This window comes from Hyperoodon ampullatus (assembly GCF_949752795.1).
Source record: "Hyperoodon ampullatus genome assembly, chromosome: 3".
In the NCBI taxonomy this organism is placed as follows: domain Eukaryota; kingdom Metazoa; phylum Chordata; class Mammalia; order Artiodactyla; family Ziphiidae; genus Hyperoodon; species Hyperoodon ampullatus.
In genome coordinates this window covers 66,275,999-66,412,895 of record NC_136916.1, presented here as the reverse complement: position 1 = coordinate 66,412,895, position 136,897 = coordinate 66,275,999, and the positions used below count along the sequence as shown (strand labels likewise).

General features: G+C 47.0%; 1 protein-coding gene across 1 annotated transcript; it reads left to right on the top strand.

Annotated features, from left to right (window-relative positions):
- Positions 1–51,562: 51,562 nt before the first annotated feature.
- On the top strand, positions 51,563–136,374 carry TMEM266 (transmembrane protein 266; the record flags this gene model as incomplete). Its single annotated transcript, XM_079700585.1, has 10 exons — positions 51,563–51,600; positions 54,102–54,290; positions 70,399–70,553; positions 73,488–73,561; positions 91,185–91,241; positions 92,664–92,802; positions 94,661–94,776; positions 108,661–108,850; positions 134,105–134,167; positions 135,782–136,374. The coding sequence occupies 10 exons, from the start codon at positions 51,563–51,565 to the stop codon at positions 136,372–136,374; spliced, it is 1,614 nt and encodes a 537-aa protein (XP_079556711.1).
- Between the last annotated feature and the right edge of the window lie 523 nt (positions 136,375–136,897).

Below are 136,897 nucleotides of genomic sequence, written 5' to 3'. Positions count from 1 at the left end.
GGCTACAAAGGTTTATACTCAGGTCACATATGTGAGATGGTGGTGAGAAAAGTACAGCTAAGTAGAAGGGGTTATTTGAAAATTGTATCCCATGGAAATTACAGCTTTAATGATAAATTGATGAATAATATTAGGTCAGAAATAGAAGACTCTTGTAAATTCTATAAGCTCTGTTTTCTTTCTTGGGCAATATGACTGGTTTTAGGACACCATGATGTTGCTTTTTTCATTATACTCTATTCTGTTGATACTAAAGCAATTTGTTATAGCTGTTTTGCCTCATGGAAATCACTCAGGTTTGGAAGAGCGCAGCCCCAGTGCTTATGGCAATGCTGAGATGGAGTCTTTCTGCCCTGGGGATTTCCAGTCTATGATCAGATAAACTCAAGATGAGTCCTGATGTTACTGGGGAAAAAGCAGAAAGCAAAGAGAGGTACTGCTTGATTCTGGGGAGCAAATTGGTTTTCCTATGGGGAGCACCATTATCTTCTTCCGTCAGAAGTCTCATAATTAAAAAGCATCTAAGAAGTCTACTTTCTTCTATTCAAGCAGGATTTTATTTACTGCAGAGCTGAGCACCCTTTTTTGGTGCAATGGTCAATTTGAGGAATGTTAAAATGTTTCTGACTACATATTTGTTTTCTTGAAACATATGTTTACACTGGGAAAAGCCATATGAACAACTATGGATGCTTAAGCATTATTTTTTTTATTCCCCTCGTCAAGGGTTTTTTTTTTTCTTTTTTTTGGAAGTGGGAAGCAACTAAAATTTTTCCAAGCTATATAACTAGCATGCATTGCAGTGACTGATTGTAATGCACATTTTAATGCATTGTTGAGTAAGACACTGGGAACTGGCATATTTGTCTTTCCTTGACTGACCTTGTAGGCTACTTAGTTGTGAAATGTCTTGTTTTCTTACAGTATTTCTTAACTTAGTAGTCTCTAAAATGAGATTTTTTTTTCAATGTCAACAATCTTGAATCACAGTACTTCACAGCTTACTCTGAAATACTTGATTTTCACCAGTCTTCTTTTTCTCTCCTTGATGGAAGCTATAGCAAGGGTTTTAATTTTATTTCGAAAGCAGTTCACAGCCTGCAAGTTAAGCCATCCCCTTTCCAGACTGAACCAGTCAGAGTTCACAAATGCTGGCCAGGCACACCCACCGTAGGACCTTCTCCTATAGTCCAGGTCTCATGTGAGAACCCTAGACCTCCTGCTGGACTTATATGCACTCATTTTCCCCATATGGAAGATGTAAGAGGTCCTAAAGTGAGCTCACACCAGTGGGCCTTGGGTGCAAGGTAGGATGGAGGCTACTTGTAGGAAAGAGTCGGGAAATCACTTCTCCTGTACCAACACTAGTCTATATTGTGATTTCTGCTTGCAAATATGTATCCATTATAAAATGTTTGATCATTACATAAATATAGAACGTAGAGGTCCATGATTAGAATCTTTGATATTCTTATACTTTAGTGAGACCACCATTAATAGTTTGGTATAGATTTCTCTGGATTTTTGAATGTGGATACTAAAATGTTACTGTTTGCCAACAATACTATACATAGATGCACACTATTTTGTAGTTTCTCTTGCACTTGGTAGTAGACTTTGGACCTCTAGAAGGCCCTTGAATGGCATACTTTCAGACACGGCCACAATGGGAACTAGATGAGAGGAGCCCTGTAACCAGGGGTAGAGGAAGGGAACTAATGTGTGCTGGGTAGGAACCTGGCATGAGCTGTGTCCTGGGATAGGTAGTTTCACATTCCATATCTCCTTGAACCCTTTGCAATGACCCTTTGTGGTCAACTGTTTCTAGATTAGGAGAGAAGAGCCCAAGGTCCATGACATAAGGAGCAGAGCTGAGGTCAGTGTGGCTCAAAATCTGGGCCTTTTCCTTCTTTTCACTCTGATTGCAGGATGGAGAGTGCTGTGCCCCATCATTCTCTGGCCTCCTATCCTCCTCTGCCTCTGCCCATCCACACAGGCCTCCTTACTGTTCCCCCGCCTCAGGGCCTTAGCACTAGTGCTTCTGTCTCCTGGACTGCCCTTCCTGCAGATTCTTGCATGGTTTGCGCCCTCACCCCTTTCTGGCTTTGCTCAAAGTCTCACCACTCCTTTAAAACTACACGCCCTCCCACAGGCATTCCTGTTCCTCCTCCCTGCTTTGCTTTTATTCATAGCCCTTCTAAATATACTATATAAATCTCCCGCAGAGAATGAACACTCCAGAGCACAGAGATTTTGTCTGTTTTATTCACTCCCCTAACCCTGGTGCCGTGGAAAAGAACTGACAAGTCACAGTGTCATCCTTGAGTATTTCCAGCCTCTCACACTTCTTGTTTTTTGTAGCCCTTACAGTTCCTGGTAGTGAGCAGTGAAACCTCTCAAATGCAAAGGCTTTATATGTGTTTGGGGGTGGGGGGAACAGCAAGGAAAGTAGAGAAGAATCGGGAGAGATCTTGTCTTACTCTTGAGTGGAGGTTAGGAAGAGAGGAACCTCCCAGGTAGAGTCAGCCCCGTAAAGATGAAAAGAAAGTCTCCTGAGGGCTGGGCTGTATAACAAGGCAGCAAAAGTTACATGCAGAGATGGCCTGGGTTGAAGAGGAGACCTGCGTGGGTTCCCCTCTATTTGGAGTGCAAAATATTTTGAAAACTTCCAAGAATCGTGCTCCAGATTCCACCAACTTTCCCATGGCCTGAGTCACTAGAAAGGAAAAGGAATCTGTGAACACTCACACGGGCAGGTTAATCACTGCACTACCAGTATCAGCATCTTGCTTTTTTTTTAATACCTGTTGGTGTCTTCCCTGCTTAAGCCAGGGTGTCAAAGTTCATTGACAAAGCACTTAACCCATGTGTCTGAGTTTTGCAGAAAGCATGCACCAACAGCATAACAGCTTGAGATTCTTTGGACCCAAGCAGTCCCAGGCTCCCAGTTACCTTTTATTCATCTATTGTTTGCAGTAGTTCTTGGGCTGCAGCAAAATGATGGGCATTTGGGGCACTAATACAGCCTCAGAACTCTTGAGAATTGAGTACACTGGGATGCAGGAGGGAGTTAATGGTTATGGGATGAAGTTCCCGTGGAACTACTCCTTAGTCACAGGGAAGCTTCCTTCTCCTCTTTCCTCCCTCCTTCCCCTCCTCTCCCTCCTCCCCCTCCCCCTCCCCTCCTCCCTCTCCCCTCCTCCTCCCCCTCCTCCCCTCCTCTTCCCCCTCCTCCCCTCCTCCTCCCCTCCTCCTCCCCCTCCTCCCCTCCTCCCCCTCCCCTCCTTCCCCTCCTCCCCCTCCCCTCCTCCTCCTCTTCTTCGGTGTCTTTAATTGCTGCCCTAGGTGGTCGGAATTATCTACCAGGAGAGAATTCCCCTCCAAGAAAATGCAGCCTCCCTAAAACTGCTTTTGATTTGTAATGGAAACTACTCAGTAGCTAGGACAGGGGCTGATAACTCAGTTCCCACAGCTCATTAAAACAAAGAATTTTAATAAGTATTTCTGCCTTTTGCAGCCCAGGTATTTGGAAGTCCAGACTGCGGTCAGGCATCTGTTCTCTGGATTTCATTCTCAAGCCATAAGGCATGCAGTGTTTTCTGCTACTCTTGGTTCGAAACAAGTCCGAAGCGAGTTATTTCATCCGTGATTCTCTCAGTCTCCCACCCCAGTTTCAGAACTGCCATCATGTCCAGCCAATGCCATATATAGTATGGTCAAGTACCTTTCTCCCATAGCGATTTCCCTTCAAACAGTTAAATCTTTGGTTTTACCTGAGTTTGACGCAGAGTTTTTAAAAAACAATTTCTGTGACACTTGCTAATTTTCGATTAACCATGGCTACTAAAATTTGTTAGTTTTGCCCTTCAAAACAAAAGAACAAGGTGAATTATATTGTAATCCCTCAAATAAAGAAAATGTTCCATTGTTCGGGGGGGCATAGTCTCAAAAGAAAAGCCTGGAAAATTCTCTCCCATCTCTCCCTGTCCTTCCATTATCAGTTTCTACCTGGGACTCGATCCGTTATCACTCCCCACTTCATGTCCTACCAGGAACCCCTGTCCCCACCCTTCTACGAAACAGAACTCTTAAAGGTCACGCCTGATTGCCTAATCACAAATCCAGTGGCCCTTTCTCAGATTTCGTTCCTGATGGCTCAGCAACATCTGACCCCATTGACTTCCACTCCTTGAAATGCTGGCAGCTTCTTCCTAATGTGTCTGGTCTTTCCTCAGCTCTTATCCTTCCTGTTCTATCAAGAGGCAGTCCGGAGAAGCAGTTAAGAGTGTGGGCTCTGCCCAGGTGGTGAATCCTGGCTCTAGCCCTTGCTAACTGTGTGACTTCGCAGGAGTGAATTTACAACCCTGTGCCTCAGTTTCCTCCTCGGTAAAATGGGAAGAAGAAGAGTAGCTATGTCATAAGGCTGTCAGGAAGAGGATGAAATGAGTGTGCCTAGAAAACTGTAAGCACTCAGTCAATGTCACCTTTTATCATTATAACTTCCTGTTTGGATGCCTTTGGAGACTCTCTTGTAGCTGCAAGATAAAACCGTCACTTTAGCGCCTGATTAGTTTGCTTCCTGCCCCTGACCCTTTCCAGTGTGTGCCCACTTCCGAGCCTTTGCTCTGCCCCTCCTTCCCTGGCCAGAGGAGGGAAAGAGAGCTGAGGGCCGTGCCTGCCTGGAGGCTCTGAGCACAGACCGCCTTGTAATGAAAGACATCCTCCCTTGGGCACCAAGCCTATCCCTCTCAGGCAGATTATAAATTACTTAAGGACACCAGCTGTGATTTATACTTAAAAAAAGATATACGCCTCAACATTTAGCACTATACTTTACACATAGTAGGAATTTAACTCATATCTTTGAACTGCCAAAACATTATAGGTTTTCTTGGTCCTTCCAAAATCCTTTTTCCTCCTACACTGAAACTTCTATTGATCAGTCCTAAAGCCCATTTAAGCTTTATATGGGAAAATTGAGTTAACACCACAGGGCGAGTTAACCACTTCAACGTTTTTGGAATGAGGAGGGATATACAGAAATCATTCAAATAATGGGAGCACAGGGAGTAATTTAATGCTTTTTAAAAGGAGTTTGAAATCCTACCAACCCATGAAGCTGTTAGGATTTTATAGTGTGTGGAACTTTTTTCTGTCCTCACACCATAACTCCCAAGTAAAGTGAGCTCTGAGGGTGTACGTGGCAAATCTTCAGACCTTGTCACAGGCCTGCTCCTGAGCCAGTGTTCTAGTCCTGTTTTCTTTCCCCTTACTACCCAGGTGAAGAGGACATTGAGGTTGAATGAAGATCAAAGGAAGGGCTGCCTACTTAAAAAAAAAAAAAAAATTAATCCCATTCCGACATTCTTCGTTCTTCGTTGGCATGGCAAACATTCCATCAGTTTCTGATGTGTCTCTGAGGTCGTGTACAGTCACAGAGTTGGGCTACCAATAAAACCAATAGAAGTTGTGCTCCCCTGGAAGCCTTAAGGACCATGTTCTTTGCATCTTGAGATTCTATAGCAGGGTTTTTAAACCTCAGCACTTTGGGGCCCGGATAATTCCTTGTTTAGCAGCATCTCTGGCCTCTACCTATTAGACGCCAGTTGCATTACCACCCTCCCCCAGTTGTGATAACCAAAAACATCTCTACACATTGCCAAATGCCCCCTGGGAACATTTGGCATCTCCCATTTGAGAACCGTTGCTCTATAGAATTAATCAAGAAAATTCAGCATCTTACCATTTTGTAGAATACCAGAGTTTAGACAGTTGGGGGCAGTTGAAGATAAAGATTTTAATAGCTATGAAAGGTAAATTTGGGCTTGAAGTTACTAACACAGAGAAAATTTAGTGTCAATAAGCATTTATAGATTATATCATGAATAAGAAGAAGTAAACAAGTAAAGCAGTTACAGAAATTGAGACCATTTTACTCCTAAAGTTCTCAGGTCTGAACACAATAGCACATTCTAGGACTGTTTCAATCATCCTTGGAGTATTTTTGTTGGAATTGTATTTAAGTGCCCCACATACTTTTAGGCCTTTGACAGTAAGTATATTAAACCAAAAATCATTAATATTTCTAACCTAACCCTAACCTAACCCCTAACCCTAACCCTAACCCTAACCCTAACTTGAGAAATCTTGGTTGATTACCATTGGAGAAAATTATATTTGACCTAAGGTAGGCTGGCTCTCTTCACCAGAGGCTGCTTCTGACCACAAACCTTTTGAAAACAGCACTTTTAGGCACTCTAGGGGCGAAGTAGGAATGACAAGGCACTTTGGGCTTTGGTGAAGGGCAACAATTGATCAGCGATCTCCATGGCTATTAGAAAATTTAACTGTATACTTGTGATTTGAAACCCATCCCCAACTGACAGTCACCATTGTGTTCTTTCTAAATGCAGTAGCTAATTTGCATGCCACACCCCAAAACTGAAAGTAATAGTTAAACATACTGCTTTCTGAAAAACGTTAAGGCTCCAACCTTAGGAGAGACCTGCTTTGGTCAGAGATCACATTCGGTGTATTAATTGCCTTTGAAAAGGAAAAACATACACAGAAGACCCCAAGATGCTCACTACCCAAGAGTGGAGAAATAAGCCTTGTGCAGTTCCTTGAATCAAGAAGGTCAGGTAGAATTACTAATTCCACAGGTAATTGTGATCATCTTCAATGTTCCAGACTTGTGCTAATAGGTGGAAGGAACTCCAGTGTCATGTCAGTGCTGTGGACTGGATGGGGACCCCCAAAATGCATATGTTGAAACCCTAACCCCCAGTGTTATTGTATGTGGAGATAGGATCTTTAGGCGGTAGCTGTCTGCAAGCCAGGAAGAGAGCTCTCACCAGAACTAGACCATACTGGCACCCTGACCTTGGACTTTTCAGTCTCCAGAACTCTGAGGAAATAAGTTTCTGTTGTTTAAGCCATTCAGTCTGTGGTATTTTGTTATGGCAGCCCGAGCTGACTAATACATCCAGCATCCTCATTGTACGGATGAGGAAACTGGACCCAGAGAGGTAAACTACTTTCCCACGGTCAAGCTACTAGTTAATGGTAGAACTGGAACACAAAACCTAGGTTTCCTGACTCCTAGTCCAATGTCTATTCCCCTTTCCCCACTGCCTCGGGTCATATAGCACTTTTATTCATTATCTCTAGAATCCGTGGCTCATCACAGTCTTTATACTTGCCCTGTTTATCTCAGCATTGTTGTGAGGATCAGTGAGATGGTACAAAAAAGACAGTATAAGTTTCTGAACTACAAAATATTTTACTGATATAAATATCATATTCAACTCAGATTGTGCCTGGATAGCAGGAATCTATTTGGCTCTGAAAATTGTAAGTTGACCTCTAGTCAAGTCGGAACTTCTGTGAGGTAGTATTAGGCTAGGAGGTCTCAGGTAGGAGGGTTGGCCCTTAGCTTTAGGGAATGAATCAGAGGACAGAGAAGGCAGAAGGAGGTAGGGCACCTGGTTCAGTGGTGTACCATCTCAAAGAACAGCTGAGAGCAAGACAACTGCTCTTTTTTGTTGAGTTTTAAAAGTTGTGGGTGATGTGAGTTTGCCTAGTAAGAGAAATGTCCCTCTTATAAGGACAGAATATCAGAGCTGGAAGAGAGCTTGTGGTACCACTTGGAGTTCCTGGTGGTAAACAACAGAACAGTTTATAAACTACAAAATATTTTATAAATGTAAATACAACCATTCTCAACTTTTATTGCATTTACTGAAAATATATCATGAAGGAATATGCTTATCTGAAAGTAACAGAAGGTCTGAAAAACAGTGGCTTGAATAGGTAAATAACTTATTTTTATTGTGTAAGAAGTCTAAAGGTGGTGGTCCAGGCTTGCCTTGCTGCTCAGAGATATCATCAGAGGCTAGGGTTCTATTTAGCATTTTGTTCCTCATGGTCATGAGCAGCTGCTTCACCTCCAGGCATTTCATCTGTATTCCAGGCTGGGGGAAGGAGAGGGACAAATGTGAAGTGCAAAAGCTTTCTCCTCTCCAAGTTTTGCCTTCATACTGGGGAAGGGACTTATTCCTTTATTTTAATAATCAGAACTGTATCACATGACCACTTCTTAATGCAAAGGCATCTGGGAACTCAAGTATTTTGCTTTCTAGCTTCTAGTGTAGAGGGAAACAAGGGAGAAAGAGATTGAATGGGGCTTGTGGGTCAAGTTAAAATAACTATCACAGAAGAACATGGCATTTCTGCAGAATCATAGGGGGCTAGAGAGCCAGCCTCAGCAAATAAGCAAGGTGGCCAGGCACAGCTCGAGGGCACTGGACACTCCTGTACTCTTCTAGGCTGGTCACTTCCAGTCAGCATTCATGCCATACCCCTGGACTTCTCATTCCACCACAGCTAGACTTTTGCATTCTTAAGGATTCAAAGTCCTCAGCTGAGCCTGGGTCACATTTCCATGCTGTAGTATATGGGAGGGGTAGGGAATGAGACTATATGGCCTCCTCTTGGGCTTCCATGATGGACCAGGAGGGAGTCTGCCCGCAACCCATCTTGGAATTCCTCCAAAACGAGAGGGTACTCTGATGCTTTGTAGCCACAAATATTCACCATCCCCCTATTTTATAGATGGGGACTCTGGAGCCCAAAAGGAGGAAAGGGCTCAGGCTGTACCACTGAGTGGGTGAAGGGCAGAGGCAGGGTTTTGTCTTATCCTCGTGCACCTGATCTGGTTGGTTCCAGGGAGGCAGCTCCCCTCAGAGTCTTCCCCTCAGAGTCCTTGACATTCCCTAAGGTGAGGGGATTTGTCCTTGGAGGCAGCCCCTCCTTTTCCCAGCAGTCCGTGGGCAGTTCCCTTTCTCTCCCCAGGACCTTCCCAGCGGCTCCTTCCTCTCTGTGTAACGTCTTCCTTTCCAAAAGTAAGAACTACCCTCCCACCTTGCAAACAACATATTCTAAGAGAATACTGACTGGGATTTTTTTAATGAAGATACTAGGTGGTAAGTATCCCCACCTTCTAAAGAGAAACAGCTAGGCACAACCGCTCAAGATTTATGTAAAGGTGGTTGAACTTTTCTGGCTGCCATCACCCACCTATATAGCCTGTGTGAAGAAAAGACTAGACATTCAAGGAGAGTTGATTCCCTGGGCAGAGTGTGAGGGACAGTGCAATGGTGGGGGGTGGGAGAGCGGGGAGAGCCTTGATTCCTCCCAGCCAAGGGAGAGGGCTCCCAGAGCACCATCAGTTTGGTGCCCCTGACTCAGATCCTTTGGAGATTCCCATAAGGCCTTTTCAGAAGCCATAGCTGCATCCCACGGCACATTCAGCATTTGGACACCAGCCCAGAGAATGCTGTCAGCCGAGGGAGATCTAGAAACAGTCAAGTGCAGAGACTTCAGTCCCTTGACTTCAATCCTTGACAACTCCCCCCGCCCAGGCCCACCAGTGATCCTGGGAAGCCAGAGCCATGGAAGAAGGGGAGGAGGAGAGAAAGCAGATTTCACCCCTTTCCCCATCACAAGACCTCAAGCTGTGAGCCATGATCACAGTCTGAGCCACGATCAGGGGAAGAGCTTTGAGCTGGATGTGAGATTGAAAACTTGATTTAGACCAGATGAGTTTTTTTTTTGAAACACCTGAAAATTAGTCTTAATTGCTGAAATGAGGTGGTTCTTGAAAGCGTGAGTAACCAGAAAACTATAGAGTCTGTTTGGAGACAAAGGTTGGAGAGAAATAAAGCTGTTTCTAGTCGTAACCACATTCAGGCTGTTGTTACTCTCCTTTTCCAAAGATAACATTCCAACTTTTGAGAAGAAGCACTGGACTAAGGTATGAGGATTTCTGGAGTCCAGCCCCAGCTATTCCACACACTAGGAGGGTAGCTCTAGAACAGTCAGTTTACTCTTCTGGGTCTTGGCATCCTCTCCCCAAATGATGGGATTGTGCTTTGTGGTTTAGGTGTCCCAGAATAATTTCTCTACTCCTCTGAACCGTGCAGTGACTTAAAACAGCAGGACAAAATAATTCACACAGTGAGTTTGCTTTACAAATTGTACTTCAGTTATATTTGTTGGAAGAGTCAAGCATAGATGAATGGCATTTGGCAGGAGAAAACCTTAGTACATCCGAAACCCTTAATTATACATGATAGGCAGCTCTGTAGCTTGGTCTGTGTCAAAAGATGCCACATTATCAAATGACACATGGTAGAGATATTCAGAGTTTTTGCAACAGCTTGTTCATCTGTAGCATGATTGGCCTGTGTCAGGCAGGTAGCATCCACGTTTTCACCTGAGTCTGCATTTGAAAACCTGAGCGCTCCTGTATTTAGATTAAAGGCCTCTTGTCTGGTTCCTGTGGAGATGAGTCCGTTGAAATTGATGACACTCAATAGGAAGTTTGGGGCCCATAGCTAGTGACACATGTTTATTTCCAGAGTTTGTATGTAGTTAAATATTATCACCACACTAGGTATAAGTTTTATACACAGCTCTTTATGTATTTTATTACATATGTAATATATAAAAATCACACATAAGTAATACATAAATTAGAAATACTTTTCCTGCAATAAGAAAATCATATGTAATCATATGTAACCCTAAAGATAATTATTATTCTCCTTTTGTTCCTGTCCTTTCAGACTTGTTATACATGTATACATATATTAATTATCTTTTTCTTTTCATTATTATTTTGGTAAAATACACATAACATAGAATTTACCAGTTTGACTATTTTTAAATGTACAGTTTAGTGACATTAAGTACATTCACATTAAGTTCTGGAGATCTGCTGTACGAAATAGAGCCTGTGATTAAGTACATTCACTTTGTTGTGCAGCCATCACCACCATCCATGTCCAGAACTCTTTTCGTCTTGTGAAACTGAAACTCTGTACCTGTTAAACACAAAAACTCCTTTACAGCTCCACACCCCACTACACACACTTTGTGTTATTGATGTCACAAATTTTCTCTTTATATCTTACATTTTTAGGTAGTATACATTCAGTTTAATAACCTGCTGAAGACAGCAAGGAGGCCTGTGTAATGAAAGTGCAGTGATTAAGGGGGTAGGAAATAAAACTGGAAAGGGAGCTTGCAGGGCCTTGTGGACCATGGTGAGCACTTGGATTTCATCTAAAATTAACTGGGACATCTTTGTATAGTGGAGGGCAGAGGAGTAACATGACTTAGTTTGTCTCAGAAGGTTCACTGGGCTGCTCTTTAGAGCTTGACTGGCAGAGGGTGGGAGAGGAAACAGGAGAGCAGTGGGGAGGCTCTTTCAGGTGAGAGTTGATGGTGGCGTGGATCAGGTTGCTCTCAGTGGAAGCAGAGGCAAGTGGTTGGATTCTGGATATATGTTGAAGGTAGAGCCGGTAGGATTTGCTGATGGATTGGATGTGGGGTGGGAGAGAAAGAGGAGTCAAGGTTGACTTCAAGGTTCTGGGCTTGAGCAACTGAATGAAATTTCCATTTCCCGAAGTGGAGACGGAGGAGGAGGAGATTTTAGGTGGGGGGAAATGAAGAGTTCTGTTTCAATCACGTTAAGTTTTACAGTCTATTAGATGTCTCACTAGAGAAGTCAAGTAGGCAGCCAGATATGCAAGTCTGGAGTTCAGGGGAAAGAATGGGGCCAGAGATAGAAATTTTGGATAAAGCCTGTGTGGATGACATTTTAAGCCATGAGATTGAATGAGCTCACCTAGGCCCTGGCAGAGAGGATAGATGGATAATATATGAGGCTTGAGTACTGAGCCCTGGGGCACGTCAATATTTAGAGGTCAAGAGGAGGTGGAGGACCCAGCGAAGGAAACTGAGAAGGAACATCCAATGAGGGCAGAGAAAAAGAGAACAAAATATTTCAAGAAGAAGGAATGAGTGGTCCGTTGTGTCTAATGAGGCTGAGAAACTGAGTGTTGTATTTAGCAACATGAAGGTCATGGCTCGTACTTGGGATGCGGCTCCCGTCACCAGGGTCTGTGTCTAACCGATGATGTGGGGGGACTCCTGAATCAGGCAATTCTCCTTCCTTTTAGTGCTTCTGATTCTTAGTGTTCTTCTGTCAGATATTCACATACATTTTGAAATTGGGGCTATATTTTGTCTACACAGATGCTTCACCAAATCCTGTCTGGGAGGAGAGGAAGACACTTTGGGTCCTCTAACTTTCCTTCCTGAAAGATCTATGCCGTATTTCTTTTTTCTTTTTTTTTTTTTTTGTGGTACGCAGGCCTCTCACTGTTGTGGCCTCTCCCGTTGCAGAGCACAGGCTCCAGACGCGCAGGCTCAGTGGCCATGGCTCACGGGCCCAGCCGCTCTGCGGCATGTGGGATCTTCCTGGACCGGGGCACAAACCCGTGTCCCCTGCATCGGCAGGCGGACTCTCAACCACTGCGCCACCAGGGAAGCCCTATGCCATGTTTCTTGATAGGAAATCACATTCCCTGTCTTAAGAGTTACCACTTATGTAAAAGAACTTTACCTTTTAGCTGAACGTTAAACATCTCATCCTCTAAGAGATAATTATCTAATTTTCTAAATCAGTTGACTCAATACAAGTATTCTCTCTTCTCTTGCACCTTCCAAGCAAACAGGTGTTTTTTTCCTGCCTCACAATGGGGAACAATCTTGTTTTGGTGTGATCTGTGCTTTAACCATCACTAGTTCCCCTTACATTCATCAACCAACAGTTATTTAACAAAATTCCAACAATAGACTATATTATATGCATCGAGTCTAATTGGAGAAAGAAACTCTCAGGAAGAGTTTCTCAAGTCCCAGACACAAGTGATTCCCACGGTCAGGGTAGGAAGACCTCAGAGGAAAGCAGGATTGTGAGAAGGTGTGGAGGGTAAGAAAATGTCATGCCCTGGGAAGGCAGGGGGTTAGCTGGGCCTCAAAAGGTAGAAAGGATTTGAAGAGGTAGGGTAAAAGATAATCATGCCAGATATTTGATATCATAGTCAAATTTAATGCTGACTGCAATTACAGTTTATAGTGACAGATTGGCCTGAAGAGATGTCAGAGATAATTCACATTGAATCATGAACCCATGAAACCCATTCACACTGGCCTGTGCTTGAGAGGCCTATGATATCAAGATTCTAGATTACCTTTCAGAGGGATATTGATGGTATACGGCGGTAGTGAGGTGCCTTAGAATTTAGAAATAAGATTGCCTTAATTTAGCTCTTCAGTCTCATTCATGTATGAGACACTGAAGATGTATGAATACAGATAGATAGGTCCAGTGTTCAAAAGCTTCGAATGGTGGCCCCAAATCCCCCCAACTGCGAAAGATACTCACATTAAGTCCCCAGAACCTGTAAATGTTACCTTATTTGGAAAAAGATGTGATTAAGTTAAGGATCTTGAGATGAGGTAATTCTGGATTATCAGTATGAGACTCACGGAGAAGAAGACGTGGCAGTGTGGCCACGGAGGCAGAGATTGGAGTGATGAGACCCAAGCTAAGGAACACCTGGAGTGACCAGAAGCTGGAAGAGGCCAGGACCAGATTCTCCCCCAGAGCCTTCAGAGGGAGCCCAGCCCCACTGACACACTGATTTTGGACCTTTGGCCTCCAGAACTGGAAGAGAATAAACTTCTATTCTTTAAAAAGAATACCACCGGGCTCCCGTGGTGGTGCAGTGGTTGAGAGTCCACCTGCCGATGCAGGGGACACAGGTTCATGCCCCGGTCCGGGAAGATCCCATGTGCTGTGGAGCGGCTGGGCCCGTGAGCCATGGCCACTGAACCTGCGCATCGAGAGCCTGTGCTCCGCAACGGGAGAGGCCACAATAGTGAGAGGCCTGCGTACCGCAAAAAAAAAAAAAAAAAAATACCACCAAGTTTGTCGTACTTTGTTATAGTAGCTACAGGAAACTAATGCAGGTGGTATTAGTTATTATGGTATTAAACAAATTGTAAATGTGGGTTTGGAAGAACCCAGTACTTTAGTTAAGGTTACCTGCTTTGTGATCTTAGGGAGGCAAGTCCAGTCATAACTGTAATATAGCAAGTTTAAACATAATCATTTAACACCCTGTTTAGAGGACAGCTATGTGAGTGGAAGTGGGGCAGTTGGCCCCAGACCACAGAGAAGAGGAGCCAGAAAACCAGAAACTTGCAGTGAATGCTGCAGACAGGCGGGCCTGAACTTTGTGGTCTGTCGTGGTACAGGGAAGGCCACTGGGCCTCTCTGTGGCCTGGATGGAGTCCCTTCCTCTTTGCTTGCTGGGTGGTGCCCTGCCTCCTTGCTTTCATTCCATACAACTTACAGTCACTGATCAGCTTCCAGGTTTGCTGACTCTGGGCCCCTGCCGGTGAACTTGAGCAGTTTGGATCCTGAAAGAGAAGCTTTCTCTCTTTCTCACACACATACAAATCAATACATTTGCAGCCTTGTTTTTATTCCTTGGGAATTTGATTAGCATGATTTAGCTAATCATGCTAAGGTTGACTCGACCTTGAGATTGACAAAACTAGAAGCCACATCCTGACACTTACTGAATTTGCCAGCTAAAACCACACGATGAGACTTTTTGATAGACAGCCTTCGGGTCTTCCAGATACTATCTGGTGTTATTGTTGATCCCTCCGTGCTAACTCAGGGACATCATGCTTCTCCCTCAATTTAAAATCTGGGAAATGCATTTATTCAGCAGACATTTTTTCTTGGCACTCACATATAGGGGTGTACTAAGGGGCTGCTAGGGGCTGGAGAGCTCCTTAACATGCCCTTTAGGGCGAATGACCTCAGCTCCTGTATTTGTTTCCTAGGGATGGTGTAACAAAGTACAACAAACTGAGTGGCTTAAAAGAACAGAAATTCATTCTCTCACAGTTCTGGAGGCCATAACTCTAAGATCAAGGAGTCTACAGGGCTATATTCCCTCCAAAAGCTCTAGGGGTGTATCCTTCTTTGCCAGTTCTGGTGGATTCAGGTCTTCCTTGGCTTGTGGCCTCATCACTCCAATCTCTGCATCTGTCTTCACTTGACCTTCTCTGTCTCCTCTTCTGTCTCTTATAAGGAAAGCTGTCATTGGATTAGGGCCTACCCTACTCCATATAACCTTATCTTAACTAATTACAAAGACCGATTTCTGAATAAGATCACATTCTGAGGTCCTGGGTGGACATGAATTTTGTGGGGACACTATTCAACTGACTATAGGTCCTCAAGTTGGAAAAGCTGCCAGGGCTGGAATGAGTCTTAGGCTATGCTAAAATAAATATGAGTCAACTATAGCACAGACTAAGTAGATACCAATTTGTAAGTGCAAGGCTGTAAGATAGTATAAGGAAGCTTGGTAATGATCAAGAGACTACCCTCTCTGGTGGCAGCAATGATACACAATGATGTCTCCTGTTAATATCCCTAAAGGCACCTCTCCAAACGGGGAACCTGCCCATCTGGCTCTCCTGCCCTCCTCTAATTCAGATCACTCCAGCAGTACTGCTCTCTACAGGTGGAACTAGTTCCCACATCACCTGCTGTTCTCTGTGGGTGTGGATACCTGTCTCCTGGTGCAGGGTCTTCACAGCTTTGTAGCTTTCCATGGACACTCTGGCGATTATTCCAAAGGCTCTTTTTCTCCTATTGGGATAGCTTTGTCTTCTAAGGGCTGCCCCACCCATAGTCACTCTGGTTATCACCCGTTATTGCCATCTTGGCATTTGTGTCCCGAGCTCAAAAGGTCACATGAAGGCATGTCTCCATGGCACTCTTGGACTCCATGGGACTCTGTGGAGAAGTTATTGACCTCATCTTTAGTTAGGTTAACCTGTGATGTACTCCAGTGTTGGTTTTTTTTTCTGATCCTTCCCATCTCAATAAGAAGACAGTGTGTTCTATGCCAAAGTGTTACATTCTAGCCTCCCAAACTGTCTTCTTATTCCTCATTCACTCGTAGGAGACCCTGGAGGGCACATTATGCAAATTAAACCGACCCTGTAGGCAAAAACTGCCTCTCCCACCGTGCACTGTGCCTAGGCTACAGCTGTATTGGAGCAAAACATCTGAAACCAGGAGAAGGGAAAAGAACTCAAGTTCTGTGGCTCCCAAGTTGCCACAGGACTTGAGTTCCAATTCCAGGTCATCCACTCACTGACAGTGTAGGTCCAGGAAAGGTTTGTAACCTCCTTGAACCCAAGTTCTGTAAATTGTAATTTATCTGTAAATTGGGCCTAAAACTGTATACTTTGAAAAATTATGAAAATTTAGTGAGATGGCGAACGTATGTGAAAACTCCCAGCATTGTGCTGGTTGCACAGTCACCAGTCCATAAATCTGCTACCATGATTATGGGCAGAATCCATGACACAACTGACAGAAAGTGATTGTCGGATAGCACCATGCAGATTCAGGAAAATGTCCAGTGAACCACGTGACTGTAATAACTGCCAAGAGTTAGTGTCTTTTCTCTAGATCTTTCCCCATTTTCCTGCCCTTTTCTCTTACCTCAAAGGAAGAATTATTCTTCCTTTTCAAAACTAAAAATCTCTGTATTCATGATTCCATCCTTTCCACCTATGGCAGAACTGTATTTACATATTTCATCCCTTTACCTCTGTTGGCTGTATTCCCTCAACAAACCCAAGTTGTGTCTTTGCTTAAAAACACTCTTCCCCCAACTTTGCAGCCCACCCAGGATACATGTAACCTCTCTTTCCATTAGCTGTCAAACTTCTTGAACACTTCTAAAATTGACTAATTCACAAATGTCTGTTTCACCTGACCCTGTGCTGGGTACCGTGATGGACGGTGGGCAGCTGTCATGGCTGTTGGCAGAGGATGATACTACCAGGTCTGCTGCTGCTGTGTCTTGAGCAAGATGGTGGCCACATGTGAGCAGTTTCTGGTCTGGCCCTTACCCAACTCTTTTCCCTCACACGGGGCCCATTAGTCTCTGTTCTCAAACCTCTGCCAGCTTAATTTCAGTTTCCTGAACAGTCTCAGGTTCTCTCCCACAATAAGGAGGAACACACTTCACCTGATTAATTCCTGTGTCTCCTTTAGATTCCAGTATTATTTGCTCAGGGAAACCTTCCATGCCCCCTCCCCACCCTATTTAGGACAGATTCTTCTTTTACATGTTCGTAGACTCATCACTCCCTGTGTTCAGACCACTTAGCTCAGTTTCTAATTCTGCATTTGTGAGTGTGATTACTTGGCTTTCTTCTCCACCCTACCCTAAGCTCTAGGAGAGCAGGGACCATGACTGTTATTACTCATTCTATGCATTGCAGCTAGTATAGTGTCTGTCTGGTGGTAGACCATCATTAAATAGTGGTAGTAGTGTCTTCCAGGAGCTAGTCGGGTAGCAAGTAGAAAATAATGTGTTCTAGTGCTTTGAGCAGAGTATTCTAATGGAGTTATATCCTGTATGTTAAGGGAGCACAGAATAGCAGCAATTAACTCACAGGGGTGTGGGTACAGGTGTGAAGTAATCAGCACATAGCTCTGAAAAGATGAGTAGGCATTCGCTATGCAAATGCAGCAGAGGGAAGGACTTAAACAAAGAAGTGAAAGAACTTCATGAGTTGAGGGAACTGAGTGAGGTTAGTATGACTGGAGTGAAGGGAACATATGGAGAAGTAGCAAGAGATGAAGCTGGACAATTGGGACACAGATAATGGAGAGCCTTGCCTATTTCCTTTGGAATATGAACATATGTGGAGAGAGCCAGAGATGGTCTTTAAGTAGGAAAATAGTATGACAGATTTGCATTTCAAAAAGACTTGTTTTGGCAACTGGAACTCTCAGACATGGCTGGTGGAATTATAAAATACTAGAACCATACTGGAAAGCCGTCTGGCAGTTTCTTATAAAATTTAACATACACCTATCCCGTGAACTGGCAATTCTACTCCTGCATACTTATCTAAAATTGAAAATATATGTCCAAAAAAGACTTACACAAAAATGTTCATGACAGCTTTTTCATATGAGCCAAAACTAGAAACAACTCAATTTTTCATCAACAGATGAATAGAAAAATAAGTTGTGGTATATCCATACAGTTGGATACTACTCAGCAATATAAAGGAACAAACTTGTGAAAATGCAATAACCTAGATGACTCTCACAGACACTGTGTTGACTAAAGAATCCAGACACAAGATAATCCATACCATGTGACTCCATTTATATACAGTTCCAGAACAGGCAAAACTAATCTATGGTAATAGAAATCAGGATATCAGCTGCCTCTGGGTATCAGGGGCTTGACTGAAAAGAATCACAAGGGAACTTTCTGAGACTACAGAAATGTTGTATATCTTGATTCGGGTGGTGATTCTGTTTAAACCCATCAAACTTTACACTTATAATTTGTGTGTTTTATTGTGTGTAAATTATGCATCCTTTTTTTAAGTACTAGAGGAAAAAGACTTCTTTGGAAGCAGTTGGGGAATGCTGGAAGAGGGATTGAGAATTGAATTGGGGAGATTGTAACAATGCAGCTGAAAATTTTTAGGGCTGGGATTTAAGCTGTGGGTTTGGAAAAAGAGGGGATACATTTCTGGATCATTGAGGTGATAGGATTTTTTTTCTCTTCTCCCCTCACCCCCCCTCCCCTCTAGCAACCACTTGTTAGTTCTCTGTATCAGTGCCTCTGTTATTTAGTTATGTTGTTCATTTACTTTGTTTTTTAAATTCCATATGTAAGTGAAATCATACAGTATTGTCTTTCTCTGTCTGTATTATTTCACTTAGCACCTCTAGGTCCATCCATGTTGTCACAAATGGCAAGATTTCATTCTTTTTTATGGCCAAGTAATACTCCATTGTGTGTATGTATGTGTGTGTGTGTGTATCTGTAAATCTGTATATCACCACTTCTTTATCCATTTTTCTGTTGATGGGCACTTAGATTGCTTCCATATCTTGGCTATTGTTAATAATACTGTAATTAACATAGTGGTGCATATATCTTTTCATTTTCTTTGGATAAATACCCAGGAGTGGAATTGCTTGATTGTATGGTAGTTCTATTTTCAGTTTTTTAAGGGGCCTCCATACTGGTTTCCAGAGTAGCCGCATCAATTTACATTACCACCAACAGTGCACAAGGGTTCCCTTTTCCCACATCCTCACCAACACTTGTCATCTCTTGTCTTTTTGATAATGGCCATTCTGACAGGTGTGAGGTGATATCTCATTGTGGTTTTGATTTGCATTTCCATGATGATTAGTGATGTTGAGCATCTTTTCATGTGTCTTTTGACCATCTGTATATCTTCTTTGGAAAAATGTCTATTCAACTCCTCTGCCCTTTTTTTTTTTTTTTTTTTTTTTGGCGGTACGCGGGCCTCTCACTGTTGTGGCCTCTCCCGTTGCGGAGCACAGGCTCCAGACGCGCAGACTCAGCAGCCATGGCTCACGGGCCCGGCCGCTCCGCGGCATGTGGGATCCTCCCGGACCGGGGCACGAACCCGCGTTCCCTGCACCGGCAGGCGGACTCTCAACAACTGCGCCACCAGGGAAGCCCTCTGCCCATTTTTTAATCGGGTTTTTTGTCTTCTAGATGTTGGGTTGTGTAAGTTCTTTGTGTATTTTGGATATTAACCCCTTATCAGTTATATCATTTGCATGGGAGATATCTTCTCCCATTCAGTAGGCGGCCTTTTCATTTTGTTAATAGTTTCCTTCACTGTGAAAAAGCTTTTTAGTTTGATGTAGTCCTATTTGATTATTTTTGCTTTTGTTTCCCTTGCCTGAGGAGACATCCAAAAAAGTATTGCTAAGACTGATATCAAAGAGCATATTGCCTATGCTTTCTTCTAGAAGTTTTATGGTTTCAGGTCTTTTTCTATGATGATCTTTTACTTATTTATTTTTTGCCACACGGCATGTGGGATCTTAGTTCCCTGACGAGGGATTGGACATGCACCCCTTGCATTGGAAGCACAGAGTCTTAACAACTGGACCACCAGGGAAGTCCCCCAGGTCTTACATTTAAGTCTTTAATTCATTTTGAGTTTATTCTTGTATATGGTGTAAGAGAGTAGTCAGTCTGATTCTTTTGTGTGTAGTTGCCCAGTTTTCCTAATAGCATTTATTGAAGAGGCTGTCTTTTCCCCATTGAATATTTTTGCCTCCTTTGTCGTGGATGGATTGACCATATAAGTGTGGGTTCATTTCTGGGCTCTCTATTCTGTTCCATTGATCTTTGTGTCTGTTTTTATGCCAGTACCATATAGTTTTGATTACTGTAGATTTGTAGTTTGAAATCAGGGAGTGTGATACCTCCAGCTTTGTCTTCTTTCTTAAGACTGTTTTGGCTATTCAGGGTCTTTTGTGTTTCTCTACAAATTTTAGAATTATTTGTTCTAGTTCTGTGAAAAAAATGCCATTGGCATTTTGATAGGGATTGCATTGACTCTGTGGATTGCCTTGAGTGATATGTTCATTTTAACAATATTAGTTCTTCCAATCCATGAGCACAGTATGTCTTTCCATTTGTTTGTGTCATCTTTGATTTCTTTCATCAATGTCTTATAGTTTTTCTGAGTACAAGTCTTTTACCTCCTTAGTTATATTTATTCCTAGGCATTTTATTCTTTTTGATGTGATTATAAATGGGATTGCTTTCTTGATTTCTCTTTCTGATGGTTCTTTTTTAGTGTATAAAATGAAGGTGATAGGAATAACAAAACTGAAAAAGTGATAAGAGGAAAGAGTTAAGAAAACTTTGGGTTGTACCCTTTGGTAGGTAGGTATAGTTGGTGAAAATTGGGAAGCAAGTTTTCGAGGGAGATTTTTGGTGGTGGGAGATGAGTTGAGTTCCAGAAATGTGAGCTTGCTGTGCCCCTGGGGCATCTACACATCGAACAGGTGGAGTTAAATATGTGTCTGAAGCCTGGGGATATTCCAAGGCTGGAGATAAGGATGTGGGGCCACCAAGAGGTAGGCATCATTGAAATCATCATGAATGGGAGCAGAGACAAGATCTAAAAACAGAACCTTGGAAACCTTGACACTTAAAAGGCAGTAGAGAACAAGGATCCCATGAAGGAATCTGAGGAGATGTAAAAATGTGCCTCATAGAAGCCAAAGAAGGGGAAAGTGATTCAATAAATAGGCAGGGTTGATGTCAAATGCTGTAGCAGTCAGGTCAGAAAAGAACTGCTTCCACACCACTTCCTCTCTCCTAAGCCCTTCAGATCTCATCAGCTCCTTCCTCATGCTACTGGAATGCTTTTTCCTGAACGTGGCCAGAGATCTCCAAGTCTCCAGATACCGTGACCTATTCCCAGCCTCATCTTCAACCTCCCTGCAGCATTTGACATCATTGACCATCTCCTTCTCCTTGAAATTCTCTCCCCTAGGCCTCTGTGACTCTATAGGGTCCTTATTACCCTCACGCAACCCTTTCCATGGTTCCTCTTCCTGCTCCTGAACATACTCGTTCCCTGAGGTTTTGCCTTCTTTTCTTCCCTTGACATCGAATTGAAGCATCTTCTCATGGTTAGATCTGTGCTGGGTGCTGATGATACCAGTAAGTGTAACACAGGCCTGGCTTCCCAGGAGTTGACAGCATAGCCACAGAGGAAGAGGAAAATAGATCTCAACAATATTGTATGCTAAAAAGTTATTAGCAGGGTTCTCTGGGAATGTGGAAGGACAACTGAGCCTGAAAAAGTTAGGAATGAAACAGTAAATGAGAACGCGTAGAGCCGTGAAGGGGAAAGTCTAGGAAGGGATGGGATCCTCAGAAATTTCTATGGCTGAAGTGTATGTAGAAAATGTGGAGGTGAAGGGTGAGAGGAGGGTTGGAAATGTAAATGTAGAGAGGTAAATTGCAAAGTATTTTGTATAATCCTAAGGAGTTTAAGCACTGTTCTATATATATAAGCAGTAGGGAGCCAGCTGGGGTCTTAAACAGAGGAAAGGTATGATCACACACACACAAAAATTTTGGAAGGTAACTAGCTGAATGAAGGATAGAGAGACTGGGAGGAGGCTGGGGGCAGAGGGGCCAGTTAGGGACTGTTTCCGTAATTCAAGTGAGAAATGATGAGGATTCGAATTAAGGTAGCAGTGAGAATAGGGAAGATGATGAAATTCCAGAGATATTTCTGATATAGACTTGAATAGATTAGGCAACTGGTTGGGAGATATGAAAGAGGGAGAGGTTGAAGATGACGGCACAGTTCTTAAATAGGGAGATTTGGGTCAGTGGTGACTCCATGATCCCAAATTAAAACCACAAGAATGGAAACAGCCTTTGAATGGAGGTAAACTAATGATTAAGATTTAGACATACTCGGCAATTCCCTGGCAGTCCAGTGGTTACAACTCAGCGCTTTCACTGCCAAGGGCACGGGTTCGATCCCTGGTCGGGGAACTAAGATCCCACAAGCTGCACAGCACAGCCAAAAAAAAAAAAAAGATTTAGACATACTAATTTTTTTAACATCTTTATTGGAGTATAATTGCTTTACAATGGGCTATTAGTTTCTGCTTTATAACAAAGTAAATCAGCTATACATATATCCCCATATCTCCTCCCTCTTGCGTCTCCCTCCCACCCTCCCTATCCCACCCCTCTAGGTGGTCACAAAGCACCTAGCTGATCTCCCTGTGCTATGCAGCTGCTTCCCAGTAGCTATTTATTTTACATTTGGGAGTGTATATATGTCCATGCCACTCTCTCACTTCATCCCAGCCTACCCTTCCCCCTCACTGTGTCCTCAAGTCCATTCTCTACATCTGCATCTTTATTCCTGTCCTGCCCTTAGGTTCTTCAGAAACATTTTTTTTAGATTCCATATATGTGTGTTAGCACATGGTATTTGTTTTTCTCTTTCTGACTTACTTCACTCTGTATGACAGACTCTAGGTCCATCCACCTCACTGCAAATAATTCAATTTCATTTCTTTTTATGGCTGAGTAATATTCCAGTGTATATATGTGCCACATCTTCTTTATCCATTCATCTGTTGATGAACACTTAGGTTGCTTCCATGTCCTGGCTATTGTAAATAGAGCTGCAGTGAACATTGTGGTACATGACTCTTTTTGAATTATGGTTTTCTCAGGGTATATGCCCAGTAGCAGGATTACTGGGTCGTATGGTAGTTCTATTTTTAGTTTTTAAGGAACCTCCATACTGTTCTCCATAGTGGCTGTATCAATTTACATTCCCACCAGCAGTGCAAGAAGGTTCCCTTTTCTCCACACCCTCTCCAGCATTTATTGTTTGTAGATTTTTTGATGATGGCCATTCTGACAGGTGTGAGGTGATACCTCACTGTAGTTTTGATTTGCATTTCTCTAATGATTAGTGATGTTGAGCTTCCTTTCATGTGTTTTTTGGCAATCTGTATATCTTCTTTGGAGAAATGTCTATTTAGGTCTTCTGTCCATTTTTGGATTGGGTTGTTTGTTTTTTTGATATTGAGCTGCATGAGCTGCTTGTTAATTTTGGAGATGAATCTTTTGTCAGTTGCTTCATTTGCAAGTATTTTCTCCCATTCTGAGGGTTGTCTTTTCATCATGTTTATGTTTTCCTTTGCTGTGCAAAAGCTTTTAAGTTTCATTAGGTCCCATATGTTTATTTTTGTTTTTATTTCCATTTCTCTAGGAGGTGGGTCAAAAAGGATCTTGCTGTGATATATGTCATAGAGTGTTCTGCCTATATTTTCCTCTTAAGAGTTTTATAGTGTCTGGCCTTACACTTAGGTCTTTAATCCATTTGGAGTTTATTTTTGTGTATGGTGTTAGGGAGTGTTCTAATTTCATTCTTTTATATGTAGCTATCCAATTTTCCAGCACCACTATTGAAGAGGCTGTCTTTTCTCCATTGTATATTCTTGCCTCCTTTATCAAAGATAAGGTGGCCATATGTGTGTGGGTTTATCTCTGGGATTTCTATCCTGTTCCATTGATCTATATTTCTGTTTTTGTGCCAGTACCATACTGTATTGATTACTGTAGCTTTGTAGTATAGTCTGAAGTCCAGGAGCCTGATTCCTCCAGCTCTGTTTTTCTTTCTCAAGATTGCTTTGGCTATTCAGGGTCTTTTGTGTTTCCATATAAATTGTGAAATTTTTTGTTCTAGTTCTGTGAAAAATGCCATTGGTAGTTTGATAGGGATTGCATTGAATCTATAGATTGCTTTGGATAGTATAGTCATTTTCACAATGTTGATTCTTCCACACCAAGAACATGGTATATCTCTCCATCTGTTTGTATCATCTTTAATTTTTTTCATCAGTGTCTTATAGTTTTCTGCATACAGGTCCTTTGTCTCCTTAGACATACTAATTTTGAAATTATTATGCAGAGTTTAGTTAGAGCTCTGTTTCAATACAGAGATGGTGGCTGAAGTCCTGGTGTTAGATGAGCCTTTTCAGAAAGCCCATGTAGAAGAGACCATCAGTGGGTGGAGATGGAGCATCAAAGAATATCAGCATTGAAGGGTTGTGAAGAGAAGGAAAAACTTTAAAGGAAATAAAAACAGAAAGGAAGGAAAGAACAAAGAATCCCCAAAACCAAGAAAATAAAGAGTTTTAAGAATCAGACGGTCATCAGCACTGTCAAATTTCACAGAAAGTTTTAGGACTAAAGGTGTCCATTGTGTTTGGTAGTTAGGAGGCCCCTGACTAACATATCAAGATCATTTTTATTGCAGGGCAGGGGTGGAAACCATAGTGTTGAAGTAGGAAGAGAAAAATTAGAAAAAGCATAATGTAAAATTATGTCACATTCAGGCATGCAAATACTCAGAACATCTCCTTTCCACATAATTTTACTCAGGAAAATTACTTGAGGATGTAACTCCAGCGTAAATAAAGGGAATTCAGCAAAGAGGAGGACATGGGATCTGAGGTGGAAAAAAATGGAACCAAGCCAGGATAACAGTTGTGCAGCAGATCCATAGAGTAATGTGTCCAAAATTGACCATTTAACAGGAAAATTAGAAATCTTGATGATCTTACCATAAGATGAAGAAAACATATCATATCTACTTTCTATAAGAAAAAAGGCAGTGAGAAACTTCAGAAGTATAAAGAAAAACCTGCGGAAGACGTCTGGACTAAGCTCAAAGCATACTAAAGTATAGAATGATTTTGAGCAACTTGATGGTGTACAAGAAAAGAAAAACAAACCTATATACTTGAACTTTTTCCATCCAGCAACTTCGATAGAAATAGTGTTACATCCCTTTCTGTCCTGATTTAATCACACTACCTGATTCTGCCGTGGATATAATCATAAATATAAATGTTGCTTATTGCTCTACAAGTTTTAGATGCAATTTGCAAAGCATGCAAAAATTCATGTAGCTCCAAAACACACTTTGAATGATTTAAACCTTGACACGTAAAGAAGCATTGGTAATCAATCAATCCGCTAATCGAAAGTTGGAATGTGGAGAAGGGTATTAGTAATTTGATAGCTAACATTTATTGACTCTCCACTATGTCCCAGTCCCTATCCTAAGTCTACTATAGGTTATTGAATTCATAACAAAGCTATGAGTTAGGTGCTATTTTTATATCCATTTTCCAGATAAGGAAACTGAAGTACAGAGAGGCTAAGTAACCTGCCCAGGGTCACACAGCTAGAAAATGGAAGCAATAAAATGACATTAGCACCCCAGCCATCTGGCTCCAGAGCCTACATCTACATACACTCCACTGTCCTGTCTCCTCAGGAGAGGCCGAGAGAAGTGCCCAGGCCAATGACTTCATCACACATCCTGGAGGGGCAGGAGATACTGACCCAAATCGATGCAGCAGACAGGAAACACATATTTTTTAAAGTAACCTGAGGTGGTTGCCTCTGCAGGTTAGGACTAGGGGGTGGGAGGCTGAGAGGAAAACTTTTACTTTCTGTCATATTGTATACCTGTGTACCATTTGAATTGTTATTACTATGTGCATGGATTCGTTTCATCATTTAAAACTCCTACCCTTCCTCCAAGGCCGTGTTTAAAAGTTTCCTCCCAAAGCTTCCCTAATTCCTTTAGTAAAAAATGGGCTTTCAATCCTCTGAGCTCCTGTAGGGTTTTGTCTCTGTCTCTGCCCTCTTTAGAACCCCCTACTTCTTTATTTTTTCTATTAAATTTTTTGTGTTTTTAAAAAAATTTTTATTGGAGTATAGTTGATTAGAACCCACTACTTCTGACCTTACTACAGTTGCCTTTGAAAATGCCTTGAGGACAGCATCTTTATCAGATTTATCTGACTGATCACCATAGCCTTGGCACCATGCCCTGCCTATGGTATATGCTCAGTAAATACTGAATGAACTGGATGAGTGGCTTCTGTTAGCACCAGATCATGTCCATTTCCTTCAATTTGGGGAACTTGGAAAATGTAGCTTAAGTATGTCTATGTGTCAGTCATTGTGCTGCCACTGGGGAAGAGGGAGATGGGAAGAGAGGGAAGTGTGGAGTGGACACTCTGCCCCATTCTTCTATAAGAGCAAAATCACAAAATGACAACGCTGTAATGAACCTTAGGTCACTATGTCCAACCCCATCATTTTACAGATGAGGAAACTAAGGCCAGGGAGCAGAAAGGACTTGAAAACCTACAGTTAAATTATAATAGCTGTATCAGCTTAGGTTCTTAAGGGTTTTTTTCCTAACTACCAAAGCAATACATGTTCAATGCTTAGCTTGGGTTTTTTTTTTTTTTTAACCCCCTATAATCTCTCTATATTTCTACCTGAACATGGTTTTGAGCTTTTATTTTTCTCTTATGGTCATGCTTTGTATGTGATATTTTAAGCTGGCACAGATTCTGTTTGGATGTCAGTGAATGATGGATGGGTGGATAAATGGATGAATTAGTGACTTTCCCAGGATAACATAGCTGGTCGGTGACAGAGCTGAGACATAGCAAACCATCTCGCTGAGGGATGCCAAGCAGCTGAAGTACCTGACGCAAAAGCACTTCTGAGTTGCCATGACAACTACAGTAGTCCTCTAATTTTCATCAGAGCATGTGAGGATCAGGGTCAGACCCTTACAGGCACAGAGGTTAAGGCCCAAAGGAGGATGCTCCTTACCAGGCTGTGATGGCACAGCCCAGGCTAGACTCAGGAATCAGCATTTTGTTGAAACCACCAGGCCTGGTCTGAAAGAGGGGCCAAGGGAAATGGATCCAAAGGACACTGTTATCCAGACAGCACCATGTGGTGAAGAGATGCAGGAGATGGACCCAGATTCCAGTCCTGGCTCAGATACTAACTCACTGAGTGACTCTGGGCAGGACCCTGGGCCTCGGTTTGTTTACCTATGAGGTGAGGTGTTTGGACTAGTGCCTAGGTGATGTCCACGGGCTCTTCCAGTGTGAAAATGCCCTGACACTTTGCAATTGCAGGCCACACCAATTGCAACATGTCTCGTCAGAATCCAGGAAAGGCTGGGATTCCAGCCTCAGACCCACATAAAGGAGACATCCCTCCCTGCACCCCTTTGTCACACACAGACTCCGCCTCCCTCTGACAGCCAGCTGGAGCAGTGGGAGGGCAGCCCAAAGGCAGGTAGCCCCCCCAGCCCTGGCCAGCTGCCCACTCCAGGTGAGGTGGGAGTGGGGCCAGGAGCAGGTGCTCTTCTTCAGAGACTGCCTCCCCCTTTGGAGGCACTCGGGCACCGCTCCAGCTACTAGCGTGGTAAACAAAGAGCAGGGTTCCTTGGCTGGAAGTGGGGGTGTGTCTCCTACTCCATGAAGATGGGGGCTGGCAGGAGGTCAGCAGTTCTGGGAGCAGTGCTGAGAGGATAAAGAAGCCACCTGGCTAGAGGGGCAAGGTGATCTGGCGACCTTTGGTGACTCTCCATCCATGCCCAGTCCCCGAGGGTCGTGTCCCCCAGCCTCTTCATGAGCCATCTACCTCCCAAGCCTCTCCACCTTCCTGTGCTCATCGCCACTCATACTTCATTCATTCAATAAATATTTCTTGAGCACCTGTTGTTCTGGGTGCTGAGGATACCGTGGTAAATGAGAGAGAGACAAAATCTCTGCTCTCAAGGAGCTTATGTTCTAGGGGGGGAGGTACTTAATAAATACTAATCATATAGTATATTATACAGATGGTGAGACGTTCTGTGAAAAGAATAAAGCTGGTAGAGGAGATAGGAAATGTGGGCAGAGCGTGTTATTTGAATTAAGGTGGTCCAGAAAGACCTTGCTAATAAGGTGGCATTTGAGAAAAGACCTGAAGGAGGTGAGGGTACAAGCCCTGGGACGTCTCAGGGAAGAGCATCCCAGGCAGAGAAGAGGCCCAGAGCGGGGAGTGTGCTTGACACGTTTGAAGAACGAAGCTAGCGTGGCTGGAGAGGTGAGCACAGAAGAGACAGGTAGAAGTTGCAGGGGCTCTGGGGGCAGGGTACAGAACCTTGAGGGCCGTCACTCGGCAGCCAGGGTAGGGAGCTACTGGAGGTGGTGAGCAGCGGGATGATGTATCTGCCTTGGGTTTTAAAAGGGTTTCTGCTGGGTGAAGGAGAGGCGAAGGAGAAAGCAGGGGGACAGGTGAACTGTCTATTGCAGTAATCCAGCTGAGAGATGATGGGGGGCGTGGACCAGAGTAGAGAGGTGGTGACAAGTGTTAAGTTTTGGGATGTATCTTGAAGGCAGAACTGACAGATTTGCAGACAGGTTGGATGTGGGGCATGAAAGGAAGGAGTCAGGGATGACCCCAAGGCTTTTTGGCCTGAGCAACTGGAAGGATGGGGTTGTTGTTCACAGAGACGGGAAAGGCTGTGGTGAGGCAGGTGAGACATCTAAGTGCAGTTGTCTGGTCAGCAGTTGGATCCACGAGTCTGGAATTAAAGGGAACAGTTGAGGGTAAAGATGTATTTGGGAGTCATCAGCAAATAGACCTGCACTGTCCAGTATGGTAGCCACTATCCACGAATGGCTTTTTAAATTTAACATAAATTAAAATTAAATAACATTTAAAATTCAGTTCCTCAAGCACTCTAGCCACAGTTCAAGTGCTCAATAGCCAAATGTGAGCAGGGGCTACCATACTGGACAGCACAGGTATAGAACATTTCCATCATCACAGCAAGCTCGTTGGACAGTACTTATATGTCTAGATGAGATTCCCAGGGGAGTAAATGGAGACAAGTGAGCATTTATCAGTTGGCAGGATGAGGAAGAGTGGCCTGTACAGGAGGAGGAAAACCCAGGAAAGGACAGATTCCTAGATGCCAGTAAAGAAAGTGTATTGCAGAAGAGGTCAAATGCACTTATTAGGCCAGGTAGACTGACAATCAAGAATTGACCCGTAGAGGGACTTCCCTGGCAGTCCAGTGGTTAGGACTGTGCGCTTCCACTGCAGGGGACAGAGGTTCAATCCCTGGGTGGGGAACTAAGATCCCGCATGCCATGTGGTATGGCCAAAAAAATTTAAAAAAGCCTGTTTGGAAGAATTGACCAGTAGATTTAACAACAAGTAGGTCATCAGTGACCTCAGTGAGAGCAGTTTTGAGGAGGGGGAGGCAAAAGCTTGAGGGAAGATAGATTCCAGAGAGAATGAGGAGAGAGGGATTGGAGGCAGCACATGCACACACCTTTTCAGATGAATGTGCTGTGAAGGAGCAGAGAAGTAGGCAGAGGCTTATGATGTTAAGGGAAATTTTCAGGACGAGAGGAGGAGTATAGCATGTTTGAAGCACTTGAGATTAATCCAATGGAGAAGGAGAAATTGATGATGCAAGAGACAATCGAGAAAACCATGCCTTGAGTAAGGAAGAGCCGACAGGATCTAATCCCCAGCGGTAGGATGGTCTTTGGTTAGATATGGACAATTCATCTGGAGGATGGAGGGAGGGCAGAGTTGGTGGCAAGGCAGCAGGTAAGAGGGAAGCTGGGGAGCATGTGGAGGTTCTCTTGTGATTGCCTCAGTTCCCCCAGGGCAGTAAGGAGTTCATCAGCTGAGTGTGAACAGAGGCGTTGGAGGTGTGAGGAGAGAGAGGAAGGCATCGAGTAGTCATCCAGGAAAGTGCGAGAGTGGTGGGATTAGGGGACGGATGTGGGGTTGCCAGGCTGCACCAAGGACTTGCTTAAAGTCTGTGGTCCTGGGCTTCCCTGGTGGTGCCATGGTTAAGAATCTGCCTGCCAGTGCAGGGGACACGGGTTCGAGCCCTGGTCCGGGAAGATCTCACATGCCGCGGAGCAACTAAGCCCGTGTGCCACAACTGCTGAGCCTGCGCTGTAGAGCCCGTGCTCCACAAGAGAAGCCACCGCAATGAGTGGCCCATGCACCGCAAAGAAGAGTAGCCCCCACTTGCCACAACTAGAGAAAAGCCTGCGCGCAGCAGCCAAGACCCAACGCAGTCAAAAATAAATAAACAAAAAAAAATTTTTAATGGATAAAATCTATCTTTAAAAAAAAGAAAAAGTCTGTGGCCCTGCCAGAGCCAACTTCCAGCATTTGCCCTGTTTTGCCTCTGTGTGTTCACATATGCAGCTTTTTCTCATAGGAGGGTCCTTTCCATTTCTCTACTCCCTTGTCTGCCCAGCCAACCCGTGGTCCTGCAAGGCACAGCTTGAGCATCAGCCCCTCTGATACCTCCTTCCCTTTCTTTTCAGCAGTGCCCATCCTTCTCCCAGAACTCTGGTAGTGTCACATTATCATTATTTGCTTACATGGGTGTTGCTCGAAGACACGGGTCAGTAAACACTTTTTGCAAAGTGCCAGATAGTAAATATTTTAGGCTTTGTGGGCTCTTTGATCTCTGTCACACTATTCATTCTGCACAAATTGTAGCACAAAAGCAGTCAGACAATACATAAAAGATTGGGCGTGACTGTGTTCCAGTAAAATGCTATTTACTAAAGCAGGCAGTGGGCTAGGTTTTGCCTACGGGCCATAGTCTGCCAACTCCTGCTCAAGGGGATGGCAGAGATGGTGTCTCAGTTATCTCTGTGGCCCCCATATCTGGTGTCGGATCTGGGTATCAGGTAGGGGCTTAGGAAATGTTTGAATGGATGAAAGATGAATGGATGTGCTGAAATAAATACTTGGCCTGCTGAGGTGCTTAGATTACAAGACAGTGCTCACTCAGACATGTAAGTTTTGGTCTGTTTGTCAGTGGTCTGTCATTACAGTCACCCTGTGACTAGGGAAGGATTACACGTGAGAGCATGAGCCCTGGACACCCGGGAAAGATCAGAGATGGCCTCGCCATCCACTGCCTCAGTGCTAAGCTGCCACCCTGTCTAGCTAACCTCGCTCCTACTTGTTCCCAGGTGCACAGCCCCCCAGTTCTGAGGGTCCAGCCTCTTCACAAACAAGCCCTCTGTGTTCACTCTCCCTCTGCATGGTTCCTGTGTTCCCCTTCAGCCCACCACCCCTCGGCCCCTGCAGAGAACAAACAGTCATCAGTCATATGCAAGGCATGGTGGGAGAATCATAGGCCCTTCCCTGAAGAAGCTCACTCACAGTCTATGCTTTCCTCCAGGGGTGCCCTCTGCCTACCCGCACTGTACTCACCTGAGCTCCTCCTGAAAGCTTCCCATAGCCACCCCAGGCCACCTGATTCCCCCTTCCTTTCTACTTTTTCACAATCCTGTGCTTCTGCACCACACTGGGGTTCTCTTGGGTATGGATTCACATGTAAATATCATCTCCCCATCACAGTGTAAGCTAACAGAGCACAAGGACAGCAGAGTGTGCTTTTGTTTCTCTGAGACCAGCACTGTCCAATAGAAATGTAAGCCACATACACAATTTTAAAATTTTCTAGGGGCACATACAAAGAGTTAAAAGAAACTGGTGAAATTAATTTTAATGTATTTTATATAACCAGTATATCTAGAATATTATTCCAACGTGTAATCAATATAAAAATGATTTTATTCATACTAGGTCTTCAGTGTCCAGTGTGTATTTTGCATGAACAGAACATCTTAGTTTGGGCTAACTACACTAGAGTACGTAGTTCATGCAGGGCACATGGTAGACGCCTACTAAGTGACTGCATTGAGTCCTCCTTGTGAAGTGCTTCACACCTACTGTCCAACCCTCACAGCAACCTTAGGAAAGAGGAACTGTTATCCCATTTTCTACATGAGAAAACTGAGATTTAAGAGGTTGCATGTACCCAGCTGCTAAGTCACAAAGCTCAAATTTGAACCTAGGTCTCGGTCCAAATCCTATCCTTAAAATAGAATATTTAAGCTGGAAGTTTCTTTAGAAAATGATCCAAATTGCCAACTCCATAAATATCACGTGTATTCTCAGCACCTAGCCCCAGTGTCAGGCTCATCCTAGGAGCTCAGATACTTGAATGAGCGAATCTGGTCTCACTTTACAGATGTGGAAATTGAGAAATGCGGGGAGACTTGTCCAAACCAATCAACAGAGGGAAGTCAGGGGCTTCCCTGGTGGCGCAGTGGTTGAGAGTCTGCCTGCCGATGCAGGGGACACGGGTTCGTGCCCCGGTCCGGGAAGATCCCACATGCCGCGGAGCGGCTGGGCCCGTGAGCCATGGCCGCTGAGCCTGTGCGTCCGGAGACTGTGCTCCGTAATGACAGAGGCCACAACAGTGAGAGGCCCGCGTACCGCAAAAAAAAAAAAGGGAGGGAAGTCAGGAGCTAGAACCCACATTGCTGGTTCCCACTGCACTGCTTTTGTTCTGTGTCCTTCTGTCATGCAGATGATCAACGCCAAAAAAGCATGGGAATTTGATATCTGGAGCTTTCTTTGTATTTGCAGGGACAGATTTTAGCAGGCATTTTCTTCCCATCTCCACAGCCTCGGAACTCGCCATATTCCTTGCAATTCCCTTCTTTCCCCTTAACTCTACCTACCCAGCAGCCCAAAGGACAGGCAGAGCAGTTGAGCCTGCTCCGTGACCAGGACTCCAGGTCTCCAAGTGAAGCTGCATAAACCGGCAAAGCTCACTGCACCTGGGCACCACCCCCAGCTTTCATCTCGGGTCACGCTCCATCGTGACAACTTGTGCTGTTTCCTTGGCTGGAGGGCAGCATGAATTTACAACAGGGTCACGCTGACTAGCCACCAGCAGCTGCCTGCCGTGCCTGGATGCCTGCCCTGGAGCCTGGTTAGGAAGGCACCCTCAGGCTCACTTCAGGCCCAGCTAGTCAGCATCCTCCCAGGGAACTCCTAGCAGCCTCCTTCCTGATCAGGTCATAGTAAAGGTCACAAATTGTAGAAGCTTAGAACTGAAAGGGAATTTAAACATCATGCATCCTACTGCTCTTCAAACTGTAATGTCCTACATGTGTCCGGGGAATCTTGTTAAGATGCAGATTTCTGATTCAGTAGGTCTGGGATGAGATGAGAATCTGCATTTCTAACAAGCTCTCAGGGGATGTCAATGCTGCTACTGGTCTAGGGACCACACTTGGAAAAGCTAGGATTTTGGTGAGAAAACTAAGGAGAGAGGGATTAATTAAACTCACAGTACAAGTCTCCTAAATTTTAACTATACTTACCAACTGTATTTGCTATCTGCAGAATTTGTTGGCACTTATCACAGACTACTTTGTGTTAATATCCTTTTCTTCCAATTAGACTGTTAGAAGCAAGGATATATCTTATTCTTCTATGTATCTCCCTTGAAGTCCCCTCTGAGAGGCCACATGAGCTGTGAAAGCCCATGTACCTGTGCCTGTGCCTTGGAGGGTCTTGGTACCAGGTGTTCCTGGGGTCAGGGGCACAGTGAGGTGGAGCCCAAGTTGGAACTACAAAGACCTCAGCAGGTACCAGACCTGAAGGGCAAGGTGAGGATGGAAGTGGAAACTTGTAGTTTGGGAGTTAGCAGAGGTGCAGAGGCTTGGAGTCTTTCTGAACACAGTCCACGGATAGAGGGGGAAGGCTGCAGGCTCAGCTCATTATGTGGTGCCCAGGGCGTGGGGCAGAGGCAGTGTGGCTGCTTTGGAAGCAAGGACCCAGGCCCAGCACCGAGTTTTTCCAGGGGCTCTAACGTTTGTTGAATAAATGCACAAATGAAGGTCAAAAAAGATGCAGCAGCAATAGTTAAACATATTAAAAGACTCCACAGGCTTAGCGATGATTTACACACTTCCTGGCACACTTCAAAAGTGGCAATGGCAGGTTTTTCTATTTGACTTAAAAATTAGTTTTTCTTTTGACCCTAGTGAATCGAGGTCTGTTCAGGGCACACACAGGACCAAGCATAAGCCCATAGACCTGGGGGGCCGAATGGAGTTGCCCAATAAATGCTGGAGGTCAAAGATGGCCCCAGTCTGTCTGTCTGTGTGCTGTGGCACTTATTTTCATAAAGGTAAAAAACAATATGTAATGAAAAGATAAGCCACAAACTTGGAGGAAACATTTGTAAAACACATATCTAATAAAGGACTTGTGTCCATATTATACAAAGAACTCTTAAAACCTAGTAATAAGAAAATAAACAACCCAGTTGAAAAGTGGACAGAAGATCCGAACATCAGATACCTCACCAAAGCAGCTATGCTGATGTCAAATAAGGGGATGAAAAGATGCTCCACATCATATGTCATGAAGGAATGGCAAATTAAAACGAGATGCCACTACACACCTCTTAGAATGGTTAAAATCCCAAAACACTGACAACACCAAACACCGGTGAGGCTATAGAGCAACAGGAACTCTCATTCATTGCTGCAGGGAATGCAGCATGGTGAAGCCACTTTGGAAGACAGTTTGGCAGTTTCTTACAAAAATAAACATACTCTTAACCACATGATCCAGCAAGCACACTCCTAAGTATATACCCAAAGGAGTTGAAAACTATGTTCACACAAAAACCTGCACACGAATGTTTATGGCAATTTTATTCATTATTGCCAAAAATTGGAAGAAACTAAGATGTCCTTTGATAGGTGAATGGATAAACAAACTGAGGTGTACCCAGACAATGGAACTTAATCAGCAATAGAAACACATGAGCTATCAAGCCACAAAAAGACATGGAGGAACCTTAAATGCATTTTACTAAGTGATATGGTTACACTGAAAAGGTTATATACTGTATGATTCCACCTATATGACTTTCTGGAAAAGGCAAAACTGTAGACACAGTAAAAAGAGCAGTTGTTGTCGGATACTGCGTGGGGGGGTATTTTTCGGGCAGTGGATCTGTTCTGTATGGTACTGTCATGGTGGACACATATTTTGAATCTGTCAAAACCCAGAGAGTGTCCAACACAAAGACTGAACCCTAACAATAAAGTATCAATACTGGTTCATCAATTGCAACAGATATAACGTTGGAAGCTATGGGGGGGTGGGCAGGTGGTCACATGGGAATGCTCTGTACTTTCAATTTTTCTGTAAACTTTAAAACTGCTCTAAAAAATAAAGTCTGTTAAATTTTTTAAAATGTGCTACTGAATTCCAAGGGGAAATCAGTTGCTGGGTAATTGCTCATCCATGTTTCTCCTTAGGTGCAAAGATGATCTTGCACATTCACTGCTGACAGCCCCTCCACAAGCTGCCTGCATCAAAGCATTGACTTGGTTTGAGAATTGTCCTCGAATTTTATGGGTTACTGAGGAATGCTTTTTGTTTGTTTGTTTGTTTTTTGCGGTACGCGGGCCTCTGACTGTGGTGGCCTCTCCCGTTGTGGAGCACAGGCTCCAGACGCGCAGGCTCAGCGGCCATGGCTCACGGGCCCAGCCGCTCCGCGGCATGTGGGATCTTCCCGGTCCAGGGCACGAACCCGTGTTCCCTGCATCGGCAGGCGGACTCTCAACCACTGCGCCACTAGGGAAGCCCAAGGAATACTTTTTGAATGCAGAAAGCATACTCATGGGGGCCATCTAAGGGCCCTGAATTATTTTTCTGCCTTTAGAAAAAGCTGCTGAACTAAATCTGGCACATAGAAATGTGCCTGAGGGATTTTTCTTTTATTTTTAAAGGTTTAATTTAATTTTTATTTTATATTGGGGTATAGATGATTTACAGTGTTGTTTTAGTTTCAGGTATACAGCAAAGTGATTCAGTTATACATATATCCATTCTTTTTCAGATTCTTTTCCCATATAGCTTATCACACAATACTGAGTAGAGTTCCTTGTGCTATACAGTAGGACCTTGTTATTTATCTATTTTATGTATATTAGTGTGGATATGTTAATCCCAACCTCCTAATTTATCCTTGCCACCCCCTTTCCTCTTTGGTAACCTTAAGTTTGTTTTCAAAGCCTGTAAGTATGTTTCTATTTTGTAAATAAGTTCATTTGTATCATCTTTTTAGATTCCACATATACGTGATATCATATGATATATCTTTGTCTGACTTATGTCACTTAGTATGATGACCTCCATCCATGTTGCTACAAATGGCATGATGTCATTCTTTTTTATGGCTGAGTAATATTCCACTGTATATATGTACCACAACTTCTATATCCATTCCTCTGTCGATGGACATTTAGGTTGCTTCCACATCTTGGCTATTGTTAATAGTGCTGCAATGAACATTGGGGTGCATGTATCTTTTTGGATTATGGTTTTCTCCAGATAAATGCCCAGGAGTGGGATTCCTGGATCATATGGTAGTTCCATTTTTAGTTTTTTAAGGAACCTCCATACTGTTCTCCATAGTGGTTGTATCAATTTACATTCCCACCAATAGTGTAGGATGGTTCCCTTTTCTCCACACCCTCTCGGCATTTATTGTTTGTAGACTTTGATGATGGCCATTCTGACCAGTGTGAGGTGGTACTTCACTGTAGTTTTGATTTGCATTTCTCTAACAATTAGCAATGTTGAACATCTTTTCAAGTGCTTTGAGATTTTTTTAAAATTTGCTAATATGAACCCTGACCTTAGTGAGCTTGTAGTCTAGAGTAGATGGTACAGGAGCCTAAACCACTATAACACAAGATAGAAAAGTGATTCATGCACTGAGTAAGGTACCATTAAAGTGGTTGGGAGAGAGATGCCCTTCCCCCCCACTGTCTTCAGGTGGAAGCAGTGACACTGGGTTATAGAAGATTGGATGGGAGAGCAGGTATTATGGTTGGGGCTTGTGGAATAGGGGAATCCATGTTCCATGCAGAGAGAATTCCATAAGCAGAGGCAGGGAGGTGGATAATGTATGTGCATGTGTCCGTGTCCTGGGAAAAGTGGTGTCTGCACAAGGTGGCTGGACCATAGCACATGAAGAGGATGAAGAATGGCTTAAAAGGTTATGGCCAGTTGGTGGCAGCCTCTGAATCACAGGCCAAGGAATTGAGACCATGTTCAGTAAGCAGTGGGGACCAAGCAAACCCCAGCTGTGCTTCAGAAGAGTCATGTGGTAGCAGCATATAAGATGTGTCGGAGAAAAGAAGCCTGGAGGTAAGGATACTTGTCAGAAGACTACTTTGAGGCAGTATCAAGAACACAGGAAGTTGGAAGCTGTCTCTTCAGCCTCTGAATTCCCATATCCCTTTACCTGTATCTCTTGTATACACTTATCAATTTTTACCTTATGTATCTTTTTTAGTTTAAAAGTAGATTTAGTTCATTATTAAGGAAAATTAGACAATATGGAAACATATAAAGTAAACAGTTCCCTGTAGTCCCACCACCCAGAGATAACTACTGTTAACATTATGGCTCTTTCCTTTCAGATCGCATCATATAAATCACACTATATTGGCTTTTTTTTTTTTTTTTTTACAAATATGAGCATAGTTTTAAAGCCTACTTTTTTTTTTTTTTTTTTTTTTTTTGCAGCACGCGGGCCTCTCACTGCTGTGGCCTCTCCCGTTGCGGAGCACAGGCTCCAGATGCACAGGCTCAGCGGCCATGGCTCACGGGCCCAGCCGCTCCGCGGCATGTGGGATCTTCCCGGACCGGGGCACGAACCCGTGTCCCCTGCATCGGCAGGCGGACTCTCAACCACTGCACCACCAGGGAAGCCCAAAGCCTACTTTTTAAAATTACCTTACAGTGAACATTTTTCCTTGTCAATCAGTATTTCTAGATTTCTGTTGTTGTTTTGGTTGGTTTTCGGTTTTGCTTTCCCAGTTTTTAAAATTGTGGTAGAATACACATAACATGAAATGTACGATTATTGACAATACATTCACAATGTTGTGCAACCATTACTATTATTTAGTTCCAGAACATTTTCATAACCCTGAAAGGAAACCCTGTATCCATTAAGCATTCATTCCCTATTCCTCTCTCCTCAGCCCCTGGCAACCACTTATCTGCTTTCTGTCTCTAGAGATTTATCTGTTCTGGAAATTTCATATAAATGGACTCGTACAATATGTGGCCTTTTGTGTCTGGCTTCTTTTACCTATCACAGTGTTTTCAAGGTTCATTATATCTAGATTATCCTTTTTTTTTTTTAAACAAAAGATGCTCATGAACAAAAAGCACTGAGAAACAAGACGTCTCCTCAAGATTTCCACTTCCCTACCTCCCTACCTCCCTACCTGTTAATAATTTTGGATACAGCATCTGGACCTTTTAGATGAATGGAGGTGATAGGAACAATCAAGCGATACGTCCTTCCAGCATATTCTGCTGTCTCTCGCTTCCCATCACCTGACATGAATGTGGGAAGATGCCTTAGCTTTTCTAGTCACTTTCAGGATTTAGGACAGGCTCATTTTCAGGTGTTAAAATATCCCATGTAAATCAAAACTTCCATCCAGTCCACACAGCCTGACCTGCGGATCAGCCCTTCTGCTCCTTCCCCCCAATTCCCTCAGCCTAATCCTGGGATGCTTTTGTAAGTTCCTTAGAAACCCACCTCCCGTGTTCTGCCCTCTCTAACCCCTCTGGGGGCAGTAGGGGAGTTGCATGCACTGTTCCACTGGATACTTGCCTAACTTCGGAGGGCTACCTTCAGTTCCTGCTTTCGACACTGTCCCCTTGGAACCCCTCTGGCCTTCTTGGGTGGAATCCTGGCAAGATGTCCCTGGAATCTATAACTGTAGAGGGCACTTGCCATATTTGTGATCATCTTGCATCCTTTTAGTGGCCTTTCTAGATCTGGGGAAATTCCCATGTTGAGTCCACCCCCCATGCAAGGTGGTAGCCTCCCTTGCAGCCAGGATACAGCTGTGTGATCTATCTCTGCCAATCAGATGGAGCTGGGACCCAGGATTTGGAAGCTGAGAAGGAGAGGATGTTGGTGTGGTGCAGTGGCATCAGCAATGCTTTTGCTGGAGCAGCGCCAGGGTCCAGTCACTGTTCCTGACCATAGAGTTTTGATGCCTGGCTCTCTGACCCACCTGGCATTCAGCATCCTTTAAAAATGCATACTCTGCTTAAACTATTGAGTTTAATTTTTACTAAGATCCTTGACTGATGCCACATCCTTGCTTAGCCTGGTGGTTAAGGGCAGGTTGCTTCCACCAATGCTCTCTGTCCCCACCTGGCCACCTCCCATGCCCCAGCCAGCCTGGGAGTCTGGCATGGGTTTCTCTTGCCTTCTCTCCTGCAGGCTGTCAGGAGTAGTAGTTACTGGACCAGCTTGACCATCTGTTAGTATGTTCCAAATATATGGTCTGACATCTTTCTTTAGAAAATGTGAGTACTTACCATCTTTGTCCTCAACTTTTGGGCATCTGCAAAACTCTGAGACAACAGGAAAAGTCCTATTGCACACCCTGTCACACACATATTTTCTCTATGTATTATGTAAGTGGGATCATCATCTACTTGTCATTTTGTAACCTTTTAATGTTATATTGCAGACAACTTCCCATGTTAATGAGAATAGTACACCTTCATCCATTTTATTAAAAAAATCAGCCACATTGGTGAAAGAACTATTTATAAACAATAAAAAGCACCCATTTTAAATGCACACTTGGAACCATCACCACAATAAAGATTTAGAATATTGCCATTATTCCCAAAAGTTCCCTCGTGTCCCCTTGCAGTCAGTACTTCCCAAGCTTCAGCTCTAGGCAACCATTCAACTTCATCCTTTTCAATAGCTGTGTGACAATCCCATAATATAGAAGTTCCTTAATGTATTTAACCAATCTCCTATCGATAGACATTTATATTGCTTTCAATTTATTGTTTTATTGATTCCTTATCAACACATATTTGTGGAGCACCTACTATGTGCTAGGCTTTGTGCAATTCAATGAACTTCTATATGTGTATATGTGTGTATGCATTTATTATTTCCCTAAAGTGTATCCCCTAACAGTTGAATTACTGGGCCAAAAAGTGTGCATGTTAAGATAATTTTGATAAATATTGTTAAATTACCCATCAGCAAATTTGCAACAATTTACACTTCTATCAACAATGTGCATGAATGGCCATTCTCCCACACCATCATCAGTACTAGGGATTATAAATCTTTCCGAGTCCATTAGGAGAAAAAATGCTTTGAATTTATGTGTCTTTGCTTACTGATGAGGTGGGCCAACTTAGCGTCTGTGAATTTTATGCTGGAAATCACGGCCCCGGAAGCCAGACTCCCTTGACCTCACCCCTCAGAGTGAGGCTGCGGCCGGGCTCTCTCCACTGAACTGGAAGGACATCCTGTCCTGTTGGAAGTGGGACAGAGGTCACCCTTTGGTTCCTGACAGCTCCCTACCTCCCCCACTTTTCTTTAAATAATTAATTAATTAATTTTTGGCTGCATTGGGTCTTCGTTGTTGGGTCTTCGTTGCCGCACACGGGCTTTCTCTAGCTGCAGCGAGTGGGGGCTACTCTTCGTTGCGGCACGCGGGCTTCTCATTTTGGTGTCTTCTCTTGTTGCAGAGCTCGGGCTCTAGGCACGTGGGCTTCAGTAGTTGTGGCACGAGGGCTCAGTAGTTGTGGCTCTCGGGCTCTAGAGCACAGCCTCAGTAGTTGTGGCGCACGGGCTTAGTTGCCCTGCGGCATGTGGGATCTTCCCAGACCAGGGCTTGAACCCATGTCCCCTGCATTGTAAGGTGGATTCTTTACCACTGGACCACCAGGGAAGTCCCCTTACCTCCCCTTGAACAGCCACGTTGGAGAAAGCCCCTCAAGGATGGGGTTGGTCCTAGTCTCTCCCGTGATTGGACCTGCCCCTGCAGGTACACCTGAGGAGGTCCATGTCATTTAGACTTCTAAGCTGGCAGAGTGTGGGTGGAAATATAGCAGGCTTAAATTAGGTATAGTTCCTGACCAACTAGATAAAAATCATTATCAAAGGAGAAGAATTTTAACAAGAGTCACTCTTTTTAACAAGTAAGTATATCAATATATAGGTTAGTGCCCCCAAATATTACTGGAAACTGTTAGAAAGTGGCACCAGAATTTCCTGTAGTCGCCCCCTCCACTGTGGCGCTCTCCTGTCCTCATTCCCAGGAAAGTCAAATCTGCTTCCATAGATCACAGCTTGTAACTCCTGGGGGTGGGCAGGAGATGGGCACGGGTGGGAACCCAGGAACTGGTTATGTGGTTGGTTTAGTTGGGAGAGGTTAGGGCTTATGGCACAAGGAAGGAAACAGGATCCTCGGGCCTTGACTGTTGCTGAAACAGCTCATAGAAATACTGTGACAGGGTAGTTCCTAAGTCAACTATGTCTTTTCTTGTGGTGTAAGGATATCTATTGCTATTTTTGGTTTCATCCTTGTCCTCCATTTTCACTCCAGTGCCCATGGAGAAGAGGGTATAATTAAGCAAGTATTTGGACTTATTTGGTCCACAGCCACCCTCAACAGCTTGCAAATGATTAAGACACTCCCTCAAAAGGGAACTTTCCTACTTTGCTATGGAGTGTGAATTGCTAAGCCCTTTGCAAAGCAGTCTTGTTTTAACTATTAAAATTTAAGATACGTACTCTTTAGCCCAGTAGTCTCGCTCCTGGGAATCTATCCCATACAAATAAAAATACCAGTACATAATGAAATGTATACAAATATATTTATTGTAGCATTTTTCACAGTGGCCAAAAAAAAAACCATCTAAAACTGCCTATCAACAGGAACATTGTTAACTAAATTATGGAGCATTCATACCATGGAATATTATGTAGCATAAAAGAAAGAATGAGCTCGAGTTTTACTACCTGACTTGGGAGAGGGGAATTTCTATAGTTTCCGCTGTTGAGTGTGAAAAGCAAAGAGCAGTTAAGTTTGAATAATGTATTTTTTTAATAAAACAAACAATGAGATGTTTATTTGTGCATAATTGTGTAAGCACAAAGAAAAGTAAGGAAAAATATACACAAGCTTAACACTGGTGTGCGTTTCTGAATATGTATATTAAGGGAGGGGGAAGCAGGCAAAAAAGAAAACACAGGTGCCACTAAAGACATGAATTTTATGATAAGCAATTTATATAAAATTATATATTGTACCTGTGTATATATATGAATTAAGAAGTTAGAAGAAATGTAAATCTTTACCTGTTGATCAGAAAGGATGTCCATTATATATTGCTAAGTGATAAAAGCAAATTGCAAAGTTGGTTTTGTTTTGTTAAACACAAACCCACAAAAATTAGCCTATATATGTGAGTACATGCTTGCATAATTCTGAGCAAGGGTTTCCACACCTGGGTATTAACATAAAATCTCAAGGGAGAAGTGGAGGGTTAAAATGCAGGCTGGAGAGAGGTTTATCTTTTAAAAAATATACATCTTTGTATTATTTTACGTGTTGCAGTGGACATTTATCTATAATGTATCAGTGATCTATTGCCACAATAATACCACATAACAAACCACCCCCAAAACTTGGTGGGCTTAAAGAAACAAACCTTTCCTAACAGATGGCTGAAGGAAGAGGAGGCTTGTACCTGCCAGTGTGAGGAGTCATTAGCTACCTAATATTTATAAGGAAGTTTACAGCTTTCAAAACACTCCTTTGTAATGCTTCATTCTTCTCACCTCTTTGAATTTTAATTTCTATCTATGCATCTGTCTTTATCACTAGCCCACTAGTTTCTTGAGTGCATCTCTTTTATCTTGATAACCCCAATGTTTGGTATACTTCCTAGAACACAACAGGTGCTAATAAATGACTAAAGAATGATTTAAAAAAAAAAACAAAGTTTTATTCACCTCCTGGGTCTGTGGGCCTGCGATTTAGGCTGGGCACAGCTGTGTGACTCTTCTGGTCTTGATCCAACTCACATGCCTGGGGGTGGGGGGAGGGGAGGTGGGCAGCTGGCTGTTGGCTGTCCTTGGCTGGGGTGACCAGGCATGCAGGCTGTCATGGAAATGTGTACGTGAGAGGGCAGTCCCAATCACATGAGTGCTTTTCATGTTTGCTGATATGGTCGTCATGGTTCTACAGAGAAACAGAAGCAATAGGATAGATATATATGTGTATTGTCTGTGTGTGTGTGTGTGTGTGTGTGTGTGTGTGTGAATAAAGAGATTTATTATAAGGAACTGGCTCACAGGATTATGGAAGCTGAGAAGTCCAGACCCAGTAAAGCCCATAGTGTAAATTCGAGCCTGAGTCTGAAAACAGGAGGCTGGTGCCCCAGCTCAAAGTCAGTGAGGAGGAGAGAGAATTCTTTCTTACTCAGCCTTTTGTTCTCTGTAGGCCATTGACAGATTGGATGAGGCCCACCCATACTGGGGAGGGCAACCTACTTTACTCAGTCTACAAATTCAAATTTTAATCTCATCCAAAACACCCTTGCAGACACACCCAGAAATACTATTTAACCAAATATCCCTTTATGTGTCAAGTTGACACGTAAAACGAAGCATCACAGTTTCCAACCTACGAGGACAAAGCAAGTCATATGGCCAAGCCCAGTGACAGGTGAAGGGGCAGTGGAAAGTTATGTGACTTGTCTTCGTCCATTTGGGCTGCTGTAACAGAATACCTTAGGCTGGGGGGCTTCAACAACACACATTTATTTCTCACAATTCTGGAGGCTGGGAAGTCCAAGGTCAAGGTGCTGGCAGATCTGATGTCTAGTGAGGACTCTTCTCCTGGTTTGCAGTCAGTGGTATTCTGGTTGTATTCTCACATGGCTAAGAAGTCATCTCTCTTGTGTTTCTTCTTATAAGGTACTAATCCTATTTGTGAGGGCTCCTTCCCCATGAGCTAATTACCTTCAAAAGGCCTTACCTCCTAATATCATCACGTTGGGACTTAGGATTTCAACATATGAGTTTTGAGAGACACATTCAGTCTGTAACAATGACAAATACAGGAAGGGTGAGAATGGGGTCATTTTTGCATCATACCATATGTAGTCCAAAAAGTGTTGAAGAAAGAGGACTTTTTCCCTCCATTTACCAAAGAAGAGTCACTTGCCTGGTGCCATGTAGAATTCAATTGCCAAGTTAATTATATCTGGGTTTTTAACAGGTTTAGTCAACATCACATACAGGAGAAGATTGCTTCAGAGATTTGCAAAGTGCGGTGTTTACACTTAAGATTTGCTTGACTGGGACAGAGAAGGTGAAACGTAGGGGTAACAGGGCAGCCACTTGCAGCCCTAGCTCATTGTTGGTGCTTCCCCAAATCATAGCTATTTGAGTTCCCCAGGAGCTCTGCAGAATTCTGGAGGGAAAATGACATCAGGCTGGGGTTGAGGAATGCCTGCTGGGGGGCATCCTTTTCTGCCCAGGCCAGCCAGGGGTGAGGAGCCAGTAGGTCCTTTGTCCCAGCAGGGACAACTTAGGGAAGTGTTTGTTAGGAAAAAGAATATCGAGAGGAAGGGAAGGATTAGAATAACGGTCCTCTTTGTTTTCTTCTCGGAATACCTGAGTAATTTCAGATCTAGTTTTGTGTGATCTCATTTTGTGTTTCCCCTGCTTTATGAGACTGGTAATAGTTGAGAGGCTGTGTAAGTGAAGAGGAGCAAACAGTAGAAAGTAAGAGGGGTCCGTGGGAGACCGTGCCGCACCTAGAAAAGAGAGCCCTGTGTGCTCCCTGCCCACTTGCTTAGCCACTAAGCATTGTGCAGTGGACTGGAGATCAGAGTGGGAGAATGCTCGGAGACATGATTGATTTTCTTCATTTTCACTTCTTGTTAACGGAGCAAGGTGTGAATGGGTCAGGGTAACAACAAGGATGACCTCGTGTTGTTATACACCAACCTTTCTCTTCTAGCATAAGAATCACCCTTCTCCTCCTGGGGGTGTGGGACATGATGTCTGTGAAAGGTGCCTGAGTGGCTTCTCCCTAGGAGCAGATTCTACAGTGAGCTTTAGGATGTCAAAACTGAACCCCACACACATGCAATGCTCTCTAACTAAAAGAGCCCCAAGGTTTGGTAAGAACACATCTTTCACATCTCCTGCCGACCAGTTACCAACACTTGGCCAGTCTTGTTTGGAGACCCAGGAAGCTTATTCAGCCGAGTGTCCAAACCTGGTCTGGCAGACAATTGGTTATACACACAACAGCTCCTTCCTGTCCTTGCTTGCTAAGAGAACTGAGATTTGTTTATGGAAACAATATGCCCAGCTCCAAAGGATGAATCACGATTGGTCTAGGCTCTCATATCACTCCTTACTTCCTTGGCCAGCTGTGCGTTGGCCTCGGTTCCTTTGCAGCCGTGTGACCCCGGTCTGCGCAAGAGACATCAGATTTTGACTAGAGGGCTTGGAGAGATAATGCTGACTGAATGAAAGATCAAAGCTTCGTGAGGAGAAAGCCTTTGATTCTTTTTCTTGTTTGGGAGCTAGTGTGAGGATGTGCAAGCTGGAGCTGCAGCAACCATTCTGCAACCAGAGGGCAACAAGTGTGAATAATGCATCACACAGGGGATGGGGGAATGGAAAGATGCAAAGAGCTTGGGTCCTTGGTGATATCTTTGAGCCACTGCCTCCAGGCCTCTTGCTATGTAAGATAATTAAAAGTCTTCACTGCCTAAGTCACTGTTAGCCAGATATTCTGTTACTGGCAAATAAAAGTATTCCTAACTGATATATCTGGTCATCTTCAGCCTGGCCAGGGTAGGTTTTGCTGACAATTCCACCACACTAGCTTTGTAACCAGTTAACTTCATCTGCAAAATATGTTGGGAAAAAATACCTTCTTTATTACCTCCAGCAAACTTTCTGAATCAGAAGATCAGAGTGTGGTCTGTGGATCAGCAAATCATTATCCCCTGGGGTTTCTTCAAAATGTAGACTCTCAAGCTTCCACCCCAGACACACTAAATTAGAAATTTCCTGGGTAGGGCTATCAATCTGTGTCTTCATAAACCTTCCAGGTGATTCAGTTGCAATGGAAAGTGTAAGACCACTGATATTGAGGGTCAGCTGGAGTGGTTGCATGTCAGAAACACCAGGGGAACTTTAAAAAGATTCTCAAACTCTACCTGCAGAGTTCTGATTCAGCATTTCTGTAGTGTAACCTATGAATTTATATTTCCCAGAAGGCCCCCAGGTGATTCACAGTGAAACCAGGTTTGGTAACCAATGGAATGCATATGAAAGCAGGTCACGTATGCCAAGGGGCTGTCACTCTAGTAAGAGACGAGGAATAGACCTGGTCACCCCGGGGACAGGTGAGCTGAATTATGGATTTTCTCACCTGGTAGGTAAGGGAACTGACTACTTGACCTTAGAAGTCTTTTTCAGCTCTAAGGTTCCTAGGACGCCCGCTTGAACTTTGCAGATCTGGCTGGAACAAGCAAATATGGTCTTGGCAAATTACATAGACAGACTCATGAGCAACAAGTGGAAAGGACTGGAATTTTACTAAAGTTTAAAAAGCAACCTTGCTCCCCACCACTGCCAGACCCAGTAAATCCAAAACAGGTTTTCTCTTCTGCTTTTACCAGGTTTATGAGACAGCAGGTTTGCACTTCAGATGTTCATTTATAGAGTGCTAGACTACACCTGCTTCATGCTAGGCTTGTGCTTTGGGTGTTCTTTCCTTTGGAAAATATTATTTTTAAAAAACATCATCCTAAGGCATCTTGCCTTCTAAAGTGTGCTACTTGTTAAGGATCAGAACTTCTGAAGCAGCCTACTTACTCTCCATCCAAATATGATTTTAACCCTCTCTCCTGCCTCATCTCTGCCTTGTACAGGAGACGCCAATCACTTCTTCCCCACTCCCACATCTCCTTCCAGGAAACTGCAGTCCCTGTTTCCAGCAAGCCTGTTCCCCCACTCAACCCCTGCTGAGTGAGTGTTTAAATCCGTGACACTGTGGAAAATAAACAATACCTCATTGATTGACTTCAGAAGATTATTTTGAAAACCAATAAATAAAGGGGGAAAAGTTAAGCATTTATCCTTCCTTTTCTATATGAACTGTACCTTAGGCTAATCAAATAGTTGATGAGGGGGAATTTTTCTTCATAGAAGCTGATAAATGAAGAAGGAAAGATGAAATCATAGCATGATCCTTTTGTAAGGCCTAATGAATTAATGGATCTAGGAGGCAACCATCAATGGCTGTTATGTCACAGAAAGAAAAAAAAGAAGACATTCTGTGTCACTGAATAGAAGTCATGACACTGCCTATAGTCTTGCAAAAAAAAAAAAAGTCTATAGACTAAAATTTACAGGAAATATAGAGGACAGAGGAACATGTTAAATGAAAACGAAGGGATACAATCACCATAATCCAGACTGTGGGAAACTTTCTAAGACAAATGATCTAGTTTTTCCAACAAATTTCATGGAAAACATAAGACACAGGGGGAAACCTACAGATTAAATGAGACTGAAGGGTCATGTTAACCAATCATAATGTGTGGACCTTGTTTGGCTCCTGATTCAACAAACCTTTAAAAATTACAGGAAAAACAAGGAAATGTGAACAATTCCTGGATATTTGATAATATTAAGAAAATATTGTTGATTTAGTAGTGATGATAGTTTTGTGGTTACATCTTTTAAAAGGAATCCTTATCCTTATTCTTAGAGCTATGTATTGAAACATTTACAGATGAATGAAATGACATCGGAGATTTCTTGCAAAATAATCATGAAGGGTGGGGAAAGGGCAGGATACAGAGAAGACTGTTCCTGAGCTGTTAACTGTTGAAGTGGGTGATGACTAACTAGAAATTCACTATACAGTTCCCTACAACTCTCTATATTTGAAATTTTCCTTCCTAAAAAGTCAAATTAAAATACTTTCATTTCTATTTTTTATATATATTTTATATTAGCCATAATATATTAGTATAGGAGTTGATGTTTGTTTTTTATAAATACAGATTTATCAAGTTTTACTTGTTCTTCTCTGCTAAGGGGACCAAAAAAATTTTGGAGGTTTTTATTTTTCACCCTTGCCTGCCCAGCTGGACTGGAAGGTCCCTGTAAGCAGAGACCTTCCTAGTATATTCTCCACAGAGCTAATACCTTGTGTAGCATGTAAAGTGCCCACCTTGGGAATACAGCTCCTTAAAACACCATTCCAGAAGGGAGTATTGCTCACCTGGTCTCCTATTTATGGACACCTCCATCCCGACTTCATGGTTAGTGGAGAATGGACAGCCCACACGACCATTCCTACCCCTGGGAGGAGTTGGTTAGCTTGAGGCTTTGTAGAGAGAACAGAAAAGATTGAAACTGACTAAATCTGTGTTATGGAATGGAGAACGTTATAAGTGTACTATGCAATTAATACTACAAATGCTACAGGAGAGTTCTAGTTTTTACATGTAGACCCTCTTTACGAAAGTATAAGGTAAAGTGAAACCACTAGCAAGGTGTGGCTACAAAATGTCTGTCCAAATTCTCCTCGCTGTTGTCCCTGCCTCTTGGTTCCATGTTGTTGTTGTTATTGTTTTTGCCCCAGAAACTTCTGGTGTGAAAACGGTGGTCCCCTGTATTAAAGCCCTTATGATTTTAGAAAGCTCTCCATCTCTCTTATTTTCGGTTGCTCGAAGTTCAGACTTTCCCAGGATTTCCTCAGTTTCCTTTAACTTGAGCTCTCACTTTTCTTTTTTTCTTTTAATAAATTTATTTATTTATTTATATTTTTGGCTGTGTTGGGTCTTCATTGCTGCACGCGGGCTTTCTCTAGTTGTGGCGAGCAGGGGCTACTCTTCATTGCGGTGCGCGGGCTTCTCACTGCGGTGGCTTCTCTTGTTGCAGAGCACGGGCTGTAGAGCACAGGCTCAGTAGTTGTGGCACACAGGCTTAGTTGCTCCGCGGCATGTGGGATCTTCCCGGACCAGGGCTCAAACCCGTGTCCCCTGCATTGGCAAGCGGATTCTTAACCACTGCGCCACCAGGGAAGCCCCTCACTTTTCTTAATTACACAGAAGTTAGAGACACTTCTCCACTTTGTAAATTTACCATCAGTGCTTACTCCGGGAGCACCTTTTACTTCTGCATGATGTAACAATTCTATCCCTTTGTCCCTCCTGAGCTTCAGGATTGGGAGAGGGTATTCATCCTGGGTTGATGTCTTATAGGAAAAGCAGTTTGCAATTAGAATATAACTTACAAAAGGACCGCCCCTTGGAGTAACCTCCCTTGTAACTTGTTCAAAATCACCCAGAACATGGGTCTGTCTCCTTGTCTTTATACATTCTGCCTGATTGTTACTGTCTCTCAGAAGACTTCTAGGTGGTACCACAGCATCCGTTTATAGAAAAGTATACTCTATTTACCTAGTCTGGATTTTAAGAGGAAATCTTACACTCGGCCATCCAAATGCTTTCAATAGACCGTGCAATTTAAATTTATAAAACAGTAACTATGTCAATAAAAACCAACACTATATGCCAGGCACTATTCTAGGTGTTCTACACGCATTAACTCATTTAGTTAGTTCTATTATTATTCCCATTTTATAGGTGGACAAACTGAGGACAGAGGGCTAGTGAGTGGGAGCCAGGCTCTGACTATTTTTGGGACAACAGCCTTGAAGCAGATCTTATTTCCCTGCCCAGGGATTGAACCTAGCCGCTAGTCCACCAGGGGCTAGAGGCTAGAAGCAAAGTTCCCTGGTTCTTACCTCCTTTGAAAGCAAAAATGTTTCAAGGAGGCAAAAACTGCAAAACAGATACAAAGTGTATTATAAGAGGCACAGCACAACTGTATGGGAGAGCACAGAGAGAAACAGTTTATTTATCTAAGTCAGAAGCAAGGCAGAAATACACACCCAGAGAGGAGTGCAGGCTTCCTGAATGAGGAGGCAGTAAAGAGGTGATTGAAATCACTTATATAGGGCAGTCCTTCTGGTCTTTGTTTACATTTGGCCAAGTATCTTGTTTCTTTTTTCACACCTGACTGGCCCTGGGACCCTCCCCAACATGCATAGGCAACTTTTTGCTAAGATGGATCCCACTGCAGAGGACTGTGGGGGTATGTCCACACTTATTATGGGGTGGCACCCCCTCCCTTTTTGACCCCCAAGGAGCCTTCCTGCGCATGTGTAGACAGGGAAGTTTTCCTTGACCTCAGGAGTGGTCATCTTATCTCTTTACTTCAGCAGAGCTCAGCTTCTGCCACTAGCTTTGTCCTTGGAGCATCTGGGTGAGAACAAAGCTTCCATTTTACTCTACTTGACAGACACCAGCTGTCCAGCCCAGGGGCCCATCTATCTCCTCACTCATGACCACAGGCAGGCTGGCTCAGGATGTGCTGCCTGTCTCCTGGAGAGACCCAATTGGGAAGAAGAGAGGAAAGCCTGGAAGAGTGGAGAGACAGAACTACCAGAGGAGAGGGAAATCTCGGGAGAAAGAAATTTCTGGGAAAATGAGATTTTTTTTTTTTTTTTTTTTTTTGCTGTACGCGAGCCTCTCACTGTTGTGGCCTCCCCCGTTGCGGAGCACAGGCTCCGGATGCGCAGGCTCAGTGGCCATGGCCCACGGGCCCAGCCGCTCCGCGGCACGCAGGATCCTCCCGGACCGGGGCACGAACCCGTGCCCCCCACATCGGCAGGCGGACTCCCAACCACTGCGCCACCAGGGAAGCCCCAAAAGGAGATTTTTTAAAAAAAATAAATTTATTTATTTATATTTATTTATTATTTTTGGCTGTGTTGGGTCTTCATAGCTGCCCGTGGCTTTCTCTAGTTGCCGCGGGCGGGGGCTACTTTTCATTGCAGTACGTGGGCTTCTCATTGCGGTGGCTTCTCTCGTTGCGGAGCACGGGCTCTAGAGCACGTGGGCTTCAGTAGATGCAGCGCGTGGGCTCTAGAGCACAGGCTCAGTAGTTGTGGCTCACGGGCTTCATTGCTCCATGGCATGTGGGATCTTCCCGGACCAGGGCTCGAACCCGTGTCTCCTGCATTGGCAGGTGGATTCTTAACCGCTGCGCCACTAGGGAAGCCCGGAAAATGAGATTTTTGAGACAAACCTGATTTTTGAGATTCCTAAAGCTGAAGTATAAAGTTACCCTGGTTTTTCCTTGTCTATTTAGTAGAAAGAGCTGTGGTCCAACCTGGCTCTCTGCCATCTCTGTGTGACACAGAAAATTCACTTTATCACTCTGGGCCTGTTTCTTCATCTCTAAAAAAGAGTGAAATTATGCCTATTGCTATCCGCCATAGGTAATGGTAGGAATCTGTTCACTATTACTTTGAAGGAAAGTCTATATGGAAGAAAGTTCTAAGGGCTTCCATTTTTAGATGAGCTTAGGAGGACTTTGGTTTGACATCTGAGTGTAATAAATTCCTACTATTCAATTATTTGTTTTCAGGGCACCACATTTGTATGCCTTATAGAACCCACGCTTGGACATGCTGACGTCAGGCTTCAAGACAGCTGAGTCCCACTAGACACCCAAAAAACCCATGGCTCTGGTTGCATCTTTCAACATGACCAGTCCGCAGTAAGTAGCATTTGGATCTGCTCTCTGTGGATACTGAGTTGGCACATCAGGATTGGGGGTACAGCCAAATAGCTCCTTCCCCAGCCCTGTAGAGATGGAGGGGCTCCAGGTGGTTTTGTCCTTGAGCCTGACATTAAAATAATGGGTTAAAATCCCTGACATTAAAATAATGTGTTAAAATCTACTTTTTCTCAGAGTTACCTTATTCATGTCATCTCATTTTTTAGTTCAAATAGGCAGAGGAATTCTGCAATCCAAAACTGGGATTGTAATCCCATTGCTAATCCAGTGGGATTGCTAATATCAGATTGGCTGAAACAAGTCTCATGACTGAACACAGCATCAAGGGTGGGGAAATATACTCTTCCTTTTGATGGGAAGCTCCAAAGTCACGTGGCAAAGTGAGGGGTGCAGAGCAGAGCCACTGATACGTGTTGTCCACCATACTGTTCTTCATATTCAAGACCAGGGAATAGTCCCAATACTCAGGCTATAACTGTGAGACCTTCACTCCCCCAAAGGAGGCCTTGTCTCCTCCCGCTGAGATGATCCATGGCCAGAGATGGTGCTGGGCCACTATGACCACTGGCAAGAGGGGAACAGAGGGCAGGAAGGCAGGAGTAGCTTATTCTGTGCTTCTCAGAGCCACATCCTGTTAGTTTCAGAAACTCTTCCCACCCCTCCATGAACATCTCATTGATCAGAAAGCTCTACTTGTTCAGTTTGGCAGTCCATAGTTTCCAAAAGAACAAATTCGACCCAGCATCTACTTTTTGGGAAACATCTGAAAGAGCCAGGATTCCCCCCATGAACACCCACACTTTTATTTCAATTGTTGAGAAACACAGAAGCTTCACATCCTGTGACTGTCTATCTGAAGATCTTGAGTCATTTTGTAAATGCCACACCATGATGAGTACTATTATCTGTGCTTGACAGATAGCAAAGAGCTAAGGTTTAAATAAAGCCTATAAAAGAGAAGTGGGGCATTGGAAATTACTTGGTGAATTCAGGTAGTTTAGGCAGCCAATCTGTGGTGTTCAAGGAAAAATCCCACTTTTTCCTCAATTATCTGGGATGATTCAAGCAAAAGAGAAGTAGGCAGATTCAGTTCCAAACTTTCTGGATAACTGCCACTGTGTATTATTGGTTAGCTTCCAATGGTGGCTGGAAAAGTTTAGAATGTAGAACTGTCCAGCCAAGTGTAGGAACTTATCACTCCAGAGCCCCTCCCACCTGCTCCATATTTCTTACATCCATGTCAGATCACAGAGAAAGAATAGAGCCTCTATTCCACCTCCTCATGCTTCAGCTGGAGAAACTGAGGCCCCAGAGGAGGTCCGCAGAAGTCAGCATTGGAATCGGCACCAGAGCCCCAGAACAGTTTATCGCAGACTGGGCTGCGTTCCAACTGTCCTCTCAGTGTTCCCTCAAATATTTAATTTTTACTCCTCTCCACTGTTTGGCCAGAGGCACAAGACCCACCCCTCAGATTCTACAGACGAAATAGGGTCAAGGATGTGTTGGGGGAACCAAAGGTGGCAGCCCAGGAAGTTAAAGGAAAATGGTCCAGCCCACCATCTCCTCACAGTGTAGCTGTTGGTGTTTTGGAAGAAGAGTTCTTGGTTACTGAACACACTGAAGGATGTGTAATGTCCCCTTTCTTATTTATGTCATTAGTGACCTCCTTTGGTAATGTGACAGCCACAAATGCCTCCACCAATTGTCAAATGTCCCTGGTGGGTTGGGAGGTAGTCCTGCCTCTGGTTGAGATGCCCTGTAATGCCAATGGAGCTGTGGGTTACTTTCAGTGCCCTAGGTGAGCCTGATGGTAACCTAGTAGGAGACCCAAAACCCCTCAGACATTTGTTCAAGTGACCCCCATTTCCTACTGTCAACCTTATAAAGGGAGCTGTAGTAGGACCAGTTTAAGTAGGAAGTGAGTGGCACCCAGAACAGTTGGCTCCTCCTGTCCTCACTGCCCCAAGGCTCACTTGGTCCCTACAGGCCTCCAGGTCGCTCCCCAAGCACCAGCAGTACATCCAGTTGTGAACAAACACCTCTCTTCTCTATTGTGGTACAGATGGTAGAAACATTCCCGAGGACCTTTACAAAGAAACACGGAAGACAATTTAAAAGAATGTATTACTCCAACATAAAGTCTAGTTATTGAGAAGCCTAAAAATCTAAGTCCTGGCTTTGCTGGTTGGCAGAGTTTCCATCTGGGTCTTTACCTTCCTTTGATGAAGGACCCTGCCCCCCAAACCTCATATTTTAAGATCTGAGCATGCTTCCATTTTTCCCCAGTTGGTGAGGGAGATGCGGCTGGTAGGGCCTCAGTCCAGTCCCTGGGTTGGCCAGCGGGGAAGAATGGTGACCTCACACTTCCCCTGCCCTCCTCCAGCACAGATTACGGTGCATTCTCCCTCTTTTCCTTGGGGAATGGAAAAATCATTTTGTTCTTGAGGGATAACTCTGCCCTGTTGCCATCCCCGACTCAGGCCTGCCACAGAAGGAGGAAGTTCTGAAGTTGAGATCATCTCCCAACAAGTAGACGAAGAAACCAAGAGCATTGCTCCTGTGCAGCTGGTGAACTTTGCCTATCGGGACTTGCCCCTGGCTGCGGTTGACCTCTCCACGGTGGGCTCGCAGCTCCTGTCAAACTTGGATGAAGATTACCAAAGAGAAGGGTAGGTGTTGCTACCGTCAAGTAGCTAAGACGTCTCTTGCGTAACTCCCTGGGTTTCCATGGGTACCTCCAGTGAGGCAGCCCAGAGATGAGAGGTGCTGAATAGTAAGAGACCAGAAGTTCACATCAGGCCACCCCAGCTCTTCTCCTCAGATATTGTTTCCTCAGAAAAAGGCTGTGGGCACAGAAAATACCTGTCACTGCTAGACAACCTATTAAGCGACATTTGCTTGGAACTCGGGGAATTATAAAATTAAAGGCTGTCACACTGCATAATAGCCCATCCAACCCCCAATCTGGACACCTGGGAATCAGGAGACCAACAGGATTTAGTGTGACTCACCCAAGGTCTCAGCGCCTGTAAAGAATGGATTTAGAGTATACTTTCCTTTTATCAAGTCTTCTTTCACCAGGGACGAGATGGGGAAGAAAGCATGTGTGCAGTAACATGCTAAGGGTGGGAGGGAATTTAGCACCATTCATCCAGGAGCTTTGCAGACCTTAAGAAGGTCTGCTGCTTTTTCCAGTGAGAACAAATAGCATATGCTGGCCCCTGACTCAAAGGAGTGGCCCCTACCTACTCCTACTTAACTGGTCAATCAGATTGGATGCCTTTGTTCAATCTGGACAGGGGAGACACAGCAGTGACACCCTCCATTCACGTGGGGGAAGCTGAAGGCTGGACAAGGGCAAGAACAGGTCCTTGGGTCACAGGGCAGCTCAGGCTTTCCCCAGCCCCACCCTGTTGCTCTTAGATATAGACTTTTAAACATTGGCCAGGAGCTTGGGAGCCAGTTCTGGGCTACTCTCCTTCCTCAGATGCCACCGCTAAATATTTTGGAACATGCTGACAGCTTTGAATATAAAAACGAAGGGTTGCCAGGTTATTTTAGAAGCAAATGAGAAGTCTTAGCTACAATTAAATTTGCAGAGCTTGGATTCCCTGTGTTTTTGAAGGGCCTCCCCTCCTTCCTAAGATAAATTGCCTAGCAATTGTGAAACCATACACCTTTTGCAAAAACTTCACTCCAGTGGCTTTCTCTGAAAATATAATTTTTTCCAAGTACTGTGTTTAGAGTCAGCAGGACATTGGAAACAAGGATAGGCAAATGGGTCGGAAATAGTTCAGGGTGGCCTGGTGGAGGGTGGCAGCATTCTGAGCATGGGCAGCACCATCCAACCACAGGGCCAGCTTCTCCAGGTCTCCAGGTCCTTGGCTCCGCCAGAGATGTTGGAGGTCAAGCCTTCCTTGAGCACCTGGCTACTGTGCCACTGCCTTCTGGAGGTCAAAATTGGTAGTGCAGCCTGGTATCCTGCCCCAGCCATTCTCATGGACTCATTTCCCGCCCCACCAGCGCCACCTTTAGGCTCTTTTCAAGTTTATAGTCGGAAGGCAAGGAAAGAAGCGGGAAGACCCTGGAGGATCTAGTTCCAGACCCTATCCACACCTGCACCCTGTAGGCATATGCACCACAGGTGGTCCAGGCTTTGGGGGCACCACTCCTTAGCCTGAACTGGAGAAGGCAGAGTCCCTGCTTTGTCATTCTGTTTGCTTCTGAATCAGGCCCCTGCAAGGTTTCTTCTGAGCAGGGAGAATACAGATGGGATGCCTGCAAGGCAAAGAGGCTCTTGATTTGGTTTGACTCTCCAGGTGTGCCCTGGAAAGCTGCTCCTGTTGGGTAAATAGGAAGCAGCCGGGTGAAGGGATTTGCTTCACTGCTGGAGTTCTCGGCAGCAGGCTCCATTGGCAGCCAGAGGGCTTCCTGGAGGAAGGAAGAGCAGGCACAGGACACAAGCCAGGTGACAAGGGAGCAGAACAAAAGCACACTGTGAAGGGGGGAAAAAGCCGCTCTTCACAAGCTTCTTGGCTCTTGCTGCATTTCCTGGGGTTTTCCCCAAATTTCCAACCTGGCCCTTTCTGAAATGTTGCAAAACAACACGATTTACAGTTCTGGTAGGTCTTCGAAAAGCTTTGGTGTAAGTCTTGTCAAATACACCTCTTCCTACTCAGGGAAGTGTTATATACAGGAATGAATCTTTTCTGTAGGAAATGAAGGGACCTCAGGGACCCCAACAAGATAGTGTCCAGCCACCCCACCATTCACTTCTTTTGAGCTCAGTGGTATTTCAGTGCTTTTAAGTTTCCCAGAATCTAAGAATGTTAGAGCTGGAAAAATCCTTAGAAAGTATGTATTCTAAATACTCTAATAGGATAGCAGAGTCTAGAGAGTGGAAGGAACTTGTGCAAGGTCACAAGTGACAGAGACAAAAATAGAGCCCTGGCTCCTGATCCAGGCTGGCACTACTGGGCTTCCATTTGTCACCTGTCCCTTTACAACATCACAGTTGTGACTATGGTTAGCATACATTGTACATGATACTACTGTTAGGCTATACCATCAAAGGCCCTTAACTTTTTGGCGTGCAGTCACTGAGATGTGGGTAAACCCCTAGGCACAGGTGGAAGAGTTTCATCTGTCTCAAGCTCCTTGACTTTCCTAACAGCGCTTTGTCCTTCTCGTGGACCTGCCTAGCAGAGCTTAAACTGCAGAGCTATCTGTTGTCTACCCTCTTTGCTTCTACACACAGACTGCTGAGGGCTCAGGTAGGAAAGTCAGACAGCTGTGCAGATTGGTGCTGTCTTAGTCTGGTGGGGCTTCCATAGCAAAGGACCACCAACTGGGTGGCTTAAACAACAGGTATTTATTTTCTCACAGTTCTGGAAGTGGGAAGTCCAAGATTGAAGTGCCAACAGAGTCAGTGGCTGGTGAGAGCTCTCTCTTTGGGCTGCAGACAGCTGCTTTCTCGCTGTGTTCTCACATGGCCGTTCCTTGTTGTGCGTGAGTGGAGAGAAAGAGTGAGCTCTGATCTCTTCCTCTTCTTATAAGGGCACTAATCCCATCATTAGTCATTAAGGGCCCCACCCTGACCTCATCTAAACCTAATTACCTCCCAGAAGCCCACCTCCAAATACCATCACATCAGGATGGAGTGGGTGCGGCGCTTAGGGCTTCAACCTTTGGGGGGTGGGGGGGAAGGACACAAACATTCAGTCTATAAAAGCACCTCCCAGACTCAAGGCCTCCAGTCTCAACTTGCTTCTCAGTTTTGCCTGACAGTTCTCTGTGGTCCTGGTTAGCTTTCACTCCTGGTCCCCAGATGGCCATTTCAGATTGTTTCCATTTCCCCCAAGCCTTCTCTTGCCTCCAGCAGATGACCTCCTCTCCTCCTTCCCTAAGAAAGTAGAAGCAGTCACAGATGAGCTTCACCCCACCCCTCAGTCGCTCGCTTCCTCCCTTCTAGGGCCAACCTCACCTCTGAGTTCTGATTCCCCTCCCCTCACACCTTCTCATGAACTTTGCTGCATCAGTTGCGTCCTCACACTGACTCCTCACACGCTCAGGTCTCTCACATGCCCCCTCGACTCCACGTCCCCGTTAGCTGCCACTATCTCTCTCTTCCTTTTTGCAGCCAAACTTCTTAAAAGCCTCATCTGCACTAGCCATGCCCCCTTTGCTCTCTCCCATTCATTCCTCACCCTACTGCAGTCCAGCTTTAGCCCCATCCACACCGTGGAAACTGCTCTCCTCAAGGTCATCAACGGCCTCCGTGTTGCTAGGGTCCTTACACTGTCCTCTGTCCAGCATTTGAAAACGTCATCCACTCCCCGCCCTTGAAACACTGTCTTGTGTGTCCTCTGCTCTATCACACTTTCTGGATTTTCTTCCTACCCCTCTGGCTGTCCATTCTAGGCCTTTTAAAACTTGTTCTTTCTCTGCTTTGTCCTTAGATGTTGGGGTTCTTCTTTTTCTGTCTTTGGCCAGTTTAGCTCTACTAATTCTACCCACTGGGTAATTGCATCCACCCCCATAACCAAAATTCACATTCTTCAGCTTGTAACTTTCAAAGCTGAGTCTCTAGCACAGCTGCGCTCTCTCTCTCTCTCTCTCTCTCTCTCTCTCTCTCTCAAACTGCTGGCTCACATCCAACTACTTCCTGGACATCTCCACAGGATCCCAGACACGCCTAGAATCCTAACAAGTGTCTGTGGAATTATCTGTTCTTCTACCTCTGAGTTGGCTGCATATTTGAGAAATGTTCTTGTCTCCACCCAAGTCATTGCTAAAAATAGCTTTTTGGTGACAGCACTTAAATCCAGCCTGAGGAACCATTATCTGCCCAACCAGGACTTCTGGCCATCTCAGACCCAACAAGGCCCCAAACTGAACTGTCTTTTCCCAAAACATATTCTGTCTGGCTCCAGTCAGTGGATCTAGACTTACCTGGCTGGCCTCCCCAGCCCATTACCAGAGGGAGTCACATGTGCATGTTGGCTCATTTACAATGACCCTCAGCCTCCTTCCTGCCTCAACAGGAGCCAGTGGCTTCCAAGACACCAAAGATCCATGAAGCCAGTCGGTCAGGCATAGTCACCACTGGAACTTACATCCTTCTTCCTCCCCTGCTCTGGCTCCCTCCTGTCCATGTCCACTGCCCATGAAGCCACTGACACTGACAGTGTCCACTGTGGGAACACTAGTGCCCAGTTCAGGGCCTTTCAGAAACCACAAGGCCACAGGATGCCCATGCAAGGTGGGGAAGAAAAGCCTCCCCTCCCCCCAGACTCTGTACCAAGCTATCAGTGAGCCCAGAAGTGTCTCTGCTTATGGCCACCGCTCTGGTCCTATTTGCTTCTGGCCTTCACTTCTCTACACCCAGGTCTCCAGTTCAATCCAAGGGGCTGCACTGGCACATCACGCCAGCTACACCATCACCATCATCATCATCATCATCATCATCCTTTCCCTCCTTGCATCTTCCCCCCAGCCATGCGCCTCCTCCTTCAGTAGCGGTAAAACACAGATCTCATGAATGTCTGCAGATGTGAACAGACAGAGGAGGGGGAAGGGGAACAGAGAAGGTTCTTGAGCACGTCTGAGCCCCAGCTGAGCCAGCCACAACGCCCCACTACAACGGTACCCTGAGAGACCAGCTTAATTCCTTCTCCTTCATCCTCATGTTCTGTCATCTCCAAGTCCTGTACCTTTCTACTGCCCTAATATCTCTTCACTGCATCATCCTTCTCACAAAGGATTGGTAACCCTATCAGCCAGGTGCTTTGGACTGCATACCACAGGAAGCCTATCTCAAACTCAAACAATGAAGGTTTTCATCAGCCCATGGCCCATGGAGCCCAGAGCTAGGGCAGCTTTGAGGTTGGTCCAGACCCTTAACAGTAGCAACAAGGACCAGATTCCTTCTGTCTGTCCACTCTGCTGTCAACAGTGTTAGCTTCATCCTGATGCTATAAGATTCCCCTTATTTTTTGAGAGGGTTGCCCTTGGTAATCTGGCCACATCCTTCTTCATACATGTCTGGCAAGAGAGAATGGCTACCCATCATTCTCTTTTAAGAGCAGCAAAGAACTTTCCCAGAATCCTTTATTTGCTCTCTCCTCATGTCCCACTGGCTAGAATTGGGTCACATGGTAAGGGGTATGGGAATCCACAGCCCAATCAGGGCCACCCCTTGAATTGTGTCATTTCCCAAAACACACTGCTGTTACCCCATGGGTCAAGGGTGGGATGGATATTGGAGAATTGCCCGCAATACACCACAGTCTCTAAGAAAGCCAAGCCTCCATTCATAGCTTTTGATCCAGAATTAGAACTTCCCTTTTTCCTTTCTAGTCATTGTTCGATTTGGAAAAGATCTAGAAGCATGTCTGCCTTCTCAGACTGTTTCTTCAGTAACTTGGTTGGCTCGATTATTTCGCTCAGATACAGTTTGAATTGTGTCCACTATCCCAGGGGACAACGCTTTGTGTTTCCATGTAACCAGAGCCCCTTCTGCCTGGTTGCCTTTGGACATCACCCCATTCAACAGTGGGAAAGTGAGACACAGAACTGCTTCTCAGTGAACCAACTGTCCACCTTTGGAAGAGGGACACTGGGTTTGCAGGAGGCTAACTCATGGCACATACTGGGAGTTCTACTCTTTCTCAACCAGCTACACTACACTGAAGGCCTGGTTGGTTTGCAGGGTCTGGGCTAGACAAGAGGCCACAGCAGACAGAAAATTCGGAGAAGCGCAGAACCTCCACCCTAGGGAAGCTCACAGCCGATAGGAAAAATGATGGTGACAATATATGTGTGAGGAAGGCAGCGAAGGCAAGGGTCATCACCCCCTTTTATAGAGGAGACTCTGTGGGCCACATCGAGAGATAGTGCTCCCCATCTTTTTAGTGGAAAGAGAGGGTCATGGAAGAGTAGGTAGGATAGTCTTTGTCAAAATATAAAAACAAAGTAAGAAATGAAAGATATTCAGCCTTTTGTAATTATTTACATTTTAGAGTTCTAAGAGGTCTGACCTGGTTGGTCAGGGCCAGACCCGCAGATGGGAGAAGCCTGGAGGAAGGCTGGGTAGACAGAAAGGAACGGTATTGCTTGGAGATGATGCCAATGGCACATTTCTGCTGGAACTTGACAATCAGAGAAAGAAAACCTAATGGTTTTGAGATGTCAGGCTAGGAAAAGATGACAGGGTCCAACATAGCAACATCTTTAAATGAGGACTGAAATACTTTTAGATATGCCAGCAAACAAAGGCTGGAGGCAAAGAGGGAGGAGGGGAGGTACCCCCTGAGCCATAACCCCCAATTCCCTTCTCTTTTCCCATACTGTCCAGCCCAAGGACCACCCCCTCCGGAAAATCTTCTGTCCCCCACCCCACCCAGGCCAGAGCCTCACCTTGATGCACCCATAGCCCTTGACCTTCTTCTAGCTCAGCACTTGTGACACTGAGCTCTACTCTGTTCTCAAGTCTGCCTCTGGTACTGGACCAAGTGCTCCCTCAGGGCAGAGATCAGATCCTTTGAGCCTGGAACACGAGGGGTGTTGATTAAATGAAGGAATGACTTGAGTGAGTGAGTGGATGAGTGAGGCTGTGTTCAGATAAGGATTAGAAGAGAAGGGGAAGGCCACTTCCATTTGGGGAGAATTGGGGGCTGGCTCTAGACCTGTGTGGCGTCCAGGAAGAACCACAGGAAGGGACCAGGCTTCTCACTCCCCACAACTCAAGGCCATAGTCTGTGGCTGGCCCACCTTTGAGCATCCCTGCTAATTCCACACCCCCTCCACAAAGTCATCCTAAAAGAAGTAAATCAGATTTGCCTCAGAACATGCCCACTTCACTTAGTACAATCTTAGCATCCTTTTAGAAGAAGGGAAGGCTTTTTGGGGTTCAGGGTTAAAAAGCAGTTCCATCCCTGCCATGACCTTGCAAGTGCAAAGTCCAGAAGTTCTGCATCACGTGGCTTGTGAAGTCTTTGATTCATTTTTCCCTCAAGGAAGAAGAAAGTTAAAAAGAGCTTCCTTATTCCATTTGCTTGATGCCAAGGATATTTGTCTGTAATAAAACTCTGCCTCCTCCTCTGGCACACCAGCTGTCCCTGGACCCAAGTTGACCCTGTGACCCACGACTCTTTATATTTTTCGTAGGCTCAGGCTTCCATGGGGCTTCTTGATGTCCCAACCAGGAAATAAAGGTTTGATTCAGATCAAAAAGTATTTTCTGGTAAGCACAGGTGAACCTATTTCCTGTAGTCCAAGAACTGCAAAGATTTTATATTGATTAAGAAGGCAGTAAGTTCACAGATATATTATTTCTCAGCAAAATAAAACCTCTTGTCCCCACCTACTCACAGGGCAGGGTGTACAGCCTCTGGAGAGCACTAGGTGGCGGCAGAGCACCTCTGACCACCTTCGCGTAGGTGTGTGAGCGCTGCATGGAATGGGGTGGGGGACTTGAAGCCAAGGCCATGTCCCCCAAGGAAGGAGAGCTGGCTTTATGGGATTTGGGGGTCTCCAGTCATCTGCGGATGCCCTTGAGATCTGAACTTTAGCCAAAGAGAAGAAGAAGGAGCTGGCCATCCCGGGATTTGCCAAGCCACAGCTCAGAACCAGAGAAAGCTGGACAGAGAAGTGGGCATGGGGTGTGCCTGAAAGCCGTAGCCCACTGGTTCCCACCAGGGTAGGAAGCTGACCTCATTCAGGCAGCCCCGACCACAAAGCATAGCATGAAGGAGACTCTCAGACTTCTGGCCAGTTCCCAGAATTGAGGACTCGAGGTGGGAGAGGGTCTTGTGGTCCCTTGGTCCAGCAGGGCCCCACTCCCTCCCCTGAGTAGGCTTGAACCCCATGGAAGCCCTTCAGAGATGTGTGGGCAGTGCCCTGGGTTCCCCCAAGTAGGGGCAGCCAGTCGATGGTGCGTATTAGCCATTGTGTTCCCAGAGGAGGGTTGGTGGCTCGCCAAGCGGGGTGACAGCTCCTGGGCTGGGCTCTTGCCACCACACCCTGCTGTCTTTCCCAGCGCTTGCCTTTCCCAGGATGCAAGAAATCTGAGATTCTGGAACAAGAACATGTCAGACTCCCGTGACCCCAGCTGCACACAGCCCTCCTCCCTCCCTCCGCCCCAAGGCAGTGGGGCTAACCTTTAGCTCTGGTTGCAGAACGGAAGCTGCTCGTATGGGAACTTCAATTTCTTCAGTTCCCCCAAGGGCTGGGAGAGTCACCTCTGACCTCCAACCTGAGAGTCCTCGTGACTGCAGTGTGTTGTGTGCTCGCATTTCTGGGTGTTTTGGGCTGCTGTGGCTTGCCTCTTGGAATTGGGTACAGGAACAAAGGGGATGCTTGACAGTGCTTTTCCTGCTCTTCTGGTTCTCCCTGTGGGAGTGAGAAAGAAGTACACGGGTGTCCCTGTGGGTGTTGGGTTGATGGTTCTCATGGGTGGATATTTGTCTCTGAAGAAGTTCTGCACATGTGAGCTCATTTCCGTCTCCTGCTTTTTCCTCTCCCTTTATGTGTTTAGCTTTTCAGGGTAGTCTAGGGCAAAGAGCTCATTGCATAGTCTGAATTCACTTATAAGGCTGCAGGCTCCATGCGGATGAAGGCCCTGAGCACTCTCCTGTGCTTAGCACCCAGTACAGTGCCTGGCACTTAGTGGGCATGTAATGACTATGTGCAGAATGGAATGGATGTTGAAACTACCCATATTTAGATGATAAATCCCTTTTCTAATGCTCACATGCCTAAATCATCATAGTAGATACGAATGGTAGCCGTGTGGTAAGCATTATGTTATGGGCTTTACATATGTTATTTTTAATATTTTAGAACAACAATCCTGCAGTAAGATAGTACTTATTCCCATTTGGGAGCTTAGGAAACTGGGGATCAAAGATCGCACTCAGAGTTCAGGCAGTGGTGGGGCTACAGTTACCACCAAAACCTAGACAAATGGAAGTGTGGCTTTCCCCATTGTTTGTCAACAGAGAAAAAAATAGAAGGAATTGCCTTTTAAAACTACTAGATGAGTTAACATTTGTAAAGTGCTCGGAATAGCATACGTGCATACTAAGTGCCTTATAAGTGTTTGTTAAACCAATAAAAATATAACCCAGGTCAGTGCCAGAAGTTGGATTTAAGTCAGCTTTGTGGCTTTCTCTGACAGTATTTTAATCCTCTGGAATAAATACAGTAAAGAAAAATAAAGTGGGGCCACAGGATGTTCTGCTGACAAAAATACCACCAAGTCTGTGGCCTCCAGGCCGCAGGTGTTTAGCGTCACAGAATTGGAGTATCTCAGGGCCTGGAGGGGTCTCAACTGCCCAGTCCCAGGGTTTGAACTCGGATCCCAGGTGTCCTTAGAAGACCTATGAGTGAGAATCAAGGGGTCCATGCACCCCTTGGAATGTTATGCACAGTGTTGTGGTTTTGTGCACTGTTCGGGTATGGGGCCACGGTTTTCATGCCCTGGAGAGCTCTGCAACACAGAAGGGTACTGAGGCTCTGGTCTAGCAGTGCCTCCCAAGGTCAGAGTTGAGGCAGGTTGGGCGGGCTCAGCACCCCAGACTTCATTAAGGCTTCAACTACACCCCCTTTCTTTGGGGACTTGATGGATGGAAATCTCCGTTAAGTAGGACTGGCAGGCCATCTGGTCTGGCCACCTACTGGGAAATAAGCTCTTCTGTGATCTTCCACCTCCTCCAGGGACATCATGACTGTCCACTGCCTGTAGACTTTGCAGGCAACTTAGGGGTCTCCACAATCCTCATACCTCGCCACCGCCCCTTCCCCCCATCGTGCATCCTCCCAGCCACGCCAGCCTGGCAGCCACACTGTGGATTGCCAGGGTGGGAGAAGCCAGACCCCCCCCCAGGAGCAAACACAGCCCCTGCCATCCTGGCACTGCACAGAGCAATTCTGCTCTGCCTTTCAGAACGGGGCTGTTTCAGTGCCAGGCTTGGGAATGCTGCCTGATGGAGCAGTGACCTGGAGCCGCCTCCTTCTGGGCCACTCTCGTGGCTTGACCTCATATAAAGGATTCATCAGAAACTTGCCAGAGTTCATTTTAATATTCTAAAAGTTATCCTCTCAAACTTTTATGAAGATACCTAAGTATATAAAGCAGAAGCAGTAAGGGTACTCAGCCTCTCCTCCCTCTCCAGGGTTTCTCTGAGGCCTCAGGAGTGACTGGTGCACCCTCACAGTAGAGCAGTCACCTGCCTGCCAGGAGATGCCATCTGGTTGGTATTTACAGACTTTGGCAGCCGAAGCCGGCCTCCTGGAGCTGTCCCCTTGCTACCACTGCACCAAGATAGGAAATTGAGAGACGCCTGCCCTCTGGTGGTGATCCTGGGGATAACACCACCCTGAGAACCAGCTCTAGGGCTTTGATGGGCTGAATGCTCAAGAGATGGAGGAAGGTATCTTTTCTAATTAAAGAGTCAATGCTGATTCCCCTTTTGGCCCATTAAACTCCTTGAGTCATTATTTAATCACTAAGGGATATTTTGAAGCTGGAAAGATTCTATTTTTCTACTAAAACCCAGTCTCCTAGGAATATCTGAGTCATTTGAATTTCAGAGGAAATTTTATTAGTAACTGGGATTTCCAAACACTGGGGCAGCCAGAAAGTCTGCTGCTTCAGCCCAGCCTCTGTTCTGGAGTCTTGGGGTCCATGGTCCTGCTCTTCAAGGAGCTGGAAGCCCAGAGCCTGCTTGGACTCCAGCTTCAGCCTCAGGTCTGGGCTAAGAAGCCCTCGATGCCCCCAAACACATACACTCAGTCTCAGTGAGTGGCAGTGCTGCCTTCTGCTCCCCAGGGGGCCTAACCTGCTTCAACATCCCCTCAGTGTTGGGTCCTGCACCCCGGCCCCAAGGGCTGGCTGGGGACCTGCTTGCCTTCACTGCCTCATCTCTCCTGCACCCAGACTCCCTTTGCCATGCCCTGCCCACCTCCTGAGCTACCCGTTACCTCTTGTTAAATCCAAAGCAGTGGTTGTCACCTAAATCACCCAGGATCTCACTGAGATTCAGACACTCATTCAGTGGGTATGGGAAGGCCCAAGAGTCCGCATTTCTAACAAGGTCCCAGGTGATGCTGACGCTGCTGGTCCCCGGAGCCCAATGAGCATCAAGGACCAAGGGCAGTGGTTCTCAATCTCAGCTGCACATTGGAATCACCTAAGGAGATCAAAACATACTAAGGCCTGGGTCCCACCCCATCGTTTGTGGTTTGCGTGGTCTGGTGTGTGGCCCAGGCACTGGGATTTTTAAAAGCTCTCTTAGTGGTCCTCGGATCAGCCAGAGTTGAGAACCACTGACCTGGATACAGGCTGCAGCCTCCCTGCCGCCACTCCTCAGCAGCTACTGTATCCCTGGACACCATTCTTTTTTGGATGGGTGGTCTCCCTCCATCTGCTTCAGTTGAGTCCTCCCCTGCGTGTATTGTCCTGGGGTTCACATAGAGTGTGTGCAAATAGCACCCCTTGAACTTGTGCACAAAGGGGGTTTCAGAAAGTCACCCCCAGACGGGCATGGTTGAGGGGCTTGTAGTGGAAGGCAGAGCAGAGGTGGGGGGAACCACTGGGCTAGTGCAGGAGCGGAAGCACAGGACCAGGGCAGTGAGCGTGGGCTCCACTTTGCAGCTGCCTTGAGGTTTTTTGGGAACTGCATTGGTTGCCCCATGGGCTGTGGGAACACCTGCAACACCTGCTTGGGGTGGGGTTAGGTCAGCTGCCCCCAGCCCTGAAGGGGAAGCCCTTCCGGGTGAGGCCTACCCTGACCACCTAGCTTAAAATGTCACCCTTCATGCCCCCCTTTCTTCCCACAGTATCCACCACCCTGTAGGACACCATCCCATTTCCTAATTCGTTATGTTTATTGTTTGACTCTCACCCACAGGAATGTCAACTGCCCGAGAGCCATGGCCTGTGTTGATCACAGTGCCTGCCTAGCGCATGGGGTGTCTGACATTCACTTGACTTCCAGACCTTCCCCTGCCTGGTTTCTGAGTCCTGCCACCTTCCTGGCCCCTCCCTGGCTGCTTCCCGAGGCCGAGGAGTGCCGTGGTGTCAGGGTTAGGCTCGCATTGCCAGCTTTGGACTACAGGTCCCCACTTTGCACCGACCACTTCCCAATAACCAAACTTGGGTCTGCTTAGGAAGTTTTTCTGATCAAACAAGAAAATAAAAAGCAGCATCTTTTCTTCTTTTTGTTTGGCTGCGCCTTGCAGCACGCGGGATCTTAGTTCCCCAACCAGGGATCAAACCCGTGCCCCCTATATTGGGAGCATGAAGTCTTAGCCACTGGACCGCCAGGGAAGTCCCAAAAGCAACATCTTAACATTTGAAGCCGCAATATAAAATGACTTTTCATTCCCATGGAGAGGCAGGTCAAGTGTGGGGTCTCCTTTTTAGAGGGAAAGCCTGCCACTTGAAGAAACAAATGGTTTGTTTCATCCCTTTCTCCCCGTGGGACCTTCCTCTCAGGGTAGAAGGCCCGGTCTCTGAGGGATGCACCCCACGCTTCTGGGGTGCACAAGGCACAGATGAGATCAGGTGCCCCGCTTCTCACGCTGGATGTGCAGGCAAGTCTTCCTCTGGATGCTCAGCATGGCACCAGCCCAGGCCGACGGCTTTGGCAGCTTCCCTTTTCATTTATCACTGCGGAGGGGGCTTGCCTCAGATTTCAGGTGACAGTGAAATGGCATCAGTGTAGGGACCACAGACGATTGGACTGGGTTTTAGAGAGGATGTGGAGTTGGAGCTGGGTCTCCTTTGGGAACCGGGGAGGAGGGCAGGAGGGTAGGAGGCCGCAGGAAACTTCCAGAGGGAGTGCCGAGGCAGCTGGAGGTGGGGCGAGAACTGGGGTGAGAGGTGCGAAAGATTAAAATAGGGCCAGCGGAAGGGGGCGGGAATGTCATACTATGGGAAAAGGAGGGGTGACACTCCCGGGATGTATCAGGAGGAGAGGAGGTCAGCCAAGTAATGATGGCCAAATGTACCTTACAGTTCAAAGGGTCTTTCATAGGCAAAAGCATACACAGCTGATAGCACCTGTGGGTGGAGCCTCCAGGATTCTCTGTGCCTCGACCAGGTAGGGTGCGGCTGTCCCTGACCACTCTGGTCCTTCTTTCCTGGCCTCCTGGACAGACACGCTCAGCCCTCCCACCGGTGTCCTTCACATGGCCTTTCCTTTCCTGACACTGTCTTCTCACCTGCATCCCAGGGATCCCATGCATTCCTCTGACCAAATCCCAGCCGCCCTCACCAGGGCTGTCAAGACTCCTCTGCTCTGAATTTAGGGCTGTCAGTTTAGCAAATAAGAATAGAGGACACCCATTTAAATTTGAGTTTCAGATAAACAATGAATAAATTTTTTTAGTGTAAGTATATCCTATACAACGTTTGGGACATACTTACACTAGAAAATCGTTGATTGATTGTTTACCTGAGATATAACTGCTCATCCCGTATTTTCTCTGGCAACCCTACTGAGCTCCACATGGTATCAGTTTGGGGTTTACCCTGTAGCCTGTTGCTTATGGGTGGCCCTCGTGAACCTGCAGGAAGGTGGAGAGAAGTGGTTCCGCGGGGGACTTTGAAACCCATCTGCAGCGGGTGAAGCAGGCCTTCATCGATGGCCTTCGGTCTGGCCTCCACTCACCTTTGCCCCCCTGTCTTCTGCTTGTCCTCAGTGAGAACCCTCTCTTCTGCCTGGCAGCTCTCCTCACTTCTCGCATCACGCTCTTGGCCATGGGCGAGGGTGTCCCATCAGTCATCCTCTGCTTGTCCAAAAATGCCTTCCTCCTCTTCCCCCATCACCTGAAAGCCAAATTTCCTTGAAGAGCCATGAGCTTTGTCCCACTTTCCAACAGCTGGGGCCTCCTTCAAGCTTTCCCTTGATGGACTGTGGGGAAGAAATCTCCCTGAAGCACCTACATTATTCCTTTGGGGAGAAGGGAGCACCTCAAGGCAGAGCTCCCCTTTCCAGAGACACCCTTGGGATCTTCAGGGATGGGTACCGGCTGCTTTGCAGCAGGCTCCAGCCAATTGCTCCCTCTGGACAGGAAGGACAGTGGGTGACGGCTGAATCTTTGGGCCATCAGATAATTTATCATCATCATCATCATCACCATCACCATCCGCTACATGGTGCTTTACAGGTCAGATACGTTTTCTCATTTAACTTTCAATAACCCTGGAGGCTAAGGAGTTTTACAGATGGGGAGGCTGAAGTCCAGAGTGCCTTTGACATGGTCCCGGGAGGCTGAAGGCCAAGCCAGAAGTGAGGACTCCCCGGCCAGTGCTGTCTCTGGTGTTCTAGGGCACCTAATTCTTCCTCATCAGGGCAGGCAGGCGGGTCCAGCTTGTAAATAACCCACCAAGGCAGTGAGGTTTGACTTCACCATCCTCATGCCCCCTTAGAGGCACCCCCTTTTCACCAGGATCTTGTGTTCCTGAAGCGAGCAGATCAAATGTCCTAAGGGGCCCACCAGCTCTGAGATTCTGTGCCTTCTCTCCACTTCCAAACCTACTCAGGAAAGATTTCATCATCGGTGGCCTCATGTCTTGTATGAACATTCACGATCATCTAATCAAAGGTTTCCCAAAAGACGGTCCATAGAACACTTGTCCCTCCAGGTGCTACATGACAAAAGGGTGCATGGGCCAGTGAGTTTGGGAAAAACTGATACTGTAATCCCTTTTGGAGCACAGTGATGCATGATAGCATATTAATGGCACTAAAATGTCCTGCAGAGAAAAATATCCACTTAACTTTTTTTAAAATAATTAAAAATTTTTTTTAATTTTATTTATTTATTTTTGCCTGCACTGGGTCTTCGTTGCGGTGCACGGGCTTTCTCTAGTTGTGGCGAGTGGGGGCTACTCTTCATTGTGGTGCATGGGTTTCTCATTGTGGTGGCTTCTTTTGTTGTGGAGCATGGGCTCTAGGCGCATGGACTTCAGTAGTTGTGGCTCACGGGCTCAGTAGTTGTGGCTCGCGGGCTCTAGAGCGCAGACTCAGTAGTTGTGGCGCATGGGCTTAGTTGCTCCGCGGCATGTGGGATCTTCCCGGCCCAGGGCTCGAACCTGTGTGCCTTACATTGGCAGGCAGATTCTTAACCACTGAGCCACCAGGGAAGCCCTATCCACTTAACTTTGACCCAAATTTTCTAAAACTTATCCAACCTTAGAAACTTTTTATTGAGTAATGATCATTAACATTCTGTGGAACTAGCATTCCTTACAATCTACTTTGAGAAACAGGGATCAGTTCAGATCTTTCCTTGTATAGCTGAAAAAACAGAAAATTCACTTATGAATTCATTGAGCATTTATTAGAGGTGGGCTGAGGGTATCCTAAATGCAGAGCCTGTGCTAGGTTCTGAGACCTATGCGGAAGTATAATATAATAAGTGTAATAATAATAATAATAATTCATGCAGCACTTACCACATAACCAGGCTCTCCACTAACCGTTGTGGTCTTCCATCTTTACAAGAAGGCTATGAGATGTGGTTTTGTACCCATTTTAAAGATGAGGAGACTGAAGCATGGGGAGATGCTGTGAGCTGCCCGGGTCAGCCTGTATACCGAGCTCCATCTCTTAATGAGATGTTTCTGGTCTTCTGTCATTCTACCCAGTGGCCCCTTGAAGAAAGCTGTGTTTCATCAGGAAGCAGAGCCGGGAGGTGTTGAGAGCAGGGCTGTGGTGGGGACCTCACCCCCTCTCAGTGCCTTCTTCCCCACTTTTGTCCCCGCAGGTCTACCTGGCTGAAGCCGTGCTGTGGGAAGAGAGCAGCCGTGTGGCAGGTATTTTTGCTCAGTGCAAGTGTCAACAGTTTCCTGGTAGCCTGTGTAATATTGGTGGTGATTCTCCTGACTCTGGAACTTCTAATAGATATAAAGCTTCTCCAGTGTGAGTAGCAAGAGAGATACATATGTAAATACATATGATGTCAATATTCCATGTGCATCCATCAGGGGTCCCCAACTAGCAGTGTGATCTGCCCCCAGCCTGACGGCACTGCCCACCCCTGGCCCCATGGCCCATGGGGATGACCATTGGGAGGAAAGCATCTGGCAGCTTGTCTCCCTGCCACCCCCAGCATCGCTTTGCCCCCCTCCACCCAATGTGGCCTCTTCACTCCCCTTCCCCAGCATTCCATGATCAGAAACTGATGAGATCCAAAATGTTGGGGACCCCTGTGTGCACCTTTTTTTTATTGTTCCCATTTGGAATTTTCCAGGTTGGAATTTGCTGTAGCTTAAAGAGAGTTCCCATGTGTGGAGGCGTCTCACCTTGTAGTAACTAATAATGACAGCAGCCACAATGATGCTATGATTCCTTGTATTTTTATCCATCTGTAAGTTGGCAGTGTTATTTATCTATAACGTGATCATTTTGAAAGCACTTCTCCATGTATTTGACCCTAGTAGCAACCCTGTGAGACAGGCAAGACTGGTATTATCCCTTTTTATGGATTTGGGAATTAAGCTTGGGATAAGTTAGACTTTTCCTAGGTGAGAGGTATTAGAGCTGGGACTTCAAGCCATCAGGCCAGTTTTCTTTCCCAACCTGGTCCTCTTGGTGTTCGTCCTAGTTTCATGTTCTTGGGAGCCTGATGCGCATGGCAGCACATAGCTTGTCTGCCACCTCTTCTGTCCTTCTAGGTGTCCCTTGGCAGCATGTCTGTCAGAGCGGAGGGCCCTCTTTCTGCCTCCCACCCTGTAGACCCCTGTTTGGTGCACGAGCAGGGGGCCAAGGGTCTTGACGCTTGGCTTTGGCTGAGTGAGTGGTTTCTGGTAGAGCTCCTGGTTCCCCAGAGGTCCACTAGTCAGAAGACGGCTCATTCGAGTGCAAATTAAAAAAAGAAATGAAATTGTTGGCCCCTGAGAGATTTCCTTTCCTGCCATTGGCAAAATCCAGGACTGTAGATCCGGCCACCCCCAGACCCATTCAGTCATCTTAGACTTGTATTCTCAAATGCTCCCAGACCCTTTACTGGAGTCTGTATTCAGGGTCCGTCCTATTCAGGGTTCCAAGTCCTATTAACCTTCCCTACTCTCTGAGAGAGGATGGCGGAGAGTGCAGAATTGCTTTTGTCTGATAAGCCTCGTTGGCTTTTGTACAGCTGGTGGCCCCTTGGTTCCAATCAAAGTATCTTCCAGCAGAAAGTGACTAGCACTGATTTTACACTCAACCTGTCTTCAATTAAACCATGTTGTATACCTTCCCTCCTACTCATCGGTATGTCTGCTTTTTATGAGGTCTGACCATAACAGAGTCATTCTTTCCTTATTGTGGGTGATACTTGGGGCTCCTGGCCGCTCAGGCATTGAGTAGAACTGAGAACACGGCCGACACTGGAATTTTGCTTAAAACTAAGCATCCAGGAGATTGATTTTGGTGGGAGATCCACTAGCAGCTCATAAAAGGCATCTTAAATTCCATAAAACGCACAGTCAGAGATTTATTGCTCTTCTAAAGCAAACCATAAAAAAAGGCACAGGAATTCATTTGAGAAATAATGGGGAGAGATTTTATGCTTCCAGAATCATCTGGAGGTCTTTTCAGAGTCACACAGGCCTCAGCCTCCCAGTTCCCACTCATATTCATATGACCCAGGACGGAAAGAATCCACAGTGTGGCAGGACTTGCCTTCTGAGGCTTGTATTGGTCCAAAGCCAGGAACCCCAAAGTCTCCCACTTGGAACCTGTCTTTGAAGCCTCCTTCCCCCAGGACACGCTCCAGGACCTTGTTTCCACCTACCCCCAGGGCTTGCTGATCTCAGAGCTTTGGGGGAGGCTGTGGGTTCCTCTCTTTCGGCCAGCCCACCCCACTGATAGCTCTGGTCATCTTTCCTTGTCCCCCAGGGGATCTGAGATGCGTGCTGACCAGAGCCCAGTAGGGAAGTGTGCTCCCAGCTGCATTCCTGCACCTTGTTTTGGTCCTGCCCCACTGTCCAGGGATGTTCTACCAGTATCTCTTTTAGGCTGGCCCTCTGAGGGGGCATCCCCTCCCACCCACTCTCCATCAGAGCCCACCTGACCTTGTCCTGGGCCCCAGCACCCTACTTTTGGCCTTACTCCCTGATAAACTATGCTCTGCTACAGCTCAGAGGCTGGTCACGGCCCCTGTATTGTGAAAGGGCCTGCCAGAGGTACTGCCTTAATGCCAAGGATTGCCTGGTGGAAGGTGGGGTGGGAGCTTTCAGTGGCTGATAGCTCTCCCCGCTCATATGCTGGTGTCCGGAGGCGTGGCAGCCCCCAGCTGCTCACTCTGCCACTTTCGGGAGGCTGACACCCTGCCCCACCCCTGGTGTCCTCTTCCAGTCCCGGCTCCTGCCTTCTCCCCCAGAAGACCCTGGCTGACGTTGCCGTCTCAGCCACTCAGAATTTTCAGAATGAGAAGTCAGAGTAAGCTGGCCTTAAGCCCCACTCACAGCGCACGGTGCTTTGGGGGTGAATTGTGGGGATTTCTGGAAGCTCATCTAGATCTGACCGAAGCTGCCCATCCAGGTCTGAGGTGTCTTCTTGATCCCTCTGGAAGGCTCCCCTGGAAGGCTTCTTTCTGGGCACAAAGCCCATGGCGGCTGATGGGACTGAGCTGGAACTCTAAGAGGCAGCCCATTGGATGGAGGGAAGAACAGCATCACAGGCCCACCAACCTCCACCACCTCCATCACAGACACCCCTTAAAGCTGCCTGGTGTTCTCTGGCCCGACTGCATCCAGATCTAAATGCTCATGCTACGGGCTCCTGGAGGCCTGCCTCCATGCTATGAGGCCCCCTTTACTGATGCACCTAATTCCTTGCTCCTAAAATTGGCCCCTGTTATTGTGCTTGCAGTTTCCAGTGCATTCCAGTTTGCTGGCGTGATACACTGGATCAGTCTGGTCATTCTCTCAGTGTTCTTCTCAGAGGTAGGTCGAGACTTGGGCCCTGTGACCATCTCTTTAGGGCAACTCCTGGCCCGGGGAGACCAAACTTTATTCTCTAAACACTTTCTAATGACAGACCCTCTGCCAGACCTTGAGGCTGCAAAGAGGGAGACACAATGCAGGGACCTGAGTTCTGTGCTGGGCCTCAGTGGGTGACCCAGACAGTGAGCAGGTGTCGTCCAGGTGAGGGTAGATGGTGACATCTGTGAAGGTGAGACTGAGTGAGACATAGTTGAAGGAGAGCAAATAGTTCGTGTGACTGGTAAAGAGTAGGCGGAGGCCGGGCTGAAGCCCAGGGGGCCTGGAGGTGGGGAGACTGATTAGGACTCTGTGGCCATGGTCCTGGGTACATAGGTGACTTGCCCCTCGGGGTCGAAGCCCAGGGGGCAGAGAGGGTGGAGTCACAGGGCTGGGCAGTGGACTTGACCCAGTGCTTCAGTGGGTACAGGGTCTGGCTAGACTGAGCTGTGCCCCCTCTGTGGGAACAAAGGGGCACGTGTCTGGGATGAGGGAGCATGGGTGCCCTTCGTCGTTGCTAGAGCCAGCTGATGAAGCCCAAGTCCGTATCTCTGTGTGTGAGGTAAGAGGGAAAAAGCACCTGGAAGCTCGTGGGCCCTGGGTTTTGGTGGGAGCTGATAGCCCTGAGTGGGTCTGAAATGTGTGGGAACAGTTCCCCCACCTTGACATGGGGGTGAGTGACGCATCCTCTGAGCAGCTCCCGGCCTCTCACAGTGACCCCCTGGCCTGTGTTTCAGGGGCATTGACTTGGGGCTGCTCCCGGCAGGGTCTTCAGGGGAAGCCGAGAAGACTGGGCTTCATCCTATGCTCAGCGGCGGGTCTTTGAAGGACTGGAGAGTTTTGTGTGGAAATCCTGTCCCTCCTAACAGAAGACAGGCCCAAGTCAACTGGCCACTGGCCCACTCCCTGTGTGTGCCCTCAGCCCCACGACCACAGGTCCAAATTAGCCCATGCAGAGCCCCAGTGGGGCCTTTCAGCATGGTCAGCAAGCATGGGCGGAAAGAAAGGAATACGATACAGAGCCTGCTGGGGTGGCGTGTATGCCTGCACGTGTGCGCGTGCACGCACACACACACACACGCAAGCAGCTTACACCAGCAAGGGTGATGCCATCTCAGAGGCAGAAGGGGCTCTGAGTCCCAGAGCCCAGCAGGGCCTTGAAGGAGGAAGGATGCTCCGGGAGAGCAATGATGTGGGTGGAGTTACGGAGGAAAAGAGTTTTTTGTACTGTGATCGGGGAGCCCAAGGAGTTAAGCACCCCAGGGTCCTCCTGGGCCGGCTCTGACCCCATCTAATGGCACGTACTTTCTCTCTCAGACTCAGGGGAGGCCTGGGCCTCAGACCTTGAATCCAGAATCCTGAGTCTGGGTGTGGGGTGTGGTGGGGCTGGGCAGCAGGCATTCCAAGCATGGAGCATTCTTTCCCAGGCCTTGGCTCCCGCAGCCCACGGGGTTGGCAGGCGAGGACTCCAACACTGCCCTTCCTGGGAAGCGTCCCTAACAGCTCACCAAGGTCATTGCCCTAGAGGTGCCTCAGACCCCTGAATAGTGCCTGCTCCCCAGCCTGCTGCCCCTTGGAGTGTCCTGCCCTCCTGGCCCCCCTTGTCTCCGCTCACTGGGATTCCCTCCCATGCACACATGGGCTGTGGCCAGATGTCTCCTTGATGCAAACCTTGGAAAATGTGCCATGTGTCTGTGACTGCCAACAAAAATGTTTAATCAGTTGCTGCGGTTCTTCCATCTATCCCTGTGCTTTGGTTTTATTGGCTTTGCAGAATTTATTACCCAGCGTTAATTTGGCATTCCCTTCCTGTCACTGCTGGAGACGAGCCACCTGAAACAGACAAGCACCAGTGCAGAGGAATCGTGGCCTCAGAGCCCCCCTTCCCCCACCCCATGCCACGGAAGAGGCTGGGCTTCCCACAGGCTCAGCAGGGAGAGCTGGGGGCTGGCGGAGGATGACTGTGACCTTGGACCTTGTTAGAGATGGTGAGGGTGGGGGTGGAGCTGTAAGGTGGGAGTAACAGAGGAGTAACAGAGGGGTAGCCGGGGTAACAGGTGTAACAGACGGGTAACAGAGGCGTAATGGAGGAGTAACAGAGGGGTAACAGAGAGGTAACAGAGGAATAACAGAGAGGTAACAGGGGTAACAGGTGTAACAGAGGGGTAACAGAGGCGTAACAGAGGAGTAACGGAGGGGTAGCAGAGGGGTAACAGAGAGGTAACAGAGGAGTAACAGAGAGGTAACAGAGGCGTAACAGGAAAGTAACTAGGGAGACCTGCCTCCCCCAGTACACCCAGCCCAGCGTGAGCGGAAGGGCTGGTACCCAGTGATCTCGTGAGGAGGCAGCCCAGCTAGCAAGCCGGGGTTTCCACGGAGCTCCCAGGAGAACCTAGCATCCGAAGAGGTTAGAACAGTCCCATAGAGGCCCCTTCCCCCTGCTCCCCGGAGGGCTGGAAATGTGCAAAGGTGTCTGTGCTTCTCACAATGACTGGGGCACAATGACTCCCCCTTTCTAGTGTGAAGGGCCAGGGCAGCCAAACATCCCTCAGCCGCAGAGCAGGCCCTGCGTATTTGCCTGCTGAAAATGCCAGCAGTGTCCCTTTAAAACCACATGGACAAGGACGGCAGCCCAGGGTCACATAGCCAGTTCCCACCAAAAGCGGCCCAAGGCTCTGGACTCTTCGTCTGGTCCGTCACCACTGCATCCTCCCCATGGCCCTAGTGCCGGCAGGTGGGGAGCAGACCAAGGATCTGGGGGAAGGGCCTGAGCCAGCAACTGAGAAAGAAAAAGCCCAGCCCTGAAATACCTCTGACCACAAACCCAGCACAACTGGCAGGCCGCCTCACCTAGGGAGAAGCGAATACCACCCCTTCGGAGCTGGCCCTTCTTCCTCTGGGAAATGGCTGCAGGCCAAGGGTGGGGGTCAGTCCGAGCCAGCTGACTTAGCATGGGTGTGGTGTCACAGGCAAATTCCAAGAAAGTCCAACCCAAAGGACTCCAGATGCCAGGCAGCCTTTCACCTTGTGCTGAGCGATATTCCAACCCTTGTCTCAACTGAGCTTTAGGACAGCCCCTGAATTGGGCGGGACACTTTGTGAGTTAGGAAACTGAGGCCTAGGAGGAGCGGGCGGGACAGATGCAGGCCTCGGGGTGGGTGAGCAGTGGGCCAGCCCATCCTTGCCCATCTCAGAGCTCTGAGGGCTGCTCCAGGGAAGATGCCCCGGAGGACAGAGCTAGGCCCACAGAAGAGAAGTGCAGGGCTGGTCTGACCTCAGTTTGAGGACATCTATGCAAATAGGCCGAGCTATTCACCAGTGAGGCAGGTGCTTTTCAAAGTGGTGAGAGCAGGCGCCCCGCACCCAGTCAGGCCGTGTAGGTGCCCTACAGGGGCCCGAGGTGAAAATGGGTGCCTGGGAGGCTTCTGGGTCCTGCTGTGCTAGGTCAGCCAGGGTCATCCCACTTCCATGGGGCCCTGCAGCACGAAGACCGGGCAGAGCCTTCGGAATCCAGATGGAGAATTGTGCTAATGGTGTTTCCAAAGTGCCCCCCTGCCCTTGGCTGAGACCAGGCCCAGCAGCCACTTGCCACCAGGGAGGCCAGCAACTTCTCTTCCTGAGCATGAGGCCTTGGGCCCCAGCCAGGCTGGGCTACCCTGCAGCAGGGCCTTAGTACAGGTCATGGGGTGTTGGACCCATCCCCTAATTGGGGTGGAGATGCAGAGAGGCCCTGCTCTTCCTGGGAGAGGAGAAAGCCAACCCACGCTGGCCTTCTAGACAGGAGCCTCAAGGCAGTGGCAGCAGCTGCTGCATCCTCTTCCTCGTCCTCCTCCTGTTTATTATTATTAGGATTCTATTGAGGTGAAATTTACATAACAAAACATTTTAAAGGTTCAGTGGCATTTAGCACACACACAGTGTTGTGTGACCATCACCTCTTCCTAGTTCCAAAGCATTTTCATCACCCCCAAAGGAGACCCTGTCCCCATTAAGTGGCCACTCCCCCATCCCCACTTTTCCCCAGCCACTGCCAACCACTAATCTGCTTTCTGTTTCTATGAACTTAACTCTTCTGGATATTTCATATAAGCGGAATTGTATGATGTATGACCTTTTGTGTCTGGCCCTTTCACGCAGCACGGTTTCAAGTTCATCCACGTTGTAGCATGCATCAGTGCCTTGTTCCTTTTTATGTCTCGATACTATTCCATTGTATGGATAGACCACATTTTGTGTATCCACCTGTCAGTTGATCAAGGTTTTCTTTAACATCAGGGCCACCTCGTTCTCCCCGGCACTGCCTCTTAAAGTTGTCCTGGGCTACGCTGGGTCTCGAGGGAGTCTGGTCTGCAGGGTTACCTGTGCTGTGTGCCAAGTGAGGGCCGTTGCCAAACTAAACTGAGCCAGGGCCTCCCTCATCTGTGCACGTCAGCAGCCACCCCAAGATTCTGGATCTGTGAGGGGTCCCTCTCCTGCCTGCTCCCTCCTCCCAGGGGGGCCCTGGTGAGCCTCAGTCATCAGATGGAAAGCAAGAGGGTTGTGCTGCTTTTTTTTTTAAATTTATTTTTAACTTTTTATTTTATGTTGGAGTATAGTTGATTAACAATGTTATGTTAGTTTCAGGTGTACAGCAAAGTGATTCAGGTATACATATACATGTATCTATTCTTTTTCAAATTCTTTTCCCATTTAGGTTGTTACATAATATTGACCAGAGTTCCCTGTGCTATACAGTAGGTCCTTGTTGGTTATCCATTTTAAACATAGCAGTGTGTACATGTCAATCCCAAACTCCCTAACTATCCCTCCCCCCCAATAACCATAAATTCCATTCTCTAAGTCTGTGAGTCTGCTTCTGTTTTGTAAATAAGTTCACTTTTATCATATAAGCGATATCATATGATATTTCTCTTTCTCTATCTCACTTACTTTACTCAGTATGACAATTTCTAGGTCCATCCATGTTGCTGCAAAATGGCATTATTTCATCCTTTTTAATGGCTGAGTAATAGTCCATTGTATATATATATACCACATCTTTATCCATTCCTCTGTCGATGGAATTTAGGTTGCTTCCATATCTTGGCTATTGTAAACAGTGCTGCAAAGAACTTTGTGGTGCTGTATCCTTTCAGACCATGTTTTTCTCCAGATATATATCCAGGAGTAGGATCGCTGGATCATATGGCAACTCTATTTTTAGTTTTTTAAGGAACCTCCATACTGTTCTCCATAGTGCTGTATCAATTTACATTCCCACCAACAGTGCAAGAGGGTTCCCTTTTCTCCACACCCTCACCAGCATTTATTGTTTGTAGATTTTTTGATGATGGCCATTCTGACTGGTGTGAGGTGATACCTCACTGTAGTTTTGACTTGCATTTCTCTAATGATTAGTGATGTTGAGCATTCTTTCATGTGTTTTTTGGCAATCTGTATATCTTCTTTGGAGAAATGTCTATTTAGGTCTTCAGCCCATTTTTGAATTGGGTTGTTTGTTTTCTTGATATTGAGCTGCATGAGCTGCTTGTAAATTTTGGAGATTAATCCTTTGTCAGACGGCAAACTTAATCCATTAATGTTTTGTGTGTTCTGACTGCTCCACCCACCAGCTGTTCCCCAGTCTCTCTCCCTTCCCTCAGCCTCTCTATTCACTGAGACACAGTATTGAAATTAGGCCAGTTAATAACTCTTAATGGCCTCTAAGTGTCAAGTGAAAAGAAGAGTCACACATCTCTCACTTTAAATCAAAAGCTAGAAATGGTGAAGCTTAGTGAGGAAGACATGTCAGAAGCAGATACAGGCCAGAAACTAGTCCTCCTGCACAAGACAGTTAGCCAAGTTGCGAATGCAAAGGAAACTTTCTTGAAGGAAATTAAAAGTGCTACTCCAGTGAACACACGAAGGCTGAGAAAGGGAAATAGTTTTATTGCTGCTATGGAGAAAGTTGTAGTGCTCTGGATAGAAGATCAAACCAGCCACAACATTCCCTTAAGTCAAAGCCTACTCCAAAGCAAGGCCCTAATTCTGTGAAGGCTGAGAGAGGCGAGGAAGCTGCAGAAGAAAAGTTGGAAGCTAACAGAGTTTGGTTCATGAGGTTTATGGAAAGTCGCCATCTCCATTACATAAAAGTACCAGGTGAAGCAGCAAGTGCTGATGTAGAAGCTGCAACGAGTTATACAGAAGATCTAGTTAAGATCATGAATGAAGGTGGCTACACTAAACAAAGGGCTTTCAATGTAGACGAAACAGGCTTCTATTGGAAGAAGATGCCATCTAGAACTTTCATAGCAAGAGAGGAAAAGTCAGTGCTGGCTTCAAAGCTTCAAAGGACAGGCTGACTCTCTTGTTAGGGGCTAATGCAGCTGGTGACTTTAAGCTGAAGCCAATCCTCATTTGCCATTCTGGAAATCCTAGGGCCCTTAAGAATCATGCTAAGTCTACTCTGCCTGTGCTGTCAAATGGAACAACAAAGCCTGGATGCCAGCACATCTCTTTACAGTATGGTTTACTGAATATTTTAAGCCCACTGTTGATACCTACTTTCTTTCCAAATATTACTGCTCACTGGCAATGTGCCTGGTCACCCAGGAGCTCTGATGGAGATGTACAAGGAGATTCATGTTGTTTTCATGCCTGCTAACATCTATTCTGCAACCCATGGATCAAGGAGTAATTTTGACTTTTTGGTCTTATTCTTTAAGAAATACATTTTGTAAGGCTCTAGCTGCTACAGATAGTGATTCCTCTGATGGATTTGGGCAAAGTAAATTGAAAACCTTCTGGAAAGGATTCACTATTCTGGATGTCATTAAGAACATTCATGATTCATGGGAAGAAGTCAAAATAGCAGCATTAATGGGAGTTTGGAAGAGGTTGATGCCAACCCTTATGGATGACTTTGAGGGGTTCAAGACTTCAGTGGAAGAAATAAGTGTAGATGTGGTAGAAGTGGCAAGAGAACTAGAGTTAGAAGTGGAGCCTGAAGATGTGACTGAATTACTGCAGTCTCATGATGAAACTTTAATAGGTGAGGAGTTGCTTCTTATGGGTGGGCAAAGAAAGTGGTTTCTTGAGATGGAATCTACTGCTGGTGAAGGTGCTGTGAAGATTGCTGAAACGACAACAAAGGATTTAGAATATTGCCTAAACTTAGTTGATGAAGCAGCAGCAGGGTTTGAGAGGATTGACTCCAATTTTGAAAGAAGTTCTACTATGGTAAAATGCAATCAGACAGCATTGCCTGCTGCAGAGAAATCATTCATGAAAGGAAGAGTCAATCCAAGCAGCGAACTTCTTGTTATCTTATTTTAAGAAATCACCACAGTCACCCAACCTTCAGCAAACACCACCCTGATCAGTCAGCAGCCATCAACATCGAGGCAAAATCCTCCACAGCGAAAAGATTACAACTTGCTCAAGACTCAGATGGTTAGCATTTTTTAGCAATAAGTATGTTTTAACCAAGGTATATACATTATTTCTTTAGACATAATGCTATTGCACACTTAATAGACTACAGTGTAGTGTAAACATAACTTTTATATGCACTGGGAAATCCAAAAATTCCTGTGACTTGCTTTATTGCAATATTCGCTTTAAAAAATTTTTTTTAAATTTATTGAGGTATAGTTGACTTACAGTGTTGTGTTAATTTCTGCTATACAGCAAAGTGATTCAGTTATACAAATATATACTTTTTATATTCTTTTCCATTATGGTTTATCATAGGATTTTAAAAAATAAATTTACTTATTTATTTGTCTATTTATTTTTAGCTGCATTGGGTCTTCGTTGCTGTGCATGGGCTTTCTCTAGTTGTGGCGAGCGGGGGCTACTCTTCGTTGTGGTGCACGGGCTTCTCGTTGCAGTGGCTTCTCTTGTTGTGGAGCACAGGCTCTAGGCACGCAGGCTCAGTAGTTGTGGCCCATGGGCTCTAGAGCGCAGGCTCAGTAGTTGTGGTGCATGGGCTTAGTTGCTCCGCGGCATGTGGGATCTTCCCAGACCAGGGCTCGAACCCATGTCCCCTGCATTGGCAGGTGGATTCTCAACCACTGCACCACCAGGGAAATCCCCCATCATAGGGTATTGAATATAGTTCCCTGTGCTATACAATAGGACCTTGTTGTTTATCCATCCTGTATATAATAGTTTGCATCTGCTAATCCCAAACTCCCAATCCTTCCCTCCCCCACCCATCTCCCCCTTGGCAACCACAAGTCTGTTCTCTATGTCTGTGAATCTGTTTCTGTTTCCTAGATATGTTCATTTGTGTTGTATTTTAGATTCCACGTATAAGTGATATCATATGGTATTAGTCTTTCTCTTTCTGACTTCGCTTAGTATGATAATCTCTAGGTCCATCCATGTTGCTGAAAATGGCATTATTTCATTCTTTTTTATGGCTGAGTAATATTCCCCTGTATATGTACCACATCTTCTTCATCCATTCATCTGTTGATGGACATTTAGGTTGCTTCCATGTCTTGGCTGTTGTGAATAGTGCTGCTATGAACATAGGGGTGCATGTATCTTTTCGCATTATAGTTTTGTCTGGATACATGCCCAGGAGTGGGATTGCTTGATCATATGGCAACTCTATTTTTAGTTTTTTGAGGAGCTACCATACTCAATATTCGCTTTATTGAGTTGGTCTGGAACTGAACCTGCAAAATCTCCAAGGTGTGCCTGTATAGTCTTCTGTCTCCCCCATCACCTGGCGTAGGGCTGGGCATCTGACACCCACCAATGAAGGCGTGAATAAATTAAACATGTGAGAAATTCTTTTTCAAAATCTTGTTTTCATTTCTTCATTTTCCATGACCTTGACAATGATCTTAGGGAGCATGAAAGTTGGATATAGAGATGAATTTTCTAAACAAGTTGGAATGTACTGCTTTAGACAATGTCAAGCTCACCATTGGTGGAAGTCTGCAAGCTCAGGCTAGATGACCAGCTCATTGGGCTACCAGACAAGGGATGAAAAAACACTGGAAGGCAGTTGGGCCATGCAACGTAACCTTTAAGGTCCTCCCTCCAGCTCTGAGATTCTAGAAATAATCTAGAAACATTCCACTTAACACCACATTCTCAGCAACAACTGATCCTTGCAAGTGGGGAGAGCTGGGCTAATACTTCTACCTCCTGGAGGAGGAACCTATTAGGGAAGAAGCACATCCTCAGTGACCCTTGGCCTCAGACACAGACCAAGACCTCATGCCGGGCTGTCAGGGTGACATTCAGAAGGAGCTGGGAGGCCACCACACAGACAACCTAAAGTTTGGGTCCCTGGTGACTCCTCTGGGTGAGCACAAGACTCCATCTCATCACCCTGATGTATAACAACAATCTTCATGTTTACAAAGATAATTCTGCCCATTGTAGAAAATTAAGAAAATACAGACAAGACAAAATGAGAAAACACAAATCGCCCATATTCTCATTACCCACAGACAACCACTATTAACTTGGTTTACGTCCAGTGAGCCTTTTTCAATGCCTAAGTGTGTATGTACACACTTTTTCCTTAAGAAAAACGGGGTTATAGTGGACCTGATATTCTGGAACCCACTTTTTGTCTATGAATATTTTGTAAATGTCTTTTCATGTACATACTTTTACAACCACATGCTTAGGGGGATTCTACCTAGTGTTTTGTTTTGTTTTTAATTAGCAAATAGTTGAAACACATCAAAAACATAGTGAATCATTTAATGCACACATGTGTTCACACCACCCAGCTTTGTCAAATCCTAACATTTTGGCAATCCCCTGCCATACAGTGGCTGCAGCCATTGTACGATGTCCCCAGTTTAACCCTCATCTTGGACTTGTAGGATTTCTCCCCATTTTCTGCTGTTATAAACAGCAACAGCCCTGTAGACTCACACCATCTCAGTGTGACTCAGTTTGGGTTTAAAAGCAGTGACCCTTGAGCCCGTGTGACCCCACTCCCTGCTCCTCTCCTGCCCAGAGTTCTCCCTTCTGCCCTCGCCTGGCACCACTTCTGGCTGTTTCTGGCTGTCATGGCATGTCCTCCCACCCAGGAGGCAGTTCATTCATGTGGGCCAGTGGCATAGAGGGAAGGTCAGGCCCAGGCTCTGAGCCTCCTGGTTCAGCCTTCTGCCAGCTGTCTGGTCCTGGGGAGGTCACTTTGCTTCTCTGAGCATCAGCCTTCCTCGTCTGTAAGAAGAAGTTAAAAATATCCATCTTAGGGCTTCCCTGGTGGCGCAGTGGTTGAGAGTCCACCTGCCGTTGCAGGGGACATGGGTTCATGCCCTGGTCCGGGAGGATCCCGCGTGCCGCGGAGCGGCTGGGCCCGTGAGCCATGGCCGCTGAGCCTGCGCGTCCGGAGCCTGTGCTCTGCAACGGGAGAGGCCGCAACAGTGAGAGGCCCGCGTACCGCAAAAAAAACCCCAAACAAACAAAAAATCCATCTTAGAGGGATTTTGTGAGAAATGAAATAATGTGTATAAAGTTCCTCTATTAGTCTAGGTTTTCCAGAGAAACAAAACCAACAAATATAACCTAGATGTATATATTTATGTACTAAAAGAGATTTATAACTTCTTGGTTCACATGGTGATGGAGGTCAAGAAATGCCCAGATCTGTAGGGGGCAAAAGCTGGAGGCCCAGGAGAGCTGATGATGTGCATCTCAGTGCACGTCGGAATCTGCAATGTCCCAATTCAAAGACAGTCAAGCAGAGAGAGCAAATCCTTCCTCCCTCTGCCTTTTGTTTTTATCAGGTGGATTGGATAGGATGAGGCCCGTTCATGTTGGGGAGGGCAATCAGCTTTTACTCATTATTCCAGTTCAAATGCTAATCTCATCCGAAACACCCTCCCAGACACACCCCAAATGAGGTCTGGCCAGATATCTGGGCACCCTGCAGCCCAGCCAAGTTGACATGTAAAATTAACCTTCTAATTCCTAATACAGAGCCTGGCACGGAGGAAGGACTTGATAAATGGAGGCTCTTGTTTATTTATTCATTCAGCCCACAGTTTTGAGTGACTCCTTGCCAGGTGCTGTAGGTGGTACTGGGCGTGAGGATCCTGCCCTGATAATCAAGATGCAGGCCCAGCTCAGGTGTTTACAGTCTACTGGGAAGCCGCCAAGGGGATGTGTATAATGAGAGAACTGGAAATGGAGCTTAAGTCTCCTGCTGCAGTCAGTAGGAGACCTCAGACGGTAAGCAGGCTGCTTGCAGGTGTGTGAGCTGCTAGGTGCACGGTGGGGATAGAGGACCTTCAGGCAGCAGTCACAGAGCAGACAAGGGACAGCGTGAGCGACCACAGCATGCCTGGTTATTGACTACAGCAGGAAATGGTGAGAGATGTCCTGGGGACCAGGCCAGGTCATGAAATACCCTCCATGTCTTGCTCAGGAGTGGGGGTCTTGTTTTGAAGGCAGTGGGGAGGAGGCTCCAAGCAGGAGAAGGGGTGATGAAGTTGGACTTTTAGAGAAATCCCTCTGGCAGCCGGTGAGAAGCAGGGGTTGGAGGTGGGGGGAGACTGGAATTTGGAGACTATTTAGGAGGTGCCATTTAGCTGTAAGAGGTTAAAGGTTTGACCCAGAGCAGTGGAAGTGGGACGGAGGAAGGGACAAGCTGGACAGAGTAAAAGGAGCTAAACTCTGCAGGACTTGGGGACCGGCCATCCTGGGTGAATGGGGCATGTGTGAGTGAGAGTGAGGGTGAGCACGACTTCCCGGGAGCCTGGCCTCCTAAGAGGGGTGGGGATGCCCTGTGCTAAGCCTGGGAACTGCTGCAGGAGGAGGTCTCAGCTGGAGTCATGGACTGGGTGGGACTTCAGGGTGTCGGGGGCGAGTTGAAGCCAAGCGTGCAATTGTCCGGGCATAGGGGAGCGCGAGAGGAGAAGAAATGGAGCCCCAGGAAACAATTTTGGGACGGAAACCTGACTGAGAAGGTGTAGCCAGGGAGGTGGGAGGAGAACCCAGAGAGTGTGGGATCCTGGAAACAAAAGGAGGCCTTCTAGAACAAGGAAGCCGGCAGCACACCTGAAGCTGCTGAGGGGTCATTGGTAACCAGGGGCGAGCAGTTTTCCTGGAATGTTGGGTGCTGGCATCAGACTGCAGTGGGTTTAGTGGAGGCACCTCTTCAGAAACTTGGGAGAAGAGGGAGAGGGCAGTGGCTTAAGGGAGACATGGGGTCAGTGAGGGATGTTTCAGGATGGAGGAAGTGGAGATGTTCATATGCCCAGAGGGAGTTCTGGAACAAACCTTGCACATCATGTGGGTTCCAGTTTCTCTCTTCGTCACCCAAGCCTAGCACAGTGCCCCCTGCACGGTGAGCACACAGCCAGGGCATGTCAGTGCTTAATTCACTGCCGTTTGGTCATGTTGTCACCACTGTGCTCTACCCTGTGGGTCTTGAACCCATTCTTTTAAGGTAGTCGGGAACCTCCTGCCAAAATGAACCCAGCATGGCAGGAGACAGTGCAGCCAGTGTGCCTGGGAGCCCAGGCCCCTGGAGATATCAACTGCTGCTTCTCGGAAGGGAGTCATCTTTAGACCCCTAGGAAGGAGGCAGTCTCCATTCACCATCCTCTTCCCCACAGATTTGGGAGACTTGAGGGTGAAGGAGGGAAGGGTGGCTGCTCGCTCTGCTCCTGTTTTATCAACGCCTAACCCCAGGGGGCACCCTTGTGCTGCCTGCAATCACCCCTCAACCTGTGCATGTCATCCAGCAAACCTTTCTTTTGTTTTTTTCTTTTTCTTTTTTTTTTTTTGCGATACGCGGGCCTCTCACTGTTGTGGCCTCTCCCGTTGCGGAGCACAGGCTCCGGACGCACAGGCTCAGCGGCCACGACTCACGGGCCCAGCCGCTCCGCGGCATGTGGGATCTTCCCAGACCGGGGCACGAACCCGTGTCCCCTGCGTCGGCAGGAGGACTCTCAACCACTGCGCCACCAGGGGAGCCCAAGCAAACCTTTCTTTTGCAAACCAGTTCAAGACTGCTTTCAGCCCCCGCAAATGTTCCTCACATTTCCTAAGTCCTCCTTGTAGCTGGATCCTGGACTCCATGTCTTCCTCTTGCTGCTCTAGTTTAACCGGGGCCTTGCAGAGGAGGGAGCCTGCAGCCATCTTGGCAGCAAAAACTTGCCCAAGGGTCCATCTGCTTCTTGAGGAAGCACCAGGGGTCAGCCCCCAGCGGCCTGGTGCCCACCGTGTGTCTTCCTTAGGCCAGGCTGTTCCCCTAAGCCGTGCACCACCCCGCTCCCCAATGCCGCTGGCTGCAGCCTTGCAGGGGCACAAGCTCAGGGTGAGATGTGTGCTGCTCCCTTTTCCCTGGCTGGTGGGCCCAGCTTTGGGGATGGCTCTGCAGGGAGCAAGGGTGCCAGCCCCCACTCTGCTCACCAAGCAGTGAGCCAGGGGATCTCCCTCGGCTGGAGGAAGGGGTGCCTTTGAAAAATTTGCTCGAAGGCATCTGATAGACTAGCAGGTGTTTCTGCCTGCATCTCCCAGCGTTCGTAAACCCTAGGAGACTCATCAGGCCTCATCCCAGGGAAAGAGGCTGATTCCCCTAAGGGGAGGGACTCAGGCCTCAGGCATCAGGAGGCCAGGAGTCCTTGCTGCCACCTGAGCAAGGCAGGGCCTGGAGCAGATGCAAGGGTCAGCACTTGCCATCCTCCCCACGTGCTGCCTGAAGCCTGAGCCCCTTCCCTTGGGAGAAATGAGGGGAGTTCCTCCTGAGAGCGGGGCTTGCCGAGGGAAAAGATGAGGCCTCTGGGGTGGGAAGGAAGAGGGTCCTGGGAACTAGAAGGTTTACCTGCCCCTCTCAGCCTCAGTTTGTGCATCTGTAAAATGGCACAAGAGCTTGGATTATAGTAAATAATAAATGGTGCCATCCTGGAGATTTTGCCAAGACTCTGGCCTGTCTTGATTGTCAGAGCATCCTCATCTCTGGAAGGTGAGACTGGAATGAAGGAGGCTGAAAACCCTTAGTCCTAGGTGGGACAGAGGCAGCTGGAGCTGAGGGTCCAAGTCCCTCAGTCCCACCCCCCTCAAAGCCCTTTGCAAATCTTGGGGGCAGGATTTCAAGGCCGTGGGCCCTGGGGTGGGGGTGGGTGATAAAAATAACCCCTCCTTCGTGTCCTCCTGCAGTTCTGTTAACAAAGCTCTTTCCAGCGGAGCTCTGTAGCAGCTGGCTAGCTGAGGCAGGCAGCACGGGGGCACTAGTTCCGCTTTCCTGCAGGCTGACTGAGGGCTACGGCCGATGTCCCATGGTTAGTAAGGGATAGTCAGAGCCCAAAAGGGAGACCTGACCTTTGACTCCTGATCTAACTCTCTTTCTCCTTCTTGCATCTGGGCATGTGGTCTCCCTGGGTTTACCCAGGGCATTGTCACCTTACACATCCCTGCCGTTCTGTTGGGTACTCCAGGGGAGTTTGTTAAAAAAGGCGTATTGCTGGGCCCTGCACCCAGAGATCCTGACATCCTGGATCTTCATGAGAGCCCAGGAATCTCCATTTTAAACAAAATCCCCAGATGTTGCTAAAGCAGGGTGTCCTTGCCTGCACATTGAGACACACAGGCCAACAATGGGTTAGTCAGTCTGGGTGAGACCCGTGCTGGGGGCCGTGAGGTGGCAGGGCAGCGTGGCCAGGTCCCTACCTCCACGGACAGCAAAGGATGCTGCAGGGGAAAAACCCCTGGGTGGAGTGTTTCAGAGCTGGGTTCTCATTCCACCTTTGACCCTGACTCGGAACAGCCAGTTCCAGGCCATTTCCCATCTACAGCAGGAGGCTGGCCCAGGAGCTGTTTCCCAAGCCATCTCCACAGCTGCCTTTTGGCTGTTCTGTTTCCATGGGCTGGGCTAGGGAGGAAAGTCTCCCTCACAGGGTGGGTCCCCTGTGGATGCGCCAGCAAGGAGGAAAGGCAAATAGGTGGCCAGTGCTCCCACTGTTCCACTTGCCTACCTGGTACCACCTTGACCCATAAGCCCACGCAACCTCCATCCCTTCCTAGAGCACAGAGGCTCCGCCGGTGCTGCCTGCTGCCTGCTCCTCCCCTCTCTGGGGTTCCTGGCTGAGTTTCAGCCTGGCCAGCTCCCTTCCTCATCCCCCCACTGACTTTTTAGTAAATGCTGCTCTGTTTATAAAGCAGGATGATTCCTTTTAAATGAGGTAACCTAGAGGAGTCAAATTCATAGAGATGGAAAGTAGATGGTGGTTGCCAGGGGCTGTGGGAAGGGAAAAAGGGGGAGTTGATGGTTAATGGGCACAGAGTTTCAGTTTGGGGTGATGAAAAAGTTCTGGAGGTGGATGGTGGTGATAATTGCACAACAATGTGAATGTACGTAATGCCGCAGTTCACTTTTAGAAATGGTTAAAATGGTATAATTCATGTTATGTCTATTTGACCACAATTTCCAAAGACGGAGCAGCGGCAGGGCAGGGAGAAGGAGAGATCACATCCAGACCAGGCCCTGTTCCTCTCTGTGCCAGCCTGGACTTTTTGCTGTGGGAGTCCCAGAATTGGGATTTTGAGGTGGATGTGGCTGGTGTGTCATTTCAGAGGAGACAAATACTGAGTTTCAAAGTCAGCACAATTCGAGGGAGTGAACAGCAGCAAAAGAAACTCGGACAGTATCTGGTGTTCTTATACAGCTTGAGTACACTACACGGAGTCCAGCACCTCTGGGTCCAAAGGCCGACTCACCTCCCAATGCCTGAGTGACCTTGGGCAGCTTCCTTAACCTCTCTGAGCTTCAGCTTCCCCTTCAGTAAAATGAGAATCATGTGTGAGGAGGGTTAACCCAGGATCTGCAACCTATTGATATGTACCAGATGGCAAATGTTAGTCTCATAATGAATTGGAAGATTTGTATCTTCTAACTCATTTCTCTAGCAGAAGGGGAAACTGAGGCCCAGAGAGGTTATCTGACTTGCCCAAGGCCACACAACCAGCCAATTACTGAGCTGTGACCTCAAGATATTGGACCTCAACCCAGACCTCTCTGCACCCACTCAAAGCTGTGGTGCAGTTAAGTGAGAGATTGGGAAGGCACGTGGAATGGGCATCAGGCTACCACATGTCCCTATGTGTTCTCAAACGTGGTGACAGAACTGGCCACCACCAGCATCCCTCCTTCTCATCTCTTCAGGATAGTCCTTTATGAGGAAGAGGTAAATTTTAGCAGCCAAGCCTTTTTGTGGCTTAAGTGTGGGTAGAGATCCCTAGGTTTTCTACAGCTTTGCCACATTGAGATGGCTGGCCTTCTACTATAGGCATGTGGGAGCAGGGCCCTCACCTGGTGTGAATTACTGTGAACTTCTCATCCTGGTTCAAGGAAGGGCCTATGACAATTGTACCAGGGTCATATGAGACCAGCTTTTAAGTATCTTCTTTGGAGAAAGATGTACTCTTGGTGAGGAAACCGCCACAGAAGGCGGAGGCAATGGAGTGAGTTCCTGAGGGCTTTAAGGAATCAGACATGCATGCATTTGTTCATTCATTCACAACTTGTAATCACTCAGTGTCACTCTATGCCAGGGATTAGGGGTAAAGGAGAGAAGTCAGACAGTGCCTCTTGAGCCTGAATTGGGGGATCAGGCAGATAGGCACTACAAAGTAAGATAAAGTCCAAGGGAGGGAGGGTGGTGATTCATGTTCCAAGGCCTATAGGAACACCCAGGAAAGAGGCACCGAGCCTGGGGAGGGTAGAAAAGCTTCATGGAGGTGACATTTGAGCTGTGGCCAGAAGGAGAAGGCCTTTCCAAGAAGAGGAAGGGGAAAAGGCCCTGCTGGTTAGCACACAGGCCAAGATGCTATAACAAGAAAACCCAAAACACAGGGACTTAATTAAACAAGGTGGGGTCAGCAGTTAAGGCTTACGTGGTGGCTTGGGGCTGATGGGGGCCCAGCATGCTTGTTGCCAGCCCTCCCTAACTGAAGACACCTCCCCACCACACCTACACACCCACATTCTAGTCTTTGGGAAGAGGGAAATAGGAGGACGAGCCTAATCCCTTAAAGGTCGCAACCAGGAGGTGGTACGCAGAGCTTCTCTCCTCATAAGCCATTGGCCAGAACTTGGTCACATGGCCACTCCAGATGCAAGGAAGGCTGGGAAATGTAGTCTTTATCTGGGTGGCCATGCTGAAATTCCAATTATTGTATAAGGAGAGAAGAGAGATTGGGGGTGGGGGGAAGTCAATGGGGGAATCAAAGCCACATGCAAAGACAAGGCAAAGGAGAAAGAGCTTGCATGTTTGTTGATTTGCAAGTGGTTTGTGACATGACAGGAGTGCAACAGATGACTGGAGAAGGAGACAGGGTCCTAAGTATCATTCCAAGGATTCAGAGTGTATCTGTATGTAATGGAAGCATTGAAGGTGCTTAGCCAGGGGCTGGCACAGGCGGTGACGCAGACCTGAGCTGGGGCACTCAAAGCAGGGGTGGAGAGAGCACGTGGGCTGAGAAACACTTAGGGGATGGTGAAGACTTCTCCCATTATTGAACAGGACGGAGAGCCCTTGATTCCGAGCTCTGGAATCCTCTCCACCGGGAGGAGGGGGCAGGGAGAACAATAACCATAACCTCTTTTCTCACTTCCTCTCAGACTGTTCTTCGGATTGTGGTGCTCGGGATCTGGGATTACATTGAAAACAAAATAGAGGTAAAGACCAATGTCCATCTGCACCCCCAAGCCAACCATCCTGGAAGCCAGGAAATGTCACTGTCCCATCCATCCCAGGGTGGGAGCCATCAACAAAGGCCAGCACCTTCCCACACTGGACACAGGAGTCTGTTCAGCTGTGCCTTTAGGTGGGTGGGGAGGGGGGTGAACTGAGAAAGTTTCCAGCAAAGGAATGGCCTAAAAAATCTCCTTGACTTTCTGCAAAATTTAAAAAGTTATTCTTTTTTTTTTTTAACATCTTTATTGGAATACAATTGCTTTACAATGGTGTGTTAGTTTCTGCCGTATAACAAAGTGAATCAGCTATACATAGACATATATCCCCATATCCGCTCCTTCTTGTGTCTCCCTCCCACCCTCCCTATCCCACCCCTCTAGGTGATCACAAAGCACGGAGCTGATCTCCCTGTGCTATGCGGCTGCTTTCCACTAGCTATCGGTTTTACATTTGGTGGTGTCTGTATGTCCATGCCATAAAAAGTTATTCTTGAATCATTTTGGAAAGCTTTTGAAATGTGTTTTAAAACAAATCCACTCTAAAATGGCCCCATGATCAGAGAGCTGAGTGGGGGAACCATAAAAGTGTTTCTCAGCCCGGGTTTCTGCAGAGCAAACCGGTTGCTTTGTTTTGTATAAAAGCAGGTGGCGTGTGGTGGGTGGAGATGAGATGCGGGGGAGGCTGGCTGACCCCCAGAGTTTGGTGCGCACAGGACAAGGCAAGGCTGTCAGTGTCTGCTGCCCACTCCTTCCTCACCACCCCATTCCCCACCACACACACTTTTTAGCCTCTTTGGGCCAAATGCTGGGAGCAGACATAGAGGCCTGGCCTGTGGAAGTCTCAGACCAGGCCAGGCTGGAACAGGCAGATGGAAGGTCAAGGCCCAGAGCTGAAGTGCAGGCTGGGTCCCCTTCTCTCCAAGCTTTGCCTACATGCAGGGTTAGAGACTCAGCACCAGCAGCGGATGCAGATGAGATGTGGGCTCTGCGCTGTTGCTTCCCAGGGGGAAGGGGCCTGCCTTCAGCCTCCACTGCCAGTGAGGGATTCAGTGAGGCCAGCGCAGGAAACCTGCGACACGGGATGCAAGCCCCATCCTGAGAAGGGACAAGATGCTGGAGACATATGCTTGCAAAAGAAGCTTGGAACAGCCCAAGGCCGTCTGAACCAAGGCTGGCGATGGGCTGAGGTCACTTGGAGGAGAGAGAGTGCTCAGGAGCACGTCTGGGGTGGGAGGCCCCTAAAGACTAAGGAGGGTCACGAGAGGCAGCCAGGAATGGGGGTGAACTTCTGAGGGGGGTGCAGGGGATCATTGGCCAGCACCAGCTGCTTTGCCTGACCTGGTCTCTGGTTCCAGGACATTCAGGAAGTTGGCCCAGGGCACTGAAATCCACCTCCTCTCACAGGTGTTTGATGGGGCTGTGATCATCCTGTCCTTGGCCCCGATGGTGGCGTCCACGGTGGCTAATGGGCCCAGGAGCCCCTGGGATGCCATCAGCCTCATCATCATGCTCCGGATCTGGCGGGTGAAGAGGGTCATTGATGGTGAGTGGCCCGAAAGGGGTGAGTTCGAGGCAGGAAGGATGGTCTCTGGGGTCTCTCATCCCCTTATCGGGGTACCCTCTCCCTGGTTCCCAGCCCCATGTCCCATCCTGTGAACACTGTGGGGTTTGACATCTTGTCAGGGAGCCCCTAATCCAGAGTCCTCATCAAACTGAGATGTGATCAGGTCCAGCTTTGTAAGGCCCACGCAGGAAAGGCACTGGGAGATCATCTAGTCCGTTCCTCTCATTTCACAGATGGGGAAACTGAAGCCAAGAGGGATGAGGGTCACACAGGAAACCAGCTCTGAGTCAGCAGTGAAGCCCAGGACCCCTGACGCCCACCAGTGTTCCCTTAGCTGTTCAGCTTCCCCCATCTGCACAGGCTCTGCTCTTGGCTCTGTCCCTGAAGGGCTGCCACTGGCTGGGAGCTCATGGGGCCCTGTAATCCAGAGCCCAGGCTCCCTCTCTGGGTCTCAATGTATGTCTTTTATAAGTAGGATCCACTGTGAGTAACAGAGACTCAGAATAGCAGTGACTAAAACAAAACAGAAGCTTATTTCTCCCACATGAAAGCCTGGGCCAGTAAGGTAGGCAGTAGGCAGTCCAGGGCCAATAAGGAGCTTCTGAAGTCATGATTCCAGGTTCCTCTTATATTGTTGCTTTGCTGCACATAGCCTATTTTCCAAAGTCACCCTCACGGCTCAAGATGGCTGCTTCACTGCCTGCCATCACATCCTCATTTCAGCCAATAGGAAGAAGGAAGGGAGGAAGACGATAAAGAAGCAAAAGGAAAGCCCCAGCTGCCTTTTCTTTTTACACATCTTTATTGATATATAGTTCACACACCGTAAAGCACACATTTAAAGTACACAATTGAATACTTTTTAGTATATTCATAGAATTGTGCAAACATCACCAAAATCTAAGTTTGGAGCATTTTTATCACTTCAAAAAGAAACCCATACCCATTAATTAGCAGTCACTCCTCATTCCCCTGCAGCCTTAAGCAACCACTAATCTACTTCCTGTCTGAATAGATTTGCCTCTTCTGGACATTTCATATAAGTGGAATCATATATGTGGTCTGTTGTGTTTGGCATCTTTCACTTAACAGAATGTTTTCAAGGTTGATCCATGTTGTAGTATGCATCAGTACTTTATTCCTTTTTATTGTCAAATAGTATTCTATTGTATAGATATACCACATTTTATTTATCCATTTGTCAGTTGATGGACACTGAGTCTGTTTCCACTTTGGGCTGCTGTGGACACTCATGTACGAGTTTTTGTATGGACATATGTTTTCATTTCTCTTAGATTCCTGGGTATGGAATTACTGGGCCATATGGTCACTCCTTGTTGAATATTTTGAAGAACTGTTTTCCAGAGCAGCTGCCCCATTTTACATTCCCACCAGCAATGTGGGAGGGTTCTAATATTTCCACTTCCTCATCAACTCCAGGTGCCTTTTAAGGAAGGCTTCTGGAAGCCGCTGCACAACACCTGCACTTGCATCCCGTTGTCCATGATGTAGTCTCGTGGCTTCTCACAGCTGCAAAGGAGACTGGAAAATATAGTCCTCATACCAGGCAGCTGTGCACACAGCCAAAATTAAGGGTTCTTCTATCACTATGGAAAAGGAAAAAAAAAAACAGTATCTTAGTCGTGATGGGTTAGGGTTCTAGCCCTCTTATAGTTTCTGGGTGCTGTTGGGTACCTGACACCACTGCCCCCACCCCAGATCTTCCAGGAACCACACCTGGGCCTGAGCCTGATGCTGGCTGGATGCTGGGACCAGCCCCTCCCCCACCAAGCACTGCCGCTGCCAAGCTCTTCACGGGGCTGTCTCTGTCTTCCAGCCTACGTCCTGCCTGTGAAGGTGGAGATGGAGATGGTCATCCAGCAGTACGAGAAGGCCAAGGTCATCCAGGACGAGCAGCTGGAGAGACTGACGCAGATCTGTCAGGAGCAAGGGGTAACGCATGGCCACTTTCAGTTCTGCCCAGTTCCGTCCAGGGCTGAGGACACTAGTGGTTTCTAAAGTCCCCCAGGGTGCCAGAGCTGCAGGTGCCCTGCGGTCAGCGACCTCCTCCAGCCCCTTCACAGACACATGGGGAACCTGAGGCCCAGAGTGGGGAGACGTGTCTCTAAGGTCACTCGTGCCCAGCCCAGCCCAGCCAGGCCTGGACTCCGCCCTGGCTCTAAGGCCAGGCTTCTTTTCATCTCTCCGTGGTGACCAGTCAGCTCTCCAACCTGAACCGGCTGAATCATCCCCTCAGTTATCAGGGTCTTCTGGGCATGGTGGTCTCTGAAACAGGGGTTGGATTCTGTGTACAGAGGTTGCTGGGCACCACTGTGGGCCAGTTGCCACCCAGGACCCCCAGACACACTAGAGAGGCTTCAGCAGCGCCCTCTGCCCTCTAGGAACCCTGGTAAAGACTCAGAGACAAGGACGGGCTCTGCAAAGCTGTGCTGGGCAGAGCCAGGGGGACGGGCAACCGGGGCTCAGAGAGGGTCTGTCTGGGAATCCAGAGGCCTCTCTCAAGGTCCAGCCCCCCAGTCCTCAGCTCCCTCCCCCAGGACTTCAACCAAGTCACACACTTTTTTGCCCTCAGTTCTTTCCTCCCTAACATGAGGGGACTGCTCCCATGTGAGTGGGCCAGACAGCCCCTTCTATAGGAGTTTAGGGGAGGGGACTGGGGTGCTCAGGAGGTCGGAGGACAGCAGGGCCCTGCAGCAAGGCCACAAAGCGCTGTAGAAACATAGCCTCAAGTGCAGGGAATGTTCTGGTACCAGCGGTGCAGGGTGGGAATGCCACAGAGCGACTAGCTCGCAAGGTGGTGGGAACGTGTGTGGGAGGATGGGCCCCAGCCCCGAAGCCCTCGCTGTTGGCCTCCAAGGGTCCTGGGCACTCACTGCCGTGGGCCATGCTTGTTCGCACCTGGAGTTGCTTCTCCCACTAAGCTGGATGCTCCCCTAGGGCAGGCTTCGTCCAACTTGTGTTTTTCCCCAGCCCAGCACCCCATACGTGTGGGTCTCCTGGCTCCCCAACCCCAGGCTCTCGTGGCTGGAGGAGGCGCTGGAGCGGGTGGGGAGTCTGTGGAATTACCCCACAGGAACACACAGGCCACGTCTTCCAAGTCACCCCCTTGGAATGTCTGTCTGGGAACATTTATCTCTTTATCTACTTGGGGAACACCACGGCCTTTCACTTCAGCACAAAGCGCTTATGAGTGACAAGAGGGGCCATCAGGGGACACAGTCCCCAGGGGCACATTGTCCATGGGGTCCCGGGAGTGGGGCCGTCTACACGGAGTGCTAGGCTGGGAAGAAGAATGCTCCAGTCCCCAAGCAGTTGGCATCAGCTTTGTGCTTACCCATGCGTCTGGTCAGCCAGGAGTGTGCACAGGACTGGCCCCTGCCGTCACTGGGCTCTGGGTGACTCGAGGCGTTTAGCAGGCCCATGATAGACAACAGCAGTCCCGTGTAATACATGCTTCAGCAGGGACACATCGGGGGGCTCTGGGGGTGGTGGGATGCCGGTTTCCAGAGGCGCTTGACATTGAGCCACGACCCCCTGGAGAAGAGCGCCAGGTAGAGGGGACAGGTGCAGCACGAGAGTGGGCATTGTGCTGGGGGAATCAAGGCCGTTCAGGGTGTGAGCAGAGGGTGGGAGTGGGGGGATTTGGAGGCAGGCTTGGGGAGGGCCGCAGGGCTGACCAGGGAGTTTGGGCTTCATCCAGTTGAGAGGGAAGAAGCCTGGAGTGTTAGAAGCAGGGCCGGGGGGATTTGCTCAGATTTGAGTTTTTGGTGGATCTTTCTGGTCGCCTTTGGAGGACGGATGGGAGAGGCAGGAGTGGAGACGGGAAGCCCGGTAGAGGTGGTAGAACCACCAAGGGGAACGGGGCCTGGGCTTGGGGCAGAGGGAGGTGGAGGGGTCAGGGAGAGGACAGCTCAAGTGTCATCCAGGACCCAGCCAGAGCGTGGTCAGGCAGCTCTCAGTCTGCTAATAGGAAAATGAATGCTCTGCTTCGCTGCATTTGGCCATGTGAAAGACACAGACATAGCGCCGCATCTGCCCTCCATAAATTCATGGCCACGTTAACAGCCCACGTGCTGCGTGGCTGAGGGGAAGCCCTGATGGCAGGCCACCCCTCCTGGTTTCCACTGTGACCCCGTCCTGAGCCCCCGGGGACCCCACATTCCTGCCGTCCCGGTTCACATCACCCTCTATATGTGGCCTCCTTCCCAGGGATCTGGGCCAGAGGGAGACTCCCTTGGATTCTGCACAGGAAAGAGCCAATAAATAAAGACATATTCCCTCTACGTAGTAACATCTGGAAAAGAGAGAAACAGAAACAAACCATTTTATTTAAAAAACACCTGAAGCCTGTCATCTTAGTTAAGACAGCAAAACAGGGCCAGATGGGCTGGAATCCCAGCGGGCTGCCAGGGAGGCGGGAGGGGCTGGCCAGAGCCACACGCTAGGTCACTGGGTTCTGCAGAGAAACCATGAACGCTGCTCTCCCAGAGCCGTGCCCACTTCACAGGGTGGAGCAAATAGACACCTCATTTTCAGCTGGATTTTAAGACCAGGCTTGGGACTTGACTGAGCCAAAAATGCCCCTAAAGAAATGTGAATGCTGGCTCGTGGAACGTCAGGGATGGCTAGACCCTTTGAGAGAATAGTGCCTGGAATGGTGAGGATGTTAGGGACAGACCTAAGTGCAAAGCCAGCTTGGCTACTTGTGGCTTTGGGCACCAAGGGGACCTCTGTGGACCTTGGTTTTCCTAATCTGAAAAATGGGGATAATAATACAATCCTTGAAGGATGGTTGTGCGATTGCTTAGCCTAAAGCCTGGCACATGATAAATGGTGACTCTATGGGAACTAACCACGCATTTCTCCACGTACACCCATTTTACAGATAAGAAAATTGAGAAGTGGTGACTTGCCCAAGAGCACAGAGCTAAGAGAGGGCTTTTAGAGCCAGGAGTAGATCCAGGTGTCCTGTCTGTGAAAGGTGTTCTTCCCCAGCCCACCTTGCTTCGGATCATGTTCTAGGACATTTTTATACCCATGTCATTTCTCAGGGCTCGGTGAAAACATTGATTAGATTGGGCACCAGGGTGTTTCAAACCACTGCCTGAGGACAACTCTCCTCTTGCAGGCACAAGCCTAGCTGCCCTCAGCTGCCTCAGTAGCTTTTCCGAAGAGTCTCTTGCTGCTGCCCTCACTCCCACCCCACCCAACCCCATTCCAGGTCATTCTGTTCATCTTTGTCACAAACTCTTGCTCTCTCTCTCTCTCTCCCAGCAGGAATTCTTAGGGCTTAATGAAGCAATTTCCAAACTGAATTTGTATATGCTACCTAAGAAATTGAAATTTACCCAAAATTCCAATGAAATGTGTAGAATCTCAGTTTAAACGAAACACTCACTTTGCGTTCACCTTGCTCTCTCCCTGGCATGTATTTGTAAAACTATTTGCCAACATTTCACTCATCTTAGCTCTTTTTTTTTTTTTTTTTTTGCGGTACGTGGGCCTCTCACTGTTGTGGCCTCTCCCGTTGCAGAGCACAGGCTCCGGGTGCGCAGGCTCAGCGGCCATGGCTCACGGGCCCAGCCGCTCCGCGGCATGTGGGATCTTCCCGGACCGGGGCACGAACCCGTGTCCCCTGCATCGGCAGGCAGACTCTCAACCACTGCGCCACCAGGGAAGCCCCATCTTAGCTCTTTTTAAAAATAAACTTTATTTTTTAGAACAGTTTTAGATTTATAGGAAAATTGTGACGATAGTACAGAGTTCCCATATACCCTGTACCCCTTTTCCCCATTATTAACTTCTTACATTAGTATCATACATTTGTTACAATTAATGAACCAATATCGATATGTTATTATCAAGGCCCACACATTGTTCAGATTTCCTTAGTTTTTATCGAATGTCCTTGATCTGTTCCAGGATCCCATCCAGAACACCACATGACATTGAGTCATCGTATCTCCTTGGGCTCCTCTTGGCTATAAAAGTTCCTCAGACTTCCCTTGTTTGTGATGGCCTTGACAGTTTTGAGGAGTTCTGGTCAGGTATTTTATAGGATGTCGCTCTGCTGGGCTTTAACTGATGTTTTTCTCGTGATTAGATTGGAGTTCTGGGGTTTAGGGAGGGAGACAGGACCCGTGCCGTTCTCATCCCATCATATCAAAGGTACATACTGTCACTATGACATCACTGTGGATGTTGACACTGAGGTAGTGTTTGTCAGGTCTCTCCGTTGTAAAGTGACTCTATTTAAATTCATCTTAGCTTTTTTAGAAAGCTTAAATTGCTTCTTACTGTGACCCTGTGGAGACTCTTCGGTGACATGCTTTGCCAGCTTCTTGCATGAATATCTTGCACATTATATCTTCTGTGCCACATGGCATCTCATTCTCACCACAGGCCACGCCCAAGGTGTCCCAGAACTCCCTTGTGTTATAGATGAGGGGCCCCTGGATTTGGCAGATGGAGGAATCTGAGGCCAGTTAGGAGATTAGGATGGAACAGGGGTCTCTTACAGCTCATTCTAGTCCTTTTCTCCCCCCGGATCACACTGGCCTTCTGGTCTTCACAGGGAGACAGGATTCAGTGCTTCCCTCGTTCCCTCATCTCTCCTGACTACTGGGCTCACCTCATCCTTAGCAGATTCCTACGAGAAAGAGGAGCCCAGAGGGGCCAGGGTTGGGGTCAGGGGAGGGAGGGGGACACTCTGTTGGTCAGTCCCACCTTTCCCAAGCCCTGGCTGACCTTCTGCAGCCTTCTTCCAGATGGCTCATGTCTGTGGTGGAAGCAGGTCGACTCAGACCCCTGCATTCAACAGTCCTTCGACTGGAAGGTCATTCCCTTTCACTTTTATTTTGCTCTGTATCTGGATTTTGTTCTCTGCCCGTCCAGCCAGAATTTTCTTAGGCATTCATCTCTCTGGTACACAGTTGGATTCCAGAGGTGGGGTGCTAGTTCCTGTCCTTCAGAGAGGTGGTATGAACGTTTTGTCTCTTTCTTTGTACTGGCTGCTTCAGAAATCAAAGCTATTTTAGATGCAGTGGTTAAATCAATGCAGTGATATATTCTTCCAACTTGTCTTAAGAAACCACTTCTGAGGTTTTAGTACATCCCTGCCCAGGACCTTGCTCTGATTCCAAAACATATTGTGAAGTCCCCATTGTACTTGCTGTTTGCTCTATAAGCCTTGCAACAACTTTTGGTCCAAAATAATATGATCCAACTCAGCTCATGGTCGAAGTTTGTTTCTCTTCCCTGCTGGGCCCTGTGGGACCAGTTAAGTTCTTCTTCCTCAGTACCATCTGCCCTGAGACCACTGGCAAAAGACCCAGGGAGGTGGGGCTCAGTCTAGGGTGACTTGAGGCCCAGCAAGGAGGCCAGTGGAACTCTGTGAGCCCCTTAGGTCAGCCTTAGACCTGGGGCAGGCGGTGGTCTCTGAAAGAAGAATCCTGTGCGGGGGCAGCTTGTAGGGTGGAGAGCATCCTCTTACCGTGGGAATCAGCAAGTGGGATTCTAACCTCAGCTCCACCAGGGTTCCCTTAACCCCTGGATCTCAGGATCCTCATTGGAAACATGGAGGAAACAAGGCTTACGTCACAAGGATGCTGTGAATATCAGATTAATTCAAGTAATATATAAAGTCTGGCCCACTGGAGTCTCTCAGTAAATGTTAAAAAAGAGAGAGAACAAAAATAATACTAAATGATTTATATAATGGTGACCATTTACAGATGCGCTGCCACGTGTTTTAGCTCATTTTGACTTTGATGGTCAAAGTTGGCAGGCTAGGTATTATTAATCCTTTTATAGATGGAAAGGCTGAGTCTGAGAGAGGCTGCTGCCTGCCCAGTGTCTCACTGTTTGTCATGGAAGGGAAAGGCTAGGGTGGAACTCAGAGTTCAGCGTCCATTTTCCTACACCAGAAATAGGGCATCTGTACAAGTCACTGTTAGAATGAGTAACACAAGCTGCTCCATTAAACAAACCCAGACATCTCAGTGGCCGAACACAAGAGGAGCGTGCTTGTCACCCACACCGCAGCCCAGTGCAATTACTTTGGGGAGGGGGTAAAGGGACACTGTTCCACACAGTCCTCTGGCCTCCAGGCTCTTCCCGTGTCATGGCTCCTTCTTATTCTAAGTGTTTGGAGTTTTCTCCCTTCAGCCAGGGGATTAAGAAAGGGAGGGTAGAGAATTGTGCATAGAAGATTTTTACTGGCTGGGCCTGAAAGTGGTGACATTGCTTCTGCCCCCATTTCATGGGAGGACTCAGTTACACAGTCACACCTAAGGCACCAGATGCTGACAAAAGTAGTCTGAGTGCCCAAGGAGAAAACAGTCACCTGCACAGTCACCTAATAGGCTCACGATGTTTCTACCTCCATTCCCCCCTTCCCACTAGCAGGAGGTACCATCACAATGATTAATCCTTCCTGGATGATGCAAGTCTCCCTGGCCTGTTTCCTGAAGAAACAGGATGATAACCTGGACCCTAAGTGATAGGCATTCCCGCCGGAGGCAGGTGGGGGGCGGTGTCCACTCTACTGTCCTTCGAGGGCCAGCAGCCCCTTCAACAGATCAAGAACAGCAGGAAAGGGGTTCACTCCTGGCTCTGGGGGTGTTGCTTGATGCTGGCTCATTCCAGAGAGCCCCCTCTTTTCTTGCAGAGGCCACAAGCCCCCAGCTCAGCACAATAGTCTTTGTTACCCGGATTATTCAAGATCCCCACTGTGGGAAGTGAATTTTTCTTTTTAAACATGGGCAGTGATTTGTAAAACAGCCGATGGCTTTAATGACAAGCCTATTTAGCTGATAAAATTAGCCATCAGAGGAATAACTTATGTTATCCTTTTGCCATAATTTAAATTTATGGCCAACTACCAGTCATCTTCACAGTGGATGGAAAGGGGCCAAGGTCGAATTCAGCTTCACCCTGCTCCTAAATCATTAGTTTGCAACTGTCTCCTGAGTTTTATTGTTACCAACAATGGTGAAACTAATGGAAATAAACATTGGATGCCATCCCAATAGCAGATGGGTTTGAAGGCAGGGCAGTCTGTGCAGACAGCACTAATAGGATGGAAGAAAATTATTGCTATTGCATTAGATACCATCGAGCTTCTGGCCAAAGTGTGCATTGATCAGGCCAAGGCCCTGTCAGTTGTACTTCACAAACCAGACCATTAAAGGCAGAGATGGGCTGGGTGTGCCCGCCCTGCCGCCCCCGCCCCCGGGGTCTGGCCCCGCCTGGGCATGCATTAAAAGCCCAGCCCAATGGAAGGGGCCTGACTCACTCCAGTAATGCATGCTGAGGGCTTCCCTGTGGATCCCAGCAGATCTGGTCAGGTTATCTGATTAGAAATACTTAGCTAATAATGTGCATTAAGAAGGGCTGTGACTGCACTTTCCTTCTTCCCAAGTCACAGGATGGTCTTTTTTTCCCCACTGGACCAGTTTGCCAGTGGAAAATTTGCTTCATTTTATCCTCAAAGCCACCATGCACTTTCTGTCCCAGAGGCCCAGGCTCATGTGAGCCTGGAGAACCTCAGTGCTATGGGTGTTTCTCCTTATCTGTGTTTAGCAGTTTGACTATAGGGTTTCTAGGTGTGGGAGTTTTGTATTTATCCTCCTTAGGATTCTCTGAGTTTCTTGAATTTGTGGGTTGGTGTTTTTCATTAGATTTGCAAAGTTTTTGGCCATCATTTACTTATTGCCTCTGTCCCAGCCTATCAGTCTCCTTCTGGAGCTCTAATTACATATATTAGACCTTCTGACCATGCCTCACATTTTCCTTATACCCTATTCTGTTCCCCCATTCTCTCTCTTTTTTCTTTTTCTGGCTGTAACTTTTTTTTTAAATAAATTTATTTATTTATTTTTATTTTTGGCTGCATTGGGTCTTCGTTGCTGTGCATGGGCTTTCTCTAGTTGCAGTGAGCTGGGGCTACTCTTCGTTGTGTTGTGCGGGCTTCTCATCACAGTAGTTCTCTTGTTGCAGAGCACGGGCTCTAGGCGCACGGGCTCTAGAGCGCAGGCTCAGTAGTTGTGGCGCACAGGCTTAGTTGCTCCGCAGCATGTGGGATATTCCCGGACCAGGGATTGATCCCGTGTCCTCTGCATTGGCAGGCAGATTCTTAACCACTGCACCACCAGGGAAATCCCTGGCTGTAACTTTTAATATTTTTCTATAGACCTATCCTCAAGTTCAACATCCCTGTCTTCTACTGTGTCCAGTCTGCTGTTAAATCCATCCAACTGAGTGCTCAATTTCAAATATTGTATATTAAGGTCCTAAAAGTTTCATTTGATTCTTTTTATAGGTTCTGTTTCTCCACTGAAATGCTACAACTATTTTGTCCATCTTTTCCCATACTTTTCTCTAACTGCTTTATGATTTGATAATCGATCACTTTTTCCTGCTTGTTTGCATGAATAGTAATTCTTATTGTACGCTACACATTGTTGATGCATTTGAGAGGTTCTGGGTTATGTTATCTTTCTCTAAAGAGTTGGCTGTCTGACGTGGGGCATTTCCGTAGGAGCAGGGCATGGCCCTGAAGACAGCACCAAGAATTAACTGGCTCTTGCACTTTGTTCCCTCCTAGTTAGAGTCCCAGAGCCAGCACAAAGCTTGTTATAGACCAGAATTCAGCTGCTCCGTTAGCCTTATTGAACACACAGTGAAACTGAGGCCCAAGGAGGAAAGGAGACTTACCAAAGTCGGAGTGAGGGAGGGGTGATGGGCCGAGAGTTGAGGCTCCTCCTCCAGCCCTGGCTTTTTCCCCACATGGGGGCCCTCCTCTTTCCTGGCCCCCGTTACCACCAAGCTCCCCCATATTCTGTTTGAGCTGAGTCACTTCCATCTTTCCCATAAGGCTTCAAGTTCCCTGACACAGGGTCTGGGGGGCTGGAAGCCAGAGACATGGGTTCTGGGCCCAACTTTGCTCTGATGCACCATGTGGTCCTAGCCTTTATCCCACGCTGTCCCCCAGCTCAAAAGCCTCCTGCCCATCACAGGGCCTCAGTTCACCCATCTGACTAAAGAGGCTCTGCTCTCCTAGGACCCCTTGACAACCCTTCATCAACTGAGGAAGCACATGTGGCCATGTTCAGCATATGGGAATCCGGAGCCAGGCTCTGAGGGTCCCAGCTAGAACATCCGGACAGTCCCCTGGGCTGTCACAGCCAGTGACCAGAGCTGAGAGCCATTTAGCCCATCTGCAGTGTCTCCGTAAGGAGTCAGCCATTCCTTCTCAGGGCGAGGGATCAGAACATCCAGCCACCCCATACCCTCTGGGTATGAAGCTTGTAAAAATAGGTCCCCAAAGCAGGTTGCCTCCTCCCTCACCCCCATTCCAATCCATGCCCACGCTGACACTTCTACCTCCTAAATAGTCTTCATCTTCATCTCCACTGTCTCTACCCTAGTCCAAATTCTGGTCATCCCTGGTCTGCACTGCTGCAGCAGCCTCCCAGCTGGTATTCCCATGTCCACCCTGGCTTACCCCCATCCAATTCATTCCCCGCTCGGCTGTCGGCACAGTCCTCTCAAGATGCTCATCTGAATCACCACTCCTCCACCTCCACCCCTCCACCCTTCTGTTAAGAAGATTTCAGTGGTATATTGTTGCTCTTTAAATAAGGGCTGAAGTCCTCAAAATGTCTTACCATGGCTACAAGGCTCTGCCTGGTGTGACCCCTGCCGACCTCCCCCAACACCTCTTACCTCCTGGTCTCTGTCTCCCAGACACACCGTGCCTCCTCTGCCACAAATGTCACCCAGAGCTAGCCCTTAGAACTCTCCTGGGACATTTGTTCCCTGCAGTGCATCAGACAGTGCCTGTCTCTGGGGCCACCCAGGACTCACTATGAAGCTGGGAGAGGCAGTTTCATTCCAATACACATAACAGAATTTTAACGTTTCCCTCGCCATGCTTTACCTGACTTCTTAGTGAATGAATGAATAAAGGAGTGAATGGGGGAACTACCATACACTGGGGTCCATATTTCTAGCCTAAAACTTATTTCAGTGTACATGCCTATGTCTGCACATGTGGGCTTGGGGCTGGGCAAGCCATGGCCTCTGGCGTCTGGCCTGAATTCCAGTGGGACACTCATGAGCAGCTCTGTATCAATTACACGTTGTCAATAATGCATCTGTTCAGAGTGGCCTAGGAGGCCATTAGCTAGGGCTGCCGGCCCTGATGAGCGGCCTTGGAGAAAGTGGGCTGGGTATGCCCATGGGAAGTTCAGATCAGCCTGGGCAGGAGGGGCTCCCAGCCCCAGCAGAGCTAAGGAGCGTTGCCTAATGGGCCCTACGTGACATCTGAGACCTTGCTGCGAGAAGGGTGGCTCGAGCCCTCTTCCCCTGCACAGAAGGCCACTCTATAATAAGCTAGCCTCGCTTTCTCACTTTCTGAGACCAGTGGCCCCATTCGACTACTGGGTTGTTGAGATCCAGGTCTGAACCTAGTCTGAGACCAGAGTTAGGGCCCAGTGTGTGATCAGGATGCAGTCTTAATATGTGACTTGGGTCAGGACTCAATGTGTGACCAAACTTGGGGCTCAGTGGTGGGGCTCAGGCTTTGCCTCAGCTTTGGGTTAAGGTTGGGGCCCAGTTTGTGGCTGGAGTTAGGGCTCAGCCTGAAACCACAGAAAAAAGCTGGGCAAAGCTGACTAGTTTCACACATTGATTTATTGATTCATTCAGCAGTATTCACCGAGTGCCTTCAGTGTGCCAAGCAACAAAACAGGCAAGATCCCTGCTCTTACAGAGATTATATTCTATATTCTATTCTTATATAGATTATATTCTATATCCCTGCTCTTACAGAGGGGTGAGGGTGGCAGTGGTGTGCTGGAGCTCCCACTGACTCGTGAGAGCCAGCTGTGCACATTTCTTCACAATTCTGCATGACATCATGTTGGTAGTTTGCAATTGGCCACGGTGGGAGTATTTATACCAGAGATTAGCATGTACTATAAATCAGGCCTCTTTTTTTCTATACCAGCACACTACTGCAGCTGAAGTGACCGACCACATGTATTTATCTGATCTCCTTCCCCAAACTCCAATGAGATGATAGTAAAGAAACAAATCATAAACACATAAGAATTAAGAAACTCTCTTTAAGTCCTGTCCATCAGGACAAAGAGGATACACATTTCAGTGGATTTAGGGAAATGGAGAGTGATTTAGCAGAGCGGAGAATCTATAACTAAAGTGTCTAAAGAGGCAGATAGTGAGGGAAATGGGCTAATTCCCCCCTCAGTACCCTTTAGAGTTTGGGAGGAACGGGGTGAATGTGAAGCTGACCACAGGGGAGAGGGGTTGGCTAGAAGTCTGTACACATACTATTTGAACCCTCCACGTCCCCTCCCAAGTTCTGCACAGCCGGGAAACCACACCCCCCCATCATATAAGAGGCAAGAGGTTCGTACTCTGGAGAAATTGAACCAGAGGGCTCTGCAGGTGGGCACTGGTTGAGGCAGAGGCCTGGGGAGAGGTTTAGGGCTGAAAATGAGGATTAGGTGAAAGTCCTTTCATCTAATGGCTGGACCCTCTGCTCCATTTCCCTGCCCTGCTCCCAGCACAGAGGCAGCCAGAGGTGTGTCCTCAGGCAGGAGGCTGATGAACTCTGGGAAAACCTGTGTTCCCAGAGACAAAATTTGTGAACACTGACATTGGGAAGTTGCCCCGATGCCAGTTTGCTGCCTGGCCACCCTAGTGTTAGTGAATGCTTCAACGGTGTGTTTCACTTTTGTCAAAAGAAAAATAATAAAACATTAAAATAAACAAAATATCAGAAGATAATAAGTGCAATGTAGAGAATTCAAACAGAGTGATGTGATGGAGTGCCTGGGTGGCTGCCTTAGGTCAGCGGTCGGGGAAGGCCTCCAAGATGGGGTGCCAGCCATGTGATATGGGACCAGAGGTCCCTGGGAAAGTGACCCTGAGACCAGCACACACTTAGTGTGTTTAAGGAATGACGAGAAGGCCTGTGTCACAGCAGGAGGTAAAGGGAGAAAGAATGAGATGAAGTGAACCAGGTAAGCAGAGCCAGAACATGTACCTGTTATGTAAGCCAAGGGTAAAAGTTTGGGTTTTCTCCCACCTGAGGTCTATGGACAAGGGGGTGACATGATCTGATCTAGGTTTACGAGAACCCCTCTGACCCCTGTTGGCGAATGGATGGTAGAGGGCTGTAGGGCTGCAGTCATCCAGGTGAGAGCTGGCAGTGGAGGTGGAGGGAGGTGGGCAGGCTTGTGGTAGCGCTTAGGGAGCTGGACTTGAGGGCAGATTGGATGGCAAGGATAAGGGAAAGTGCGGAAGCAAGGGAGGAGATTGCCTGTTTTTGGATGCAGCTAAAATGAGATGAAAACACCTGAGGAGCAGGTGTGGGGATAGAGCGAAGGGTCCTGTTTAGACTAAGTTGGGTTTGTGACACCTGTGCCCCAATTCTGTGTTGCTGTCAGGTAGGCAGTTGGAGGTTTGATCTGACATTGCAGGGAGGGGCCAGGGCTGGAGATTGGGATCATGGGCAAGTAGGTAATCTCCTAGGTAGGGAGCTCAGGCCGGGGGACTCCCTGGGACTCCTCCACCCGCCTCCCTGCTTCAGGCCTTTGGGGGTTTGACTGGAGGTTGTGGGGTTATGCCAAAGCGATGCAATGTGTGTTTGGAACACTAGGTGGCAGTAAAAGATCTCCTTCCTCCTGAGCCCATGGCCAGGCCCTTCAGTGTCAGGCCCAAACTTTGCCTTCACCCAGATGGCCCAGGGAGGCCCCAGAGTGTGAACAGCCGTCTCAGCCACAAACTCAAGAGGCATCTGGAAGCCTCTCTAGGCAACCTTCCCCAACAACAACAAAGAATGAAACCAAAATAAAAATGTGTGCAGCTTAAAAAAAATTTTTTTTTTTTTTGTGGCACGCGGGCCTCTCACTGTTGTGGCCTCTCCCGTTGCGGAGCACAGGCTCCGGACGCGCAGGCTCAGCAGCCATAGCTCACGGGCCCAGCCGCTCCACGGAATGTGGGATCTTCGCGGACCGGGGCACGAACCCGTGTCATCTGCATCAGTAGGAGGACTCTCAACCACGGCGCCACCAGGGAAGCCCTGTGTGCAGCTTTTTACAAAGCCTTTATGAAGCCCTCAAGTCCTCAGAGAGCTCTGTGGGGTGATAACCCCTATTCTACAGATAAGGAAACCAAGGACACATGGCAGTAAGCCGCAGGGTTGGAACTAGAGTCCAGTCTAGTCTGGCCAGCCCTCGGAACACCTCCTAGAAGAGGGGATATGGGCGTTGCTGGAAGACAGGTGGGTCAGGCACAGCCCCGTAAGCCACGATGGGCTCCCACCGGCTAGTTACACTGACCCTGGATATTGCGGGGTTTCCCGTCTTCCACTAATCATCAGTGTGGGACACCAGAACAAGTCTCTTGGGTGTCACGTTTAGGCAAGTAACCAGAACGAATCCCGTTCCCTGACTCTTCCTCGGATGCTCTTCCCGCAAACCACGGCTGTGCTTCCTCTCACGGCCATCTTGTCTTCACTATGGGGCCAGACTACACAGTATCCGAGGTAAGACACAGGAACATGTTTTTTATTACTCGGAAAAGGCTCCAGAAACGTCAGAGACGCTTGCGACTAGTGTCCTTGGGAGATTTGTAAGGAACGCCCCCTCCAGCCTTTGGATGCTCAGCCCATTCCTCCCCGCTCCCCCAAGAGCAAAGCGCCCAAACGTCGGGCTCGGGCCGGGTCCGCGCCTCCGGCCCCGCCCCTGCCCAGCCCACCACCCACCGCCCCGCTCTTTCTTGCAGTTTGAGATCCGGCAGCTGCGGGCGCACCTGGCGCAGCAGGACTTGGACCTGGCGGCCGAGCGCGAGGCGGCGCTGCAGGCCCCTCACGTGCTCAGCCAGCCGCGCAGCCGCTACAAGGTGGTGGAGGCCGGCACGTGGGCCGAGGAGACCGCGGACGAGAGCGTTGTGGAGGAGCTGCAGCCCGCGCAAGGTGAGCCCGCCCGCGGCCTCCCCAGTCCCGTCGTGGGGAGCCCCGTCCCCACCCCCGCCCTAGGGCTCTGTGCACAGCTTCCCGGAGTTGGAGCACGCCTCCTGGCAGGACCGTGCCCCCATCTCGGCCCACGATTGTGGCGGTGGCGGTGGTGGTGACCCTCAGATCAGTGCCCCCGGGACTACCTTTCTGAGCCTCGGAGAAAGCGTTCAGGTAAGCTCCCTTGACCCGACCTCGACATGATCTCAGTGGCGTGTACTCATTTCATGCCTGTGGGCCACTGGCTGCTTTGCGTGCACTATTTCCCCAGTCCTCGCGGTTAACCGCCTGCAGGAGGCTTGACTTTCCTGCTTTATGGATGAAGGAACTGCGACCCAGAAAAGTTGTCCAAAGGTGCCTCACTAATAAATGGCAGAGCTAGGCTTCCAGCCAGATGCCTAGGACTTTCCTACTGGACTGCCCAGCCCACTAAGGCCCAGATAGTAAGTTCAGGCCTGGGGCCCAGAACAACCCAGAACCTATACTTTAGGGATGGTAGTAAATTGATGGGCAGGTGATGTTGGTGGAAATGGGAGTGCCGGCCATACCCTAGGGCAGAATACTCTGTAGAAGACCAGCTGTGTCACCTTGTAGAGGGGAATTAACCTTTCTGGGTCTTGGTTTTACCAGCTGTCAAATGGGAACAATGCTGAGCTTTCCTCACAGGGTTGTTGTGAGGCTCCAGGAAGCAGGTGAAAGTGGCTTCCAGAATTGCAAAGTAGTCCTGCAAATGTCAGGTGGTATTATTTTGTGATTGGGGGTGAAAATACCCTCACCTGGTGATGCAGCCGTGTCAGGTTTTGGACCTTTGGGAGGTTTGGAGAGACTGTGTTCTCATGGGCTCAGGCCAGGAATCAGCCTCGGCTCAGGGGGCACAGCAGGGGAGATCTGTGGTCTTGCTGGAGCCCCGGGGGAATCCTGGGAGCCTGAGCATGAACGCTCATGTCTGAGTCCTCCCTGCCCCAACTTGCACCTGAAAATGTTATCACTAAAATGATGGTTAAGGGATTTCTTCACTTTACCAAGATATTTTTAAAAGTATCGATGTCCCCTAATAATTCAGAATACATTTTTGGGTCCACATTTTTTACCTAAAGGTAAGGGAACTAAGATTCATCAAACTCCTCCAAGAGAAGCTTTTTACAGTGTGATTTCATTTCATCCTCACACCTCCTTTCTCTCATATGGAGGAGGAAACTCAGACCCGAAGAGGTCGAGAGAATTTCATGAGGTCGCACAAAAGAAATGGAGGTGCTGGGCTTGGAACCAAGGCTGTGGGATCCTAAACTCCAGCTTCATCTGGGGCCCACTTTGCCTTGGCGTGCTGTGTGCTCCTTGCCAGGGCAGTGGCAGCCAGGCAGGGCTGGGCAGGTTGGGCAGCAGGAAGCCAGAGCTCCAGACTCTGCCACTCCCTGGCTCTGTGACTTGGGGCTTCAGTGTTCCCTTCTGCAAAGTGGACTCATCACTCCAGCTCTGTCTGCCTTACAGGAAGTCTGGGGAACTGATGGATGTGAGAAAGCTCTGTAGGCTGTAAGGCACTGTGAACAGGTTTTGGGGAGCGGGGTGATTGCTATTATGATCTTTTGAGAGACTTTCCAACCTCAGAACTGTAGAATTTGGGGGGTAGGAAGGACTTCTGAGTCCAGCTCTTCAGCTGATACGCTAATCCCATCTATTACACCTGCCAAGAATTTTACCTTCCTCTAAGAATAGGTACCCTGAACCTCCCAGAGAAGCCCATGCCAGCCCAACATCAAATGGCTCTGCCTGTTAGAAAATTCTTCCTCAGGCTGTGCTGAGGTCCGCCCCCGGCACCCACCTCTCCCACATGGACCAAGCTTTTATATACAGGCCTGGTGGGTGCCCTCCCAGCTGAGATATCCTTTCGGAGACTGGCCTCTGAGTGTTTTCTCCTCCAGAGACTGTCACCTGCATTCCCACAACCAGTCCTCAGGGGACAAGCTCTCCAAGTTCTTGCTGTCCTGCCCCTCCCTGAGCATTCCAGTGTGTCAGTCACGCAGTTCTTGGGGAGCTGCAAGACCAGGGCAGAGTGTCGAGGGGGGCCACCCCTGCCGTTTTTCTGGACCCAAGACCCCTGTGACAAGGCCAGAAAACTCCTGAGCCTTGTGGTGGCTGCCTGGCCTGAGCTCACAGGTGACCCAGGCCCACATGGCTCTGTTGAGCCCCATGTCCCTGCAGCCCATCCTTGGGCAGCACACTTTCTGTACCCCCTGTGTAGATTTTGACATTCATTTGTGTTCAGCTGTAGCTTGTTTGATTCCTGCCTTTACTCCGGGTTTCTAGGACTTTGTAGATCCTGACTCATCACCAATTCCTTCCGGTTTTACTGCCTACATATATCGTGAAACATTCCCCTTTTCCATCTGCATTGTTCAGTCTTCCTTATCTCTGGACCTCGGCTGGCTCCCTGACCTCAGCTTTGCCCCCATAGGTGCCCCCTTCAGTCCTTTGTCCCCCCTACACACACACAGTCATCTTTCATAAATCCTTCATGTCCCTCCCTGAGTTAACACCTTGGCTGGTATCTGCTAGGGCTGCCGAAACAAACTACTGCAAACTGGGTGGCTTAAACAACAGAAGTTTACTGTCTCACAGTTCTGGAGGCTGGAAGTCTGAGATTAAGGTCTTGGTAGGGTTGGTTCCTTCTGAGGGCTGTGAGGGAGCATCTGTTCCTGCCTCTCCCCCAGCTTCTGGTGCTTTGCTGCTAATCCTTGGTATTCCTTAGCTTGTAGAAGCATCACTCTGACCTCTGCCTTCTCTTCACATGGTGTCCTCCCTCAGTGTGCGTCTGTGTCCAAATTTCCCTTTTCATAAGGACCTTAGTCATGTTGGGTCTGGGGCCCACCCTACTCCAGTATGATCTCATCTCATCTTTTTTTTTTTTAATACATTTATTTATTTTTGGCTGCATTGGGTCTTCGTTGCTGTGCGCGGTTTTTCTCTAGTTGCAGTGAGCAGGGGCTACTCTTCCTTGTGGTGCACGGGCTTCTCATTGCTTCTCATTGCGGTGGCTTCTCTTGTTGTGGAGCACGGGCTCTAGGCATACAGGCTTCAGTAATTGTGGCTCGTGGGCTCTAGAGCGCAGGCTCAGTAGTTGTAGCGCACAGGCTTAGTTGCTCCGCGGCATGTGGGATCTTCCTGGACCAGGGCTCGAACTCATGTCCCCTGCATTGGCAGGCGGATTCTTTTTTTTTTTTAATCAATTTATTTATTTATTTATTTTTGGCTGTGTTGGGTCTTCGTTTCTGTGCGAGGGCTTTCTCTAGTTGCAGTGAGCGAGGGCCACTCTTCATCGCGATGTGCGGGCCTCTCACTGTTGCGGCCTCTCTTGTTGCGGAGCACAGGCTCCAGACGCGCAGGCTCAGTAGTTGTGGCTCATGGGCCCAGTTGCTCCGTGGCGAGATCTTCCCAGACCAGGGCTCGAACCCGTGTCCCCTGCATTGGCAGGCAGATTCTCAGCCACTGTGCCACCAGGGAAGCCCAGCAGGCGGATTCTTAACCAGGGAAGTCCAGTCTCATCTTAACTAATTATATCTACAACAATCACATTTCCAAATTAGGAAATCACAGTCTGAGGTACTGGGGGTTAGGATTTCAACATATGACTTTGAGGGGGAGGACGCAATGACTCAACTCATAACAGGTGGCGTATAAGACCCTTGATGGTCTTGTCCCAGGCTGGCCACTGCCCCGACCCCCGCCATCTCATCTCCTTCCAGTCTGCACTCTGTCTTCACTTGCACTCTAGCCGAGTGAAACATCTTTGTGTTTGGGAAGTGTTCTGCGCAGTAGTAAGTCTCTGAGCCTTTCCACATGTTGTTCACTGGCAGGACAGGCCTGCCTGCCAAACTTCTTTTCATCCTTAAAACCCGTCCCAGAGTGAGCTCCCAGTCACCACGCCCTTCTCTTGAGACCTTATACGAACTCCCACTAGGCCCTGAGTGTGCCAGGTCGCTCCCACACTTTATCTTCGGGGCCCACTGCGCCTGGCCCTCAGGCTCCCCTTAAAGTCCGTTGCATGGAATGTAATCTGCAAGCCCATAACTGATCGAAGAACAAAATACGGCTTGTGGACATCACTTGTTTCCCTATGGGTCCTGCAATCCTGGGTTTTCTCTCGGAGCTCAGGGGGCATCTGGCAATAGCCCACTCCAAAAACCCCACTCCTGGCTTTCAGCTCCCCATGCTGGTGCTTGTGGAATCCAGAATAAAAGAATATAACAAGAATATAAGAATCTTCTTTTTGAAAGTTCTCCTGGAAGTCAGTGGCAGCTGTTGCCCACTTTGTCTTGCTTTCCAAGGATGGGAGGAGCAGGTTTACAGTCTCCTGGTCCATCACAGGACCTTCCTCCCGATGGAGCAGAGGGGGCTGGAGCAGCCGCTTCCTTGCTTTCCCTAGTGGTCAGCCTCCTTGCTCTGCCCACGGCAGCTGCTCACCTGGCGCTTGAGCCTGCCCGGTGCTGTTCTGTCTTCAGCTGAGCCCACCTTGAAACACCCGAGCTCAGCTGAGCGCCTCCAGTACAGCCACACAATCTGCAGCACCTCTCTGTCTCTCTCATCAGGAGACTGAGCTCTTGAGATAACAGCATGGCCGTTGCTATCCCCCAGCCAATGACCTCCAGACCCTGGACACCTGATGCCACATTTGGATTCACAGGGAGTCAAGATCGGGGGTCAGAGAGTCTGCCAACAAACCAAGCCTTTAAAATCATCCCACACATTCTAGTGCTGTGAAGCTTTGAGTGCCTGCCTCTCCACCCTGTTCCTCCTCTCTCTGCAGTCCCCATCGTGGGCAACTTCCAGGAGGAAGTGGAGGGACACAGAATAAGAATGGAGAAAGTGACTGGCTGCACGTGCCAGCTAGGGTGTTATGGGGTCTGTGCTGACCCTCCCGGAAACTAGAGGCGTGTCTGAACAAGGCACTCAGGCCTCCCATAGAGGTGGCAAACATGCACCCCTGGGAGCAGTTGCAAATGCCCTCCCCATCTAGCCCTGGAATCCCACCCCTGCTCTCCTTTATCTCCTCTGTGACACCCCCTACCTCCCAGCTCTCTAGATGCACACTTGCCTGCCCCAGCCCACTCAGGAGAGCACAGCGCATTCCTGGTCTGCCGCTTGATGACCAACCCCCAGAGCTGTCAATAGAAAAGGCAGTGCCTCTGAGGCAGAGGGCAGAAGCCTGGGGCTAGCAAGTGGGATGCATGATTCACAGCCTCAGATGAGCCAGGGAGACAGGGCACCCCAGCTGATCTCTCTTTGACCAGGAGCTGTGTCCAGGGAGGGATTTCCACGTCATTAGAAATTATGGCTAGACAAGCTAGGGGCGCTCTGGGCCACGCTGGAGGTGGAGATAGGTCAACGTTCATTGCTCACCATGACCTTCAGGCCAGCGAGGGCCCTGAGGCTCACCATATCACACTAGTACACAGACCATCTGGGGATTAACCTGCAGACAACAGCGATAAGTCTCAGGACCCATGGGTGAGGGCCTTGCTCCAGGGGGGATGGCAGCCCAGGAGGGCGGGAGTGCCAGCCTCAGCCCAGGCAGGAGAAGTGGCCCCTGCAGTCTCAACAGTTGCCAGCGGGTCACAGTCAGACTAATGCCGACCAGCTTCTGTTTAAACTTGCTCCAGCACAAATCATTTTTAAAACCCAGGCGGCAGAGTTGCAGGCTTTGGGGGCCTGCCAAGTTCACAGTGCCCCTGTGTAGTCATTAATACTTCCCTCCCAAATTTATTAGTCTTGAAGCTCACCCGTAACTTATGAATTACAGCCCCTTGTGGGAGTGCCGCAGCTTTTAGCATATATCACAGTGAGCTTCGGTGTCCCCCCATGCTGCACCAGCACTCAGAGAAACCCCCCAGAGGTGCACCAGGCCCGCAGAGCTGGCACCAGTGTATAACCTTGGGAGAGGAGGGGCCTGTGTGCCAATGGAGGCAAGCCGGGGTTTCTGCTATCACTGGCCTCCTGATGTGTGTGCCTGATGGGGGGCCCTGGGGACCCCAGGGAGCCCCAGAGCTGTAGAACTAGAACTGGGCAGCGAGGCAGCTGACAGGGCAGAGCTGGTGTGGGTGGTACTGAGGGAAGGATGTGGGTTTAAGACTCAGGGCTGGGTTTGAATCTCAACTTGGCCTTGAACAAGTTACTTAAACTCTCTGAGCAGGACTGGCTTTATGGTGGGGTGACCCATGCAGTCACCGAGGGCCTCACACTTGGTTCAATGCTCTGCTGTCGCTCTTGAAATTCTTAATGCTTTTTTTCTTTCAGTGAGGTATAATTGACATATATAATTGACATATTAGTTTCAGGTATACTAGGTAATAATTCGATATTTGTATATACTGCAGAGTCACAATAACCCTAGTTAACATCTATCACTATACATAGTTACAGAATTTTACTTCTTGTGATGAGAACTTTTAAGATTTATTCTCTTAGCAACTTTCAGATATAAAATGTAATATTAACTATAGTGACCATGCTGTATCATATCCCCATGACATTTATTTTATAACCAGAAGTTTGTACCTTTTGACCTCTTTCACCCACCCATTTCACCCAACCCCCAACCCCTGCCTCTGGGAACCACCAATCAGTCCTCTATATCTGTTTCTTTTTAGTTTTGTTCTGTTTTTATTTTCTATTTTTTAACATCTTTATTGGAGTATAACTGCTTTACAATGGTGTGTTAGTTTCTGCTTTATAACAAAGTGAATCAGCTATATGTATACATATATCCCTATATCCCCTCCCTCTTACGTCTCCCTCCCTCCCTCCCTATCCCACCCCTCTAGGTGGTCACAGAGCACTGAGCTGATCTCCCTATGCTATGCGGCTGCTTCCCACTAGCTATCTATTTTACATTTGGTAGTGTATATATGTCAACACCACTCTCTCACTTTTCCCCAGCTTACCCTTCCCCCTCCTCGTGTCCTCAAGTCCATTCTCTGCGTCTGGGTCTTTATTGCTTTCCTGCGCATAGGTTTGTGAGAACCTTTTTTTTTTTTTTTTTTTTAAGCATACAGTATTTGTTTTCTCTTTCTGACTTACTTCACTCTGTATGACAGTCTCTAGGTCCATCCACCTCACTACAAATAATCGTTTCTTTTTATGGCTGAGTAATATTCCAGTGTATATATGTGCCACATCTTCTTTATCCAATCATCTGTCGATGGATACTTAGGTTGCTTCCATGTCCTGGCTATTGTAAGTAGAGCTGCAGTGAACATTGTGGTACATGACTCTTTTTGAATTATGGTTTTCTCAGGGTATTTGCCCAGTAGTGGGATGCTGGGTCATGAGATAGTTCTATTTTTAGTTTTTTAAGGAACCTCCGTACTGTTCTCCGTAGTGGCTGTATGAATTCACATTTCCACCAACAGTGCAAGAGGGTTCCCTTTTCTCCACACCCTCTCCAGCATTTATTGTTTGTAGATTTTTTGATGATGGCCGTTCTGACTGGTGTGAGGTGATACCTCATTGTAGTTTTGATATGCATTTCTCTAATGATTAGTGATGTTGAGCATCCTTTCATGTGTTTTTTGGCAATCTGTATATCTTCTTTGGAGAAATGTCTATTTAGGTCTTCTGCCCATTTTTGGATTGGGTTGTTTGTTTTTTTGATATTGTGCTGCATGAGCTGCTTGTATATTTTGGAGATTAATCCTTTGTCAGTTGCTTTGTTTGCAAATATTTTCTCCCATCCTGCGGGTTGTATTTTCTTCTTGTTTATGGTTTCCTTTGCTGTGCAAAAGCTTTTAAGTTTCATTAGGTCCCATTTGTTTATTTTTGTTTTTATTTCCATTTCTCTAGGAGGTGGGTCCAAAAGGATCTTGCTGTGATTTATGTCATAGAGTGTTCTGCCTATGTTTTCCTCTAAGAGTTTTATAGTGTCTGACCTTATATTTAGGTCTTTAACCCATTTTGTTTTTGTATACGGTGTTAGGGAATATTCTAATTTCACTCTTTTACATGTAGCTTTCCCAGTTTTCCCAGCACCACTTATGGAAGAGGCTGTCTTTTCTCCATTGTATATTCTTGCCTCCTTTATCAAAGATAAGGTGACCATATGTGTGTGGGTTTATCTCTGAGCTTTCTATCCTGTTCCATTGATCTATATTTCTGTTTTTGTGCCAGTACCATACTTTCTTTGTTACTGTAGCTTTGTAGTACAGTCTGAAGTCCAGGATCCTGATTCCTCCAGCTCCGTTTTTCTTTCTCAAGATTGCTTTGGCTATTCAGGGTCTTTTGTGTTTCCATACAAATTGTGAAATTTTTTGTTCTAGTTCTGTGGAAAATGCCAGTGGTAGTTTGACAGGGGTTGCATTGAATCTGTAGATTGCTTTGCGTAGTATAGTCATTTTCACAATGTTGATTCTTCCAATCCAAGAACATGATATATCTCTCCATCTGTTTGTGTCACCTTTAATTTCTTTCGTCAGTGTCTTAAAGTTTTCTGCATACAGGTCTTTTGTCTCCTTAGGTAGGTTTATTCCTAGGTACTTTATTCTTTTTGTTGCAATGGTAAATGGGAGTGTTTCCTTAATTTCTCTTTCAGATTTTTCATCGTTAGTGTATAGGAATGCCAGAGATTTCTGTGGATTAATTTTGGATCCTGCTACTCTACCAAATTCATTGATTAGCTCTAATAGTTTTCTGGTAGCATCTTTAGGATTCTCTATGTATACTATCATGTCATCTGCAAACAGTGACTGTTTTACTTCTTCTTTTGTGATTTGGATTCCTCTTATGTCTTTTTCTTCTCTGATTGCTGTGACTAAAACTTCCAAAACTATGTTGAATAATAGTGGTGAGAGTGGGCAACCTTGTCTTGTTCCTTATCTTGGTGGAAGTGGTTTCAGGTTTTCACCATTGGGAACGATGTTGACTGTGGGTTTTTCATATATGGCCTTTATTATGTGGAGGTACATTCCCTCTTTGCCTCCTTTCTGGTGGGTTTTTACCATAAATTGGTGTTGAATTTTGTCAAAAGCTTTTCTGCATTTATTGACATTATCATATGGTTTTTATCCTTCAATTTGTTAGTATGGTGTATGACATTGATTGATTTGCGTATATTGAAGAATCCTTGCATTCCTGGGATAAACCCCACTTGATCGTGGTGTATGATCCTTTTAATGTGTTGTTGGATTCTGTTTGCTAGTATTTTGTTGAGGATTTTTGCATCTATGTTCATCAGTGATATTGGCCTGTAGTTTTCTTTCTTTGTGACATCCTTGTCTGGTTTTGGTATCAGAGTGTTGGTGCCCTTGTAGAATGAGTTTGAGAGTGTTCCTCCCTCTGCTATATTTTGGAAGAGTTTGGGAAGGATAGGTGTTAGCTCTTCTCTAAATGTTTGATAGAATTCGCCTGTGAAGCCATCTGGTCCTGGGCTTCTGTTTGTTGGAAGATTTTTAATCACAGTTTCAATTTCATTGCTTGTGGTTGGTCTGTTTATATTTTCTATTTCTTCCTGGTTCAGTCTCAGAAAGTTTTGCTTTTCTAAGAATTTATCCATTTCTTCCAGTTTGTCGATTTTATTGGCATAGAGTTGCTTGTAGTAATCTCTCATGATCCTTTGTATTTCTGCAGTGTCAGTTGTTATGTCTCCTTTTTCATTTCTAATACTGTTGATTTGAGTCTTCTGCCCTTTTTTCTTGATGGCTGTAGCTAATGTTTTATCAATTTTGTTTATCTTCTCAAAGAATCAGGTTTTACTTTTATTGGTCTTTGGTATTATTTCCTTCATTTCTTTTTCATTTATTTTTGATCAGATTTTTATGATTTCTTCCTTCTGCTAACTTTTTGGGATATTTTGTTCTTCTTTCTCTAATTGCTTTAGGTGTAAGATTAGGTTGTTTATTTGAGATTTTTCTTGTTTCTTGAGGTAGGATTGTATTGCTATAAACTTCCCTCTTAGAGCTGCTTTTGCTGCATCCCATAGGTTTTGGGCCATCGTGTTTTCATTGTCATTTGTTTCTAAGTATTTTTTGATTTCCTCTTTGATTTCTTCAGTGATCTCTTGGTTATTTAGTACCATATTGTTTAGCCTCCATGTGTTTGTGTTTTTTACCGAATTTTTCCTGTAATTGATATCTAGTCTCATAGTGTTGTGGTCGGAAAGGATACTTGATACGATTTCAATTTTCTTAAATTTACCGAGGCTTGACGTGTGACCCAAGATATGATCTATCCTGGAAGAATGTTCCTTGAGCACTTGAGAAGGAAGTATATTCTCTTGTTTTTGAATGGAATGTCCTATAAATATCAATTAAGTCCATCTTGTTTAATGTGTTACTCAAAGCTTGTGTTTCCTTATTTATTTTCATTTTGGATAGTCTGTCCAGTGGTGAAAGTGGGGTGTTAAAGTCCCCTGCTATGATTGTGTTACTGTCGATTTCCCCTTTTATGGCTGTTAGCATTTGCCTTATGAATTGAGGGGCTCCTATGTTGGGTGCATAAATATTTACAATTGTTATATCTTCTTCTTGAATTGATCCCTTGATCACTATGTAGTGTCCTTCTTTGTCTCTTGTAATAGTCTTTATTTTAATGTCTATTTTGTCTGATATGAGAATTGCTACTCCAGCTTTCTTTTGATTTCCATTTGTATGGAATATCTTTGTCCATCCCCTCACTTCAGGCTGTATGTGTCTCTAAGTCTGAAGTGGGTCTCTTGTAGACAGCATATATATGGGTCTTGTTTTTGTATCCATTCAGCCAGTCTATGTCTTTTGGTTGGAGCATTTAATCCATTTACATTTAAGGTACTTATTGATATGTATGTTCCTATTGCCATTTTCTTAATTGTTTTGGGTTTTTGTAGGTCTTTTCCTCCTCTTGTGTTTCCTGTCTAGAGAAGTTCCTTTAGCATTTGTTGTAAAGCTGGTTTGGTGGTGCTGAATTCTCTTAGCTTTTGCTTGTCTGTAAAGGTTTTACTTTCTCCATCGAATCTGAATGAGATCCTTGCTGTGTAGAGTAATCTTGGTTGTAGGTTTTTCCCTTTCATCACTTTAAATATGTTCTGCCACTGCCTTCTGGCTTGCAGAGTTTCTGCTGAAAGATCAGCTGTTAACCTTATGGGGATTCCCTTGTATGTTATTTGTTGCTTTTCCCTTGCTGCTTTTAATATTTTTTCTTTGTATGTAATTTTTTGATAGTTTGATTACTATGTGTCTTGGCATGTTTCTCCTTGGATTTATCCTGTATGGGACTCTCTGTGCTTCCTAGACTTGATTGACTATTTCCTTTCCCATATTAGGGAAGTTTTCAACTATAATCTCTTCAAGTATTTTCTCAATCCCTTTCTTTTTCTCTTCTTCTTCTGGGACCCCTATAATTCCAATGTTGGTGCGTTTAATGTTGTCCCAGAGGTCTCTGAGACTGTCCACAGTTCTTTTCATTCTTTTTTCTTTATTCTGCTCTGCAGTAGTTATTTCCACTATTTTATCTTCCAGTTCACTTATCCTTTCTTCTGCCTCCATTATTCTGCTATTGATTCCTTCTAGAGAATTTTTAATTTCATTTATTGTTGTTCACCATTGGTTTTTTGCTCTTTAGTTCTTCTAGGTCCTTGTTAAATGTTTCTTATATTTTCTCCATTCTGTTTCCAAGATTTTGGATCATCTTTACTATCATTACTCTGTATTCTTTTTCAGGTAGACTGCCTATTTCCTGTTCATTTGTTTGGTCTCGTGGGTTTTTACTTTTCTCCTTCATCTGCTGCGTATTTCTCTATCTTCTCATTTTGCTTAACTTACTGTGTTTGGGGTCTCCTTTTTGAAGGCTGCAAGTTTGTAGTTCCTGTTGTTTTTGGTGTCTGCCCCCAGTGGGTAAGTTTGGTTCAGTGGGTTGTGTAGGCTTCCTGTTAGAGGGGACTGGTGCCTGTGTTCTGGTGGACGAGGCTGGATCTTGTCTTTCTGGTGGGCAGGGCCGCATCTAGTGGTGTGTTTTGGGGTGTCTGTGAACTTATTATGATCTTAGGCAGCCTCTCTGCTAATGGATGGGGTTGTGTTCCTGTCTTGCGTGTTGTTTGGGATGGGGTGTCTAGCACTGGAGCTCGCTCATCATTGAGTGGAGCTGGGTCTTAGCATTGAGACAGAGATATCTGGCAGAGCTCTCACTGATTGATATTATGTGGGGCCGGCAGGTCTCTGGTGATCCAATGTCCTGAACTTGGCTCTCCCACCTCAGAGGCTCAGGCCTGACACCCGGCCGGAGCACCAAGACCCTGTCAGCCACACAGCTCAGAAGAGAAGCGAGAAAAAATGAAAGAAAAATTAAAATGAAGTTATTAAAAATTTTTTTAAGTAATAAAGAAAAGAGAGCAACCAAACCAATAAACAAATCCACCAGTGATAACAAGTGCTAAAAACTATACTAAGATAAACATAAATATCAGTTACTAGTCTGTCACATACAGCAAATCCTAAGTCTACAGTTGCTCCCAAAGTCCACCGTCTCAATTTTGGGATGATTCTTTGTCTTTTCAGGTATTCCACAGACGCAGGGTACATCAAGTTGATAGTGGAGATTTACTCTGCTTCTCCTGAGGCTGCATGGAGAAATTTCCCTTTCTCTTCTTCGTTCACACAGCTCCTGGGGTTCAGCTTTGGATTTGGCCCTGCCTCTGTATGTAGGTCGCCCTCTGGCATCTGTACTTCACCCAGACAGGAGGGGGTAAAAGGAACGGCTGATTAGGGGGCTCTGGCTCACTCAGGCTTGGGGGAAGGAGGGGTACGGAATGCAAGGTGAGCCTGTGGCTGCAGAGGCTGGCGTGACATTGCAACAGCCTGAGGTGCGCCATGTGTTCTCCCGGAGAAGTTGTCCCTGGATCCCGGAACCCTGGCAGTGGCGGGCTGCACAGGCTCCCGGGAGGGGAGGTGTGGATAGTGACCTGTGCTTGCACAGAGGATTCTTGGTGGCTGCAGCAGCAGCCTTAGAGTTTCATGCCCGCCTCTGGTGTCTACACTGATAGCCGTGGCTCGTGACCATCTCTCAAGCTCATTTAGGCGGTGCTCTGAATCTCCTCTCCTCGCACACACCAAAACAGTGGTCTCTTGACTCTTAGGCAGTTCCAGACTTTTTGCCAGACTCACTCCCAGCTAGCTGTGGCGCACTAGCCCCCTTCAGGCTGTGTTCATGCAGCCAACCCCAGTCCACTCCCTGGGATCTGACATCTGAAGCCTAAGCCTCAGCTCCCAGCCCTCACCCACCCCGGCGTGTGAGCAGACAAGCCTCTCAGGCTGGTGAGTGTTGGTCGGCAGTGATCCTCTGTGTGGGAATCTCTCTGCTTTGCCCTCTGCACCTCTCTTGCTGTGCTCTCCTCTGTGGCTCTGAAGCATCCCCCTGCCTACCCCCCATTTCCACCAGTGAAGGGGCTTCCTAGTGTGTGGAAACTTTTCCTCCTTTACCGCTCCCTCCCCAAGGTGCAGGTCCCATCCCTATTCTTTTGTCTCCATTTTTCCTTTTTTCTTTTGCCCTACCGAGGTACGTGGGGAGTATCTTGCATTTTGGGAAGTTTGAGGTCTTCTGCCAGCGTCCAGTAGGTATTCTGTAGGAGTTGTTCCACATGTAGATGTATTTTTGATGTATTTGTGGGGAGGAAGGTGATCTCCACTTCTTACGCCTCCGCTGTCTTGAAGGTCCTCCTGTTTTGTTTTTAGATTCCATATAAAAGTGAGATCATACCTTGTCTTTGTCTGACTTATTTCACTTAAGCATAAAGCCCTCTGGTCCATCCAGGTTGTTGCAAATGGCAAGATTTCATTCTTTTTTATGGATGAATAACATTCCATTGTATGTATATGTGTGTGTATGTATGTATATGTATATATCACATCTTCTTTACCCATTCATCTATTGATGGACACTTAGGTTGTTTCCATATCTTGGCTATTATAAATAATGCTGCTATGTACATTGGGGTGCATGTATCTTTTCAAATTAGTGTTTTTGTTTTCTTCAGATATATATCCAGGAGTAGAATTGCTGGATCAAATGGTAGTTCTTAGTTTTTTGAGGAGCCGCCATACTGTTTTCCACAGTGGCTACACCAATGTAGATTCCCACTAACAGTGTACTTGGGTTCCCTTTTATCTATCTTCTTTCCAACACTTGTTATCTCTTGTCCTTTTGATAATAGCCATTCTACGAGTGTGAGGTGATATCTCACTGTGGTTCTGATTTACATTTCCCTGATGATTAGTGAAGTTGAGCACCTTTCCATGTACCTTTGCCCTATCGTATGTCTTCTTTGGGAATATGTCTATTCAGAACCAATTTTTAATTGGATTGTTTGTTTTTTTGCTATTGAGTTGTATGAGTTCTTTATATATTTTGGATATTAACTCTTATCAGATATGATTTGTGAATATTTTCTCCCGTTGGGTAGGTTGCCTTTTATTTTGTTGATGGTTTCCTTTCCTGTGCAGAAACTGTTTAATTTGGTATAGTCCCAGTTATTTTTGCTTTTGTTTTTGCTTTTAGTGTCAAATCCAAAAACGCATTGCCAAGACCAATGTCAAGGAGTTTACCTACTGCCTATATTTTCTTCTAGGATTTTTATGGTTTCAGGTTTTACATTCAAGTCTTGTTTTTTTTTTGGCTGTTATTTGATTTTAATTTTCTATACAGCAGGTTCTTATTAGTTATCTATTTTATACATATTAGTGTATATGTGTCAATCTCAATCTCCCAATTCATCCCACCACCACCCTCTCTCCCCACTTTCCCCCACTTGGTGTCCATACATTTGTTCTCTACATCTGTGTGTCTATTTCTGCCTTGAAAACTGGTTCATCTGTACCATTTTTCTAGATTCCACATATATGCGTTAATATATGATATTTGTTTTTCTTTCTGACTTACTTCACACTGTATGACAGTCTCTAAGTCCATCCACATCTCTACAATTGACCCAATTTCCTTCCTTTATATGGCTGAGTAATATTCCATTGTATATATGTACCACATCTTCTTTATCCGTTCATCTGCTGATGGGCATTTAGGTTGCTTCCATGACCTGGCTATTGTAAATAGTGCTGCAGTGAATGTTGGGGTGCATGTGTCTTTTTGAATTATGGTTTTCTCAGGGTATATGCCCAGTAGTGGGATTTCTGGGTCATATGGTAATTCTATTTTTAGTTTTTAAGGAACCTCCATACTGTTCTCCATAGTGGCTGTATCAATTTACATTCCCACCAACAGTGCAAGAGGGTTCCCTTTTCTCCACACCCTCTCCAGCATTTGTTGTTTGTAGATTTTCTGATGATGCCTTTTCTAACCGGTGTGAGGTGATACCTCACTGTAGTTTGATTTGCATTTCTCTAATAATTAGTGATGTTTGAGCAGCTTTTCATGTGCCTCTTGGCCATCTGTATGTCTTCTTTGGAGAAATGTCTATTTAGGTCTTCTGCCCATTTTTGATTGGGTTGTTTGTTTTTTTTAATACTGAGCTACATGAGCTGTTTATATATTTTGGAGATTAATGCTTTGTCCATTGATTCGTTTGCAAATATTTTGTTCCATTCTGAGGGCTGTCTTTTCATTTTGTTTATAGTTTCCTTTGCCGTGCAAAAGCTTTTAAATTTCATTAGGTCCCATTTGTTTATTTTTGTTTATATTTCCATTATTCTAGGAGGTGGGTCAAAACAGATCTTGCTGTGATTTATGTCAAAGGGAGCTCTTCCTATGTTTTCCTCTAAGAGTTTTATAGTGTCCGGTCTTACATTTAGGTCTTTAATCCATTTTGAGTTTATTTTTGTGTATGGTGTTAGGGAGTGTTCTAATTTCATTCTTTTACATGTAGCTGTCCAGTTTTCCCAGCACCACTTATCAAATAGACTGTCTTTTCTCCATTGTATATCCTTGCCTCCTTTGTCATAGATTAGTTGACCGTAGGTGCGTGGGTTTATCTCTGGGGTTTCTATCTTGTTCCATTATTCTGTATTTATGTTTTTTGCCAGTACCATATTGTCTTGATTACTGTAGCCTTGTAGTATAGTCTGAAGTCAGGGAGTCTGATTCCTCCAGCTCTGTTTTTTTTCCTCAATATTGCTTTGGCTATTTGGGGTCTTTTGTGTCTCCATACAAATTTTAAGGTTTTTTTATTCTACTTCTGTAAAAAATGCCATTGGTAATTTGATACAGATTGCATTGAATCTGTAAATTGCTTTGGGTAGTATAGTCATTTTCACAATATTGATTCTTCCAATCCAAGAACATGGTATGTCTCTCCGTATGTTTGTGTCATCTTTGATTTCTTTCATCAGTGTCTTATAGTTTTCTGAGTATAGGTCTTTTACCTCCTTAGGTTGGTTTCATTGCAATGGTAAATGGGAGTGTTTCCTTAATTTTTCTTTCTGATCTTTCATTGTTGGTGTATAGGAATGCAAGAGATTTCTGTGTATTAATTTTGTATCCTGCAACTTTACCAAATTTATTGATTAGCTCTAGTAGTTTTCTGGTGCCATCTTTAGGATTATCTATGTATAGTATCACATCATCTGCAAACAGTGACAGTTTTACTTCTTTTCCAATTTGTATTCTTTTTATTTCTTTTTCTTCTCTGATTGCTATGGCTAGGACTTCCAAAACTATGTTGAATACTAGTGGTGAGAGTGGACATTCTTGTCTTATTCTTGATCTTAGAGGAAATGCTTTCAGTTTTTCACCACTGAGAATGATATTTGCTGTGGGTTTGTTATATATGGCCTTCATTAGGTTGAGGTAGATTCCCTCTGTGCCCACTTTCTGGAGAGTTTTTGTCATACATGGGTGTTGAATTTTGTCAAAAGCTTTTACTGCATCTACCGAGATGATCATATGGTTTTTATTCTTCAGTTTGTTAATATGGTGTATCACATTGATTGATTTGTGTATACTGAAGAATCCTTGCATCCCAGGGATAAATCCCACTTGATCATGGTGTATGATCCTTTTAATGTGTTTTGGGATTCTGTTTGCTAGTTTTTTGTTGAGGATTTTTGCATTTATATTCATTTAGTGATATTGGTGTGTAATTTTCTTTTCTTGTAGTATCTTTCTCTGGTTTTGGTATCAGGGTGATGGTAGCTTTGTAGAATGAGTTTTGGGAGTGTTCCTTCCTTTGCAAGTTTTTCGAAGAGTTTGAGAAGGATGCGTGTTAGCTCTTCTCTAAATGTTTGATAGAATTCACCTGTGAAGCCATCTGGTCCTGGACTTTTGTTTGTTGGAAGATTTTTCATCACAGTTTCAATTTCATTACTTGTGATTGGTCTCTTCATATTTTGTATTTCTTCCTGGTTCAGTCTTGGAAGGTTATACCTTTCTAAGCATTTGTCCATTTCTTCCACATTGTCCATTTTATTGGCATAGAGTTACCTGTAGTAGTCTCTTAGGATGCTTTGTATTTCTGTGGTGTCCATTGTAGCTTCTCCTTTTTCATTTCTAATTTTATTGATTTGAGTCCTCTCCCTCTTTTTCTTGATGAGTCTGGCTAAAGGTTTATCAATTTTGTTTATCTTCTGAAAGAACCAGCTTTTAGTTTTATGGATCTTTGCTATTGTTTTCTTTGTTTCTATTTCATTTATTTCTGCTCTGATCTTTATGATTTCTTTCCTTCTGCTAACTTTGGGTTTTGTTTGTTCTTCTCTCTCTAGTTCCTTTAGGTGTAAGATTAGATTGTTTATTTGAGATTTTTCTTGTTTCTTGAGTTAGGATTGTACTGCTATAAACTTCCCTCTTAGAACTGCTTTTGCTGCATCCCATAGGTTTTGGATCGTCATTTTTTCGTTGTCATTTGTCTCTAGGTATTTTTTGATTTCCTCTTTGATTTCTTCAGTGATCTCTTGGTTATTTAGTTACATATTGCTTAGCTTCTATGTGTTTGTGTTTTTTACGTTTTTTTCCCCTGTAGTTTATTTCTAATCTCATAGCATTGTGGTCAGAAAAGATGCTTCATATTATTTCAATTTTCTTAAATTTACTGAGGCTTGATTTGTGACCCAAGATGAGATATATCCTGGAGAATGTTCCATGTGCACTGAAGAAAGTGTATTCTGCTGTTTTCGGATGGAATGTCCTATAAATATCAATTAAATCTATCTGGTCTGCTGTGTCATTTAAAGCTTGTGCTTCCTTATTAATTTTCTGTCTGGATGATCTGTCCATTGGTATAAATGAGGTGTTAAAGTCCCCCACTATTATTGTGTTATACTGTTGATTTCCTCTTTCATGGCTGTTAGCATTTGCCTTATGTATTGAGGTGCTCCTATGTTGGGTGCATATATATTTATAATTTTTATATCTTCTTCTTGGAGTGATCCCTTGATCATTATGTAGTGTCCTTCCTAATCTCTTGCAACACTCTTTTTTAATTAATTAATTTATTTATTTTTGGCTGTGTTTGGTCTTCATGGCTGCATGCAGGCTTTCTCTAGTTGTGGCGAGTGGGGGCTACTCTTTGTTGTGGTGCACAGGCTTCTCATTGCGGTGGCTTCTCTTGTTGCAGAGCACAGGCTCTAAGCGTGTGGGCTTCAGTAGTTGTGGCATGCACGCTCAGTAACTGTGGCTCATGGACTCCAGAACGCAGGCTCACTAGTTGTGGCACACGGGCTTAGTTGCTGCCCGGCATGTGGGATCTTCCTGGACCAAGGCTCGAACCCATGTCCTCTACATTGGCAGGCAGATTCCTAACCAGTGCGCTGCCAGGGAAGCCCCTCTTGTAACATTCTTTACTTTAAAGTCTATTTTATCTGATATGAGTATTGCCTCTCCAGCTTTCTTTTGATTTCCATTTGCATGGAATATCTTTGTCCATCCCCTCACTTTCAGTCTCTATGTGTCCCTAGGTCTGAAGTGGGTCTCTTGTAGACAGCATATATATGGGTCTTGTTTTTGTATCCACTCAGCGAGCATGCATCTTTTGGTTGGAGCATTTAATCCATTCACATTTAAGGTAATTATCGATAGGTATGTTCCTATTACCATTTTCTTAATTGTTTTGGGTTTGTTTTTGTAGGTCCTTTTCTTCTCTTGTGTTTCCCACTTAGAGAAGTTCCTTTAGCATTTGTTGTAGAGCTGGTTTGGTGGTGATGAATTCTCTTAGCTTTTGCTTGTCTGTAAAGCCTTTGATTTCTCTGTCAAATCTGAATGAGATCCTTGCCAGGTAGAGTAATCTTGGTTGTAATTCTTCCCTTTCATCACTTTAAATATGTCATGCCACTCCCTTCTGGCTTGTAGAGTTTCTTCTGAGAAATCAGCTGTTAACCTTATGGGAGTTCCCTTTTATGTTATGTGTCATTTTTCCCTTGTTGCTTTTAATAATGTTTCTTTGTCTTTAGTTTTTGTCAATTTGATTACTATGTGTCTTGGAATGTTTCTCCTTGCGTTTATCCTGCCTGGAACTCTCTGTGCTCCCTGGACTTGGGTGGCTATTTCCTTTCCCATGTTAGGGACGTTTTCAACTATAGTCTCTTCAAATATTTTCTTGGGTCCTTTTTCTCTCTCTTCTCCTTCTGGGACCCCTATAATGCAAATGTTGGTGCATTTAATATTGTCCCAGAGGTCTCTTAGGCTGTCTTCATTTCTTTTCATTGTTTTTTCTTTATTCTGTTACGCAGCAGTGAATTCTACCATTCTGTCTTCCTGTTCACTTATCCGTTCTTCTACCTCAGTTATTCTCCTATTGATTCCTTCTAGTGTATTTTTTCATTGCAGTTATTGTGTTGTTCATCTCTGTTTGTTCTTTAATTCTTCTAGGTGTTTGTTCTTTAATTCTTCTAGGTCTTTTTAAAACATTTCTTGCATCTTCTCGATCTTTGCCTCCATTCTTTTTCTGAGGTCCTGGATCATCTTCACTGTCATTATTCCGAATTCTTTTTCTGGAAGGTTGCCTATTTCCATTTCATTTCATTGTTTTTCTGGGATTTTATCTTGTTCCTTCATCTGGTACACATTCCTTTGCCTTTTCATTTTGTGTGTCTGTGAATGTGGTTTTCGTTCCACAGGCTGCAGGATTATAGTTCTTCTTGCTTCTGCTGTCTTCCCTCTGGTGGATGAGGCTATCCTACATTCAAGTCTTCATCCATTTTGAGTAAATTTTTTTTTATGGTGCAAGAGAGTGGTCCAGTTTCCCCAGGACCACTTATTGAAGAGACTGTCCTTTGCTCATTGTGTATTCTTAGCTCCTTGTTTGTAAACTAGTTGACCATACATGGGTAGGTTTATTTCTGGGCCTTAATGCTTTTACTAAAAAAATAAGTTTATTTATTTATTTTTGGGGGGCTGCATTGGGTCTTTGTTGCTGCACACAGGCTTTCTCTAGTTGCGGCAAGCGGTGGCTATTCTTGGTTGTGGTGTGCGGGCTTCTCATTGTGGTGGCTTCTTTTGTGGCGGAGCACGGGCTCAAGGCACGCAGGCTTCAGTAGTTGTGGTGCATGGGCTTAGTTGCTCTGTGGCATGTGGGATCTTCCTGGGCCAGGGATTGAACCCGTGTCCCCTGCATTGCCAGGCGGATTCTTAACCACTGCGCCACTGGGAAGTCCCAACCTTAATGCTTTATAAACAAGGGGCCCCACAAGTTATGCAGCTGGTCTTGTGTCTCAACCCTAAATTTTCCAAAATGAGAATAGTAGTGGAAGCACATCTTCACTGAGAGGAACTGAACAGTCAGTCATACCCACTGCCCTCAGCCTGGTTCACAGCAGGTGCTCAGTGAATAGTAGTGTCCCCCCTCAGTGAGGGCTGCTGAGCTGTGGAGCAGCAAGTTGGAGTTTGGGAATGGGAGTCCCGACCAGGAGTCAGGGCTTCCATCTGGGCTTTGGGGCCTGGATCTACATAGGACGTGTGGGTGTGCAGTGCTGACCCCCACTCCCAGGCTGGCCAGTCCTGTCACCTATGTGAGGCCCAGCTGACTCACCACCCTTTTGGTCCACCTCTGCCTCGCTTGGCAGGTTGGGGCCCGGCCCAAGGAGCAAACCCCACATAATGAACATCGCCACCACAGCACCCAACCGGCTTTAGGAGGATTAGTCAGGATGGCTTCGCAGAATGTTCACACCCTAGGAAGAAAGGTGCCGGGCAGCTGAGAGCAGCTGCCACAGAAACGACCCAAGACTTTGGGGCTGGCAGGGAGCACCATGGGCCGGGGTTTCAGGGAGGTGAGGGACAGCCCCAGGTTAGACTTGACCTTCATTATCTCAGTGAAACATACAGCTCACCAGCATGTAGATATTTCTTATTCCCATTTTACAGGTGAGGAAGCGGAAGCTCAGAGTGGCTAGGGATTTGCCTAAGACTACACAGCAAACGTCTGCAGAGCTGAGGTTGGCACCTGGGCTCTTTTGTCCTGGAGTCTATGTTTGTACCAACCCTTCTTTCCTACCCCTCCAGGGTCAGCCAACCCAGTCTCCCTGTGAGGCAGTTCCTACATGGCCCTAGGGCTCCTTGATGCCAAATCAAAACAAACTGTGGGGCAGGGGGTTATTCTTAAATGGAAGGTGGGTAGTCCCATGTTGAGGCTGACTGATGGCCTCTTCCCGGCCACAAGCATCTGTGCCTGCTTTTCTTCTCTCCCCACAAGCTCCCAGACACCCGGTAGTCACTAGTCTCTGGGCAGGAAGTACCAGGGACTGAGAGCAAGGCTGTGTGCTGCAGGGTGCAAAGAGCATCTCAGAGTGGGAGGGGAATGGCCCTGGGAGGTCTTGCATGTCCCTGACCCAGCCATAGGCACTGTTCAGTCATCCTATTTATTGGCGGCTGGTATATGCCAAGCCCCATGCTAAGTGCTGGGGAGACTCTGAGTAAAATGTGGCCCCTGCCCTCTAAGGCTCTTGGGCCCCTGTGTGGATGGGGACAGAACTCCAGCCCAAGTGGTCAGTTGTGGAGAAGGGGGACTACCTGAAGCAGAGAGGGGTGGGCGGGGTGGGGGGGTGCGGGCAGCATCAGCACTGCTAGGGAAGCCCGGGCAGGCCTTGCTCTGACTTGTCTTAAAGTTCACTCTGAGGCCCCTGTGTTTGGAGCAGAGGAAGCAAATACAGACTGGACAGGCCTGCAGTGGCTGCCTGGAGACCTAGGTTCTGTGTCAGGCGTGTCCATGGAGTGAGCAATCCCATTCATTAATCCCACAGGCATGACGAGAGTCCAAAGGGGAAAGCAAGAGGTCTGACCTAAGGCTGGACTATGGGCCATAGCAGAGGGTATCTGGGGTCCCTCAACTGGTTAGATTCAGCAGCAGTTGTGTTGTTGGTAAGGATGGAGAAGAAGCATGGAGAAGTGACCAGGGTCCCAGCCTGGGTGGGCAAGGGAACCATTCACCAAGATGGAGGTGGAGGGAGAAACTGAGTTCTATTTTGGACATGTTGAGTCAGAGGTAGCTGGAGGTCATCCAGGTGAAGCTGTCCAGTTGGCCAGACAAGTCAAAAGCTCAGGAGAGATATCTGGGCTGAAGGTCACCTGGCCTAGGTTATTTTACCTGGCCTAGGCTTGGATGAAGATGTGAGCATCCTCAAATAGTCAACACTGAGACAGGAGAGAGAGAGAGAATACCTTAGTAGACTGAATCAAGATTCAGAATGCTTTCAGCAGGCTCTGGGCTGAAACCAGCAAGCCGACATTTGCCTGAGATGATAAACATGAAGCCCTCTGTGGGGGGTTACACAGCCACAGCATGGCAAAGGCCTGGCTGGCCTGGCCCCAGCTCCTGCAGAGAAGACCTGGGCATTGATGTTGGCCATGAGCTCGTGAGTCAGCAGAGTAGGGCAGTTGCTAAACCCACTTGGAGGAGGTTAGGCTGCATTAGGGGAATGATCACGCCGGATCTTGGGAAGGACCCATCTGTTAAACAATCCCAGCCTTGCAGGACAGCAGTGAGGATTAAAGGAGGTCGGTGTGTGAAGTGCCGAACCTGCAGTCTGGAGCTTTGAAGGGCCCAGTAAACACTAGCTCCCTCCTCCCTACTCCTCCCCCCATCTTGGTCTCATCTAGAGCCCACAGTGAAACCTTCAGAGTGGAGAGGCTGGGAAACGGAGGAGGGGTGAAAAACGGACAGGGGTTTCTCAGGAGAAGAGACTTCTCAGGAGGGATGTGAGGGCTTTTCAAGTGCTGGAAGTTCTGTCGTACAGACTGTGAGCAGAAATGGGCTTAGCCTTGGTACCTGTGGGGGCAGGATCTGCAAGGCTTCACATAGCAGGCTCTTCCTGAGGAGACGGAGACTGGCTGCCTGACCAAGGAGCGGACGTCCCTAGGAGGCCCTGACTGTGCTCCCTGGAGGTAGAGGGTCAGGCACACTGACCCTGTTGAGCACAGATGAACCTGATTATTAGAGCTGCTCAACAAAGAGGTAGGAGTCCCCTTCCCTGAGGTGCGCAGGCCGTGGTGGGGAGAGCCCCCCGTCAGGCAGGGGTTGAGGTGATTTCCACACTGGGGGTTCGGGACGCAGCTCAGATGCCTCCAGTCCCTTCCCACTCTGCTCTGACTCTCACCTCTTGGAACTTCAGGGCTGGCAGAGGGGTCGGGAGCCAGCTGTCGCAATCTCTAAGAGCCCCGCCGGCCCCCTCGTGGTACAGATAAAGAAACTGAGGCCCAGAGAGGGGCTGTGACCTGCCCAGGTTCCCATGGTGGGCCAGTGGCAGCACCGGCACAAGAGCCCAGGCTCTGGGTTTTTCTCATTCACTCCAGGCCACCTCCTGAGAGTGGCCCCTTTGGGATTCGTGGGTCCGTGGATACTTTAGCTGAGTTCATTGTCCTGCCCACGTCACATGGCCCTCTACAGCCCCATCACAGGTGCCTGCTGCCATGGCCTCAGGATAAAACCAAGAGAAGTGACCAGAACCTCCCACCTCCCACTACCCAGGGTGGCCTGCAGGGCTAGACAGCATTTACAACATAAATTATGAAGGACCATGGAGAAGAGTGTTGCTGTCTGATTCTGAGGGAGTGTTGCTGGTTGATCCTGAAGCAGGGCCTGGAGCCAGCCTGGGGCCCCTCCCTCAGCTCAGACATTAGTGAAAAACACACATTTTTTCATTAAAAAAAAAATGAAATGACCACAGGCATTTAACGATCAAAAGAGGCCGAAAAAGCTTTTAAGAGCCAGGTTGCTGTGTGTTGCTGCCACCTAGTCTCCCAGTGTCAGGGCAGACTGGCTTCTGCAGCCATCTCAGGTGTGCCCAGGAAGGTGGCCACAGAAAGTATCAGGCCCAGTCACCTGCACACCATGGCTTCTTGGGGTGTGGACCCCAGTCCTTCCCTTCTGCCCCATCATCAGGCACCACCCAGCCTCCCTCAGGGCCTGTCTTCCTCACCCGGGCACTGTGGTCTCTGTTCTCCTGTCTTAAAGTCTGACACCTTCCCAGCCACTCTCCCCGCAACCTTGGGAGTGACTCACACCTGACCACGTTCACACTTTCCAGTGGCTCCTCACTGCACTTGGGGCAAGGCTAAGCTCCTTAGGATGGCTTTTGGGGTCTCCTGTCATCTGCTTTTCCTCTATGGTCGGGCCTCTCTGTGAAGTTCTCACCTCTCCTCTCTCCATTCCTTCCCCACCCCTTCAGGACAATGAATCAACATTTCTTTGAGACCCTGTTCCCTTGCCATCTCTCTTGACCTGGACAACTTTACACCTTCTCATTTGTTATTCATTCAATAACTGTTTACTGAGCACCCATCATGTGCTGGGAACAGTGTAGGGGGTGGGCATGCCCAGCGCCCATGTCCATTCCTGTACAGCGTGGAAGACCGAGGGGGCTGTTGCCGATGATCAGCCTCTGCACCTGGCTGTGTGTGGCTGCAAATGGGGCTTTGAGGCTTTTGCACTGAGGACAGCATTCCCGGTGACCCTGAGAACCTCAGGTGGATTCAGAGACTCAGGACATCCAGGCAGGGAAAGCCCTGAGGAACTATTTCCACACCCCTTATCTCAAAGAGGGGGAAACTGAGGACAGAGAAGGAAAGGGCCTGTTCATACCACACAGCAAGCTGGAGATGCTCCCTGATACCCAGTCCAGCCCAGCCCTGGGGCAGATGAGACATGCGGTCCCCCACGGAGGATCAAAGCATCAGGGAGCTTGTGGGAGACAAGCGCCTGTCTCCCCTCGTGGTAATGGGGGTAGGGGCAGGAGTACTGGGGGAGGAGCGTGAACTGGCCACAGCCCCTGCCTCTTGGACTCTCTGGCTCACCATCACACTCACCCTTCTCTGTCCCCACCTCCATAGAAGCTGCAGTGAAAGATGACATGAACAGCTACATCAGCCAGTACTACAATGGGCCCAGCAGTGGTAAGTCTTGTGTCGGCGGCTGTTCTGCATGTACCAGAACTTCTGTGTGGCCCTGTGCCAGAGGTGACCCTGGCAACCCCTAACATCCAGGCTAGGGACAACTCGACCTGGCTGTCCACCTCCCAGCACCTGTGAACCATAACTGCAGGCAGGGTTCAAGGCTCCCAGCAAACTCTAGCGCTAGAGCTGTGGGTGTTGCGGTGGGAGTGCTCTGGGATCGCCAAAGAGAGCTGCATGGGGGACTCTGGAATGGAAGGGGGCTGGAATCTAGACAGCTAAGTGACCTCAGCGCCTCCCAACCTGAGAACCTTTCAGGATGAGCATGATGGGGGTGAGATAGCAGCGTAATTGGGCTTGAGAAGCAACAGGCATTGGGCATGTCCTTGCTTGACTGATGTTTCATTCTTGCACTTCAGAAAGTCTTAGGGGACCTAGTGGTTTTCACTTATGGGAAGGGTTGAGTGAGTTTAAAAATAATACTCAGTCCTTCAATGTCTTGTTTCTCCTTAGCCAATGTCTTGAATCTTGTAGTTTGGGCTTCACAGCCCTTAAATCCTGGTAAACTCCGTTGTAAGGCTAGACTCCCTCTTCTGCCTCCTCTTCCAAAGCCTTATCTAACCTGCTGATCTCAAAGACCACCATCTCCCAGTACACTCTCCCCACCACTTTAGAGAGAAACCTTGACCACACTACACCCACTATGATTCAGCCCCTTGATACTTCTCACTTAGAGAAGACATTTTGAGGTGTCCTTCACCCTCCCCCTACAATGCATCATATAGAGATTAATCAGTCTTCTGAAGGCACAGCTCTGGTCATGTCACTATCACACTGGACCCATTTAAAACTTTGACCCGGGCCTCCCTGGTGGCGCAGTGGTTGAGAGTCCGCCTGCTGATGCAGGGGATACGGGTTCGTGCCCCGGTCTGGGAGGATCCCATATGCCGCGGAGCGGCTGGGCCCGTGAGCCATGGCCGCTGAGCCTGCGCATCCAGAGCCTGTGCTCCGCAACGGGAGAGGCCACAACAGTGAGAGGCCCGCGTACCGCAAAAAAAAAAAAAAAAAAAAAAAAAAACTTTGACCTGCCTCTGACCATGAAATTCAAATTCCTTATCGTGGCACACCATGCTTTCTGAGTTAGGATGGGCTAGGTTATGCCACAGTGGCAATAACCCCACATCTGTGTGGTTTAAATAAATCAACAAAGGCCCATGGCACACTGGCCAGGGGCTCTGTGCCCAGGCTGTCACCTTTACTCTAGCACCCAGCAGGCAGAACAGCTGTCACCCCTTCCAGAACAGTGTTGACTGCCAGAGCAAAGCACGTCTGGTTTACATAGCTTCTCTGGGAAATGCCACTGGTCAGTTCTTACAGATGATTGGCCAAGGCACGCCACGTGTCCGCACTCGAGTTCAGCAAGACGGGGAGGCATAATCCTCCCTCAGGGAGGTCAGTGAATATTGGAGAACTGGACCGCCTACCAAGACCTCTCCCAGCAAAGCCCATTCACACTCACTGCCCACCGTCCAGCCCCATTCCTAGACCCGCCCCCATCAGGGCACGCAGAGGTGTGGCACGGGCGGAGTGTGACCTGCATCCCCTCCTTCCTTGCAGACAGCGGTGCCCCAGAGCCAGCTGTGTGCGTGGTCACCACGGCGGCCATAGACGTTCACCAGCCCATCTCCTCTGACCTCTTTTCTGTCGATGTGCCCCTGAAGCTTGGCAGCGATGGTCCCTGCGCCAGCGCCACCTCTGAGAGCGCCTCCCACTCCACTCGCGGCTCCGTCACCCAGGCCCAGAGTGACAGCAGCCACATGCTGGGCTCCTCCACGGACTGCAGCACTGCCCGCGAGGAGCCGTCCTCTGAGCCTAGCCCCTCCCCCCTGCCACTGCCGCCACCACCTCAGCAGGAGACGGCAGAGGCCACAGTCCAGGACCTGTTGTCCTCCCTGTCAGAGGACCCCTGCCCATCCCGGAGGGCCTTGGACCCAGCCTCCCTTGCCCGGCCCAGCACAGCGGGCTTGGCCCAAACCAGCCCCGAGCTGGAGCACAGGGTAAGTCTGTTCAACCAGAAGAACCAGGAGGGCTTCACTGTCTTTCAGATCAAGCCTGTCATCCATTTCCAGCCTGCTGCACCTGTGCTGGAGGAGAAGTTCAGATCTTTGGAATCCAAAGAGCAAAAGTTGCACAGGGTCCCTGAAGCCTAGAGCCTCCGGGCAGGCTGGGAGGGAGCAGGGCAGACAGCCATCTCACGCTCTCCCAGGGCCCTGGAGGCTACCGGGGCCACACAAGGGGCCCAGGAGCCCTCCTGGCCTCCCTCAGGGTGCTGCCTGCCTCCAGGGAGGTGACGCCAGGCCAGGAGGCCACACGCCTCAGACCTCAAAGCCCAGAGCTGGCGCCTCCTCTCACCCTGCTCAGGGGAGGGTGGTGCTCGTGGCTGGGGTTTTTTTAAACCACTTTTACAAAAACCAGCCTGTGGCCCAGCTCCAGCAGGGCAGAGTGCAGGGGCCAGCTCAGCCTCTTCCGTTGCCTTTGTTCCTGATGCCCACCCCGGACCCTCGGGAACAGCACTGTGAGCAGGGGCTATCCAGCCCCACCCCCAAGCCGTCTTTTCCAGGAATCCTGGGTGGAGCCAACACAATCACACACAGACCACCATCTGAGCCTATTTCATTTGTCCTCATTCTCTCATTTAGGCATGAGCATTTCTGAGTCTTTTCAAGACAAATC